Source organism: Oncorhynchus nerka, linkage group LG4 (assembly GCF_034236695.1).
Source record: "Oncorhynchus nerka isolate Pitt River linkage group LG4, Oner_Uvic_2.0, whole genome shotgun sequence".
NCBI lineage: Eukaryota > Metazoa > Chordata > Actinopteri > Salmoniformes > Salmonidae > Oncorhynchus > Oncorhynchus nerka.
The window spans coordinates 61,307,881-61,452,059 of record NC_088399.1 but is presented as its reverse complement, the minus strand read 5'-3'; the positions used below and the strand labels follow the sequence as shown (position 1 = coordinate 61,452,059).

At 43.4% G+C, this 144,179-nt stretch overlaps 6 protein-coding genes across 16 annotated transcripts in view; 2 read left to right on the top strand and 4 right to left on the bottom strand.

Moving 5' to 3' along the window:
- Positions 1 to 16,073, bottom strand: part of LOC115118813 (microtubule-actin cross-linking factor 1-like) — a 268,887-nt gene extending 252,814 nt beyond the window's left edge. Inside the window, 1 exon segment of the mRNA XM_065017706.1 lies at positions 15,298 to 16,073. Coding sequence (XP_064873778.1) covers positions 15,298 to 15,415 — 118 coding nt within the window. The 5' untranslated portion in view covers positions 15,416 to 16,073.
- Positions 16,074 to 33,812: 17,739 nt separating this feature from the next.
- LOC115128329 (NADH dehydrogenase [ubiquinone] iron-sulfur protein 5-like) lies at positions 33,813 to 44,797 on the bottom strand. 2 transcript variants are annotated; one of them, XM_029658084.2, is made up of 3 exons: positions 44,706 to 44,797; positions 36,471 to 36,690; positions 33,813 to 34,035 (listed from the first exon to the last, which is right to left on the bottom strand). In XM_029658084.2, the coding sequence occupies exons 2-3, from the start codon at positions 36,684 to 36,686 to the stop codon at positions 33,928 to 33,930; spliced, it is 324 nt and encodes a 107-aa protein (XP_029513944.1). In that variant the 5' UTR covers positions 36,687 to 36,690; positions 44,706 to 44,797; the 3' UTR covers positions 33,813 to 33,927. The 2 variants fall into 2 exon arrangements, with proteins under 2 accessions (XP_029513944.1, XP_029513943.1); XM_029658083.2 differs by having other exon boundaries at positions 44,687 to 44,794.
- A 432-nt stretch (positions 44,798 to 45,229) lies between these two features.
- Positions 45,230 to 79,262, bottom strand: LOC115128328 (E3 ubiquitin-protein ligase RNF19B-like). Its single transcript, XM_029658081.2, is given in 10 exon segments — positions 45,230 to 49,105; positions 49,461 to 49,595; positions 49,865 to 50,054; positions 51,874 to 52,129; positions 54,480 to 54,642; positions 56,449 to 56,593; positions 56,963 to 57,162; positions 63,109 to 63,352; positions 63,355 to 64,435; positions 78,957 to 79,262. Coding segments are annotated over 9 exon segments (2,202 nt in total). The 5' UTR covers positions 63,794 to 64,435; positions 78,957 to 79,262; the 3' UTR covers positions 45,230 to 48,675.
- A 662-nt stretch (positions 79,263 to 79,924) lies between these two features.
- On the bottom strand, positions 79,925 to 85,049 carry LOC115128327 (adenylate kinase 2, mitochondrial). 3 transcript variants are annotated; one of them, XM_029658079.2, is made up of 7 exons: positions 84,882 to 85,048; positions 83,433 to 83,558; positions 83,114 to 83,224; positions 82,813 to 82,907; positions 82,459 to 82,531; positions 81,557 to 81,761; positions 79,925 to 80,125 (listed from the first exon to the last, which is right to left on the bottom strand). In XM_029658079.2, the coding sequence occupies exons 1-7, from the start codon at positions 84,978 to 84,980 to the stop codon at positions 80,118 to 80,120; spliced, it is 717 nt and encodes a 238-aa protein (XP_029513939.1). In that variant the 5' UTR covers positions 84,981 to 85,048; the 3' UTR covers positions 79,925 to 80,117. The 3 variants fall into 3 exon arrangements, with proteins under 3 accessions (XP_029513939.1, XP_029513940.1, XP_029513938.1); XM_029658080.2 differs by lacking the exon at positions 81,557 to 81,761; XM_029658078.2 differs by lacking the exon at positions 79,925 to 80,125 and having other exon boundaries at positions 80,380 to 81,761; positions 84,882 to 85,049.
- Positions 85,050 to 86,618: 1,569 nt separating this feature from the next.
- On the top strand, positions 86,619 to 91,305 carry LOC135559483 (C-type lectin domain family 4 member D-like). Of its 2 annotated transcripts, none has more exons than XM_029658075.2 (7): positions 86,619 to 86,818; positions 87,808 to 87,882; positions 88,242 to 88,364; positions 88,816 to 88,869; positions 89,286 to 89,437; positions 90,311 to 90,441; positions 90,638 to 91,305. In XM_029658075.2, exons 1-7 carry the CDS (start codon positions 86,749 to 86,751, stop codon positions 90,828 to 90,830), a joined length of 798 nt encoding a protein of 265 aa, XP_029513935.1. In that variant the 5' UTR covers positions 86,619 to 86,748; the 3' UTR covers positions 90,831 to 91,305. The 2 variants fall into 2 exon arrangements, with proteins under 2 accessions (XP_029513935.1, XP_029513934.1); XM_029658074.2 differs by having other exon boundaries at positions 86,620 to 86,818; positions 87,802 to 87,882.
- A 21,728-nt stretch (positions 91,306 to 113,033) lies between these two features.
- On the top strand, positions 113,034 to 125,386 carry LOC115128326 (C-type lectin domain family 4 member F-like). Of its 7 annotated transcripts, none has more exons than XM_065017700.1 (10): positions 113,044 to 113,349; positions 117,141 to 117,221; positions 119,307 to 119,429; positions 122,655 to 122,777; positions 123,125 to 123,220; positions 123,335 to 123,409; positions 123,856 to 123,918; positions 124,042 to 124,205; positions 124,322 to 124,449; positions 124,549 to 125,386. In XM_065017700.1, exons 1-10 carry the CDS (start codon positions 113,280 to 113,282, stop codon positions 124,715 to 124,717), a joined length of 1,092 nt encoding a protein of 363 aa, XP_064873772.1. In that variant the 5' UTR covers positions 113,044 to 113,279; the 3' UTR covers positions 124,718 to 125,386. The 7 variants fall into 7 exon arrangements, with proteins under 7 accessions (XP_064873777.1, XP_064873772.1, XP_064873770.1 ...); XM_065017698.1 differs by having other exon boundaries at positions 113,046 to 113,349; positions 117,135 to 117,221; XM_065017705.1 differs by lacking the exon at positions 124,322 to 124,449 and having other exon boundaries at positions 113,034 to 113,349; positions 117,135 to 117,221; positions 124,549 to 124,665.
- The last annotated feature ends 18,793 nt before the right edge of the window (positions 125,387 to 144,179 follow it).

Sequence of the window (144,179 nt, the reverse complement as noted above, 5' to 3'; positions counted from 1 at the left end):
AAACATGGCCTATTCCCTTTATCAGCTTTACACCTTTCCTGAAAGGAGCGGAATGAAATTTGACCCAATTCCCCCAAACCTGCAAGCTACTCCACTCAAAACTAGAGTCCATTCATTCGCTCCTTCTCCCCTCCTCTACCTTCTCCATTTTCCTTATCGCTCTCACATCCTTTTCCTGTAATTAGGGAGTCATTTTGCAGTCTCACTAAATCTTCCAGTCATCTCCCCCCTCCTTCTCTGTAATCCGGGAATGAGCTTCCAAATCAGATCCTCTTCCCTCCTCCTCATTCAACACTTTCAAAACATCCCTTCTTCCTTTCAACACTCCGGGATTCTGTCTGGAGCGCACTGTACTAAATGTGTCCCTTGTCTCACTGTTTCACCCTCTCTTTGACTTCACTAAACCCAGTGTGAAGATGATAGTTGTACTGCCAAAAAGAATATCCAATTAGTATTATCCTCTACAGCAGGTATTCCCAAACTGGTGTACACCAAATACAAAAATGTCCATTTAAATTTTCTTACGGGGCTACACATTTGGGTGAGTCCCCCCCACCTCAGTAGCCTCGTTTCACTACCCAAAATAAAATTAAACCAGCTAGTATTCTGTCGAAATTAAACTATGTCAAATACAGGTAGCCTAGTCAAATAATTAACATCCAATCACATTAACCGTTACTCTCTCGCGGGAATTGTAAGTCGCTCTGGATAAGAGCGTCTGCTAAATGACTTAAATGTAAATGTAAATGAATTCCACTAACGGTCCGTATGTAGCTGCTGCTCATTCCGTTTGCTCGAAATGGATAAATGGTTTTAAAAAAGTAAGGCCCGCATCCATAGAGACACAGAGACACATAGCAGCTCTACTGGTAGTACTGCTACTACCAGCAGTACTACACCTGCACCTGTCGACGACACAAGTTGTTCTGCTTCCACGAGCACATCCAATGCTAGCATCAGGTCATTCTACATGTGTTGTTAGCCCAGCTAGCATGGACACTGACAGTTGGGAATCTGATGCAGCCGAAGAGCTACTGCCCCCTTACTCTGGAAAGCACCGAACAACAGACAGGGAGGTTGGACCATCGAAGAGGCGCAAATATGATGAGAACTACATTGATTTGAGTTTCATTTATATTGGGAGTAGTGCCTTTCCTCAGCCACAGTGTGTTATATGTGCAAAAGTACTCTCTCACAACTCAATGAAACCTTCACTCTTGCGCAGACATGCCAATATGAAAAAAAAAGCCACGGGAGTTTGAGCGAGAATTAAGACGATTTGCGAGTAGTAAGACATGTATAAAAGCAACAGATAACATTAATAAGAAGGGGCTAGAAGCGTCTTATATGGTGAGCTGGTGGTCAAGATGTGTTGGTATCTGTACTGATGGCGCAAAAGCCATGACAGGGAGACATAGTGGAGTGGTTACGCGCGCGCAAGCAGTTGCCCCCAACGCCACTTGTGCACACTGTAGTATCCACCAAGAGGCTCTTGCTGCCAAGGGAATGCCTGACAGCTTGAAAGACGTTTTGGAAACTACAGTGAAAATGATTCACTTTGTTACAGCAAGGCCCCTGAACTCTCGTGTATTTTCTGCACTATGCAATGATATGGGCAGCGACCATGCAATGCTTTTACAACCTACAGAAGTGCGCTGGTTATCAAGGGGCAAAGTATTGACACGTTTTTTTGAATTGTGAAGTTCTTTACTGACCATAATTTTCACTTGTCGGACCACTTGCATGATGACAGGTTTCTCACACGACTGGCCTACCTGGGTGATGAATGATCTGAATCTAGGATTACAGGGACTCTCCGCAACTATATTCAATGTGTGGGACAAAATTGAGGCTATGATTAAGAAGGAGCTCTTCTCTGTCTGCATTAACAAGGACATCACACTTCCATCCTTGTATGATTTTTTTTTGTGCGCAAATGAACTCAAGCTTACGGACAATGTCAAATGTGAGAGAGCGAAGCACCTGAGTGAGTGAGTTGGGTGTGCAATTAAGCAGGTACTTTCCTGAAACGGATGACACACAACTGGATTTCATGCACTGCCTTCAGTCCACTTACCAATATCTGAACAAGAGAGCCTCATTGAAATTGCAACAAATGTTTCTGTGAAAATTGAATTTAAAATCAGAGGCCACTGCCAGATTTCTGGATTGAGCTGTGCTCAGAGTTTCCTGCCTGGGCAAATCAATCGTGCTGTTAAGACACTGATGCCCTTAGCAACCACAAACCTATGTGAGAGCAGATTCTCGGCCCTCACTAGCATGAAAACTATATACAGGCACAGACTGTATGTGGAAAATGATTTAAGACAGACTCTCCAATACAACATTGCAGAGTTATGTGCATCCTTTCAAGCACACCCTTCTCATTAACCTGTGGTGAGATATTCACAATTTTCGATGAACAAATAAGGTTTTATATGTAAGATGACTAAATGAAGAGCAAAATTATTGATATTATTATTATTTGTGCCCTGGTCCTATAAGAGCTTTGTCACTTCCCACGAGCCGGGTTGTGACAAAAACTCATTATGTTTAACTGCCTGCTACTCGGGCCAAGAAGATAGGATATGCATAGAATTAATAGATTTGGATAGAAAACTAAAGTTTCCAAAACTGTTAAAATAATGTCTGAGTATAACAGAACTGATATGGCAGGCGAAAACCAGAGGAAAATCCAACCAGGAAGTACTATTATTTTGAAAGGCTGTTTTTCCATTGAAAGTGTATCCACCATTCAAAGACTTAGGACCCAGTTCACAGTCTCTATGGCTTCCTCTACATGTGGCCAGTCTTTAGGCATTGTTTCAGGCTTTTACTCTGAAAAATGAGGGAGATACAGCACTTTCAATCAGTGGCCAGTGGAAATTTCCATTCATCAGCCATGCGCCTGATCGGGATGCGCCTTTCTTGTTTCTCCTTTCCTATTGACGAAGCTTTTGCCCGGCTGAAATATTATTGATTATTTCAGACAAAAAAAAAAATGAAGGATTAATTTTAAACATCGTTTGAGATGTTTCTACTAACTTTTATTGTACTTTTTACAAAACTTTTCGTCTGGACTTAGTGCACGCGCCTTAAGCATTCGGATAACTGAACAAAACGCACGAACAAAAAGGAGGTATTTGGTCATAGAGGGACATTACCGAACAAAACAAACATTTATTGTCTAACATGGAGACCTAGGAGTGCCACCAGATGAAGATCAAAAGGTAAGTGATTCATTTGAATGCTATTTCTGACTTTTGTGACACTCTCCTTGGTTGGAAAATGGCTCTATGGGTTTCTGTGGCGAGGTGCAGACCTAACATAATTGCAAAGTGTGCTTTCTCCGTAAAGCCTTTTTGAAATCTGACACAGCGGTTGCATTAAGGAGAAGTTTATCTTTATTCGTATGTTTAACACTTGTACTCATTATAAACATTGATAAACGATACTTCTGTCATTTGATGTGGCTCTCTGCACTTTCACCGGATGTTTGTTTGAGACAATGCATTTCTGACCATAACGGGCCAATGTAAACTGAGATTTTTGGATACAAATATGAACTTTATCTAAACAAAACATACATGTATTGTGTAATATGAAGTCCTATGAGTGATTAATTTTCTCTCCATTTCTGCTTTTTGTGACTCCTCTCTTTGGTTGAAAAATGGCTGTATGGCCATTTGTATGTTTGAGGAATTTTAATTATGGGATTTCTGTTGTTTTGAATTTGTCGCCCTGCAATTTCACTGGCTGTTGTTGAGGGGGGACGCTAGCGTAGAGAGGGTACGCAGCTGTGGTGTAGAGGGGGTACGCAGCTGGAGGTTGAATGTTTGAAGTGGTACGGGACTATTAAAAGTTTGGGAACCACTGCTCCACAGAACTGGAGGAATTATTATGCATAAATCGAACATATTGTAGAAACTTTGCCTTAATGTTTAATGCTTTGTGGCATTTTATCTCAAGTATATAATAATAATAATAACATTCCAGTATGATGAATGATTTAACTGTTTATTTGCATGCCTTGAGCCAATTTGAGTTTGGGCCTAGGCTAGCTGTGATTTAAATATCTATCAACAAAAGACATGATTATCTCACTTCGGCCCCAAGGCGTGGAGGCAACCTTGTTTGGAAAGCATGCTGCATGTGGGCCGGACTTGCAACAGAAAAACAGAGAAGTTAAGTGGAAGATATTGAAGGCAAACAAAGTCACCTTGAGGACCTCACATCAATATGTCTCGCATATCTTTTTTATCATCTGATGCTAAAGTAGAGAAAATAAATTGAATTAGTATTTTATAAGACCTAGATTAACAAAGAAAGGTCAGGTTTTAGAGATAAACATGTGAGTGATACAAATCTAATATCCAATATAAAATTCCAGAGATGAATTACCAGTTTATAAAAGGGAGGTCGTCTTCAATCTATCAATTTACCATCGCTTTATAACAAATTAAAGGCCCATGAAGAGAACTTTTTTTTTTTACGATGGAAAATGAGTCACCGGTATTGTGCTGGAAGGGGCAATAAAATCAATTAAAATCGTCAGGACATGGCATGTACGAGTGGTGGCAAGCAGATATTTGCACGCACACAGGCACAGGGCGGCAGGTAACCTAGCGTTTAGAGCATTGGGCCAGTAACCGAAAGGTTACGAGTTCGAATCTTTGAGCCGACATGGCGAAATCACATCTGTCGATGTGCCCTTGAGCAAGGCACTTAACCCTTACTACTATGGCTGACCCTGTAAAACACATTTCACTGCACATATCTGGTGTATGTGACAAAACATTTAAAATGTTAATTGCTCCAGGGTCGCCGTTGATAATGGCAGACCCTGGCCGTGACCCCACTGAGAGGGGTCTCATTCAATTGTTCACGTGTGAAACAGGACAAATATAAGCAGCCACCAAATTATAAGCAGCCATCATTAGGTAAATCTGACCACAATTCTATCTTCCTGATTCCTGCTTACGAGCAAAAATGAAAGCAGGAATCACCAGTGACTCGGTCTATAAAAAAAGTGGTCAGATGTAGCAGATGCTAAACTACAGGACTGTTTTGCCATCACAGACTGGAACATGTTCCGGGATTCGTCCGATGGCATTGAGGAGAACACCACATCAGCCACTGGCTTCATCGACTTACACCTCAGCGTTCAACACCATAGTACCCTCAAAGCTCATCACTAAGCTAAGGATCCTGGGAATAAACACCTCCCTCTGCAACTGGATCCTGGACTTCCTGACGGGCCACCCCCAGGTGGTAAGGGTAGGTAACAACACATCTGCCACGATGATCCTCAACACTGGAGCCCCTCAGGGGTGTGTGCTCAGTCCCCTCCTGTACTCCCTGTTCACCAACAACTGCATAGCCAGGCACGATTCCAACACCATCATTAAGTTTGCCGATGGCACAACAGCCTGATCACCGACAACGACGAAACAGCCTACAGGGACTGGCCGGGTGGTGCCAGAATAACAACCTATCCCTCAACGTAACCAAGACTAAGGAGATGATTGTGGACTACAGGAAAAGAGGGACCGAGCACGCCCCCATTCTCATCAACGAGGCTGCATTGGAGCAGGTTGAGAGCTTCAAGTTCCTTGGTGTCCACATCACCAACAAACTAGAATGGTCCAAACACACCAAGACAGTCGTGAAGAGGGCACTACAAAGCCTATTCCCCCTCAGGAAACTAAAAAGATTTGGCATGGGTCCTGAGATCCTCAAAAGGTTCTACAGTTGCACCATCGAGAGCATCCTGACTGGTTGCATCACTGCCTGGTACGGGAATTGCTCGGCCTCCGACCGCAAGACACTACAGAGGGTAGTGCATACGGCCCAGTACATCACTGGGGCCAAGCTGCCTGCCATCCAGGACCTCTACACCAGGAAGTGTCAGAGAAAGTCCCTAAAATTGTCAAAGACCCCAGCCACCCCAGTCATCGACTGTTCTCTCTACTGCCGCATGGCAAGCAGTACCGGAGTGCCAAGTCTTGGACAAAAAGGCTTCTCAACAGTTTTTACCCCCAAGTCATAAGACTCCTGAACAGGTAATCAAATGGCTACCCGGACTATTTGCATTGTGTGCCACCCCTCAACCCCTCTTTTACACTGCTGCTACTCTCTGTTTATCATATATGCGTAGTCACTTTAACTATACATTCATGTACATACTACCTCAATTGGCCCGACCAACCAGTGCCCCAGCACATTGGCTAACCGGGCTATCTGCATTGTGTCCCACCACCCCCTCTTTTACGCTACTGCTACTCTCTGTTCATCATAAATGCATAGTCACTTTAACCATATCTTTAGACGTACATACTACCTCAGCCTTTACTCTCCTATTGTTCACCTAATACAGGCTCTAACCAACAGTGCAGAAAAGGTAAGTAAGCATTTCACTGTATTCGGCGCACATGACAAATAAACTTTGATTTGATTACAAAGACAAACCCAGAGACACACACACACACACACACACACACACACACACACAGGCTTAGAAATCACTGATCATTTTAGAGTCTCTCAATTAGGAGCAAAGCTTGTTAACAAAGCTGGAGCCCACAACAGATTACCACTACCGACTTAGTAAAGACATGGAGAGACCGAGAGCAGGAAGAGAGAGGGAAAGAGCAGGACGAGAGAGAGAGCGAGGGACACCGATAAAGAGATGAGACAGAATGCCAGACTATCGAAGCGGAGGAGGGGGAAGGGAGGGCAAGAAAAAAAAGGGAGGATGAGAGGGGAAAGACAAAAAGGCGGCCACTCAAAAGGTAATCAGACATGACGAGGATGAAGAAGAGTGGAGCGAGTGAAAGAAGACCACCAACCGCGTCGCTGAACAACGTCTACGGCCCGAGCATACCAACGGACAGCAGTTCCCTCATAGCAATGGCATGATGAACGCTTTATCAAGGAGTGAGGGGCGACTCCTGAATTCTTCACGTTCTCACTGATATCCTACTACCGTACGCGCGAGGGGTTTTCTGGTGATACTGCACATGTTTTTCTATGACCATGTAAAGCCAATAAAGCTGAAGTCCTTCCATTTCTAAAATGAGTAATAAAAGGTTTTCAATCAAAATCACGAGCCATGTTCCCATTTATAATTGACTAATATTTGCCATATTCTTAGAATTCTCATGTGCCAAAGCATCGCCACAGTCCGTGTCATGGTGATACTTGCACACCTGTAGATGTGAAATAATTGAAAGGTGAAACTTGCATCCAGAAAAGGAAGGCGAAGCAAATTCAGGCATTCTTGAAAGTCAGGACAATCCCTGTCCTGTAAAGAAACCATTTTTATAGTTGAACAACAAAAAAATGGATTTCGAATTAAGTGTGGAATGGTGCTTTATAGTTACTCGGTGACGTCACGTGCCCCACGTACCTTCAAAATGATTCGGTATTAATTTATTAGGAAAAAACAGGTTTCCATCATTTGTCGCAATAAAGAAAGTTTGACAAAAGAGAAAGTCCACCCGTCGAACGGATAAAAATGTTTTTTGAAAAGGTCTCCTATATCTGCCGTTTCCATCACTCATGTCGCAAGGACTTTTGTGTGTGACAAAAGATGGGTCAATGGAAACCTGCCTATTGAAGAAGGTGTGTGTGGGGGGGGGGCACTTTAACCTCACAACAAAAAGCAGGAAGCTCATATACAACAACCTGATTTGGGCATTTGAGTCAACAGCAGGTGCACAAAACCCCTGGAATGTAGTGTAGGATGGGCTATTATCTAAGGTCGACAAGAGGCAAAATGTTCATAATGTCCACATTCATGGTATAGGCTGCAACACAATGCAGCCAAAAAGGTTCCTAAAGCTCATTTGGTTGCATGATACACTCAAAGTTGCAGGTTTGAGTACCACATACTGAAAATATGTATTAACTATTTTTTTTAAAGTGGCTTATACACTTTGGATAAAAGCACCTGTTTAAATAAATCTCTATAAAGGAAAACTACTACATATTATAGTCGGGGAAGTACGCCCATACAAAGATCCCCACATGTTATACCTATGTGATGCATTCTTCTCTCCATGTTGAGGGCATGATGTCACAATCACCCCTCCGATTAGGCTAGTGGAGTAAATGGAAGGTGCCCCATCAAGTAGAGGAATGCTAAGAAGTAGTGGGCCGATCCACTGCGCCCCGGTCAGTGGGGGGGTATCCTGGCTGACTTTTCATAGGGAGATACTGCTGTGTGGTAAAGTGGATGAATGAGATTAGGGCTGTCTCTGCAGGAGGTCTGTCTGTGGGACGCCCCTTCGGGATCACCACATATTAACCAATGGGACTGATTTGAATGGTAAATCTTCCCCACACCGAAAGCGTTCAGACACACACACACACACACACACACACACACACACAGAGTAGAAACATCCACACACATACAGGCTCAGACTGCAAACACTGCGAAAAGACTAACAGGCCCCATCGCGGAACGGCAAGAACGATCAGTCTGAAATGTACACACACACACACACACACACACACAGGGCAGGGGTGAGCCCAATACTGGATACATCATCTCCTATTGGTCCAGCGTTCAAATGAATTTTGCTGGGATTTCCCCCTCATACTCTTAATAGATTATTTCTGTGTGTGTGTGTTCGTTCACATGCAGTGTGTGCGTGCGTGTACGCATATAGGACCTAACAACAGTGTGACCTTTGACATCACAGTGGCCGTGCTAGATTACCTACTGTCCTGTCATGGCTGGATCAGCTAAGAGCTGGAGGAGTCAAGAGTGAGATTCTTCCTGGGACCAACACCTCCAGTCACAGGCCAGCAGGGTCTCACAACTCTTAGTCACATAGAATGGTACAACAGCAATACCGGACAGAGATATTCACAGACAGATCCGGTCAATCCTCACCTAATCCATTCCAAACATGACAAGGAGTAGAGTGATGGCACAGACGGGTACCCAGGCTCCCGGAGCTGCTCCTTGGGCCCGTACAGAAACACTCGACTGACGCACATTGGCATATCCTCAAGGCTGCACGCAGTAACCAATGGACTCTGTATTCTACAGTGTCATCCTCAATAGAGTAGGTCAGAATGGTGCTTTAAAATCATGACAAATCCTGGGATAGGCCTACTCAACAGGCACAGAGAAAGCACAGTCTGGATGCACTTAGTCCTGTGTGCATCCAAAGTCTAGATGGTGTGACGGGACAGGCGGCAGGAAGTAAACCGTTCCCTCTTTTAACCACAGTCTCCTCCTCCAAACCCCCTCTCCTTGGACAACAGTCTAGGGATAGCTAGCAGTCGACTCCTCCAAACCCCCTCTCCTTGGACAACAGTCTAGGGATAGCTAGCAGTCGACTCATCCAAACCCCTCTCCAAGCAGTCGACTCCTCCAAGCCCCTCTCCTTGGACAACAGTCTAGGGATAGCTAGCAGTCGACTCCTCCAAACCCCCTCTCCTTGGACAACAGTCTAGGGACTCCTCCAAAGACAACAGTCTAGGGATAGCTAGCAGTCGACTCCTCCAAACCCCCTCTCCTTGGACAACAGTCTAGGGATAGCTAGCAGTCGACTCCTCCAAACCCCCTCTCCTTGGACAACAGTCTAGGGATAGCTAGCAGTCGACTCCTCCAAACCCCCTTGGACAACAGCAGTCGACTCCTCCAAACCCCCTCTCCTTGGACAACAGTCTAGGGATAGCTAGCAGTCGACTCCTCCAAACCCCCTCTCCTTGGACAACAGTCTAGGGATAGCTAGCAGTCGACTCCTCCAAACCCCCTCTCCTTGGACAACAGTCTAGGGATAGCTAGCAGTCGACTCCTCCAAACCCCCTCTCCTTGGACAACAGTCTAGGGATAGCTAGCAGTCGACTCCTCCAAACCCCCTCTCCTTGGACAACAGTCTAGGGATAGCTAGCAGTCGACTCCTCCAAACCCCCTCTCCTTGGACAACAGTCTAGGGATAGCTAGCAGTCGACTCCTCCAAACCCCCTCTCCTTGGACAACAGTCTAGGGATAGCTCTCCTCCTCCAAACCCCTCTCCTTGGACAACAGTCTCTCCTCCTCCAAACCCCCTCTCCTTGGACAACAGTCTAGGGATAGCTAGCAGTCGACTCCTCCAGGATGGAGACGGATGGATAGCATGTCAGGAGGGGTGTGGAGGAGGTGTAGAGTTGCCACGCAAACCACCTTCCTCCCAACCAGAAAGAGGGGGAGGGGTAGAGGAAGAGAGATGATGGAAGAGAGAAATGGAGAGACTGGAGGGGTTTTTGTGAGAGACGTAGCCTCGTCATAGCTGCTTTGCAGCGCCTCATCTGGCTCCTATCCAAGTCACAGAGAGACAGAGAGACAGAGACATTTAACATTTACATTTAAGTCATTTAGCAGACGCTCTTATCCAGAGCGACTTACAAATTGGTGCTTTCACCTTATAACAGCCACTTTACAATAGTGCATCTAAGTTTTTTAAGGGGGGGGGGGGTGAGAAGGATTACTTTATCCTATCCAGAGAGACAGAGAGACAGAGAGACAGAGAGAATGAAAGGGAGGAATATAGGGAGAAACTGGGAGCCCTTTGTGAGAGCAGTTCTCTCTTAGCTGCTTTGCAGCCCCTGCACATCTGCAGTGAAAATAAATAGGAGTGAGAACATAAGGTAATCCCAGTATTAAGACCTGCAAAGTATATTATCATTCCTCTATAGCTTACCTCATCTTTATTCCCCTGAACACCTACGCTAATGCTGCATCTTGTCACAAACAGACAAACCAGACTGATGATGTAAGTAGAGCTCTGGGGTCGGGGAGGGGAACACCAGTACTGTGTGGTGTGTTGCTAGGGACAGACATGCAGAGTGGCTCTCCTGTGCATCCATCTGAAATCAATGCTCTCCAGGCCACTGTTCCCCACATAGTGCTTTTAGCATAGGACTCCATGATTAATTCATTAACAGGTCTCTCCCTCCCTCCCCCTCTCTCCCACCCAGTCTCCCTTCATCTTGACAAATCTACCCCCTCCATTTGATACATACACATCCCCCTCCACTCACATCACAAACACATGTGCTGGCATAGAGGAGTGCTGCTGCAGTGTGTGTGTGTGTGTGTGTGTGTGTGACAGGAGCAGTCCAGAGGTCACATTAGAGCCCCTCTCTCTGCTTCTCTGGCCTGCTGGAGCCTCATTATCCATTCTACTCAACGCACCGCTCCAAGGGCCCCGCAGAGAGTGGACACACACACCCTATTGGAGTATACATGTGCAGGAGCCTATTAAGTGCCTAGATGTGTATGGTTGACCCCCTCTTGCCTTAAAACTATACCACACACAGCAGCGGGTTCATTCCAGCCAACCTTGAAAGATTGCATTGCCAACATAAAGAAAAGAAAAGAAACTGACCGAGACATTTCAATAATGACTCCAGGAGACACCACAGCCTCCAGCCAACATTGCATTAACATTCAGACAACATTTGGACTCAGCTGTGGGGAAGCCAAAGTCAGCCATCTCTGTTTCAATCAGGCCCAGTTTACAGACACACAGTCTTACAGTTATGAATGCGGGCCCTGTGCTGTGTTAGAGGAGGGAAGGTCAGCACTGTTCATTACACACACACACACACACACTTTCCAAAAATCAGCTGGAGATCAGTTATGCAATGAGCCCTGAGGAGGAAGAGTCTAGAGAGAGACTGCTGAGAACAGGGAGTTCATTCCACTGAGAAAGAGAGACAGAGACTGATGGCAAAATAACTGGTATGTGAGGACGACTTAGTGCAAGAGAGGAGAGCGAGTGCAAGAAAATGGCTGTGGGGCAGTGTCCTTGCAAGCCGCATTCTACCATGTGAGCCGAGGCAAACCGGAACCAGGCAACATGGGGAGGGCAACCAGGCAACATGGGGAGGGCAACCAGGCAACATGGGGAGGGAAACCAGGCAACATGGGGGGAAACCAGGCAACATGGGGGGCAACCAGGCAACATGGGGAGGGCAACCAGGCAACATGGGGAGGGCAACCAGGCAACATGGGGAGGGCAACCAGGCAACATGGGGAGGGCAACCAGGCAACATGGGGAGGGCAACCAGGCAACATGGGGAGGGCAACCAGGCAACATGGGGAGGGCAACCAGGCAACATGGGGAGGGCAACCAGGCAACATGGGGGCAACCAGGCAACATGGGGGGCAACCAGGCAACATGGGGAGGGCAACCAGGCAACATGGGGAGGGCAACCAGGCAACATGGGGAGGGAAACCATGGGGAGGAAACCAGGCAACATGGGGGGGAAACCAGGCAACATGGGGGAAACCAGGCAACATGGGGGTGGGGGGAATACAGCAGGAATACAGCTGTAACGATCCAACCCCTCTATCCAAATCATTCATTCGTCTACCTCAGTTCCACCTCTCCCTCCCCTCTTGTTCTCGTTCCAGGCCATATTCAGTCAGTCCCAATACCAGGGGAGGTAACAGTTTCAATAACCAAAACCCATGACGGAACCATTTGGAACATTCCGCACTCCAGTCGGTTACAGATCGAATGTTAAGTTACAGCCTCTTCCCCCCCCAGACTGTTTCCCCCAATTCAACCCTAATTCAAGTCCAGCCAGCTGAACTGACGGCGGCATCCGTTTTCACAGGACACCATAATATTCAAAGCACCGCGTAGATCGAGTTTAATGAAGCAGTGGAAAGACACGGGGTACTGTACATGTCTGTGTGTGTGGCGGATCGGAGAGACAGGACAGAACAGGTCTCGAACGACCGGTCACTTCCTTGTACGCCATAAAGGTTATAATTCAGTTGGGGACACCAGCTTCAGCACAGCTCCAGAGGGGAAACACAAAACATTTCCTGATACTCTTCTGTCAGTTCCCGCTCGCTGACGCCGTCAGAATGTGCACAGTATGTGTGAGCGTGGGACTGTGCAAGTTCAAATCTGTGTGAAGCACATGTGAGTGTGCGCGATTGTCACATTCTGTGAAGTGTGAGAGTCCAAAAGTGTAAATGTACTCTCTCTCTGTGTGTGTGTGTGTGTGTGTGTGTGTATAGAACAATATGTGGGGTGAAGAGGCTACAAGGATGGATCCCTTACTGTCCATCCCTCACTCCATGTCTGCTTCAAGGGTAACAACAACCAACAGAGTCTAGCTAGTAGTGATGTGGATGGGGTAATACGTTTGGAAAATCAAATATCTAAACGCAATACATACCGTATCGGCACCTAGGTATGGTGATATCGTAGCGTGTGGTCCCTGGTCATTCCCAGGCTACTAGTAGCTGTGGAAACTAAATGCAAAGTCACAGCACCGAGCTGCCGTGAGTTGGCAGGCGAGTGGGCAAATTCATAGTAGGGCAACAACAGGCCTGGATGGACGGAAAGCCCTCAGGTCTGGGAGGTTGTGGACCTGTCTTGTTGAACTGCACATACAGACAGTCTGGTATTTTCCATTTAGGCTAAGGAATACAGGGGGGGGGGGTTCCTGTCTGTTAGTTTTAGCTAGCCCCTGAAACTGGTGTCAGTCTTGGGCCACCTGGTCTCAGTGGTGTATGCCTGTCCAGTGTCCACTCACGCTTAAGCCACACGTGTGGGTATCCATTTTCACGTTTCACATCCCTGTGCTTTTTCCTTGTGCTCAGCCAGCCACTTACTGGATATCCTGTCAATTGTTATTGAGAACCCGTCGACTCCCTGAAGAACGACACGCAGTGAAACACACACCACTGAATGATTTAAAAATGGTACCATATAGCCTCATCCAATTACAGTCAAGCGATGCCGTCAGCACCCGACTGAGTTCACATTTCCCACTCCTTTCTTCATGCAACTGCCACAAGTGACATGCAGTTGAAAAGCCCATCACACACGGGTGTGAAAGGGGCCATAGGGTCAAGTTCATTGACCACTTCTGCGGTCAGACCCCCCCCCCCAGTAGGGACAGTAAACACAAAGCTATATGACCTCTATACAGTGCGTGTGTTCAATTGTGTACGCTACCTTTGGTATAGAAAGTCAAGCATCTAATGGTTCTGGGTAGACTGGGGGCCTTGGTCCCCAAGGAGGATTCTACTACAGGTTACTTCAGGGCCCTTGCCCCACACCAATGACTATTTTTAGGGGAAACCGTGTCCTTATTGGAAGTAATAACAAGGAAGTTTAACTATCAGTGTGACTCAACTGTTCCCAGTTTTGTAGCAATGTAGGCTAAAAACAAGTTCAAAATTGTAGCCACAGTTCAGTGCACTGGCTGTGAGGTGTTGACTATGTGTGTCAAAAATATATATATTGCCGTGTCAGTTAAATAATTTACTTACATTTATCAACATGAAACAACATGTCGTGTGTGGCATTGGCAACTACTCTGTAATCGCTATCGGCAAATGGAGTTATACTTGTGGGCAATTAATTTCTGCAGTCTCTTAGCTTGCTCACAGAAACGCATCCACTCTGCATTAACATGTCCGTCTGTCTGTCTGTGTTCATGCCGGCGCGGTAATGGTTGTTGCCCAGCCCCACTGATTATAACAATGTTACCAAATACTCATTTATTAACGCAATGCCAAACCCTAATGGCTGAACGACACACTGATATATTACATGCATTCTTGACATAAAACTACTAATTACTTGTGCTCTCCCTATCACACACACTACTCTGACCCCCAACAGAGTCGCATTTCATTACAATAATCAATCATTTAAAAAAGGACCAGCCTTTCATCTGGGCCCAGGCCTCACAGATGTCGCCAACGTCAATTGCTATCAACCCCTCCTCCTCCCCTCCCTGCATCCATCACGGTCAATTTCAGTAGAGACATTCATTTTTAAAGCGGCCCTGTCATAGGGATTATGAAACAGCAAGTCTCGATGCTGGTGGTAAACATGGTGGAGCAGGTCCAAAAACTGGGTTGGTTTCAGGCTATGTAGCATTTTAGTTATTAAAACTAATAACCTTGTTTTAAAATGTGTGCGACCAAGGGGGAGAAACTGTGGAACTAACTATTATGCACTATTTTCGCGTCTTGGGAATAATCTCAATGCACAATAGTGCATGTCATGTGGGTACATTCCTTGACGTTAGCAGGTTTATGAAGTCCCATGCCAGCTATCTTTGGCGTCTGGGTGCCACAATATAACAACAAGATCAGACTTGAAACGCACGCAGCTGGTTTGACTCAAAGAAACAGAAAGTTGCGCTGCGAGTGTAGCCTATTCATCAAAAACGTAAACAATGAAACAATCCAGATAATGACATAGTCCCGCCGTAGATCAACTCAGGCCAGGGCCCAACTCATTGATTCTTGTTCTTTACCTTTGTATCTCTCCAGAACATCTTCGTACGCCTTGGCGAATTCCTTTTCCTGGGAATGGTTGGTCGGCAGCAAACCCGGGATGAAGCCGGCCATGGTGCCTCTGTTACCGGTGGCCATCAGCCGAATGGCCCACTACCGCAGTAATCCAGGACGGTGGATCCGGGTCCTCTCCTCGCCAACGCAGCTGTCAAATCCGTTTAGCTTTGAAAGCCACGGTGGATGTGCTGCTCCTCTCCGGTGTTTGCTTATAAATGTAGCAATTCGCGAGGCCAATTAATTGGTTGGTTGGTTGAGACAAACGTGAAGCGGCTCACTTGACAAGTCCAGTCATCCCTAGTTTGCATGCAATATGTGAAGAAAAAAAATAGGCTACAGAAAGCTCCAACCTTGGTTTTATCCTATATAAAATAAATGTCTGTCTATGTGAACGTTATAGCCTACTGATATTTAATTTATCGACCCATTATTGTCCAATGTGTCCGCCAAACCACAACAGCGTCGTTCGCCTTCTTCTTTTGAACTCAACCCCTTCAGCTACCTTCCTACCCGGCGAATATTTTTTTTATGTGCGTGCGTGAGCGCGCCCCTGAAGCGTGTCTGCGTAATGGCAAGTCGGGATCGTAGTGGGCTGGCTCCTTCCGAAATCAGAAGAGAGGCTCGACTGAAATAGTATCTGGACGCCGGTTCGTATATCCCCTTTTTTGTCGGTGTCTTTATTCAATGAAACCGCTTTAGCGTCTCTGAATGCTTCTTCCCAGCACAATGGCCGCTTCTATAAAGTCACGGTTTGTGTGCTGCGACTCTCCGCCTGCCTCTCTTCCTCCCTCTCAGGTTTCTATATTCTCCCTGGAGTGGCTGTCATCCATCCCTCTCTACCGGCCATGCCAGAAACCTACACCAGAGGAAATGTATCGCTATAGGTCAATAGATGGCTGCGGTGGGACACATGTGCGTAAAGTAGTGTTGGAGCGCCCCTCGGTGGTATCCGGACCGGTGTAACGGCACTTCCTTTTACTCAAAAAGATGGCGTGTCCAGTAATCAGCTTTGAGGATAGTTGCTTTGGTCTTGGGCTGAACCCGCCATCTAACAGCAATGTAATGTAATGCCATGCCAGTTGAGCCCTTTAAAAGGTCCACTGTTCCAACCACAATCCACACTCATCACAACAGTTTAAAAGAATGTGCTGTATTTCCTCAATCTCTCACTTCTTGCATGGAGACTAAAATCAAGACCGTCATTTAGGTCACTCCTTTCTATAGGGATAAGAAAGGGATAAGAAAGACTTATTTTGGTCCCCAAAATGTAGGAAGTGAGGCAAAGAGGGAGTGAGAAATGGAGAGAAATAAAGTGATGCTAACTTTCCCCATGAAATTATTCAGAGCAACTCCATGGAGTTATATTTTCTTTCTCTCATTCTTTTTACTCAGACATATGTCTTGTCAGTTTCTCTCTGTCACCCCCTCCCACCCCCCCTCACACTTCTCTCTTTCCAAACACACTCACACATCCAATGATCCACAGTCATGAAGGCTTTGTATGAATACAAACCCACACAGTGTAGACCTTCAGCCGTCAGACCTGGCAAGCACACAGACACCACACACTGAGTTGAGTCACACTGACTGAGTCTAGAGTTTGGCAAATGAATGCAAAGCAGGACAGCCAGATGTTGTCGTTGACCGTCCATTGGCTCCCGCAGCAGTGCACACATACACAGACAGTCACACATACACATGCTGTAAACCCCCACACACGCATAGACAGTCACACACACACATACTATAAACCCACACACACACAGACAGTCACACACACACATAATGTAAACCCACACACACACACATACTGTAAACACACACACACATACTGTAAACACACACACTGTAAACACACACACACACACACACACGGATCACCACCAAAACAGACATATGATACAGTAATATATATGTAAAGAGTAGAGGAAGAGGTAATAGTGATGGGAATGACCTCAAGGAGGGTGACGTGACTCGGGTGACATTCAGTTTACGGGACATCGGTAGATCCACTGACTGCTTGGCCACTGTTATCATTTTAAGGCTGCAGTTGTATAGTGTTTCCGCTTCTTGTATGTAGGCTATTCATTGATAGCTCCTGTACTTTAGCATACAGACACCTAGCATAATCCTTCCAGATGAACATGGGTTCACCCCAAACGGTTTGACATACATTACTGTCTAATAAGATTCCCTCCGTGACCAGAACTATCTTTACCATCATCAGATAATAAGAATAGCTGATATAGTTGAGACATAGGATATCCCACCAATCACATAGTGCCTTCAGAAAGTATTCACACCCCTTGACTTTTTCCACATTTTGTTGTGTAACTGCATGAATTTAAAATGTTTTAAATTGAGATTTTGTGTCACTGATCTATACAAAAATACCCCATAATGTCGAGGTGGAATGATGTTTTTAGGATAATCATCATCAAGCTTTGGTTATTTGAATCAGCTGTGTAGTGCTAGGGCAAGAATTGAAACGTGCTCCCAGGGGGGGGGCCCAGGACCGAGTTTGGGAAACCTTGCCTAAAGGCAAGTCTGCCAGGATCTTTAGACATGGACCAAATCATTATTTTCCCGTTATAACCCCATCTAGTGGTCATTGGTGCCAACTACAACATTCTATCTGACCCTGCACGATAAAAGAAGCACTGATGAAACATGATGAAATGCGCTAGTCATCTTTGTTTTAGCACGCTGAGTCCAGCTGCAGACAGTGAATGAGGCGTACGAGACATGCACACACACAAACAAACACACACTATGAGGCATGTTGCCTCTCTACAGCAACCCAGTTTCAACATTTTAGCCGATTGCATTTTTCTACGCACTGATTTAGCCCGCTAAGTGGCTAATTTGTCGCTAATGTTGCAAAGCACCTTCTATGGCATAAGATTGAATCAGGTCTATTTTGAATACATATAGCCCCTTGGCTTGGGTTCTCAGAGTGTTCTGAGGTTGTGTGTATAGGGCCTCTGTTGACGTGTGTTTTAACTAGCCGACATAATTAACTTATAGCGAGGCATTCCAGATCCCTTTTCCCATTCCAAATGGCTCAGATCCACCCTCCCTCTCTTTCTCTATGTTTCCCCACCACATATACTCTCTCTCCTTTTTACATGTCATCATTACTCTTCCTCCCATCCTCCCCGTTTGAGTCTTGCCCCCTTTTCCCTGTCAGCCCTCCTTCCATCTTCCTCTCTGTCCATTCTCTCTTTTTTTTCTTTTAAATGTGGATTCATCTTTGGGTTCGGTATATCCCTCACTCGACCTTCTTCCGTGTCCAACTTCAATTCAAATTCAAATGCTCGCTCTCTCTGTTTCACTATTTATTTTGGCCCCTTTTTCTCACTTTTCCAGTGTCTTTCCTACTCCCTTCATAGCCATGGAAACCGGGAGAGTGTGCATGCAGGTCGCCTTGGCAACAGGGGAATGGGGAAGAGCCAGGCTAGGAGCTGTCCTTTGCGCTGCCTGGTGAAAAATGTTTGAGCAAAAGCTCAGGCAGGCAGTCGCCTAGACACCTCAGGTCCAAGCAGGCACCTTATGTCTGGGGCCTGAGTACATACTGTATGTACATACATTTCCCCCAACGCATTCACTCTGCCTCCAACTGACATTCGCACACACTCATTACACATGCACGTTTACACATAGGCTATACAAATCAGAAAATATCCAAATCCCTCATGTCAAGACAGTTACTTGAAAATAATGTGATAAATAATCCACAATAGAGGACATTTTTTTACTGTTTTTGAACTGTTTTGAAAAGAACGTTCCAATTCATGAGACAAATGTAGCCTTTGTTCCATGTAACATGCAGATGCTCCTCAGCTTAATTTGGTCAAATGAATTACATTTCATCTAAATATATTATATTATAAAATGACCAGACATGCTAATATAAACAGTCACACTTGCTTTTATACTCGTTTATATTGATTCTCACTTCGTCCTCATCCTTCATCCTCAATTTAATCCAAAATGAAAACCAATATGAAATATTGAATAAAAACGACACCACACAACACCTTTTGTTGCCAATAGCGTGTTCCACTGTCAACACTGATACAAAAAAATCAGTAAGACAGACACAGCCTTTCTCCTGCCCACTCACACACACACACTCACACACTCTCGTACGCAAGCACACACACACACACAGCCCAAACCCTGGAAGTGTGGCACCACAACACATCAGGACAGCTGTGAATTCCGGCTCTTCAAAAGAGGAGACGGTCAAATGACCAGTACGGTCAAAACCTCAAAAACACGGGTTCAAAAGAGAAAAAAGGGTTAAAAAAAGAAGACTAGTGTCACAACCGCTTCAAGTAAACAGGCAACCAAAAAAAGACCTGTTTGTAGCTTTAGCATGACAATTTAGTTTCTCTCACACTCCTTTCTCCCTCCTTTCTCTTGACCTCTGACCAGGAATTGGTGGAGTGCCTCCTCTCTCTCCCACACTGGTTAGTATATACAGTTGAATTCTGATAAGTTCACATAAGTGCAAACTGTTTAAGTATTAAACCTGTTTTTAAAACTTAACATGGCAAAGTGGGTGGGGTTATATCCTTCCTGTTTGGCCCTGTCCGGAGGTATCATCGGATGGGGCCACAGTGTCTCCTGACTCCTCCTGTCTCAGCCTCCAGTATTTATGCTGCAGTAGTTTATGTGTCGGAGGCTAGGGTCAGTTTGTTATATCTGGAGTACTTCTCCTGTCTTATCCGGTGTCCTGTGAATTTAAATATGCTCTCTCTAATTCTCTCTTTCTTTCTTTCTTTCTCTCTCTCGGAGGACCTGAGCCCTAGGACCATGCCTCAGGACACCTGGCATGATGACTCCTTGCTGTCCCCAGTCCACCTGGCCGTGCTGCTGCTCCAGTTTCAACTGTTCTGCCTGCGATTATTATTATTTGACCATGCTGGTCATTTATGAACATTTGAACATCTTGGCCATGTTCTGTTTATAATCTCCACCCGGCACAGCCAGAAGAGGACTGGCCACCCCTCATAGCCTGGTTCCTCTCTAGGTTTCTTCCTAGGTTTTGGCCTTTCTAGGGAGTTTTTCCTAGCCACCGTGCTTCTACACCTGCATTGCTTGCTGTTTGGGGTTTTAGGCTGGGTTTCTGTACAGCACTTTGAGATCAGCTGATGTACGAAGGGCTATATAAATACATTTGATTTGAAACACTTTAAAATGTTTTGTTTAAGTGGATTGCAGTTCACCAGTCCAGTCCCAATTTAAATGTATTATTTTCGATGGCTCAGTCTGGATATCTGCACGATTCACAACAGTTATCAGGAGCTTCTGTTACACACCACATCAATCCATCTCTTTGTATACATCTCTATTTAGTGCACAACAACCCCACTGAGCACACACTGGTTGAATGAATGTTGTTTCCATGTAATTTCAATGAAATGGCATTGAAACAATGTGGAATAGACGTTGAATTTAAGTCTGTGCCCGGTGGGACGCTGATTGTGTTTGTAAAGAGTAATGAAAGTAACAGAAATAGCAGGCGAAGAGCAGCTTGCATGCCTGAGGAAACAAAAGCGGGATACATAACCATTCCTTTTCCACTATATCTTGAGTCGCTCCTTCCGTCACAAACACTTTACTCCCTTATAAAACCCTGGAACAATGGCAGGTTCACCGATGAAACCTTTTTTGAAATCTTCAAGCCATAAACCTGACAGATTATTTTCTCTGATGTATTTGTAGCAGTATCACAACCCTTCAGTAAAAGTACAGAACACTCTGTTTAAAAATATATATGCCTCGTTGCTGCCAATTGGAGTGTTGCTATGATATGTTTTTTTTGCACTCCCAACCCACATCCACATTCATAAGGGTATAGAGGGGTGGAGAGATGTAGCCTCATCCTCGCCACTCCCTCTCATACAGCACAATCATTACAAAGATAGCTCTACATTAGACTTAACAATATTCCAATGTGTAATAAAATGCTTGACGTTGTAAGGAAAACATTGCCACACATTTGCCTTCTGTCTTCCCCGAATGAAGGGGGACCATTATCAGTTCCCATCTCTGCAGGTATACCCTCTACATGTGAGTTTTGTAGAAGTACATACTTCCCAAATGTCTTACCTGCAACACGCACCACCGCCCTCTCGGCCGGGTCCAGCACAGAGTTGTGGGTTTTCCTCTTTCTCCTTTCTCCTCTCTCGTGTCTGGACGGTCGGTTCCAGGGTAGGGTGTCCCCAGAGGGGCCTTGGAGTCCGGACGGGCAGGGGGACAGGGAGCCCCCCGAGCGCTCGCTACGCAAAGACCGCTCGCTCCTCTCGCTCCTCTCGCTAACGTAGGAGCGCTCGCTCAGTGTCTCCTCGTCCGAGGACTCCATCACGCCGGAGGGCTGGAAGAAAAGAGGAGAAGAAGAGATGGGGAAGAGTGTGGGGGAGGTTGTAGAAATAAGGGCAGGGCAAAAGGGGGGGAGAAAAAAGGGAGGACAGAGAAAGGAAAGGAGGTATGAGAGATAGGCAATGCTGTGTAATTCATCATCCACAGTGTAATCTGGCATAGCTCACAAATAATGCAATGCTTCTTGTAATTAGTTTAAGTCACCTTGGTTACAACACGATGTGGTAAACTAATGGTGACGACAATAGGGAGGAGGATGGAGGAAGAATTCGGTTAACAGAACTGCCAGGTCTCAATGACGCTCAATGAGTTGGACGAGTTCAAAGTAATATGACAGCAGAAAACCATTACTCAACTTCCAAGATAAAGATGATTGACATAAAGGCAAAGAGGATGGCTAGACAACACAGCGTCACTGGAGCGGTTGTGAAACCACACCACACGTCAATCAATAGTCAATGGAGAAGGACAGGAAAAGGACTAAATCAGGATAATTGAGCATCTTTCAAGCAACTTTGGCGACAAACAAGAGCAGTATGACTTCCATTACTCTACATTCATAATAGATGATTGACAGGTGCGTATTGGGGTCATGATGAAGATGGTTCAACTGCTGAGTCACTGAAGTAATGATGTGGAAAGACCAAGGGACAGGTTGATCGAATACCCTCGCTCAAGATTCTATTAATACAGCCTGGGTCCTGGTCGATACTGGATTCTCTACTCGAGTCATGCAGAGAGAGGAGCTGAGGAGCATTGAGTTCTTCTGTGATCAGCTGCATGTGGATGGGACCCAAGGGAGCATGGACTCGGGCTCTGTCCATCATATTGGGGATCAATACCACTGACCTCAGCACAGTGGTGTCTGGGGACTTTGAATGGGTTTTACTGTCTAAAGGCTGACCCAGTCATGCTAAATGACTGACACGATTTGATTCTGGTTTTATTCAGCTATTTTTCAGACCTGACCTTTGCAGTTTTACGTCTCATGAGGGTCCTAGTTGACCACAAAATCACCACGGTTTTCCATTTGTATCTAAATAAGGAAGAGTATATATATTTTTAAGAGTTTTGGCTTTCTATCCATAATTCTATACAAACTCCCTTACTACTGAAGCAGTGGTTAGGTAGTGGAAATATTTCAATGATATGTGAGTCGTAAGGCAAACAAGCTAACTACTATTTCCATCTGTGGTAACTGTGGCGAATTTCCTTGTACTAGTCTAGCCCTGGGCAGAATGCCTGCCCCACTTCCTCCAGCATGTCCTTTCCCAGCATCCTCAGCGTTCCGTTGGATCACTCAGTTTCCCTGCTGCTGCCTGACAGAGTGTTGGTTCTGAGGCGACCGGAGCCGGTGGTGTATAAATAGAGACAGAATGGGGGATTCAAAGCCACGCTGTGTCATTATGCCTTCGTGTGGCATCGCGTGAAAGGAAGACAGCTTTTGAAAGAAAAAAGCTGAAAAGTCTGAAAAAAAATCTTAATTATTCAATAATTACCTCTCCAAAACAGCCCCCTCCTTTCTCTCCCTCTGTCACAGTCCTCTTCCCTCTCTCTCGATCTTTCAGTCTTTTTCCCTCTTTCTCCTCCCTTTCTGTCTCAGTTCTCTTTCCTCTCCCCCTCTCTCTGTCTCTGTCTCAGTCTCAGTCCTCTTCCCTCTCTCTCCCACTCTCCCCCCGACAACAGCTGTTGGAGTTGCACCATGTAAGGACGCAGAACAGTTGACTGGGTTGATTTATAAGATGTAACGAGGCTTCCGGGTTTGCATGGCCATGGATACAGGGTGTTCCCATCCACAGCTGAGACAGAGTGATTCCAAAACAGTATTCCTTCATAGTCTATGGACCGACTTACCGATGAACAGCTGTTGAAGCCTCATTGATAGTTGAACAGATAGTAGGGTTACCTAGGCATAAAGGCATATAATCCACATGGTTTTGCGTACATGCATGAATGATCTTGGAGACAGTTGAGCGATCCTCATAGATATAGGCCTCCAGCTATGAGTAACACTGACTAGACTCTCAACCCGGACTCACTGGCGATCCAGATATGCTCTGATACAGAAAGCCACTGTCAAAAGTCACTGCCATTGAGGTGCTGCTGGAGTTGACTGTCTGAGGGAAATGAACATGGGAGTGAGAGAGAGGGAGAAAGGAGAGAGAGCGTTTGTGTACTCAATATGTAGGTTAGCATTTTTTTTCTTGTTCTGGAGGCAGCGCTGCAAAGTGGTCACTAGCTAGCACAGCCACAAAGTCCGAAAATCTGATTTTAAACCTAACCTTAACCCAAATCTTAACCACACTGCCAACCCTGATGTGTAAACCCTAACCTTAAATTAAAATATTTTTTAAATAAATGTTTACAATATAGCCAATTTTGACTTTGCAACTGGCCTATCTAAGGGGAAATCGCTCATTTCTGCCACTAGGACAAGACTCAAGACAATGAACGTCAACCTGCACTGCGCATATGTGCAAATCACTTGTGCTGAATACAACAGGTGTAGATCTCACAGTGAAATGCTTACATACAAGCCCTGAACCAACAATGCAGTTTTAAGAAAAATAAGTGTCAAGAAAGTACAGTTGAAGTCGGAAGTTTACATACACTAAGGTTGGAGTCATTAAAACTTGTTTTTCAACCACTCCACAAATGTATCATTAACAAACTATAGTTTTGGCAAGTCGGTTAGAACATCTACTTTGTGCATGACAAGTCATTTTTCCCAAAATTGTTTACAGACAGATTATTTCACTTAAAATTCACTGTATCACAATTCCAGTGGGTCAGAAGTTTGCATACACTAAAACTGAGTTTAAATGTATTTTGCTAAGGTGTATGAAAACTTCCGACTTCAACTGTATATACTCACATAAACTAAAGAAGAAAAAAAGATTAAAACAAATAAGAAAATAGAAAAATAACAAACAATTAAAGAGCAACAATAAAATAACAGCAACGGGGATATATACAGGGGGTACCGGTACAGAGTCGATGTGCGGGGGCACAGGTTAGTCGAGGTAATTGAGGTAATATGTACAGTACATGTAAGTAAAGAGACTATGTATAGATAATAAACAGAAAGTAGCAGCAGCGTAAAAATGTGGGTGGGGGGGGGTCAATGCAAATATTCCGGGTAGCCATTTGATGAGTTGTTTAGGAGTCTTATGAATTGGGGGTAGAAGCTGTTAAGAAGCCTTTTGGACCTAGACTTGGCACTCAGGTACTGCATGCAGTGTGGTAGCAGAGAGAACAGTCTATGACTAGGGTGGCTGGAGTCTTTGGCAATTGTTAGGGCCTTGAGCAGCTGACATATCAAGAGGTGATGTAACCAGTCAGGACGCTCTCGACAGTGCAGCTGAAGAACTTTTTGAGGATCTGAATACCCATGCCAAATCTTTTCAGTCTCCTGAGGGGGAATAGGCGTTGTTGTCCCCTCTTCACGACTGTCTTAATGTGTTTGGACCATGGGAGTTCTTTGGTGATGTGGACACTCAGCGCTCAACCTGCTCCACTACAGCCCCGTCAATAAGAATGTGGGAGTGCTCGGCCCTCCTTTTCCTGTAGTCCACGATCATCTCATTTGTCTTGATCACGTTGAGGGAGAGGTTGTTATGCTGGCACCACACTGCCAGGTCTCTGACCTCCTCCCTGTAGGCTGTCTCATCGTTGTCAGTGATCAGCCCTACCACTATTGTGCCATCGTGAAACTTAATGGTGGTGTTGGAGTCGTGCTTGCCATACAGTCATGGGTGAACTGGGAGAAGAGGAGGGGACTAAGCATGCACCCCTGAGGGGCCCACGTGTTGAGGATCAGCGTGGCAGATGTGTTGTTACCTACCCTTACCACCTGGGGGCGGACTGTCAGGATGTCCAGGATCCAGTTGCAGAGAGAGGTGTTTAGTCCCAGGGTTCTTAGCTTAGTGATGATCTTTGAGGGCACTATGGTGTTGAACGTTGAGCTGTAGTCAATGATTAGCATTCTCAAATAGGTGTTCCTTTTGTCCAGGTGGGAAAGGGCAGTGTGGAGCGCAATAGAGATTGCATCATCCGTGGATCTGTTGGGGCAGTATGCAAATTAGACTGGGTCTAGGGTTTCTGAGATAATGGTGTTGATGTGAGCCATGGCCAGCCTTTCAAAGCACTTCATTTAAGCAGGTTACCTTAGTGTTCTTGGGCACAGGGACTATGGTGGTCTGCTTGAAACGTGTTGGTATTACAGACTCAGTCGGGGACAGGTTGAAAATGTCAGTGAAGACACTTGCCAGTTGGTCAGCGCTAGCTCGGAGTACACATCCTGGTAATCCGTCTGGCTCTGCGGCCTTGTGAATGTTGACCTGTTTAATGGTCTTACTCACATCGGAGAGCATGATCACACAGTCGTCTAGACAGCTGATGGTCTCATGCATGCTTCAGTGTTTCTTGCCACGAAGCCAGCATAGAAGTCATTTAGCTCATCTGGTAAGCTCGTGTCACTGGGCAGCTCGTGGCTGTGCTTCCCTTTGTAGTCTGTAATAGTTTGCAAGTCCTGCCACATCTGATGAGCGTCAGAACTGGTGTAGTAGGATTCAATCTTAGTCCTGTATTGACGCTTTGCCTGTTTGATGGTTCGTCGGAAGGCATAGCGAGATTTCTTATAAGCTTCCGGGTTAGAGTCCCGCTCCTTGAAAACAGCAGCTCTACCCTTTAGCTCAGTGCGGATGTAGCCTGTAATCCATGGCTTCTGGTTGGGGTATATACCTACGGTCACTCTGGGGACAACGTCATCAATGCACTTATTGATGAAGCCAGTGACTGATGTGGTGTACTCCTCAATGCCATCGGAAGAATCCCAATACATATTCCAGTCTGTGCTAGCAAAACAGTCCTGTAGCTTAGCATCTGCGTCATCTGACCACTTCCGTATTGAGCGAGTCACTGGTACTTCCTGCTTTAGTTTTTGCTTGTAAGCACGAATCATGAGGATAGCGTTATGGTCAGATTTGCCAAATGGAGGGCGAGGGAGAGCTTTTTACGTGTCTCTGTGTGTGGAGTAAAGGTGGTCTAGAGATTTTTTTCCTTCTGGGCTCACATGTAACACGCTGGTAGAAATGAGGTAAAAGGGATTTAAGTTTCCCTGCATTAAAGTCCCCGGCCACTAGGAGCGCCGCCTCTGGATGAGCATTTTCTTGTTTGATTATGGCCTTATACAGCTCATTGAGTGCTGTCTTAGTGCCAGCATCGGTTTGTGGTGGTAAATAGACAGCTACGAAAAATATAGATGAAAACACTCTTGGAAAATAATGTGGTCTACAGCTTATCATGAGATACTCTACCTCAGGTGAGCCAAACCTTGAGACTTCCTTAATATTAGATTTCGTATACCACCTGTTGTTTACAAATAGACACAGACCGCTACCCCTTGTCTTACCGGAGGCAGCTGTTCTGTCTTGCTGATGGACGGAAAACCCATCCAACTGTATGCTTTCCATGTCGTTGGTCAGCCACAACTTGGTGAAACATAAGATATTACCGTTTTTAATGTCCTGTTGGTAGGATAGGCTTGATCGGATATCATCCAGTTTGTTATCCAATGATTGCACGTTGGCTAATAGGACTGATGGTAGAGGCGGATTAACCACTCGTCGTCGGATTCTTACAAGGCACCCCGACCTACGTCCCCGATATCTCTGTCTCTCCTTCATGCGAATGACATGGATTTGGGCCTTGTCCGGTGTCTGAAGTCAATCCTTTGCGTCCGAGTCGTTCTTGACAAACAATTTATCTTTAACGAGGTGAGTAATCGCTGTCCTGATATCCAGAAGCTCTTTTCGGTCATAAGAGACGGTGGCAGAAACATTATGTACAAAATAAGTTACAAATAATGTGAAAAAACACACACAGTAGCACAATTGGTTGGATCCCGTAAAGCAGCAGCCATCTCTTCTCGGCGCCATAGACCATGTGTGTGTGAGTGTGTGCATGCGTGTACGAGTGAAAAATGAGACGATATGTCATCATCCGATCATCTCACCACAAGCAACATTTACAGAAGAGCAAACTACCTTATCACTTCTACCAAGAGGATGCTCTCCTAAAAGAATGCTGAGGTCGGGAATGGAAGCTTGCATTGCTCTCAGGGAAGTACACAATGTATCCCTAGAAATCTGTTTTATTGGTTGTTCAAATAACCTTCAACAACAGCAACATTGGTTGGCTTATCATTCTGCACACACCGCCTGTTATGTTGTGTAGCTACCAGTATAATGATGTTGTTGGACTGTAATGATGATGTATCTCTGGTGTACCTGCCTATCATGACAAGACACATAGTGCATGGGACGAACAAGGCAATTCAGAGGAAAATGGCCAGATGCGATCGAGTAGACAGACAGACAGACAGACAGACAGACGGGCAGGCAGGCAGATACAGACGGGCAGACAGACAGACGGGCAGGCAGGCAGATACAGACGGATAGACAGACAGACAGACAGACGGGCAGGCAGGCAGATACAGACGGGCAGACAGACAGACGGGCAGGCAGGCAGATACAGACGGGACAGACAGACAGACAGACAGACAGACAGACAGACAGACAGACAGACGGGCAGGCAGGCAGATACAGACGGATAGACAGACAGACAGACAGACGGGCAGGCAGGCAGATACAGACGGATAGACAGACAGACAGACAGACAGACGGGCAGGCAGGCAGATACAGACGGACATTACTTCCATTTTTTTTTTTTTTACAGCAAATTCAACACAGGACAGTGCCACCTCTGTGACATTTTATTCCATATAGTTTCATGGTGGTAATTCCCTGATTCTTGAATATTTAATTAAATGAGGGGGCACTGCAGCTGAAAAAAGGTGTGAGAGTAGTAGACATAATATTCGGCAACGAGTGTGAAGTGTCTCACGGAAAAGGAGAAAAATGTCATTCTGGTTTAAAATGGGACATTGATGACTACTTGATTGTTTATTTACTTTGACTAGTGTGGGTTAGACAGACAAACTGACCGTGTTAGCTTATGAATTATGATCAACACAAGGCTGCTCACAAAAGGAAAAGCCATCTGGTGTGTGAATCAACGGGGGACCCCTGAAACTTGCTTTCACCCGTAGCACAGATTTTTGCTATTTTCCAGACAGCCTTTGGTGTGAGGACGGCTGAACATAGACAGCTTGTGTAAAAACAGACTTTAAATGTAGAACATTCATTGATGCGCTCTAGAGATGTATTACGATGGATGCACGGTCCCCATGGTATTATCACCTGTAATTAATTACATTATCGTAATCAGGGACACCTACTTCTATTCAGAAATCGAAGCTATTGTAACATAAATTACAATAGCTTGAATAACCACCTCTTGCATATGGCTATGGACTTAACGAAATTACAATAGGCCTTGGGAATGTTATGCTCTGTAGAAGAGGTGGTGTCTGTTGTGAGGAAAAGAGAAGCAAGTGCTTTAATATGTAGCGGTAAAGGTATGCATTTGAGCATCGGTCCTATTTGGAATTGTCGCGGGGAACAAAGTCAAGGAGCATACTGGAGCTATTTGTCCACAATGCCTGCAGAACGGGCTAATAACGTTCATCCGTCTGTTACGTGTGTCTTTTGTATCTTTCTCATTAGTAGAATAACATTGTCAGGCTGTTGGACGTAGAAACCCTTCCAACCCCTTATCATTTCTCATTTTCAAACACAAAGCACCTAAACCAGGAGCAAGCCTGGATAAAAAAAATCGATTTTGATAGGCATATGGGATACCTCATGTTTTTATCTAACCAAAATAATAACAATTCCCCATACATCAGTATTTATATCCTAATAGATGAATTAGACCAATAATTTTATGAATTACATTAAGATCGATGTATTACTACGCAAATAAGAACAGATATTGGACATCAGGCTATGGGAATAGTTTTACCACATCGGTAATTAAAATGCAACAGAAAACCAACCATAATACATGTATTGTATCATATGTATTTCACAATCTAAAACGGCTGTCAATATGATTCAGATTACACATGCTGTGTTGCGCGACACCGAAACCTTACCGGAGAATAGCGGTCCCCGAGTCCGAATATCCTATAGGATTACAGAGGTAGGGATGCTGTGTCTTATCTCCTTCCTCACGACAACCTTCTCTCCTCTTTCGGACGCACGTTTAGATACAGCATACAGTCTGACCAGGGCTGCGACTCAACGGTTTGTACCGAACCGGGACAAGGAAGAGATGAATACCACGACCGTGATTCGGTAATGGCTGTCTATTCCCCTCCTTCCTTCTCCCGTTCTTTCCTGTCTCAACAACCCCCCCCCCCGCTCATTTTTTTGGAAGGGGCGTTTACATTTGGAATATTTGTGGATGCATAGCAAACACGAAATGGCTGTTTAGCTACTGCTTTTGCAATAGGTTTTGCATGTGATCATATTAATCCTTAATCCATTGATCTATCATCCCTGTTCTCCTATTTCTCCTGAACCCTCCTCCGATATGTATTTATGTAACTGAGTTTTGTAGGTTCGTTTGTAGTTGCAGGACCTTCCCAGTCCTACAGGAGAGGCCAGTTTGTCCGGCCGGGAGAAAAGCTTGAAAGAATGATCCTCCCTCCATCCGCAGAGCCGTCAGAGAACGCGGCGGAATGTTGTCCGACAGTTCAGGATTAACTAGGGTCGCTGCTGATGTTTTAATCAAACAAAGGCCAAATGAAAAGCAGTGGAATTTTGCAACCTAGACTGGAGACTTGTTTCGGAAGGTAGCATAACTTTGGGCTGTGGAAGGTAACAACATTAGACTGCTTCAATTTACTGATAGGCCTATAATAAAGTCTCCTTTTACATTAAGTTAATCAAAATAAGGGAAAAAAGCATTTCTGTAATTGACAATAAAACAGGTCAACTGCAAGGCAATAAAGTAGCACAATAGGCCTCTAGTTTTGTAAAAGAAAATGCCGTGCTAACCAGACAGGCCAAAATCCCCTATCCCAAAAACTTGATTAAAACCTTGTGATGACTAGCCTAGATCTATCCCATATTGTTGCTTTTCACCTTGTCACACAGTCTAGATATAGTGTAACCCCAGGCTCTGACGTGATTCAGAACAGTAATGGTGTAACACTTTGACGTGAGTCAGGACAAGAGGCAATCTTTTGGCGTGTATGAAAAATCCATATTTGAATTGTTTTATTTTAGTAGGCAAATCAGTTATTTTACAATGAGGGCCTACCCCGCTAAACCATCCCCGAACCCGGACGACGCTGGGCAATTGTGCGCCACCCTTTGCGACTCCCGATCACGTCCGGTTATGATACAGCCCGGGATCGAACCAGGGTCTGTAGTGACACTGCTTGCACTGAGATGCAGTGCCTTAGACCGCTGCGCCTCTCCGTCTCCCGCCCTCGCCCATCCCTCAATCACACACTTCATCAAAACTGTTTGTAGGCTATATTGTGACAGTATTGCCATCTCTAGTATCTATTATTAATAAAAACAAAATCCTTGTGATTAAGGCCGAGGCCAACGTCACTCCATAATACTTAATTTTCCACTGTATATCAGCAAGTAAGAAACCCTTTATTTTTGTTGCTACTAAACACATGGACTTCTCTGTAACATTTGTCAAGCATTGTAACAGAAGTCTATCTACTTTAAATGTAATTTTACATTAGTTAGATGTTAGTTTTTGTAATAATTACTTGGCTTTTGGCACCACCTTGTGGTGACATGGAGAATCTCATAATCTTATAAACGCTAGTGAAACACTTGGTAATTGAATGAGGGTGTCAGAGTGCATCCATTCATATTTAGCTTTCATCCGGAGAAACTGTCCCTTGGGAGCATTTCTCAACTAATCCATGGACTCTGTCATTTACCAGAATTAGGTCACATGGTTTAGAGTTGAGTGCATTTCAGATTTCATCAACCCCTTACTTCCCAAGCAAGCAGGCTTATGAAGAGTTGCTATACCAAGATATTTCTTGAAGTCTCATGTTTATTTATTTCAACATGATGAATTTAGCTGGTTATCACTGGCCTACCCACAATGCCAGTGTAATGTTTTTCAACATTTTTACTAATTAAGAATGAAAATCTGAAATTTCAAGTCAATAAGTTGTTTTCAACCCCTTTTTTATGGAAAGCCTAAATAAGTTCAGGAGTAAAAATGTGCTTACCAAGTCACATAATAAATTGCATGGACTCCCTGTGTGCAATAAGTCTAACATGATTTTTAAACGACTACCCCATCTCTGTAACCACACACAATTATCAGTAAGGTCCCTCAGTTAAGCAGTGAATTTCAAACACAGATACAACCAAAGACATGGGAGGTTTTCCAATGCCTTGCAAAGAAAGACACCTGTTGATAGAGGGGTCAAAATACATTAAGCAGACATTGAATATCCCTTTGAGCATGGGAAAGTTATTAATTCCACTTTGGATGGTGTATCAATACACCCAGTTACTACACAGATACTCGGTTGCCGGAGAGAAAGAAATCCACTCAGGGATTTCACCCTGAGGCCAATGGTGACTGTAAAACATGTCTGTGATAGGAGAAAACTGAGGATGGATCAACATTGTAGTTACTCCACAATACTAACCTAATTGACCGAGGGGAAAAGAAGGAAGCCTGTAAAGAACTAAAATATTCCAAAACATGTATCCTGTTTACAACAGGGCACTAAAGGAATACTACAATGTGGCAAAGTAATATTGGATTTGCCCCAAACATACAACATATTACTGTGTACCACTCTCTATATTTATAGTGGCTGCATCATGTTATGGGTATACTTGTATTCATTAAGGACTGTTTCAAGATAAAAAGAAAAAATAAACAATGGAGATAAGCACAGGCAAAATCCTAGAGGAAAACCTGGTTCAGTCTGCTTTCCACCAGACACTGGGAGATGAATTCTCTTTCAGCAGTTTAACAACCTAAAACACAAAAGGCTAAATCTACATTGGAGTTGCTTACCAAGAAGCCAATGAATGTTCTTGAGTGGCTGAGTTAGGTTTTACTTAAATCTACTTGAAAATCTATGGCAAGACCTGAAAATCGTTGTCTTGCAATGATCAACAACCAATATCACAGATCTTAAAGAATTTTCAAAAGAATGGTGTAAATGTTGCACAATCCAGGTGGGGAAAGCTCTTAAGAGACGTACCCAGAAAGACCGGGCTGTAAAGATGCTTCAACAAAGTAGACGCAGGTGTGTGAATACTTATGTAAATGAGATATGCATTTCATTTTCAATACATTTGCAACAATATATATATATTTTTTAATTCACTTTGTCTTTATGGGGTATTGTGCGTAGATGGGCGAGAGAAAAATCCATTTTGAATTCAGGCTGTAACATAACATTTGTAAAAAGTCAAGGGATAGGAATACTTTCTGAAAACACTGTACAGGTAGGTGAAGAAAATATTCTCACTACTCTCAGGTCGGTAGTCCTGTAGTACTTCACCTGTAGCCATTTGCGTCCCAAAACAAGTAGGCTAATTTGAAATCATTATGTCAGTCTCAAACTGGGGTTGTAAATAATGAATAAGTTCACGCTCCAAAAAATATTGTCTGGTATTGTGTAGTTAGTATGGTATTACAAATAATTGAATACAAATCGGTAGTATTAACACATTCAAAACCAAGATCATAAATATTTATTTATTTTACCTTTATTTAACTAGGCACGTCAGTTAAGAACAAATTCTTATTTTCAATGACGGCCTAGGAACAGTTAACTGCCTTGTTCAGGGGCAGAACGATAGATTTTTACCTTGTCAGCTCGGGGATTTGATCTTGCAACCTTTCGGTTACTAGTCCAACACCAACCACTAGGCTACCTGCAGCCCCGAGATACACAGAGAGTGAGAGATATCCACATCAGACACTTAGTGCACATTCAGAGGAAATATTGAGAGAGGCTGTCAAACTTTTTTGGAGGGCACAAATAGTGAACATCAAACTGAAACCTGAGTGTACATATTATAAATCACCTTCACGTTTCTGTCCCTTTCTTCCAATTATCTCTCCCTACACTGTACCTAAAAAAGGACAAAGAGAAAGTCAATACACAAGGTTCACAATCAATAATATTTATTTGCAAACTTGTACAGGGGTAGACACAAACAATAAAGTGATATCTGAATAAATATTTGTATACACAAGTTGGGGACACACAAGGTCAAATAGGGTCAAGGCCTGCTGTCAGCCTGAGCACCAGTGTGGTGAGCTGGGGTCTGGTAGGTGCCCTCCTTCACCATCTTGTCCCGCTGCTTACGGATCTCATACAGCCTCTTGTGCTACAGACACAGAAAGAGAGAAAGAGATGCACGGAGAGTGAGAGAGATATCCACATCAAACACTTATTACTGCACATTCAGAGGAAATATTGAGAGAGGCTGTCAAACTTTTTTTTGGGGGGGGGGGGGGCAAAAGCTCAAAACTTCTTAGGAGGTATTGTTGTGTTTTTTCAGCTCATTGCTGATCAAAACCACAATTCTCTTCATTGATCAACTCAATGTATTTTTAACAACAAAAACAGTCAAACAACAAAAGCATCTCCTATAAGTCTTGACAATCATTTGCTAATCAACAGCAAAGCTTTCTCCAACTATCCATGAAGTCAATGAAAAAAAGGTAGAGCTGGACAGGATGGACTAAGGGTGTGAACGTTTAAACATTCAAATGTTTAAAGGAAATTGGGATCCTTAATGTTTAGAAAAATCCCTCACTGAAAAACATTTTATTTTACGTAGATGCAGAAAGTAAACAGCATAGTGGGTCATTTTCCGCAACAATAAGAGAGTTGAAGCACAAGGCTCAACTTCTCTGCGGTTTTGGTGCCCTGGCTACCACGATGTGAACAGCGTGACGCGAACCCGTGCAGATACTTTATGTGACTGTGTGAGAAGTGTTGCATCTCGTTCATCTCAATATCCTAGGCTATTCATTAATCATTTGCCCTGCTTTACTGAAGGTGCGAGTCCTGCCTATACTGTGCTCCTCCCTATCTCTCCGTCCGTCTCTTGCTAGCTCCCAATGAAAGATGCGGGTAATCAGTCTCCTCCAAAAATACTGAATCTTAGGAGTCGATTCCGCTACGAATTTTGACCCTCAGAAATAGGAGTCGACGTGCAAGGGAACAATTATTTGAGTTGACTCTTCACTACTACGTCATTGTCGTTAAATGTTGGAAAAAGGCAGAAAAGGCAATCGACAGCACTGTATGGCAATACTTTGAGAAGTTAAATGAGAAGGAAATTCAAACTTTGAAAAGTGGAATTGAGGTACAGTAATGGTAGTACAGATGCAAAGCTTAACCTTCTGAAAGGGACGCACCGTGAGACACAGACCGTTGCTGACAGCAGTTCAGCTTCATTGTGAGTTTGCGTGGAAATTGACCGATTTTGATTTTTAACTAGCTAGCCATTTCACATCACATCGTTACACCAGCCTAATCTCAGGAGTTGATAGGCTTGAAGTCATAAACAGCTCAATGCTTGAAGCACAGCGACCAGCTGCTGGCAAAACGCACGAAAGTGCTGTTTGAATGAATGCTTACGAGCCTGCTGATAACTACCATCGCTCAGTCAGACTGCTCTATTAAATCATACTTAACACACAGAAATACGAGCCTTAGGTCATTAATATGGTCAAATCCGGAAACTATCATCTCGAAAACAAGATGTTTATTCTTTCAGTGAAATACGGAACCGTTCCGTATTTTATCTAACGGGTGGCATACATCAGTCTAAATATTCCTGTTACATTGCACAACCTTCAATGTCATAATTACGTAAAATTCTGGCAAATTAGTTCGCAATGAGCCAGGCGGCCCAAAATGTTGCATATACCCTGACTCTTCGTGCTATGAACACAAGAGAAGTGACACAATTTAATATTGCCTGCTAACCTGGATTTCTTTTTGCTAAATATGCAGGTTTAAAAATATATACTTCTGTGTATTGATTTTAAGAAAGGCATTGGCGTTTATGGTTAGGTACACATTGGAGCAACGAGTCCTTTTTCGCAAATGCGCACTGCATCGATTATATGCAACGCAGGACACGCTCGATAAACTAGTAATATCATCAACCATGTGTAGTTATAACTAGTGATTATGATTGATTAAGTTTAATGCTAGCTAGCAACTTACCATGGCTTCTTACTGCATTCGCGCAACAGGCGGGCTCCTCGTGAGGCAGGTGGTTAGAGCGTTGGACTAGTTAACCGTAAGGTTGCAAGATTGAATCCCTGAGCTGACAAGGTAAAAAATCTGTCATTCTGCCCCTGAACAAGGCAGTTAACCCACCGTTCCTAGGCCGTCATTGAAAATAAGAATGTGTTCTTAACTGACTTGCCTAATTAAATAAAGGTGTATAAAAAAAAGAAAATCGGCATCCAAAATGACCGATTTCCCATTGTTGTGAAAACTTGAAATCGGCCCTAATTAAATCGGCCATTCCGATTAATCGGTCAACCTCTAGTGGAAATGTGTGAATTTTATGTTTAAATGTTATGAACATTTTTCCATTTATCACATCCCTAGGATGGACAACCATGTAGGATGACAAACAGTTACTTTATCAAAGACATGGACATCAACTGACAACTCTTCAACAGGTCTTAGTTGATGAAATCACAAGTGTTTATGGGGAAAGGACATGAAACACACACACAATCAAATCTTCACAGTTCACACACACACTCTTCAGCTCAGATGTCTTACACTCACCGTCTTCTCTCTGTGCATGCACTCATAGAAGTCCTCAAACTCGAGCTTGCACTCCTTTTTGGCACGTGTCTGACCAATGCCATCTGCACACTCGATCCACTCCTTCTCAAAGGCGTGGCAGCGCGGCGCACGTTTATATGGCTGCTCTCCACCCTGGATCAACATCCATTTGTCCATGTTGATACCCAACTTCCCCTGGAGGTCGATGAACGGCATGATGCTGCAGGATGGGGGGGGGAGAAGAGCAAAGGTGATGCTTAAGGTTTTTGATTAGAAAGGGGCCTTTCTGTGTTTGTCTTTTCCCTAGTTATTATGGCCATAATAACAAGGGATGTATTCACTAGGAACCAAGCAGAAACAAACGGAATAAAACAGGGAGACGCACACCTGAATTTGTCCAAAGAAAACTAATTTTAGTTGCAAAACATTTTGCAACTGTTTGCTAATGTTACGGTCTATTGGCGAATGAATACACCCAATGTGTTGGCTGTGCATTAAATCTCTGACATTTCTCATTGGTATAGAGAGCCCTCTAGCTGTACATTATTGTTCATAAAACTGGAAGCATCAATATAAATTCAAGAACAATAGCCAAATGTTCAGTAGAATTAGATAACATTACTAACTCTCGAGAACACTGGGGCCATACCCAGCCATATGCGCTAGCATTACAGTACATGAATGGGCAAGCTAGTTAGTGGAACTGACAGCGGTTTAACTACTTTGCAGATATGAAAAAAATAAATTAAAAAATCTCAGTTTATATTACAAAACCAACTTTATAAGAGGTTTCAGAAGTAGGTTCTATTGGACTCCACATTCCATGACGTACACTACATGACCAAAAGCATGTGGACACCTGCTGGTCAAACACCTCATTCCAATATCATATGCATTAATATGGAGTAGGTCCCCCATTTGCTGCTTAAAACAGCATCCACTGTTCTAGGAAGGCTTTCCACTAGATGTTGGAACATTGCTGCAGGGACTTGCTTCCATTCAGCCACGGGCTCTGATGTTGGGCGATTAGGTCTGGCTCGCAGTCGGTGTTCCAATTCATCCCAAAGTGTTCGATGGGGATGAGGTCAGGGCTCTGTGCAGACCAATAAAGTTCTTCCACACCAATCTCGACAAACCATTTCTGTATGGACCTTGCTTTGTGCACGGGGGTATTGTCATGCTGAAACAGGACAGGGCCTTCCCCAAACTGTTGTTACAAAGTTAGAAGCACAGAATTGTCTAGAATGTCATTGTATGCTGTTGCGTTAAGATTTTCCTTTACTGGAACTAAGTGGAACTAACCGTAACCATGAAAAACAGCACCAGACCATTATTCCTCCTCCACCTAACTTTACAGTTGGCACTATGCATTGGGGCAGGTAGCGTTCTCCTGGCATCCTCCAAACCCAGATTCGGCTGTCAGACTGCCAGATGGTGAAGCATGATTCATCAGTCCAAAGAACGCGTTTCCACTGCTCCAGAGTACAATGGCGCAGAGCTTTACACCACTCTTGGCATTGCGCATGGTGATCTTAGACTTATGTGCAACTGCTCGGCCATGGAAACCCATTTCACGAAGCTCCCGATGAACAGTTAGTGTGCTGACGTTGCTTCCAGAGTCCGTTTGGAACTCTGTGGTGAGTGTTGCAACCGAGGACAGACAATTTTTCCGTGCTACAGACTTCAGCACTTGGTTTCTCCGATACGTTTCCACTTCACAATAATAGCAGTTTACCAGGGCAGCTCTTGCAAGGCCAAAATGAGACAAACTGACTTGTTGATAAGGTGGCATCCTATGACGGCACCACGTTGAAAATCACTGAGCTATTCAGTAAGGCCAGTCTACTGCCAATGTTTGGTTATGGAGATTGGATTTGGCTATTTCAGCCACACACCCATGCACTCATTTGAAGGGGTGTCCACATACAGTACCAGTCAACATTTTGGACACACCTACTCATTCACAGGTTTTTCTTTATTTTTTGACTATTTTCTACATTGTAGAATAGTGAAAACATCAAAACTATGAAATAACACATATGGTATCATGTAGTAACCAAATATTTTAGATTCTTCAAAGTAGCCACCCTTTGCCTTGATGACAGCTTTGCACACCCATGGCATTCTCTCAACCAGTTTCACCTGGAATGCTTTTCCAACAGTCTTGAAGGAGTTCCCACATGTGACCGACCAGCTAAAAATTGGTCTGATGTAGCAAAATTTGAAATTGTAGCTCTGGCGTCTCTACTTTTATCCAAAATGGTATATCATACACTACAGTTTATGAACAATAATGGTATATCATACCCTACAGTTTATGAACAATGGGAAGGAAATTTTGCTTTGAAAGTTAATAAACTTGTAAACTCACTTTTGAGAAAATGGCCTTTTCAATGTTTTGGTACTAAACCCAGCAAAAAAAGAAACGCCCTCTCACTGTCAACTGCATTTATTTTCAGCAAACTTTACATGTGTAAATATTTCTATGAACATAACAAGATTCAACAACTGAGACATAAACTGAACAAGTTCCAGAGACATGTGACTAACAGAAATTGAATCATGTGTCCCTGAACAAAGGGGGGGAGGTCAAAATCAAAAGTAACAGTCAGTATCTGGTGTGGCCACCAGCTGCATTAAGTACTGCAGTGCATATCCTCCTCATGGACTGCACCAGATTTGCCAGTTTTTGCTGTGTGTTAACCCACTCTTCCACCAAGGCACCTGCAAGTTAAATTTCGGGGGGCCCTAGCCCTCATCCTCTGATCCAACAGGTCCCAGACGTGCTCAATGGGATTGAGATCTGGGCTCTACGCTGGCCATGGCAGAACACTGACATTCCTGTCTTGCAGGAAATCACGCACAGAACGAGCAGTATGGCTGGTGGCATTGTCATGCTGGAGGGTCATGTCAGGATGAGCCTGCAGGAAGGCTACCACATGAGGGAGGAGGAAGTCTTCCCTGTAACGCACAGCGTTGAGATTGCCTGCAATGGCAACAAGCTCAGTCCGATGATGCTGTGACACATTGCCCCAGACCATGACGGACTATCCCCCTCCAGAGTAAAGGCCTCGGTGTAACGCTCATTCCTTCGACGATAAACGTGAATCCGACCATCATCCCTGGTGAGACAAAACTGCGACTTGTCAGTGAAGAGCACTTTTTGCCAGTCCTGTCTGGTCCAGCGACGGTGGGTTTGTGCCCATAGGTGAAGTTGTTGCCAGTGATGTCTGGCGATGACCTGCCTTACAACAGGCCTACAAGCCCTCAGTCCAGCCTCTCGCGGATAGTCTGAGCACTGATAGAGGGATTGTGCATTCCTGGTGTAACTCGGGCACCTGTGCATGTGTTGTTGCACGTGGCCTGCCACTGGAAGGAAAATCAGCTGTCCATCCTGTCTCCCTGTAGTGCTGTCTTAGGCGTCTCACAGTACAGACATTGTAATTTATTGCCCTGGCCACATCTGCAGTCCTCATGCCTCCTTGCAGCATGCCTAAGGCACATTCAGGCAGATGAGCAGGGACCCTGGGCATCTTTCTTTTGGTGTTTTTCAGAGTCAATAGAAAGGCCTCTTTAGTGTCCTAAGTTTTCATAACTGTGACCTTAATTGCCTACCGTCTGTAAGCTGTTAGTGTCTTAACGACCGTTCCACAGGTGCATGTTCATTAATTGTTCATTGAACACACATGGGAAACAGTGTTTAAACCCTTTACAATGAAGATCTGTGAAGTTATGTGTTTTTACCAATTATCTTTGAAAGACAGGTTCCTGAAAAAGAGACATTTCTTTTTTTGCTGAGTTTCCTACTGGAGAGTTCTTTGTCTACACCCATTTAGCATCGTTCACACCCTCTTAAGCTTTAACCCCACCCATCTCTTTAAAGGTTGATCCAAGCGTTCTGTACTAACAGCAACAGTCAAGCCCCCTAGCTAACTTGCTAGATACTTTCAGACACAAATGACAGGGCAGCTCACTGAACATTACTAACCCTAGCAGAGCTGGATAGGCTGTTATGTTATATAGAGCGTTGGTGACTGCAACTGTGTGGTCAGATTGTCCATTCGTAAATTCAAAATGTATCACTCTTGGAGAGCAAACCGGACGCTCTGGCCGATGAGTAGGGTTGATCCGAACGTTCTGACCTCACAACGGCAGTCAAGCACCCAAACTAACATCATTGGCTAGCTTACAAGCTACTTCCAGACACATAATGAGACAACACCCCACTCAAACCATTTTACTCAACCTAGCAGAGCTGGTTAGGCTGTTTTCATTTTATCCAGAGCGTTGGTGAGTGCAACTGTGCTTCTGGCAATAATTGAATTATGCTTTTTAGCCCACGTTTACTGAAACCGGCCATATTCAGCTGGTGTTGAAGGTTCATAAATTCATCAGTTATTCTGCGCTCTGGCACACTCAGACGAGAGTGCTCTGAAATCGGAGCAGATGGACAGACTGAATTTTCGAATGCACCGAAAATGAAAAATGGTTACTTGCATAGTAAAGTCTTTGGTTAAAACAAGTAGCTAGCGAGCTAGGTAAACAATGAACCATAATCCCAACTCATGACGTTTCTACCCTGCATGAATCTGCAGGTAGCTAACCAACCAGGTTCAATGTTAGCTAGCTAACATTAGGCTATAGCTAGTTAACCTCTTCAGTCGACCCTCTACTTTTTTGAACATTTTGTTAAAAATCGCGCAACATTTCAGCGCCCTGCTACTCATGCCAGGAATATAGTACGTTCATATGGTTAGAATGTGTGGATAGGAAACCCTCGGACGTTTTTAAAACTGGTTAAATCACGACTGTGGCTATTACATAACGTGCGTTACATCGGAAAGCGCAGGAAAACCTGATCACAGAAAATGGAAATAAATATCCTTGCGCCACTTCCAGCAATTGTTAACAGTGAGCCGAATTAGATAAGACCGAGCATTCAACTCCCACAGCATCCCCATGTTGTCTAGAGTCTTGTGAATTGAATCCTCTTTGATTCTTGGTTGAACCGAAAGAGGGGCACGACTTACCTCCGGTCTCCGCCCAGATCATTCCGGAAGAGCTCTCTCCTGAAATGTTTTCCAAGACGACAGCTAATGATTTCTACATCGCCTATGGATGATTTTTATCGCTTATTAACGTTTACTAATACCTAAAGTAGCATTACAAACGTATTTCGAAGTGTTTTGTGAAATTTTATCGTCTACTTTTTGAATTTAAAAAAATGACGTTACGTTGTGAAATCGCTGTTTTTTTCGTTTATCACACAGTCTACATATAACGATATCTTGGCTTTATATAAATAAAGACCCAATAGTGTTTATGGGACATCTAGGAGTGCCAACAAAGAAGATGGTGAAAGGTAATGACTGTTTTCTATTTTATTGTGCGGTTTGTGTAACGCCGAAATGCTAATTATTTTGTTTACGTCCCCTGCTGTGCTTTTCTGTTGTAGTGTATTGGTGCATGCTATTTAAAAATCTGACTTGTTGCCTGGATTCACAACGAGTGTAGCTTTAATTTGATACCCTGCATGTGTATTTTAATGAACTTTTGAGTTTTAACTAATACTATTAGCATTTAGCGTAGCGCATTTGAAGTCGCTCTGGATAAGAGCGTCTGCTAAATGACTTAAATGTAAATGTAAATGTAAATTTGCATTTCCAGAGCTCTAGTTGGGACGCAAGCGTCCCAAGTAGAGGCAAGAGGTTAAGCAAATGTACAGTACCAATCAAAAGTTGACACACCTACTCATTCCAGGGTTTTTCTTTATTTTTACAATTTTCTACATTGTAGAATAACAGTGAAGACATCAAAACTATCAAATAACACATGGAATCATGTAGTAACAAAAAAAAAAGTGTTATATTTTATATCTGAGATTCTTCAAAGTAACCACCCTTTGCCTTGATGACAGCTTTGCACTCTCTTGGCATTCCCTCAACCAGCTGCATGAGGTAGTCACCTGGAATGCATTTCAATTAACAGGTGTGCATTGTTAAAAGTTAATTTGTGTAATTTCTTTCCGTCTTAATGTGTTTGAGCCAATTACTTGTGTTGTGACAAGGTAGGGGTGGTATACAGAAGAAAGCCCTATAGCCCTTAGTCCATATTATGGCAAGAACAGCTCAAATAAGCAAAGGTATGGCAGTCCATCATTACTTTAAGACATGAAGGTCAGTCAATGCAGAACATTTAAAGAACTTAACGTTTCTTCAAGTGCAGTCACAAAAACCATTCAGCGCTATTATGAAACTGGCTCTCATGAGGACCACCACAGGAACGGAAGACTCAGAGTTGCCTCTGCTACAGAGGATAAGTTCATTAGTTACCAGCCTCAAATTTCAGCCCAAATAAATGCTTCACAGAGTTCAAGTAACAAACACATCTCAACATAAACTGTTCAGAGGAGACTGCATGAATCAGGCCTTCATGGTTGAATTGCTGCCAAGAAACCTCTACTAGAAGGACACCAATAAGAAGAAGAAGACCTGCTTGAGCCAAGAAGCACGAGCAATGGACATTAGACCGGTGGAAATCTGTCCTTTGGTCTGATGAGTCCAAATTTGAGATGATTATTGTTTTATTTTCTGGTTCCAACTGCCATGTCTTTGTGAGATGCAGACTAGGTGAACAGATGATCTCTGCATGTGTGGTTCCCACCGTGAAGCATGGAAGAGGTGTAATGGTGCTTTGCTGGTGACACAGTCTTGATTTATTTAGAATTCTAGGCATACTTAACCAGCATGGTAACCACCACATTCGGCAGTGATACGCCATCCCATCTGGTTTACGCTTTGTGGGACTATAATTTGTTTTTCAACAGGACAACAGGATCTCCAGGCTGTGTAAGGCTATTTTACCAAGGAGGAGAGTGATGGAGTGCTGCAGCAGATGACCTGGCCTCTACAATCACTCGACCACAACCCAATTGAAATGGTTTGGGATGATTTGGACTGCAGGGTGAAGGAAAAGCAGCCAACAAGTGCTCAGCATATGTGGTTAGTCCATCAAGACAGTTGGAAAATCATTCCAGGTGAAGCTGGTTGAGAGAATGCCAAGAGTGTGCAAAGCTGTCATCAGTGCAATTAGTGGCTACAATGTACTGTATAGATAGATAGGTGTACACTAAGGCATTGTTGGCAGAATAGATGGATGCAGTTCAATGCATGATTAATATAATTCACCAATCCTTTTCTTGGTATTCCACAAATTCCACAATTTAACAAGGCACACCTGTTAATTAAAATGCATTCCAGGTGACAACGTCGTGAAGCTGGTTTAGAGTGTGCAAAACTGTCGTCAAGGCAAAGGGTGGCTACTTAGAATAATCTCAAATGTAAAATATATTTTGATTTGTTGAACACTTTTTTGGTTACTAGATGATTCCATTTGTGTTATTTCATAGTTTTGTCTTCACTATTACTCTACAATGTAGAAAACAGTACAAATAAAAAAAAAAAAAAAAATTGTAAAAACCTGGAATGAGTAGGTGTGTAAAACTTTTGACTGGTACTGTATGTTTTTATTAGGTTTTATTTAATGCAATGTCTACTAATTGTCTAAACGCACGGCTGCTTTCCCACTATTAGCTATATAATTCTCACAAATGCCTTAGTATATGCAAATCCCAAACACTTAAGAACTTATGAAAACGTGAAAATGACCTAATCTAAGTAACGTTAGTCGTTTGTCAGAACATGTTTCAAAAAGTGTCATATTCTTTCTGGGGGTGTACATGAACAGATTTGAATAAGATGTCATGTTCCTAAAATACTGTCAGACCCACTTTAACGTGCGATTGCCAGCTAGCTAACGTTACAGCTTGCCAGCCCTAACGAGTTAAGTTAGCTAGCTAACTAGCCAAAGTAACGTTGCATTTTGATATTCATACAAGCCTATTATCTAGCTAGCTAGTATTATTAACGTCGTTAATTCCAGCTATGCTAGCTAGCAATATTAAGCAGCCATGCAGTTATTCCACTCGACTTTGCTGTCTAGCTAACTGTTTAGCTAGCTAATTGTATTGATAAACGAACATACTGAAATAAAAGACAGCTAAAGTTAGCTTGCTAACGACAAGGAAGACCGTTCGCGCTGTGCGGTCACTTGCTAAACAATTTCCCCCACATTGTTGTTGAGCAAGCATGTACAATATTATGTTAGGGTTGACTTGTCAAACGTTATGTAAATATGGTATACATGTCATTATTTACCGTGTTTTGGTGAACTCACTTTAACCTTCTGTGTGGATCCCCTCACTTTACAGTAGAGCGGCCTAAGCCTGAAATCAGATGGTCGCTTGGCAACCTAGCCTATATTTACGACACTACTGTAAAGATCGCGAGGGAAATTTCTTAACCCCAGCTGGACTGAACACGATCATATTTAACTGTAACATTACTATGACCAGTGTAGGGGAAGCTACCAATTACTTCACACTAGAAGAAGTTAAGCTACACTAAAGTTACCTTTAAGAAACTAAAGTTACTTTACAAAAGTAGTTCACTACATTCAGCCTACGTGATAAATTATATCTAAATCTAAAATGTAATACACTACAAATTGTAACAACAGATCACTCTGGAGTCAGATGTATTTTAACCTATTAAATTACTAGTTGGACTACAGTACGTGTAGTTCACTACTCCCCAACACTGACTATGACCAAGTATGTTATGCATAAAGACTTTGATTCATAAGTCAAATGTGTGTGTGTTTCATTCCATTTCCCCATGAATAACCACAATAAGACAATATTGGTGCAACAGAAAATGTGTTTATTTTCCCAAAATATGTCCACAACGTTTTTCACAGTCCTGTGTGTTCGGCCCCATATAGGGGCTTACAAAACAGTGTCAGGAGATACACATTTATATATAATACTTTTATATTACTATTTACAGTATATATTTATAACTATTTTATCCACATCCAGTGGCGACCCGTCATTCAGGGCAGAGCCCCACCTGTTTTGAGCCCCTCCTGTTGTCTGTTTTGCATGTTATTTTGGTATTAATACGTGTTACATATCTTTCAAACAATAAAAAATTAAAATTAAATCATTGAGTTAATAAAGCCGCATACAAACATGGGTCTCTTTTTTGCTTTCTTGAGTAAGGCAGCTTCAAAATGCAGGTGTTTCAGCCTAGCTCAGTGCTTTCTGTGGTGGTGAGGCAGCCAGCGGAAAATACGGAGCGTAGGGGTTGGTAATGTTCTCTAGTTGCGCCGTGACTGGCTCAGTGTTCTGTCACTCATGGGGACACTACGTCACTGAAAAATCTACGGGTAGAGCTAAAAAATTCAAGCCCCTCGGGTGCGGCCTTAGAGTTACATTAGAAGTGCCCATCCAAAAAAGCTCAAGGTCATTGGCCACAGATAAAATTGTCAAATCTCGTTATATCTACCGTAGCTTTGAGTGGACTGATCATGTCAACATCATACTTTCAAAATCTTAGCTAGCAAGCTAGTCAAGCAGTCATCATCATGAATCACATTGACAATCTACTGGCAAATCCTTTTCAATCCTTGTCATATGAAGAGAAATTATAGATAAAACGTATCGGTGCTCATCTGTGATTGGACATAAATATTACACAAGTTGGACATCGCAAATTCAACAATGAGTGATTTGGAAGGAATCAGTGGCTAACTGCAAGCGTTGCAAAGCAATCGCTAGCCTGCTATTCAGTGGAGTGGGTGTGTGGTCTATGTCTGGGTTTAAGGGTCTCTTTTCCAAGATTAAAAGGATAAACATTCATTATGTCAATCCAGCAAGACTTCTACCACATTCAAAACAACTGGAAACTCAGAACTGGGAAATCTCAGACTTCAGTGAGTTCAAAAATAACTCAAAAAGTGAGTTTTAAAAAACTAGCTCCAACTGGAAAAATATGTTTTGAATGGTCATCAAACTTAAAATTCCAAGTCGGGAACCCAGGCCTCTTTCTAGAGCTCCAATTGGAAGATCATTGGAGGTCAGGATTCTACCTTGTTTTTTCCCCAGAGTTCCCAGTTGTCTCAAAAGCACCATAAATCCAGAGAATACCAGACTTTGATGACAAAGTTTGATGAGGAATGCTGTGCCACCTTCCTTGGTCCCTTTCCCCCTCATAACTTAGCCTACTGTTCTGACTTGGTGGTGCACATATAGCCTATAGCCTGTTTTAGATAAATGTAATCATTGAATATTGTAAGAGCTTTCATTGTCTGCTTATATGCCCTCTTTATTTATCCTACAGTTCTGACTTGGTGTACAGGGAGAATACTGTAAGAACGGACTCTGTTTTGAATTCTGTAGCTGTACATTTCAAAAGTACATAACAAGTAGTTAAATTGACTACGTCCGTATTAGCTCGCTCATCAATGTCTTAATCAAAATTACAGATTGCCTCTTATCCGCTCGTCGTCCCCTTATGCCATAGTTTGTACATCTTAATTGTCAGAAGAAACCACATTTGTTTAAGCAAGTCAGCCATATCAGCTATGTTTTTTTAAGAGGCTGAATGAACTGTTTTGCTGCCAGACAAGGCTCTGCTGATAGCCAGGTGTAAGCAGTGGTAAGGATTCACTCCATGGTGCTGAAAAGAAAGCTTTGCTGTTGGGACAGCTTTATATAGGCCCTTACAGTTTGCGGGCACTGTTTGTCACCATTATAGTGCTATTAATGTATTGTTTAGTGTTGTGTAGTAGCTTTGCTGGCATGCATCTAAAAAAAAAATGGGGAGTTTGCCACACCAAGATTTACATGCTAAAATCGCCACATCTAGATGTGTTATTAATGGTAAATCCTCCTTTCATATTTAGGAAGTTCTGTTTCAATCCGTGGTACATTCATGTGGTTTCTCATAGGCAGAAATAAGCCAAAACTGAATTACATCAACATACCATACTAAGCTCTGCCCAATCGTATGATTTGACCCAATAAAGCTTATTTGAAGTGAAACAATGTTCCCATATATAGATTTCTCATTATGTCTATGGTAAATGGGGATATCTTTAAGAACTGAAACACATGGTTTGTAAACAGCAAAAATAAGCTCTAGTAATTATTCTTGAAGAAATTCAAATGAGTCTGCAAAAATGTTGTTACACTGTAAAAAGGTTTCTGATAATCAACATTTGGCTATGATTGTACAAGTGTGATTTTAAGCAATGGACGAAAACTTGACAATGAAGAGCAAAAAAAAGCCGAATATTTAAATAAAGTGCACAAGTGCTCATTCATAAATTCACTCGATAGTGGGACAAACAAATACAATCACAAAAAGTCCTTCCATGTATATTGTGTCTTTATAGTTCTTTGTGAGTGAGTAGCACACACTTTCAATCTCTCACACACACACACACACACACACACACACACACACACCATTCGAGTGGGTCAGACAGCTAGCATGTCAGAAAGCCAGTGTCCGTCAGTGTCTGTAAGGCAGGCAGTCAGTCATTCAAGTGGAACTGTCTGCTGGTTCAGTACTTGTCCATCTTCCACGGCATCGGATCTCATTAACCCCTAATTTCTTCTTCTCTGTGCAGCTGAGATTTAAGTGCAGATCGCATCTAAAAGTCATGTCTCTGTACAAACTACTGTAAACTCCACCAGTGTATTAGGTACGTATTATGCTTGTAGGCCTATACACCCATACAAAACGCAGTTCATGCAGACTCATGGACACAGCAAATAATTCAATTTCAAGATCATTCAATTATAAATAGAAAAAAAAATGGAAATCAAGCCTACAAAGTCCAGTACAAATGCAACACTCACGCATCCCTAAAAACATCTCCTTTCCATAGTACAAACCCTATTCCCCACAAACCTTCACTCATTGGTGTGCTTGGTGACATTTCACCTCGTTTCCTTTTTCTTTTTTTTGCAGTATTTCTTGTGGCAAATTTGTACGTCTTGTTTTAAAAAAAAAGTTTGCTTAAGTAGCCAAGGCATTTTTGCACCAAGAAGTAAACAAAAATTGTTGTATTAAATCTCAGAGAGGTAGAACCCTGCCAATTCTCTGCAAGGAGATCGACATGTTGATAGAAAGACAGACACGTGTAGATAGGTGTTGTCTGCAGGTCAGATGTTTTGTAAACAAAAAAAGCAGCAAAAAAAATGACTGAAACGCTCAATCAATCAATGGAGAAAAGCTAAAACAAAAACATTTTGGATTTGTGCAATCTTAGAGAGCTCTCAAAGACAGTCGGACTCTTAAACATAGAGGATGACGTTATCCGGGGGACAGTGCAGGCTGTCGGAGGTGACAAGGGGTCTGCAGGTGGCCTGGGGTTGAGAGGGCCGGCAGCTTTTGAGATGAGGCGAATCACAGTCGTCTGACGTCAGCTCGGCGATGTCGTCTGATTGGGTATCGGACATCTCCAGGTCGCTGCGGATGCTCTCGGGCTGGGCCAAAGTGACATCGCGAAGCCCCTCCCTGAGCGACGCCCCTGGAGACAGGCCTAGTGCTGAGCCAAACAGAGCCCCGCCCCTTCTGGAGCTGCAGTCCTGAGGCTCCTCCCCCCCTGAGCCAGGGCATGCTGCCATAGCAGCAGGGGGCGTGTTTAGGTCTTCCTCACTGGTCAAGCAGAGGTGGCTGGGTTTAGTCTCGATGTCCACCTGGATCTCCAGGTTATTACAGTCCCTAGGAGAACAAAGACGTTTAGATTCACTAGTCACCATATCATCTGCTGTATCCAGAGTCACCTTGCCTACCATTATAAGTTAACTCAAAGCTGGTTTTAAAACGTCTGTCGGGAATTAAATCAATGGCAAAAATAAATATTTCTGAACCACAAAGTGCTGCCTGCATACCACACAGACTAAAGACAAGTCAGACTCAAGAGAGATTCAAGAAAATTGAAGAGTTGCATCAGAGACAACAACAACGTCAGACCGACAGAAACAGATTGAGACTAGATGGCAAATCAAGGAGGGGGAGCAGATTTTCTCAAAATCGTGTGTGTGTATGTAAGAGAGAGGGAGATTGTGACACTCACCTGTCAGGTAGTGTGTAGGAGGAGATAATGGAGCCGGCCATGCCCCGGGTGCTGGCACAGTCACTACCCGCTCCCAGACTACCTGTCTCTCTCTGGGCACCATCTTTCCCCAGCTCCCCTCCCTGGAGCTCCAACCTGGAACAACACAAAACATGATTACAGTGTTCAACATATGTCACATTACATTTACTCAGCAAAAACATTTACAGCAGAGGTTATAAGAGCAGTCCTCATCCAACCAAGATACATAACCTTCAAAAGGGACAACAACAACTGTAAACTGTTAAACTGTTTGTTTAAGTCTTACTTGGCCCCTATTTATACTGTCTCCCTGTTTACAATACACATTCCCCTCCATAAGACGTACAGAACAGGTTCTCTTCCCTGCTGGGCCCCCTCCATACCTGTTGTATTTGCCAGTCCTGGCTCCAAGGGCACCCCCGGCCAAAGTGTTAAAGTGGGGGGTGTCCCCCAGGACCCCAGGGGCCACAGAGAGACCATCGCTGGGGGAGGTGGTGCTGAGGCCGCTGGCTGCCCCCTCCAGGCTGCTCTCACCCAGGCTGGGGGACTTGAGGGCCCGCCAAGCATCAGCCACTGGGGGACAATTATTTGATATTTTTATTTGATGCATGATGAGATGTTTATCAATTCGATTCCATTCAATATTTCTTATCTCAATTCATTTGCAGTTTAATTACGTTTGTCACATAAAATTGAGACATACAGTTGAAGTCGGAAGTTTACATACACCTTAGCCAAAAGCAAGTCAGTTTTTCAGAATTCCTGACATTTAATCCTAGTAGAAATTCCCTGATATAGATCAGTTAGGATCACCACTTTATTTTAAGAATGTGAAATGTCAGAATAATAGTACAGAATTATTTATTTCAGCTTTTATTTCTTTCATCACATTCCCAGTGGGTCAGAAGTTTATGTATTAGTATTTGGTAGCATTGCCTATAAATTGTTTAACTTGGGTCAAACTTTTGGGTAGCCTTCCACAAGCTTCCCACAATAAGTTGGGTGAATTTTGGCCCATTCCTCCTGACAGAGCTGGTGTAACTGAGTCAGGCCTCCTTGTTCGCACATGCTTTTTAAGGTCTGCCCACAAATGTTCTATGGGATTGAGGTCAGGGCTTTGTGATGGCCACTCCAATACCTTGACCTTAAGCCATTTTTCCACAACTTTGGAAGTATGCTTGGGGTCATTGGCCATTTGGAAGACCCATTTGTGACCAAACTTTAACTTCCTGACTGATGTCTTGAGACGTTGCTGCAATATATCCACATAATTTTCCATCCTCATGATGCCATCTATTTTGTGAAGCGTACCAATCCCTCCTGCAGCAAAGCACCCCCACAACATGATGCTGCCACCCCAGTGCTTCACGGTTGGGATGGTGTTCTTCGGCTTGCAAGCCTCCCCCTTTTTCCTCCAAACATAACAACGGTCATTATGGCCAAATAATTATATTTTTGTTTCATCAAACCAGGGGACATTTCTCCAAAAAGTATGATCTTTGTCCCCATGTGCAGTTGCAAACCGTAGTCTGGCTTTTTAATGGCAGTTTTGGAGCAGTGGCTTCTTCCTTGCTCAGCGGCCTTTCAGGTTATGTCAATATAGGACTCGTTTTAATGTGGATATAGATAGTTTTGTACCTGTTTCCTCCAGCATCTTCACAAGGTTCTTTGCTGTTGTTCTGGGATTGATTTGCACTTTTTGCACCAAAGTACGTTTATTTTTAGGAGACAGAACGCGTCTCCTTCCTGAGCGGTATGACGGCTACGTGATCCCATGGTGTTTATACTCGCGTACACTTGTTTGTACAGATGAACGTGGTACTTTCAGGCGTTTGGAAATTGCTCCCAAGGATGAACCAGACTTGTGGAGGTCTACAATATTTATTCTGAGGTCTTGGCTGATTTCTTATAATTTTCCTATGATGTCAAGAAAAGAGGCATTGAGTTTGAAGGTAGGCCTTGAAATACATCCACAGGTACACCTCCAATTGACTCAAATGATGTCAATTAGCCTATCAGAAGCTTCTAAAGCCATGACATCATTTTCTGGAATTTTCCAAGCTGTTTAAAGGCACTGTCAGCTTAGTGTATGTAGACTTCTGACCCACTGGAATTATGATGCAGTGAATTATAAGTGAAACAATCTGTCTCTAAACAATTGTTGGAAAAATTACTTGTGTCATGCACAAAGTAGATGTCCTAACCGACTTGGCAAAACTATAGTTTGTTAACAAGACATTTGTGGAGTGGTTGAAAAATGAGTTTTAATGACCCCAACCTAAGTGTATGTAAACTTCAGACTTCAACTGTACATGTAGGTAAGAGTTGTTGTTGTATTTTACAGTATTAAGTCTATTAAAGCAAAAATTATAGCTATTGAAGTATTGCTCACCTGTGATAGGGCCATCGTCCTCGTCAAAGTCGATCCGCATGCCACGCCCCTTTCCTCGGCTGACGCCACAGCCTCCTCCGCGGCACAGAGAGATGGGCACAACTCCATAGACATACGCCAACATGATGGGCACACCAATACCCACGCTGACGGCTGCAATCACAGGAGCTGTGACGATTGACAGGGCCACTCCCCCTGTGATGGCCAGGTTCCTCCTGTGGCGATTGGTCTTCATCCCGTCATAATGGGCGTGAATCTATCACAAAAAAAGAAAAGATAGATATTAGTGAAGGTGAAGTTATACAGTAAATACACATCCTGGACAATGGTCTAACAGTGTAGCCTGGTCCCAGATCTGTGTGTGCTGTTTTGCACAATGAGTTGGCAAAAAAGGGCTGTTGCAGATAAAATGTCTGTACTGTGATTCAGATACAATTATATTATAAAGCACTTGGGAGAAGTAGGTCATGTGTCGTGTAAGGGGATTTCTTTCTTTTTTTCACAGACTTACAGTGCCTTCGGAAAGTATTCAGACCCCTTGACTTTTTACACATTTTGTTACGTTACAGACTTATTCTAAAATGGATTAAATATTTTTTAAATCCTCAGCAATCTACACACAATACCCCATAATGACAAAGTGAAAACAGGTTTAGACATTTTTGCTAATAAAAAAATAAAAACTGAAATAGCTTATTTACATAAGTATTCAGACCCTTTGCTATGAGACTCAAAAATGAGCTCAGATGCATCCTGTTTCCATTGATCATCCTTCAGATGTTTCTACAACTTGATTGGAGCCCACCTGTGGTAAATTCAATTGATTGGACATGATTTGGAAATAAGGTCTCACAGTTGACAGTGCATGTCAGAGCAAAAACCAAGCCATGGGGTCGAAGGAATTGTCCGTAGAGCTCCAAGAGAGGATTGTGTCGAGGCACAGATCTGGGGAAGGGTACCAAAAAATTTCTGCAGCACTGAAGTTCCCCAATAACAGTGGCCTCCATCATTCTTATATGAAAGAAGATTGGAATCACCAAGACTCTTCCTAGAGCTGGCCGCCCGGCCAAACTGAGCAATTAGGGAAGAAGGGCCTTGTTCAGGGAGGTGACCAAGAACCCAATGGTCACTCTGACAGAGCTCTAGAGTTCCTCTGTGGAGATGGGAGATCCTTCCAGAAGGACAACCATCTCTGCAGCACTCCACCAATCGGGCCTTTATGGTAGAGTGGCCAAACGGAAGCCACTCCTCAGTAAAAGGCACATGACAGCCAGCTTGGAGTTTTCCAAAAGGCATCTAAAAGACTCTCAGACCATGAGAAACAAGATTCTCTGGCCTGAATGCCAAGCGTCACGTCTGGAGGAAACCTGGCACCATCCCTATGGTGAAGCATGGTGATGGCAGCATCATGCTGTGAGGATGTTTTTTAGCAGCAGGGACTGGGAGACTAGTCAGGATTGAGGGAAAGATGAACGGAGCAAAGTACAGAGAGATCCTTGATGAAAATCTGCTCCAGCATGCTTAGGACCTCAGACTTGGACGAAGGATCCCTTCCAACAGGACAACGACCCTAAGCACACAGCCAAGACAACACAGGAGTGTCTTCAGGACAAGTCTCTGAATGTCGTGGAGTGGCCCAGCCAGAGCCTGGACTTGAACCCGATTGAACATCTCTGGAGAGATCTGAAAATAGCTGTGCAGCATCGCTCCCCATCCAACCTGACAGTGCTTGAGAGGATCTGCAGAGAAAAGTTTGAGAAACTCCTCAAATACAGGTGTGCCAAGCTTGTAGTGTCATACCCAAGAAGACTCTAGACTGTAATCGCTGCCAAAGGTGTTTCAGCAAAGTACCGAGTAAGGGGTCTGAATACATGTAAATGTGATGTGTCTGTTATTTTATTTTATAAATTAGCAAAAATGTCTAAAAACCTGTTTTTGCTTTGTCATTATGGGATATTGTGTGTAGATTGATTTTTTTTTAGAATAATGCTGTTGAGAGTGGATGGTAGGGAGTTGGCTGAGTACAACGGGTAATAGTCTGAAAGGTATTTCTACAGCTGTTAAGGCTTAGGGGCCTGGAACAATAAAGTGTGTGTTGGAGGGCTATAGTACATCATTCAAATGAGTTTAAATTCAAACTCGCAGTTATATTGTATTTCCACAAGGGTGCGCTAAAGAGATATCCTTCAAATGAGGTAATTCTGCAATTCTATCATGACACAACATTTCTTCACAATTATGTTGTTTCCGGAGAACAGTTGTAGCACCATACTGAAACTAACAAAAATTGTTTCTATGGTTTGAAAGCATCTATTTCAGGAATTGTATTTCTCAATTACTGGAATATAAAGTAGGAAATGAAAGTAACACCATGAAATGAAACATCATATTGACACCAACTACATTTTTAAGAACAGCACTGGCACATTTAATTTCTACAATGGATTGGTTTTCTGTTAAACTTCATGAAAAGTAAATACTTTCATTATCTTCCTTTTAATGTATATGCACTCACAGTAAGCCACTCTAAATAACAGAATCTGCTAAATGACTGAGTGTAGTCCTACATGTAAGGGGGGGGGGGGGTTCAGTAAGGGGTTGCCCACCTTGCGCCCCACATAGACGGGGAGGCCAATGACCATGGCAGGCACAGCGATACCAGCGATGAGGGTGATGCCCACTGGGGCTCCGATCAGTGTGCCCAGCTGCCACAGGATCTTCTTCTTACGGGTCCATGGCTTCTTTCCCCAGAACGTACACCCTGATGGACTGAGAAGAAGAGAGAGAGAGAGAGAGAGATGGGAGGGTGGGATATGGAGGGAGAGAAAAAGTGAGAAAAAAGAGAAACGATGGAATGGGGAGAAAATGCAGAGAGAGCGAGAGAAAGATTGTGAAAGAGAAAGAAAAAGGAGGAATGAAGAGAAAACATTTAGGAAGAAAGGGGTAGAAATAGGTGAAGAGTAAGGGCAGAGGGGTAGACAGAAGACTGATTAGTTCTGGGCCCAAGTTCAGGAAAGGGAAAGAGGGATACCTAGTCAGTTATACAACTGAATGCCTTCAGCTGAAATGTGTCTTCCGCATTTAACCCAACCCCTCTGAATCAGAGCTGCCTTAATCAACATCCACGTCTTCAGTGCCCGGGGAGCAGATACACCACAGCAACAGAGGAGTGGAGGTGAGGCTGTGTCATTATGAATTCAGAGCCCTCTGCTAAACGTCACACAGCAGTGAGACATGCATCACTGCCTGTTATCCACACCGTTACAGGATGCTCATGTGATGTCAGGAAAAGCTGTGGAAATGTTCATTCATTTTACTGTATGAATATATACTGAACAAAAATATAAACGCAACATGTAAAGTGTTGGTCCCATGTTTCATGAGCTGAAAAAAAATAATAATAATTCTCACACGCACAAAAAAATGTATTTCTCTTGAATTTTGTGCACAAATTTGTTTACATCCCTGTTAGTGAACATTTCTCCTTTGCCAAGATAATCCATCCACCTGACAGATGTGGCATATCAAGAAGCTGATCATTACACAGGTGCACCTTATGCTGCAGACAATAAAAGGCCACTCTAAAATTTGCAGTTTTGTCACACAACACAATGCCACAGATCTCAAGTTTTGAGGGAGTGTGCAAATGGCATGCTGACTGCAGGAATGTCCACCAGAGCTGTTGACAGAGAACTGTATCTTAATTTCTCTACCATAAGCCGCTTCCAACGTCATTTTAGAGAACTTGGCAGTACGTCCAACTGCAGACCACATGTAACCACGCCAGCCCAGGACCTCCACATCCAGCTTATTCACCTGTGGGATCGTCTGAGACCAGCCACCCGAACAGCGAAACTGAGGAGTATTTATGTCTGTAATAAAGCCCTTTAGTGGGGAAAGGGTCATTTTGATTGGCTGGGCCTGGCTCCCCAGTGGGATAATACAGTGGGATAATGCACCAAATATCAATTTCAACAATTTTACTGAGTTACAGTTCATATAAGGAAATCAGTCAATTGAAATAAATAAATTTGTCCCTAATCTATGGATTTCACATGACTGGGCAGGGGCACAGTTTATTTATTTCAATTGACTGATTTCCTTATATGAACTGTAACTCAGTAAAATTGTTGAAATTGATATTTTTTGTATCCTTCTTATCAAAACAATAAGACTTTTAACTCCATTATGTTTGTGTCAGTATTTAGTTTGATCTTAATTCCATAAAATGATGGTATTTCTTTTTTATAAATAATTTCTGGAGGATTTGTTTTTTAAAGCACCAGTCCAGCCCCAGTAATAACAGTCATGCTTTACAATCGGGTGGATGTCATGTAGGCCTAAACCTAATGTAGCAGGAGTAAAAGAAGGGAGTTCCGAAGTTCCCACATCCGCTTTTCAACAGAAAAGGAAGCTCGATTGAACTTGCTGTATCCCTAAAAACCGTATGCATCCGGCTGTTGGCAACTCCACTAAGGGTGGGTAGGCCTACACGTATTTTTGGCCACATGGAAAGTAGTCTACTACTACGTTACATACTGTGTTGACGTGAACTGCCGTAGGCTTGAAAGTTACCTGAGGTAGTGCAGGTCAGAGATCTCCTTCATGCAGAGCCAGCAGAACTCACAACCACACACTGCACAGGTCATGTGGTTACAGCTGCCGTCGTTCATCTTGATTATGTAGGCGCCACATCGTGGGCAGGGCTTGATGTCATCAGCTAGAGACGAGAGAGAGTGGGTAGGTTGATTAGTGGGAGGAGGATTCAGGACAATGTTGATCTGAGGTCAGTTTGAATGGTTTCCCGTTAGGATTTGGGGAGGGTAAACTCATTCTAGATCTGTGCCTAAAAAGGGACTTCTACTTTTACCAGAGACAGAGGAGAATTGGTTTGGAGACATTGACTGCCAACAGCTAGTATAAGAGACAGGCTGAGACAGATAAGAGGTTGTGGTAAGGGCTAATTTATACAGACTTTTTGTTCTGTCCTTTGGAACCTGAGAGGTCTGAAAATTGCTTTATGAGAAGAGGGCGACGAATACAGAGACATAATAATAACAACATTATGAAGAGTCATCAAAGTACTTACCAGGCCCGTGCTCCTGCGTGTAGCTGGGTGAGTGGTTGCTATGCGGGTGCAGGAAGAATGCCCTTTGCTGGCGGGCCGAGTCACAGGTCTGGTTGGGGTGCCACGCCTGCTTGCAGTGGTAACAGAACTCAGCCAAGCAGCCCTCTCTACGACACACCAGCCTGGGGCAGCTGGCACAGCCCGAAGCGATCACTGCAAACCTGGCAGAGGGAGAAAGAGGGAGATGTTTGATTTTCAGAAAAACCTTTATAGGCACAATTCGGCTAATGCGAAATCAATTGCAAAGGGAAAACTACATCACTGCACTGAAAGAGAGCGAGAGGAAACACAGCAGCCTTGGAGGAAGTGGCTAAGGTCAAATGTAAATACACGGTAGCTGGACAAATGGTTACATTTACTGAGCCGTGGAGAGAGAGTATGTTAGAACAAAGGGTAAGAGTTAAGGAAAAAGAGAGGAAGGAGAAATAGGCCAAAGGTGATTTCAGGCTGTCTCTAGAGTAACCTAAATAAAGGGCATGAGGGGAAAACGACCAAGAGCTAAACGTCATTGCAATTCTGATAATATGCTTCGACACAACCTGATCTCAGAGCATTTCGTATTATTCTGTATGTAAATCCGAGACACTCCATTTGTGTGACATGTTACGGTATGTATTATTTTCTGGATGTCAGTCACCCATTTCGTATGATATGTTTACGAATTACAATTCTTATTACATATGTTACGAATTTGCAAATCGTACAATATATCATGAATTTGCAAAGCGTAGTACATGTTACGAATTTGCTAAACATATGATATGTTAAGAATTCTAGCTAGGTGGCTAATGTTAGCTAGCTGGCTAACATTACCTAGCCTAGGGGTTATGGTTAGGTTACAGGGTTAGGGTTAGGGTTAGGGGAAGGGTTAGCTAACATGCTAAGTAGTTGCAAAGTAGCTAAAAAGTAGTAAGTAGTTGAAAAGTTGCTAATTAGCTAAAGTTGTCTGTGGTGAGATTCAAACTCACAAACGTTTGGTTACTAGACGTTCGCGTTATACACACACACCGATCCACCGCGACCAACTATTATTTTGAGGTTAGATCGGTTTTAATATCGCAGATAGATTGTGGCTTCCATCAATGTAATTGTCTGCATCATTTCCAATCCCCCATATATTTTTTTGTAAATATATTTTCCTTTATTATTTTCCCCTAACCCTACCATCCCTCCCCTAATTGGAGTAAACTAATAGACAGCAACAGTTAGTATTTATAAGCTGGAAGTAGAAGCCTATATCAATTGTACGGACACAGTGTATTTTACAATAGTTATCTTTTGTTTGTTTTTAGTCCCGACCTTCAGCTACACTCAACCCCTCCCATCGATCTCTGAAGACCATTCAGTTTTGATTTCTATTTGCCATATATTTTTAACTGTGCTGTTTCACAAAAGTTCTGAACCTACATACATTTTACAGACACAGTATATTTTACATTAGCAATATTGTTGTATTGAGCCCCATCTGTCTTACTATACCAAACATAACATATCATACTAATTTGAGTGGCCCGGATTTACGTTTACCATGTTACGTCTAATCTATGAGACCAGGCTGATCTACATGATACCATACACAAACATCTCCTTACCAGTGGAGGCTGCTAAGGGGAGGGCGGCTCATAATAATGGCTGGAACAGAACAAATGGAATGGCATCAAACACATGGAAACCACGTGTTTGATGTATTTGATACCATTCCACTTATTCCGCTCCAGCCACTACCAAGAGCCCGTCCTCCCCAATTAAGGTGCAACCAACCTCCTGTGCTCAACACAGGAAGGAGGCTGCCACATCACCATGAGAGGGGAGGCAGGGTTCTTATCTTTTCTACGATGTAACAAGATCATTAAGTACTGTATGTGATGATGAAATGGTATTTAATCTAATACAACACTACGAGTGAGTGACAGTGTTCAAAGACAGACTGAGCAAAACTGAATTTAAATTAGAAAGTTACTCTCTTTCTCATCAGAAAACAATGCTAAAAATGACATACGACCCTTCACACAACTATTGCTTTGAATGTAGGTACTGGTATTCAAGCTGAGCACTCAATCTTATTGACCACCGCTCTCTTAAAGGCCTCCAGCATTCCATTACACAGGCAAACCAGATGTCAAATACCGAAACTGTTGAATCCCTACTCTGTCTCTTTCAAAACCTCAAACTAGGGGAAATGTTTCCAGCACTATGGGTTTTCCCCTTTAACACAGTTTCGAGCAGCCCCTATAATCCAGTTTGAGCTGGTTTCTCTCCCAATGACTGTTTGTTTATTCAAACTGGCAACATGTCTTCAAGCCTAAACTCAATGACTTGTTGCAACAGAGCAAAGACACAAGTTACCAAGGCAGGCTATTCCCTGTCGGGAACATTCCATGTTAACGCTGTCGTCAGTTCTGCTGTCGACAGTTGAGTCGTCAGTTCTGCTGCGGTGGAGCACGATAATGACAGACATCAAGGCTTTGACCGGTGGCAATCTGAGGAGTACAATGCTTACAAGCTGCACCTTTCGGAGCAAAGGCACTCGGACAGCCACATCTAGTGTCCAAGATTTCATTGCTGTGAAACTGCTTTGTTTTCCAACATTACAAATGTAATACAGACACAAAAGTGAGACAGACAGAATCCTCGGAAACACACACACACTGTCTGTGACTCTGTACACACACACACTCAGTCCAGTGAGTGTGTAATGATCACTTCAATTATAGAAATCCCAACCTCTCTGTTGCCCCTGGTAACACTGGCTACCTCTATGCCACATCACTAGTCACCATAGCAACTGACAGCCTGCGGAGCGAGCGGTGGACCGCTCACTGATCTGATTGGTTGTCTCTCACTGTCAATCAGGTAGAGTGAGGTCTGATTGGGGAATGGAAAGGGAACTGACCGATGAGACGAAAGGACAATGAAGCTCAAGAGTGAAAGGAGCCGTTCACAAAAATAATTGATTGAGTCTGAGTATGTCTTTGTATATGTGTGTATGTGTGTGATCATTCAAGTGAGAAAGAGATAAGGAGTCTGGGGTTTTTGTGACTGTGAAAAACAGATTTAAAAAAAAGTGAAAGACAAAGAAAGAAAGAAAGAAAGAAAGAAAGAAAGAAGAGCAATTGAGACAAATATATCCCAGAGACTCTATTGCCAGAGACAATCCAGGCCAATTTACAATAACCAAGGCCACATATTCCTTACATGACAATGTAGTTAGTACTAGAGGTCGACTGATTAATCGGAATGGCCGATTAATTAGGGCCGATGTCAAGTTTTCATAATGATCGGTACCGATTTGCCGATTTTTATTTTTTATATATATATTTTTTTACACCTTTATTTAACTAGGCAAGTCAGTTAAGAACACATTCTTATTTTAAAATGATGGCCTAGGAACGGTGGGTTAACTGCCTTGTTCAGGGGCAGAACGACAGATTTTTACCTTGTCAGCTCGGGGATTCGTTTTTGCAACCTACTAGTCCAGCTCTCTAACCACCTGCGTTACATTGCACTCCACAAGGAGCCTGCGTGGCAGGCTGACTACCTGTTACGCGAGGGCAGCAAGAAGCCAAGGTATGTTGCTAGCTAGCATTAAACTTATCTTATAAAAAACAATCAATCTTAACATAATCACTAGTTAACTACACATGGTTGATGATATTACTAGTTTATCTAGCTTGTCCTGCGTTGCATATAATCGATGCGGTGCCTGTTAATTTCTCATTGAATCACAGACTACTTCGACAAACGGGTGATGATTTAACAAGCGCATTAGTGAAAAAAGCACTGTCGTTGCACCAATGTATCTAACCATAAACATCAATGCCTTTCTTAAAATCAATACACAAGTATATATTTTTAAACCTGCATATTTAGTTAATATAGCCTGCTAATATGAATTTCTTATAACTAGGAAAATTGTCACTTCTCTTGCGTTCCGTGCAAGGAGTCAGGGTAGATGCAGCAGTTTGGGCCGCCTGGCTCATTGCGAACTGTGTCCATTTATTCCGAACAAAGGCCGCGATTATTTTGCCAGAATTGTACATAATTATGACATACATTGTGCAATGTAACAGCAATATTTAGACTTAGGGATTCCACCAGTTAGATAAAATACGGTTATTCTTTCAGTGAAAGTATAACCGTTTTGTTTTCGAAATTATAGTTTCCGGATTCGACCATAGGCTCGTATTTCTGTGTGTTATTATGTTATAATTAAGTCTATGATTTTATATTTGATAGAGCAGTCTGACTGAGCGATGGTGGGCAGCAGCAGGCTCGTAAGCATTCATTCAAACAGCACTTTCGTGCATTTGCCAGCAGCTCTTCGCAATTCTTCAAGAATTGCGCTGTTTATTTATTTATTTATTATTTTTACCTTTATTTAACTAGGCAAGTCAGTTAAGAACAATGACGGCCTAGGAACAGTGGGTTAACTGCCTGTTCAGGGGCAGAACGACAGATTTGTACCTTGTCAGCTCTGGGATTTGAACTTGCAGCCTTCCGGTTACTAGTCCAACGCTCTAACCACTAGGCTACCCTTATGACTTCAAGCCTATCAACTTCCGAGACGAGGCTGGCGTAACCGATGTGAAATGGCTAGCTAGTTAGCGGGGTGCGCGCTAATAGCGTTTCAAACGTCACTCGCTCTGAGACTTGGAGTGGTTGTTCCCCTTGCTCTGCATGGGTAACGCTGCTTCGAGGGTGGCTGTTGTCGATGTGTTCATGGTTCGAGCCCAGGTAGGAGCGAGGAGAGGTACGGAAGCTATACTGTTACACTGGCAATACTAAAGTGCCTATAAGAACATCCAATAGTCAAAGGTATATGAAATACAAATGGTATAGAGGGAAATAGTCCTATAATTTCTATAATAACTACAACCTAAAACTTCTTACCTGGGAATATTGAAGACTCATGTTAAAAAGAACCACCAGCTTCATATGTTCTCATGTTCTGAGCAAGGAACTGAAACGTTAGCTTTCTTACATGGCACATATTGCACTTTTACTTTCTTCTCCAACACTTTGTTTTTGCATTATTTACACCAAATTGAACATGTTTCATTATTTATTTGAGGCTAAATTGATATTATTGATGTATTATATTAAGTTAAAATAAGTGTTCATTCAGTATTGTTGTAATTGTCATTATTACAAATAAATAAAAATAAATGTTTAAAAAATGGCAGATTAATCGGTAAGGGCCTTTTTTGGTCCTCCAATAATCGATATCGGTATTGAAAAATCATAATCGGTCAACCTCTAATTAGTACCATTATGTGTGTATGGAATCTGCACTCTTCACACACCCACACACAGACAATGTACTGCTTTGGAAACCTCCACTCTAGGTGGCCCAAACCACACTAGACCTTTCCATGGTAGGACTGTAGGGAGGGAATGGTAGTGTATTGAGTCACTCTGGTTTCTTTAGAATGTAGGTCATCTATAGTCCAGCCCACTGTCTAGGTCCTTCCCCTTTGTCTGACAGGATTCACACTATCAAACAGACATGTTTCCTTTGAATATAAACATCATAGAGAATCTGTGCTTTCCCTCCCACAAACACAAACACACACACACACATGCGTGTGGCACACATACACAAACATGCTCATACCAGCTCATCAGAAATTTCCCCATATCACATTAAACGATCAGCCTCTGAGCATTGTCATTCCCCTTGTAACCACATAATAGCCTGACATTCTAACCCACTTAGAGAATTCTAGGCTATAAAACTTTCCTTTCACCCTCATAGTGCCAACTGTCACCTCTGCCAGAGCCAATAAAGCTTGTTATAATACTCTAGGTCATTCCAGTTTACGACAATCAGCCTCAAATTTATGATATCATTGACAGAACAATCCTTTCAAAGCATGAATCTGCTATAAAAAAAAAAAGTTATGGTTAGTGTTAATGGTAGGGGTTAGGTAAAGGTAAGGTTTAAGTTCGGGGTTAGGGGTTGAAATCCTATTTGTGGTCAGAAAGAGCTTGAAGGTTCTTCCACCCCTTCCTGCATGGCTAGGCTATAGAGCTAGGCTTACGGTTCAGGTTTACACCCAGGTTCAGACTAAGGTTAAGGCCAGGAAACAATGAGAGTTGATTCTTACCCGCAGTCGGGCGCGGGACACCAGCGGCAGTCCGGGTCGGAGGCCAGGCAGCGTCGCAGCAGGAACTCCTCATACTTCTCCAGCAGGGCTGCGTCGCCCAAGATGTCCGCCACCTGATGAGGCGCCAGGCGCTCCGAGCACTCGGGGCAGCTGAGATGGACGCGGCTCTCCGTGATCTCGATGCGCAGATACTGGCGCAGGCAGCACAGGCAGGAGCGGTGGCTGCAGCCCAGCAGCTCGGGAGCTGTTCGGGGGGCTGGGGCACCAGGCACAGGGGGCACTCCAGGAAGTCTGCTGGAGGAGAGGAGCTGGAGGTGGTGGAGCTGGAGGACTGGGGGGGACCCAGGGAGGTCCGGCTGGAAGAGAGGGGCTCTGCTGGGGTGGAGGTCTGAGCGGTGGCTGGGCCCTGGGGAAGGTCCGTGGCGGTGTTGGTAGGGGCTGGGTCGGGTGTGGAAGGGACTACAGGGGGAACAAGGGGGGCAAGTTGCTGTTGTTGATGCTGTTGGTTGTGGAGCTGGGATAAAGGGGTGGCTGCCCCTGCTTTGGCGCTCCGGGAACCCCGTTTGCTGTGGAAGAGGCTGTGGAAGGAGATGCGTCCTTGGCGTTTTCTCGGTGCCCGGCATTTGGGGTTGGGAATGCCGCTCACCGAGGAGTGGGGAGATTCCGAGTCCTTTTCCGATCCCATTTTCCCAGAAAGTGACACACAGTAGCGTCTTTCCTTTTCCGCTCTTATTAGTCTTATATCACCGTGAGGAAGCTTGCCTCACACACACGAACACAAACACACTCACACACGGGAGTACTTGTGCTCGGGTGAAACCAGAACGGAATGTCACTGATACCCAGTTGTAAACCCTTTTTCCTCTTCCTCTTAAACCCACAAATGGAACGATAGTTGAGAAGACAAAAGAGAAAGAGAAAGACACAAATAGCCAAAATTCCCCTTCCCTCCCGCTGGCTTTCACACCTCTCACACTCAGTTGCTCCAAATCAAGAATGTGAGAAAAGTCACAGGTGTGCTTTCGTCCAAACCAACATAGGGGTCCAAAATTACAGTAAACTGTTACTGTAAACCACAAAGAGGAGAATGAATACAACAGGAAACGTCACTGTCACTCCTTAGTAAATGGTTCTCAATTCAAACAAGGAGGAAAAAAACATCGAGGAACGTTATAAAAATGTATAGAACAACTTCTTGGGGGTTATTCAAAATGTCTTAAATCCTTCTTGGTGGTTGCTCCAGTCCAATTTTCTTCTGTAGTCCTTTTGCTCTCTTTTCTTCTCCTCTTCTCTTCTGTGTGTGTCTCTCACTCTCTCAATCAACCGTCTGTGAGGAGGAAGAAGAGAACAGGAAGTTAGCTGAGCAGAGAGCACAGGGAGCATGCTCAGTATGACACACCTCTCCCCTCCTTCCTCATTCTCTCTCTCGCTGTTATTACTTCACAATTAACTCTTGGCGCAGATAGTCAGGAAGAATAAATTCATTACACTATGCACACACATACAGCGTAGCCTAGTGGTTAGAGCGTTGGACTAGTAACCGGAAGGTTGCGAGTTCAAACCCCCGAGCTGACAAGGTACAAATCTGTCGTTCTGCCCCTGAACAGGCAGTTAACCCACTGTTCCCAGGCCGTCATTGAAAATAAGAATGTGTTCTTAACTGACTTGCCTGGTTAAATAAAGGTAAAAATTAAACACACCTGGCATAATCACTGATAAAGACATGCTCATTGACTCACACTCATAAGATACAGCCATTTGGAAAGCGAAATACTTTTTTTTTTTTAACTTACTAATGATGATGACATAATGTGGCTTGAAGAGGAAGCAAACTTATTCATCCGTCCATTTAGCTCCTATATTATTTATCCTCTCATTCCTTCCCTTTCTCTCATCCGCTCTTCTCCTTTGTCTCTCTCCGTCAATATGAAACCTCTCTCTCTCACACACACACACACACACACGTCGCAAGCTGCTCTCCACTTCACACTGCGCTTCTACTGCGGTTGCCATGACGATGCGCACTAGGAGCCGAGCAAACAGCGACCCACTCAGTGACTGTGGCACTTATGCATGCACTGACACACACACACACACACACACACACACACACAAGTAACATGTACTCTTGTCATTTACTCATATATATATATATATATATATATATGTATATATATATATATATAATGCATACACTGGTAAATATAGCACTGATTAATGTATGTGTGTATTGACACAGTGTTATAGGTGTGTGTGTGTGTGTGTGTGTGTGTATGTGTGTATGTGTGTCGAAAGTAATGTTATGCTAAGATAAGAGAAAAGGGCAAGAGAGAATCAGAGGGAGGGTTATGAGGGTTGACATTCAGAATCTGTGCCCCTCTCTTTAAGGTAGCCTATATATACCCACCTTCTAAGCACACACACACTGAGTCATAACAGCATCATTACTGTGTTCTGGCCTGTTTTCCTCCTCCTAAAGTATGCCTGGTCTATGACAAGGTCTATGACAAGGCAAATCTGATTATGATTCCAGTAGTAGCCTTTGAGTGCAGGAGGCTGAGAGACAGACACAGACAGAGGATCAACCAGTATGAGTCATAAAACATCAGACTTCAGCCCTTGTTGACAGACAGGTATATGGGAAAGGGCTGGGCTAACATAGATACTGCATGTAGCTAGCCATGATTGATTGAAATACTATTGGGTCAGTGACTGACAGATAGCAGCACCAATCGATAAGAGACCTTGGCTGAAAGAACTGGATGTTGTCTGTTTGCTTGCTCTCTTGCCTTGCACAGCCCTTAATAACAGCCAATAGCCACAGTTAAGACAGGTTGACCGGTAGTGATAGCGTTAGACAAAGGCTACAGGCTATCACAACAGGTTGTGTTGAAAGAAGAACATTGAACCATATTGATGAAACTGTAGTAGATTTCCACCACGTTACAGACGTACGTACACACACACACACACACACACACGCGATGAGGTGGAAATAAACATTCTATGTTATCCCAGCAGCAGTGCAGTAACCATGGTGCCTCTTCCCTCCCTGATCTGCTTGGCTGGTGGGTGAAGTGAAAGGGCCACTGTTGAATCATGGATAGCTACGGAGTATAAAAATAATGGCAATTTATATACACTATATCTACAAAACACCCCTTCAAATTAGTGGATTCGGCTATTTCGGTCACAGTATAAAATCGAGCACACAGCTGTGAAATCTCCATAGACAAACAAGTCAGTTCGTCATATTTCTGCTCTAACTGCCCAGGTCAACTGTAAGTGCTGTTATTGTGAAATGGAGCAACAACGGCTCTGCCGCGAAGTGGTAGGCCACACAAGCTCGCAGAACGGGACCGCCGAAGGCTGAAGCATGTAAAAATGGTCTGTCCTCGGTTGCAACACTCACTACCGAGTTCCAAACTGCCTTTGGAAGCAACGTCAGCACAAGAACTGTTCGTCGGGAGCTTCATGAAATGGGTTCCATGACCAAGCAGCATCACACAAGCTTAAGATTACCGAGCACAATGCCGAGCGTCGGCTGATGTGGTGTAAAGCTCGGCGCCATTGTACTCTGGAGGAGCAGAAATGCGTTCTTTGGAGTGATGAATCACGCTTCAACATCTGACAGTCCGAAGGACGAATTTGGGTTTGGCTGATGTCAGGAGAACGCTACCTGCCCGAATGCATAGTGCCAACTGTAAAGTTTGGTGGAGGAGGAATAATGGTCTGGGGCTGTTTTTCATGATTTGGGCTAGGTCTCTTAGTTCCAGTGAAGGGAAATCTGAACACTACAGCATACAATGACATTCTAGACGATTCTGTGCTTCCAACTTTGTGGCAATAGTTTGGGGAAGGCCCTTTCCTGTTTTAGCATGACAATGCCCCCATGCACAAAGTGAGGTCCATACAGAAATGGTTTGTCGAGATCGGTGTGGAAGAACTTGACTGGCCTGCACAGAGCCCTGACCTCAACCCCATCAAACACCTTTGGTATAAATTGGAACACCGACTGCGAGCCAGGCAAAATCGCCCAACATCATGTTGTGGCTGAATGGAAGCAAGTCCCCACAGCAATGTTCCAACATCTAGTGGAAAGCCTTCCCATAAGAGTGGAAGCTGTTATAGCAGCAAAGGGGGGACCAACTACATATTAATTCCCATGATTTTGAAATGAGATGGTCAATGAGCAGGTGTCAACATACTTTTGTCATGTAGTCAGCAGAATTGGTAATAGCCCTCTCATCATACACTCTTAGAAAAAAATGGTTTTCGGCTGTCCCAATAGGAGAATCCTTTTTGGTTCCAGGGAGTACCCTTTTCTGTTCCATGTAGAACCCTCTAGTGACGGTGGAAAAAAAACAGATAGTTACATATCGGGATATTATTTTTGACGATATATCATACCGTTTTGACAAGATCACAAAATTATTTTTGCGCTAGTTTGCTGTACCTGCAACAAAATTCCAATATTTTTCCAATTAGCTTTCTGTACTTTTATTTCTATGACTCATCGTTTTCTCATGGCTCTCTCCTGTCCCTCTGCAGGAATATGTATGGAACAATGAAGCGCCCCCCCCAAAAAAATCACAATACTGAATCACAATATATATAGAATCGTGAGAATCACAATACATATCAGATTGGCACCTAAGTATTGTGATAACATTGTATCGTAAGGTCCCTGGCAATTCCCAACCCTAGAACCCTCTGTGGAAAGGGTTCTACAAGGGATCCAAAAAAGGTTCTATCTGGAATCAAAAAGGGTTCTTCAAAAGGTTCTCCTATGGGGACAGCTGAAGAACCCTTTTAGGTTCTAGATAGCACCTTTTTTCCCCTAAGACTGTACCCTCAGGTTGGCACTAGCCTCTACTCTCCTATGATGAAACATAATTGCAGTGTGTGTGTGTGTGTGTGTGTGTGTGGATGATAGCTTTCTATAGCCCTGCGTGAGTGCCTTTTTATGTCTACATGACTCTGTAAGAGTTGACAGAAAACACCCAAGTGTGTGTGTGTGTGTTCGTGTCACTTCAAACTGAACTTGATGACAAAATAGATTGTCCCTGGAAACTGTGTAAAAGTGTACTACACTGACTGTCAGAAAATAATTCTGTTCATATGTCTCCTATGAGATTCCTTTTCAGAGGTAAAGGGAAATGCATGATTCTGTAAAAGGCTTTCAAGAGAAATAGCTCCTATGAAAATGCCCTTTCTCCCTTTGGTAACAAATTAAAATGTTAAAAAGCATAAAGAAATTCCTCATCTGGTTCAAAAACTCTCCTTCAATATATACTGAACAAAAATATAAACGCAACAATTTCAAATATTTGACTGAGTTACAGTTCATATAAGAAAATCAGTCAATTGAAATTAGGCCCTAATCTATGCATTTCACATGACTGGGAATACAGATATGAGTCTGTTGGTCACAGATACCTTTAAAAAAAAAAATAGGGCGTGGATCAGAAAACCAGTCAGTATCTGGTGTGACCACCATTTGCCTCCTGCAGTACGAGACATCTGCTTCATATAGAGTTGATCAGGCGGTTGATTGTGGCTTGTGGAACGTTGTCCCAGTCCTCTTCAATGGCTGTGCGAAGTTGCTGGATATTGGCGGGAACTGGAACATGCTGCCGTCGATCCAGAGCATCCCACACATGCTCAATGGGTGACATGTCTGGTGAGTATGCAGGCCATGGAAAAACTGGGACACTTTCATCTAAGAATTGTGTACAGATCCTTGCGACATAGGGCTGTGCATTATCATGTTGAAACATGAGGTGATGGCAGTGGATGAATGGCACGACAATGGGCCTCAGGATATCATCACGGTATCTCTGTGCATTCACATTGCTATCAATAAAATGCAATTGTGTTTCTTTGTCCATAGTTTATGCCTGCCCATACCATAACCACACCGCCACCATGGGGCACTCTGTTCAGAACGTTGACATCAGCAAGCCATTTACCCACATGACGCCATACACGTGGTCTGCGTTTGTGAGGCCGGTTGGACGCATTGCCAAATTCTCTAAAAAGACGGAGGCGGCTTATGGTAGATAAATTAACATAAAATGATCTGGCAACAGCTCTGGTGGCCATTCTTGCAGTCAGCATGCCAATTTCCCCCCAGGTGGATAGATTATCCTGGCAAAATGAGAAATGCTCATTAACAGGGATGTGAAAAAATGTGTCCACAAAATTTGAGAGAAATAAGCTTTTTGTGAGTATTTGGAACATTTCTGGGATCTTTTACTTCAGCTTATGAAACATGGGACCAACACTTTTCATGCTGCGTTAATATTTTTGCTCAGTGTGGGTATTAGAGCTGTACTCAGTTACTGTTCGGTGTAAATGGCATTATATAGCTTTCATTACATTAGCAAATGTGTCATCTCTGGCATTAAGAAAGTATTCTTGTCAAGTGACAATATATTTGGAAGGGTTTTGATGCATCTAGTATCCAAACGTTAGACCTTTTCGGATCATTTTAGTGGAATATATATTGAATGTAGCCCCTACATGACTTGAGAGACATAAATAGAAAGAGGGATGAGAGTGAGTGAGGAGGCATGGCAGATGGGCATGAACAGGCTGAAGACTCAGTGGTCTAAGTTCTGTGATCGGCAACACGCTTTTTCCCCCACACTTGTCCTCCCACTCGACTGCTGCTCGCGCACGCACACACGCACACACAATCTCTCGCTGTGATGTACAATTACACTAATGACATTTTATTTAGCCTCTAAGCAGCTCTAGTTTCTTGTCTTCTGAATGAAAAACCTCTCGGACATGTCAGATATTGTTATGCTTGCTGCTGCAAGGTGAGTCAACTGTGTGCAGAGCCTCTTGACAGAGACATTACTCTTCTTGGACATTAAGTGGGGCCAGTTTGTGCTTTCAGTTTGTTTGGCCTCGTCTCAGCAATTCTATTTCCGGAAGACACTGAAACTGTACAGTCTAAGTACTTTAGGATCCTCCATCCTTCCCAGGAACCCTATGAACCTACATACTGCCTCTATGCACTCACGCACGCAAGTCAATTTGATATGATACTGAAAGTCAATTTGATATGATACCTGTGTGCCACTGAAAGACCCGATAGTTGTTACACAAGCTGCTGAGTCAGAGCTGATTTGTTGCTGTTGCAGAGGTGTTTTGGGGTTACACTTTTACAAGCCTCTGCAAATACATTATGCAAAATGAAGACAATAAAAGCATGGATCTATTTTGGACCAGGGACTTCCAACCAAAGTAAAAGGGAAGACTGGGGATGTCCCTATTATACTGTTGTGCTATATTTCACTTTGGCAACTTTGATTATGCTTTATAAAATACATATGTTTTGTGTGTGTGTAAATGTCATATTATTCGGGGATATAGTTGATATTCAGAGATATGGTTGACACAAACTAACACAATGGGGGCACAGTAGGCTACTGATACAGTACTATACTCCAGTAGGCTTCTGATACAGTACTATACTCTAGTAGGCTTCTGATACAGTACTATACTCCAGTAGGCTTCTGATACAGTACTATACTCCAGTAGGCTTCTGATACAGTACTATACTCCAGTAGGCTTCTGATACAGTACTATGCTCCAGTAGGCTACTGATACAGTACTATGCTCCAGTAGGCCTAAGTAATTAAAGCTCACCATCACACAAACAATCCGATTTGTGTGGTTGTGTGGTTGTTCACAAAGACTGACAGACAGCGGGGTAGGCAGACGAGCTGGTAAGCTAATTAGCTGGTTTGTAGTGATACTACCTAAACCCTCTGTAAGCCCTAAGCTCTAACTGAGGACTGAGGCCTGTGTCTCTGGGCTGAGTCTCTGGGTAGAGCAGGTGGTCTCTGTGAACTCAGGTTTACTGGTTTAATAGACTAAATTCATTAGAGCAGAAGGGCGCAATAACAGGTTAATAAAGAGCCTCCCGAGTGGCGCAGCGGTCTGAGGCAATGCATCTCAGTGCTAGAGGTGTCACTACAGACCCTGGTTCAATTCCAGGCTGTATCACAACCGGCCGTGAGTGGGAGTCCCATAGGGCGGCGCACAATTGGCGGCCAGCGTTGTCCGGGTTAGGGTTTGGCCGGGGTAAGCCTTCATTGTAAATAATAATTTGTTCTTAACTGACTTGCCAAGTTAAATAAAAACAATAAATAAAAATAATGAAGGTAGAGACAGCAGCGTGAGGCAGGTGAGATGCCTCTCGGTGTGTTGTTCTCTTTATCGACATCTTTCAATCTCTCCTGGCAGAAGTTAATATAGGAGAGAGGGAAATGCCCCTGTGGCTACGACTCTCTCAACCTCTTCCTCTCGTTCCCCTCTCTGTGACGAGGCCATCGCCGTGTCTCGCTAACATGCTGGGCAGGCCAAGACTGCTGCCTCCTCCAAACACCAGGCCAGAGTCATGTCGTGATGTGATGAGACTATGTGAAAACTGGGTTAAAAAGGAAACATGTCCTTCTGTTCAGCCAAAAGCGCCATTATCTGGTTGCCTACTGATTCATAGTGTTTGGCGGTCATTTGGAGGCCATTTGGAGCCCTCCCACACTATCGGTTTTATAAGGTAATGGAAGATGTGGGAGTTTTAAAAAAGGGTTTGAGAGCCAGAGACAGTCGTTGGCCATTCTGTGGAAGCACCTAGAGAAACCAGACTTTGCGTTTCCTCTGAATTTACCTCAGAACTGAAGCTGGCAGGGAGGAGTGGTCAGCCAGTCTCGCATCCCTTTTCAAACAAAATGAAACAACAGGAATACCCTGGAATAACCCCATTACAAACACTCGAACACACACGCCACGCACCCACATACTTATACACACAGTCATCCACACATTGACACACACACACACACACACACTTATGTGTTGCATAAGAGATACACACGTATGAATGCCCCTCTGATTCAGTGAGATAAAAGGGAGAGTCAGGCTACGAGGTTCTATAATTAGAGGAGCATTCAGGAGGCAAACTGCTGAGTTGTTGAATGTTTCATGTGAAGCCTGGAGGCGTCACAGCGGCAGAGAATAGGCCCAGGTCCCAGCCCCACAGCCCCCTGAGCCCCAATCCACCAACACAGACCAGGGCATACCAACCAGCGGGTATGAAAGACAGGGAGGGGCCGGGTCATTTGAGGGAGAAAGAGAAGGAGGTTAGACATGGTCAATGAGGACAGTGCATGTGAGTGGAGATAGAGACAGTGTGTCACATAGGCCTAGTATGGTTGACTGTTAGGCTGACTTCCAGTGGACTGTAACCTGAAGCAGCCTTAACAAACTATGATTACGAGAATAGTTCTAGTATGTGGGACCAGAGACTACAAATGAAGTCAGCATTTCCAGTAAATAGAGGTAATATAGTTGTGGGGTAGTGAGTGTTGACTTCCCTATTAGTTGTTGAAGACAGACGGTAACTAGAGCAAGCAGATGGATACCAGGCTTTCATGGTTGCATGTCGTCACCTCTTTCCCCTCTCTCTCAATGGAATGATATTAATATCCTGGCCTCAATAATGCTTTCGGGACAAACAGGGGAGCGGTGGGACAAGGAACGCATGAGTGAGAGGGGAGAGGAGGAAATTGAGAATGAGAGGGCATTCGACATGACGGGCATTTTGGAATAGAGATGTCAAAGAATGCTCAGAGGTGTTAAACAGTAGCTCACCACTTCCTACAGGCTACTGTAGCAACATGCATGTACACAAACAAACACAGACGAAACACACAGTAGTTATGTACAGTGGTACTCTATCAGCCTTGCCTCACTGTTAGATTACTGTGCACTTGTTTTATACTCAAGAATGAGGAGCAGTCAAAACATGCACAATAATATGGGATATATACACAATATATTCAAAGGTATGTGGACACCCCTTCAAATTAGTGGAATTGGCTTTTTCCAGCCACACCCATTGCTGACAGGTGTATATATTTGAGCACAGAGCCATGCAATCTCCATAGACAAGCATTGGCAGTAGAATGACCTTACTGAAGAGCTCAGTGACTTTCAACGTTGCACTGTCATAGGATGCCACCTTTCCAACAAGTCAGTTCATCACATTTCTGCCCTGCTAGAGCTGCCCCGGTCAACTGTAAATGCTGTTATTGTGAAGTGGAAACGTCTAGGAGCAACAATGGCTCTGGCGTGAAGTGGTAGGCCACACAAGCTCACAGAACGGGACCGCCGAGGGTTGAAGCGAGTAGCGCATAAAAATTGTCTGTCCTCAGTTGAAACACTCACTACAGAGTTCCAAACTTCCTCTGGAAGCAACATCAGCACAAGAACTGTTCGTCGGGAACTTCATGAAATGGGTTTCCATGGCCAAACATCAAATCAAATGTTATTTGTCACATGCGCCGAATACAACAGGTAAATGAAAGTAAAAAATTATAAAAAGTAACACAATAAAATAACAATAGCGAGTCTATATACAGGGGGTACCGGTACAGAGTCAATGTGCAGGGGTACAGGTTAGTTGACGTAATTTGTACACGTAGGTATGGGTAAAAGTGACTATGCATCGAAAATAGACAGTGCGTAGGCCAGTGGCGCTGCCAAGGGGTGGCCAGGGGGGGCACCCCTTGGTACAATAGCTGCCCCCCCCCACTGAGTCCCCTCGCGGGTCGCATATGCATAATTTGCTTCTATCTGATAATTTACATGAGGTACTATTCATTTAAATCAATAATGTATATTTTTCATAATAGTTCATGTGAAAGAAAATGACAAATGCATAGCCAGCCAGATGCTTTTGACCGTTCGGAACTGAGTCACACTCCGACCCGTCACCCCTTCCCGGCCTGCTACTGCACAGTGCACTGCCAGATGACAGCAGCAGGTGAGCTCAGCCTCGTGTCTCTGGTGGTATCATCGGAAGCTAGGCTAGCTGGCAGATGCCTGCAGAGTTGAGACCACCAGACTGCTAACGGGTAAGTAAGTCATACAGTACTAGTTACAGTTTTTTTTTTAAATGTATGTACTCAGTAAACTGTTCGTTTTTTGACGGTGTCGAATTACCTAGCTAGCTAGCTTATGTTAGCTAGCTAGTTAAGTTAGCTAGTTAATTTGGGTATTGGGGAGGCTTAGCTAGCTAGTTTATGCCGTAAGGTTACTCTGCAGCATAGAGAGTGTTAGCTAACTATAGTTAGAGTTATTGTAGCTTTCCAGAACGATTTTCAAACCACTTGATGAACTTAGGACTGCCAGAGCATCTAGCTAGCTGACGTTATAGCGTTATAGCGTTAGCTTACTAGCTACGATTAGCCACTGTAGCTATGTCAATTTGCAGACGATGAAGAGAAAGTCCACGGATATCTCGTCTGAACAGTAGTACAGGGGTGATACAGCCGACAGGGGAGCAGCAGCAGAGGGTTAAACGTTAGTGAGGATGCAGTCGAAGATGATGATAACGTCATTGAGCAAGCCAATGAACAGGCAGAGGCAGCGAGAGAGCATTGCAGAACATGACGGCGACGAACTGGCACAGGCAGCATCAGTGACAGAGCACAGTGAAGAACACCAGACAGCAGCACGGCACAAAAGTGCGGAACAGGCAGCAACAGCAGTCCCAGAGGTCAACAACCAAGCGAGGCAGGACCCGGCTAGAGCTATTCAACCCATTCCTGGACCAATAGGTGAAGTTATGACAGCATGACAGTGCCCCTGATAATGAAATGGGTGGCTGGAGAGTAATCTGGGTATCAGAGTATCTGGGTCATGACATAATCACATAAAGCCTTCTGATTCATGTTTGCTGGTAGTTGAGTTTGAATAGTCTGAATTGTCTGTAGGCCGATATTACAAATTAGCCCAAATAGATCTACAGTGTGTCGGCCTCCTTGTAACATTCACCAATGTTTTTGGTGAGATAAAACATCTGTCAGATATTTTACAGTCCCCATAACTCAATTTGGGCACAGCTGTTACCCTTGTTGATTCTCTTGCTGACACATTGAACAGTTATAGAGAGGGCTCTCGCTTGAATGAGATTTGGGACAACACTGTGACCTCTCCAGGGCGTCAGATCACACCAAGCTCTAGGCTTGATGGGCATCACATTACCTCTCCAATAGTTCAAAGACAGGTCAACACGGATAAGGAGTCATTCGGGGCAGGTTCATTCATTCCAATAGTTGATGTGCTTCTCTCTGAGGTGAAGAGAAGATGTTCTACAGTAAATTGTGTCATCGTGCAAGGCCTTGAATCTCTGCAGTCCCACATTTTGTGAGAAAAATGAAGTGTTTTCCATTTGCCTCACAATACAACTGCAGCACTGAGGATCTGGAATATGAGATCCCTCAGCTTAAGCGAATTCTTGATAGGAAGCAAACTGGTGGCTTGGAAACACCAGTTTAATAGAGCTCACAGTCTTCCTTGAGCCATATAGGGAGGTGTTCCACGGGATGTTTAAACTTTGCAAAATTGCACTTTGCATTGCCTGTGAGCACTGCAGCATGTGAGCACAGTTTTCCTGTGCTAAAGTTAATCAAGACTGTCGTGAGAAATACAATGAGTGATACACTGTCTTGAGAAATACAATGAGCGATTGCTCCATTTGGGGGTGTTAAGAGTAGAGTCAAGAAGGGCGAGGGCCATAAATCTTGATTTTTGTGGACGTGTTTGCCAAAAAAGACACAGCAACAGGTGAATAAAGCTGTATTGAAAAGAATGTAGCCCTTAAAGCAGGGATAAGAATAGGTTGTGATTAGGCTATAGTAAAATGTACATTGTACATGATAATGCTTTTTTTTCATTTTTTTTTCATTTTTGGACATAGTCTATAATATATTTGTTTACAAAAAGACAGCAACAGGTGAATAAAGCTGTATTGAAAAGAATGTATCCTATTACAGCAGGGATATGAATAGGCTATGGGTAGGCTATAGTAAAATGTATATTGTTGACCATGATTATGCTTTTTTGTTTTGTTTTTCATTTTTGGACATATACAGTTGAAGTCAGAAGTTTACATACACTTAGGTTGGAGTCAATAAAACTTGTTTTTCAACCACTCCACAAGTGTCTTGTTAACAAACTATAATTTTGGCAAGTCGGTTAGGACATCTACTTTGTGATGTAATTTTTCCAACAATTGTTTACAGACAGATTATTTCACATATAATTCACTGTCTCACAATTCCAGTGGGTCAGATGTTTACATACACTAAGTTGACTGTGCCTTTAAACAGCTGGGAAAATTCCAGAAAACGATGTCATGGCGTTAGAAGCTTCCGGCAAGGTAATTGACATCATTTGAGTCAATTGGAGGTGTACCTGTGGATGTATTTCAAGGCCTACCTTCAAACTCAGTGCCTCTTTGCTTGACATCCTAGGAAAATCAAAAGAAAATCAGCCAAGACCTCAGAAAAATAAATTGTAGACCTCCGCAAGTCTGGTTCATCCTTGGGAGCAATTTCCAAATGCCTGAAGGTACCACGTTCACCTGTACAAACAAGCGTATGCAAGTATAAACACCATGGGACCACGCTGCCGTCATACCAGGAGAAGGAGTGGTTGGTGCGAAAAGTGCAAATCAATCCCAGAACAACAGCAAAGGACCTTGTGAAGATGCTGGAGGAAACAGGTACAAAACTATCTATATCCACAGTAAAACGAGTCCTATATCGACATAACCTGAAAGGCCGCTGAGCAAGGAAGAAGCCACTGCTCCAAAACCGTCATAAAAAAGCCAGACTACGGTTTGCAACTGCACATGGGGACAAAGATCGTACTTTTTGGAGAAATGTCTTCTGGTCTGATGAAACAAAAATAGAACTGTTTGGCTATAATGACCATTGTTATGTTTAGAGGAAAAAGGGGGAGGCTTGCAAGCCGAAGAACACCATCCCAACCGTGAAGCACAGGGGAGGCAGCATCATGGTGTGGTGGTGCTTTGCTGCAGGAGGAACTGGTGCACTTCACAAAATAGATGGCATCATGAGGGAGGAAAATTATGTGGATATATTGAAGAAACATCTCAAGACATCAGTCAGGAAGTTAAAGGTTGGCCACAAATGGGTCTTCCAAATGGACAATGACCCCAAGCATACTTCCAAAGTTGTGGCAAAATGGCTTAAGGACAACAAAGTCAAGGTATTGGAGTGGCCATCACAAAGCCATGACCTCAATCCTATAGAAAATGTGTGGGCAGAAATAAATAATTCTCTCTACCTATCATTGTGACATTTCACATTCGTAAAATAAAGTGGTGATCCTAACTGACCTAAGACAGAAATTTTACTTGGATTAAATGGCAGGAATTGTGAAAAAACTGAGTTTAAATGTATTTGGCTAAGGTGTATGTAAACTTCTGACTTCAACTGTATAATATTTTTGTTTACAAAAAAAGACACAGCAACAGCCGAATAAAGCTGTATTGAAAATAATTGGAGGCCTCTGTGTGATGTTTTTAAACTCAAGTAGGCTTGTTCCCAGTAAATGTTGTGTTCCTTACAATCAATGTGCTCCTTCAAATTAAAGCTGTATATTTGTATTTTTAAGGAAAGGGACAACTCGCCTATTTGAAGAACAATGAATCGCCTAAACACGTTTATACAGATAAATAACACATTTAAACAGGATTGTTGTGGTACTCAAAATGTTAACTGTACCGGTACTAGTCAATGCACATCAGATAAATAGTAACATTAACTGTAAAATAAGAAACCAAAGTATATCCGTATGCGATTCCTTAACTCTCATATTGACATAGTTTTCAACTAGCCTATATACTACAACAGCATAAGAGAATTCCTGAATTTCAGTTATGGTTTTGGTGAGCCACCTCGAGATTTTCAATGGCCCAACCTGGCCACTGCACGTAGCAGTAGCGAAAAACAAATATGGGGGGGGGGGGGGGGTCAATGTTAACAGTCCTGGTGGCCATTTAATTAATTGTTCAGCAGTCTTATGGCTAGAAGCTGTTAAGGAGCCTTTTGGTCCTAGAATAGGCGCTCCGGTACCGCTTTCCGTGCAGAAGTCTAAGATCACCATGTGCAATGCCAAGCATCAGCTGGAGTGGTGTAAAGCCATTGGACATTGGAAACGTGGTCTCTGGAGTGATGGATCACGCTTCACCATCTAGAAATCAGACGGACAAATCTGGTTTTGCCAGAACACTAGCTGCCCCAATGCATAGTGCCAACTGTAAAGTTTGGTGGATGAGGAATAATGATCTGGGGCTGTTTTTCATGGTTCAGGCTAGTCCCCTTAGTTCCAGTGAAGGGACGCTACAGCATACAATGACATTCTAGACGATTCTGTGCTTCCAACTTTGTAGCAACAGTTTGGGGTTCCTGTTTCAGCATGACAATGCCCCCATGCACAAAGCGAGGTCCATACAGGAAATGGTTTGTCGAGATCGGTGTGGAAGAATGTGACTGGCCTGCACAGAGCCCGACCTCAACCCCATCAAATACATTTGGGATGAATTGGAACGCCAACTAGGAGCCAGGCCTAATCACTAATACTCTTGGCTGAATGGAAGCAAGTCCCTGCAGCAATGTTCCAACATCTAGTGGAAGGCCTTCCCAGAAGACTGGAGGCTGTTATAGCAGCAAAAGGGGGATCAGCTCCATATCAATGCCCATGATTTTGGATTGAGATGTTCGACGAGAAGGTGTCCACATACTTTTGGTCATGTAGTGTACCTTTGGCAGTTCATATAAACTGACCAGGTAGCAAACACTTCCGTTAGCGATAGGTTACTAACCTTAATGTAGCCTAGTAGGCAAGTGAGCGACATGACATTCCAAACCACAAGACGCATGATGAAATGTGTAAAAATCGAACTCTTGAACATGTTGCAATTTGTGTCAAGGCCCAATACGGCAGACTTTTCTTACCTCGGGGTAGTAGGAGACCGTTTTCTGGTACCCGTTGTGAGTCTTCTCCCGTGAGTGGCGATGCGCATTGATCGATTGCTTTGGGCGTGTTGAAGTCCTCGTTTTGTCTAGGCTATTTCATTTCAGCCTCCAATACGGGACCTGACACCATTCCTAAAATATCAATGGACTATATATGCGTGTAGACTGAATATACAATACAGCTGTGACCCCGTTCCCTATTTGGAGCGCAACAGAATAATCTTCGCAGCTTGCTTCTTTGCTCTCTGACGGAGGAAAACCCTGTGCGGCTACCAACATGGAACACGGAAACCCCACCCGTCCGTAGTGACGTCACATTTGGAAACTCAAAATGCATTTACTGAGTCTTCACGAAGGGAAACTTATGTCTTTGCTTGTGGAATGAAATCACCTGGAACATTATTTTGTGTAGAGGTCCCAGAAATAAGTAAAATCCTAAAGATAGTGCTTACCACAGTTGATGACGAATTTCATCCAACTTTACAGATTTGTTTACCTTTATTCAACTAGGCAAGTCAGTTAAGATCAAATTCCTCTTTTCATTGCAACAGTGGGTACACTGCCTTGTTCAGGGGCCTCGGAGAATCGATCTTGCAAACCTTTCGGTTACAAGTCCAACGCTCTAAGCACTAGGCTACCTGCCACCCCCGAACAAGGCAGTTGATTGAGTGCTGGAGCAATGTACTTGGATTCATGTTCTCAAAGTACATCTCTCAGTGTCTATAATAATTTAGAGATTTTCCTGACCAGGTGATTACACATTTGACAAGTATGAACATTACCCACTATACAGGCGAACGCATTATGTTCCATAAAGACAGACGCCCACCCAGTATGCAAAGTAAACCATGACTATCTTCACATTGAGATAATGGCAGTTGAGTGTTACATTAGTAGCAAGTAACATAATGGTAGTAATTAGCACAAAGGGAGGCTACAAAATGATGTCATGATTGTAGAACAGTGTCTTCATTTTATTAGAAGGGTAACAATCAAAGTCAATTCCAAGATGGCTCCACTTATTCCTTGTAGAATGCAGTACATTAAGCTCCCTCATCCTCCAGCAACATTCCAAAATGAAGTGCTATAGTACAACATTTCCTCCTTCGTTTCCATTGCCAGGATTGGAGAAGCAGGAATTCAAACAGCTGGGGGAAAAGAAAAAAAAAAGAGTCTCAGGTGATTTTAAAGACATGCACAAACATTTTAACAAAATACTGAGTTTTGAGTCATTCAAAGATGCATGAGGCAGAACTATAGCTACAGTCACAAGTTGCTCCCTTGGACATCTACAGGTCCTTGTGCAACTTAACAATCCAGTCCATCTATAGCGCAATTAGGCTTCCAACATCCATTTCTAAAACTTAGTGTATTACCATTTAACAATCAAACACGTCAGCAGTTAGGCTTCACATAAGTTTAAATTAACACTGAACTACAATGGTGACTTAGCAGTACATAAACAATAATTTTGCCAGTAGAAAACTTGACTACGTGAACTAAAGCAGCATTCAATGCAGTGGCGTCATTGTTTTGATACTTTTAACATTATCTAGTCAAAGCTAGAAAAATTCAAACAGCAAGCCTACTGGCCAATATAGAGTCACATAATACAACCGCTATCGTTTTCCGATGACCCTGAGAACATCATGCAGTCACAGGAGAGAAGTTAGTCTACAGAGAAGGGACAAATCTAGACAGGAAAAAGGAAAGGGCAAAGGAGTCACCTTTGCCCTTTCCTGTAGCCTAGTCATATTGTGGAATATACGTCACATCAATAGGAAGAAAGTGATATTGGTTAACGGGAACTAAATGTACATTGTGTGACAGGTACTTTGACTATGCTCTAGAAAAGTAGCATGCTTTCACTAACCAAAGCACACAAGCTGTCAAAGTATTAGTCAATAGATTCATAATGAATTCCTGAGTAGACTTCTGACATTGCACGACATTAGCTATCCCAGCCATCTATCCTGGACTCATTACATTCAGGTGAAATGTAAGTCATTCTTAATCACATCCCTATTCCCTACTGCTTCCTTAATTTAATCCAAGTACAGGGACCATCAATGAAGCTACATTATATAGACGTGTTACATAGCAAAGTTATCGTTAGTAATTGTGCATTTATTCCTTGTGTTATTATTTCTCTTTTCCCTCTGCATTATTGGGAAGGGCCCGTAAGTAAGCATTTCACTGTTAGTCTACACTGGTTTACAAAGAACGTGACAAAGGAACATGTATTTGGATTACCACTGATATGTATACCTGGCCCAAGGGGAAATTACACTCATTTTATACACTCCATTATAACCAGCTAGTCCAGTCTCTGTAGTTTCCAGGAGAAGTATATTCAAGTCCCAGTAGTGGAGCGTGTTCAAGTACAAGGGAGACACCCCACCACAGAATGAAGAAAGTGGAGAGCAGAGAGACGAAGAAAGGGAGGAGAACGGAGCACAGACTAGTCCCGAGTGTGAAAGAAAGACTAAAAAAGGAAAGTTGGAAAGCTAGATGACAGGAGCGTGAAGGAGAGACCGAAAAGGAAGTGGGAGCTTAGATGAAGAGCACCAGGTCTTTACGGGTGGCGGCTGTGGCCGAGGAGAAGGCGGCGAGGATGGAGGAGAAGACTACGTCGGGGGACTGGCCAGCGTCGACTGCCTTGTGCAGGCCGCGGGCACTGTAGTATTTGACCAGGGGTACAGTCTGCCCGTGGTAGGCCTCCAGCCGTGAGCGCAGCGTGGGCGCATTGTCGTCGCTGCGGCGCATCAGCGGCTCCCCTGTCACCTGATGGGGACAGAGAGAGGAAACATTTCATGGGTGAAAAGGGCAATTTTGGTTTCTTTCTCTGGTTAAGTCTTTTTCCCCACCCCTTTGAGTTCAGATCTGAAAGACTTGGCTCGATGTCGGAAATATGGTGATGGCGCCCCCTAGACCTCAAGTTGGGAAAATGCATCTGCCATATTAAATTCTCTCCTATCCAGTCTCGTCAGAGCTATGATGAACACAGAAGGGCTTGTGAAGATTTGGAGCCGTGTCAAATAGTTTTCCCAGCCAGTAGCACTGAGCTACATCTCTGGGTACACCACACACTGTGCTGAGCATCTGAAACGGTCCCATGAGTCTCAGTTGGTAGAGCATTGCAACGATAGGGTTGTGGGTTCAATTCCCACGTGGGACCAGTACAGAGAAGGGGGAAAAAAGTATGAGATGTAGGCACTGGATAAACACATCTCTAAATGACTCAAATGAAACAAGAGCTCAGAGCCATTAGCACAGAAGCTCCTAGCTAAGGGGTTTCACAACACTTGTGAAAGACTGCGTGCAAATGAGCCACTGCTTTCCTCAGATTACAAACATAGACACTTGTTAAGTGCAAGTTGACCAAGAAACGCATTTGAACACCAGTTAGCAGATTGGGATCTACAATAGAAGTAGGATTTCCAGACTCAGAGAGGGGGACGTCCGTTGACAAGATACTTACGTCGTCCTTCATTGGCTCTTTGGGTGGGTTGAACTCCTCGTGGTAGGAGCGACCACTAGGCTGGTGAATTAGTCTGAGGGGGGAGAGGACAAGGTTACTCCTCCACTCACACTGCCCTTGGCCCACTTCAAAGACTTACACTATCCCACCATGGCAAAACAAAGAACCCCTTTTTGACATGCTGATGTGACCATTTGAATGGACTACAGGTACATCATTTCCCCTCTATGAAGCTGTGTCCTCAATACAGAGCATTGTTTGTCGTGGATGAGGTGGTATTGCTCTGCAACATTATTTGTCCAACAAATGGTCGATAATAACTAGCTCAGACCACCGCAGAATATTTGGTCCTACCTGCCACAGATTCTGCGCACCAGTAGGGAGTCGTTGACAGAGAACTCGATCACAGAGTCCAGCTTCTCTGTGCGCTTCTCCAGCAAGTCATCCAGCTAGAAGACAGAGGGAGTCATAAAACATAGGAGCAGGGAGTAAACAGGTTCATATGCTCAATGGTATAGTGGAGGGTAAACGTAGTTCACGCACCACATTCATTTTGCGTGATGTTCACCACTGCTTATGCTTGATTAACAGCAAGACAAACTTTCACTCTGGGGGATTGACAGCAAAATGGAGTCAGGCACCAACCAATCCTCACCATCTCTGCTTGTTTCACTGTGCGGGGGAATCCATCCAATAGGAACCCCTTCTTACAGGGAGGCGTGTCCAGGTTATTTTCTATGAGTTCTACCACCATCTCATCACTGACCTGAGTCATTTGACAGGAGTAAATTCACAGAGTGATGAGCAGTGAAAATAAATGCATAAGAGCACACAATTAGGACAGACGCCCAAGTCAACCGGTCTCTGATTACCACTAAGTTCCAGCACCAGTGACACAAAAGATTTATTCCTATTAAAAAAATGAACACAGAAACATGTTCAGAACTAACATGAAAACACACTACACATCTTACCAGTTTCCCGGCATCCATCGTCTCCTTGAGCCTCTTGCCGAGCACAGAGCCAGACGCCACCATGGCCCTCAGCATGTCCCCCGTGGCCAGATGACACACACAGTACTGCTCTGCCAACCGAGGAGCCTTGGAGGAGAGGGGGGGAGCGTGGGTATTGGCGTCAAGTCTCATGTTATAAGGGCAAAAGGTGTAGCATTTATGTAGTCACTTCGCAAAATCGCAACTCTGAGGAGAAGAGTATGGCCAAACATAGGCGCTTCCCAACCTGGCAAAACACTACAACAGGTGGGAGCCCGTCAAAGCATTAAAGTCGTGCTGAATCGTAAAATGGCTGGCTGTTATATTTTGGGCACAGTCACAGTCCTTCAGCTACAGAACATAACCTCCACACATGACATGAGACTAATGTCTGAATGGGACACTTTTGGAAAAGCAAAAATAAGTGTTGAATAACTTACTTCATAGCACATGCATAACTGTGGTTTTAAGGACATAATCATGTTGCCATTTTGTTTTTACATTTCAATGTGATTCAGGTTGTGCCACAACGGGGAAAAAAGACCAAACCCTCAGGAGACTGACTAAATAGTTGGGATCTTCAAAGCTAGACCAAAAGTATGTGTCTGAAAGGCCCCTACAGTACTTGTACCAGCCTGTGCAAAAAAATATATATTTAAATAACATTTATTCCGTACACACTGTAGTGTGTGTATATTTACAAGGCTATGCAGCCACTATAGCCATGAGACACATATGGATACAGATCTTAAAGGAAATACATAAGTCCCCAACTCTGGTCGTGGGAAGCTGCAGGGTGTACCAGCTTTTGTTCCAATCAGCCTAAACACACCTAACATTATTACCTCTAACAAAACCCTGGACAAGCGGTTGCTCTCCTGTACCACATACCCCCAGAATTTAAAATAAGAACTACATTGAGCTTTTTGACAGGGAAGTCGAGCGGTAACACGTCTTCATTGAACCTGGTTAGATCAAGTGAAAGCAGTTGGCGCTGGCCAGCTGGAGAGTATGATTAGCATACAGTCCCTAATGTGACGTTGAAAGGGCACTCTTATCTTTAGGACTCTTCACACAAACGGTTGGCATGCGACTCCAGAGACGAGTACCACATTGTGAGCTTGCAACACATTGGCAAACAGTCAAATCTGCCAGCACCAGATAGTGGGAGCCAAGAGGGAATTAGTTTCATTCCAATGGACAGACGCTCATAACTGGTTAGCGAGCTAGCTACAACTTTTAGGATAATTCCTTATTCGTCTGATCTAGCTACCCAATTCATTACACGCGACTTAGTCAAGCTAGCAGAGATAGCCATCTATGCAAGCCAATTCAGAATGAACTTCAGGACAGGGTGTATGAAGTTAGTTGGTTGGCAGTGTTGGCCAAGCGGTATCCCATTCCTACACTTCCTTAGCATAACTCACTCACCTGTGTTCCTTTCCCAGCACCAGGGGGTCCAAGCAGGATTGCCCGAATTCCCTTTTTTACGTCGGACACAGCTTCATTCCGTTGCGTGCTGGGGGCCATGTTCACTTCAGTCGTCCTTGTACCACTTTCATTATCTGCCAACTCGCCCAAGAAAGGAAGTGTCCCCGCCCTCTTCCTGGATGAACCTCTCTTTATCAGAAAATACTTCCACCTCATTGGCCATTAGATGGCTCAGTCAAGCGTCCTACACACCGATTTGCTGAAAAAGTAAGTTTCTTGATATAACATCCGGGTTTTGCATATGCAATTATGAATCTTCTTTGGTCAGGGACCATCAAAATGAACATTCTTATTAGTTACATAATCCTCTATTATTATTGTTATTATTATTTGTTAATTGTTATTATACTTATAATTATGAATGAATAATAATAATTATTATTATTATTTCATCTGTCGGGAAGTATTACAAGTACTGCATGATGTGTCCAGAGATGGCAGAAGAGGCTCAGAGACTGTTCTTAACCACTGCCAATATGTAGTTGCTTTTTGTGCGATTTTCAGCTGCAATGGTTTCACATAGGTGGGTGCTACATGTTCGGCAATGAAGGACTAGTACCCACTGTAATATTCATGTGTAAACATACGGAATTGTAATTGGATGCATTTCAATTTAAATTAGTTGTTTGTTTTGCTTTTTATGTGCTTTGAGATTATTTTCTGTAATGAAAAGCGCTATACAAGTTAAATAAATAATAATTATTATTAACATTGTTATTTGTGTCTAAATATAGGCGTTTGCTCACTCTATAATGAAATTAATGAGTAAGTCAAATGGTAGGAAACTATTAGCTGTGGAAATGATTCAATCGTGTTCAATGCCCATCTGGCTACTGCAGTTTAAAAGTCTAAACGGGATCATTGGGACGTCCCAACTCTGATGGGGTGATGTCACCCCATTAAAAATTCAATTTAAATGGTTATGTTAAGGCTTAGGGTTAAGTAGGGGTTATGGTTAGGGTAGGGGTTAAGGTTAGAGTTTAGGGTAGGGATGTCCCAAGGATCCCTGATAGCACAAACACTGTTTATGCACACTACACTGGGAGATCAGTCATTACATTATCAAACTCATATCCAATTAAGACAGGGCTGATTAGATGGTAAAGATGGAATGACGGATTAGATAGAAAGACAGAGTTGTCATAATGTCCACACAGTGTCCACAGTGTATCTTCATCATGTCATCGAGGTACAAGTCCAGGACATTTGACTTGAGGAAATGTTCACACCAAACTTGATATTCTTATTTAGTCTCTAATGAGCAAGCATTAATGTAGATACTTTTAACGCTGTAATAAAATATAAATGGCACATCTGTCTTTGTAGGCAAACCCCTAATTAAAGGTTGCTCAAATAATAATTTTCAAACTAACAAGAAAACCAACAGACTTCTAATAAAACCACAGTAGTTATCTAAACTAAGAGCTTTTAGAAGCAAACAAGAGAAACATACTATTAATCAAACTAATAAGATTCCAATGTCTCATGTAGTTCAGCTACATGTCAATGAGAGATTGAACGGTGTGAATGTAATGGAGGACCAATGATAGGAGTAAGGACTACTATGTATTAATTAATAGTGATAGCTAACATATTAGTTTTTTGGTTGAGAATGAATGAAACAGAGAAAGAGAAGTGTCATTGCGAAACTTTTTTGCTGCTGTTTTCAACATCTTCATTCCCTCAGTTCCCATCAACACAGAAGAAATGTCTATTTTGGATTGATGTAAATCCGTGCCTGGTAGCAGTGTTGAGGATCAGTAACCATCTCGCCCCACTGAAAGACAGATAATTGCAATAGCTAATTATGTCTGAAGGAATAGTCTACGCTGATGTAAAGTTCAAAAAGCAACAAAGGACTGAAGGAAAGAATTGTGGTATGTTCTAAACTAAAATCTGTCACCAAAAAAATGTTTGTTTATAGACATGCTTGTATGCTCAGGATGTGAAGAATGTTCAACAAAAAGCTTCTACCTGCATAAATATCTATCTAATGTCAAAGAGGCAATCTGCGATTGGTAAATCCATTTTAAGACTTTTATATTAATGATATATAGACATTTGTTCTTGAAGAATATTACTTCTAAATGCCTCATGAGCTTAGTTCAACTGTATTATCCCATCAGAACCCCAAATGTAAGCTTGTTGTACTACATTGTTTGTACACAATGTAATTATTAACAAACACTGTATATCTTCAAAACATGGTTAAAGCTATCATTTTTATCTCATGGTCATCCAGCCCCACCTCTCAGAGACGAGTACCACATTCTCAATTTCCAGATTATTCTGGAATTATATTAATACCGTATTGACTTTATTTGACAACGCATATTGGTAATTCATTTCAAAACATGTTCACTAAGACAAAAATGACTTCCCACTGGGCACAGATGACAGTTCAACGTCTAGTTTTGATTTACATTTGGTTTAGTTGTCAACTAACCGTGTCATTGGGTTTAGGTTCAAAGTTGGGTTAAAAAGAGACAAAATGCCCTCACATTGATGACTTTTTGCAAATTCAAACCGTTTTCCACGTTAATTTAATGTCATCACACTGAGTTTTTTGGTTGAAATGACGTGGAAACAACGTTGATTCAACCCGTTTTTGCCCAGTGGGTTACATCACAAAGAGATATTAGTGATTTCAGTTATATATTATATATATTAAAACGGTTTTCAAGAAACCGATTTTTAGCCGGTTGGCATAAACATTTTTAAGCAGGCCTCATGCTTTATCGGTGATCTGTGACAATTCTTTTACATTAACAAACTGAGTGTCAAAAATGCTTGTTCTTGAACAGCCAATGTGATGAGAGGAGTTTTGTCTTATTCTCACACTTTCATGGTTACATTTCAGCAACAGCATCCACAGTAAATGATACCACACACTCTGAAATTTCCAGAACCAGACGCAACCAGCCATCTATCGACCCTAATGGTAAGTGTGTGTGGGTGTGTGGGTGAGTGCCTGCGTGTGTTATTACGTGTGAGTGTGGTGAATGTGTGTGTGGTTGTGTGGGTCAGATGAAGTCTGTGCAAATTTCAAGCAAGGCAAAACAATGAGGACATTTTCTTTCAGGAAACCACATATGGGTGATAAAAAGAGTTGACAGCATGCAGAACAGAATCTAATTTAGATTTTTCATCATACTTGTCTCCATAGCCTCAAAAACCATGTTCCTTGTTCCACGAATCATACATTTTCTTCATGTTTTGATGATTTCATGTCTAACATACAATACAACTAAGTAGAAAGTTGATGGGAGTCTGATTCATATTCTCTCTCTGTCCCCTCAGCTGGTGACCCTGATTCTCAGGAGGGGTCAAAGGTCAAACCAAGTGGATATGACCCTGTCAGAGTTGTTCTGGTGACTCTCTGTGTTCTTCTGATGGGTGCTGTCATTGGACTTGGGGTTCTCTGTAAGTACTATAGAGTAGACCCATAGTGGAGTCCAGAGTAGGAGCAGGAGTCCCCAAACTGGCTGTTCACATATGAGGCGGGATAGGATAGCTACAGGAAAGTTGGGTCAAACTCATTACTGTACATTTCAAATGTGTCTTTTTCACACTGATACAACTAGCCCACAAACCCAGTGCAGCGCTCTTCAAAATCTCAAACATTTGATTGAAAATAATCTTACAGCAGGTGAATTTTGGATCATATGACTCATGCTAAGATGAATACTAAACAGTACATTTCCATTGACATTTTCATCCCTATAAAAAGTGTATAGCGTATGGGCTTTACCCTCTCAGTTATGAGGAAATGATTGATGTCACGATGCAAAAATGTAACATCTGTTTTAACCAGAAGAGAGAAGGGGAAGTCTGAGTACAAAATGTGACTCTGTTTTTTTTTTTTTCTCAACAGTTTTGAAACATAATCAAGAATTGATTGTGCAGAGAACTTGCTGTAAGATCACAGGTACTATGCGAGAATGTCCAAATAAATAGTGGCACAAGATTCAGTCATTCCAAAAAAGTGCTTTGTTACATAGGCCTATGTTTTATATCATAGAATGAACTCCATTAAGGAATTGGAATTACTATAACAAATTCCATGGTAAAGAAGAAAAGGAAATGGAAGTCACTTCAAACCTAATTTTATTGCCTCGGTTTCAGTCTATTTCTGCTTTTTTCTTATCCCACTTAGGCTGAGGCTAAGTGTATGCATAGTAAATCAATGTGTTTTCATGTCAGTATGGATCTTATACAATCAGTAAGATAAAAAAAAATAAAAAGAATGATTCATATAGTATGTTACAAATACTTGATTTTGATAAGGGACTATTGACAAAGACGTATATATCACCAGGTTATTTCTGTTCCCTCCCTCCACAGAGGATGAGCGTCCAATATGTGCTCATGATTGGATGTGTCACAGGAAACACTGCTATTATTTTTCCAATGATAGTCTGACCTGGGTTGAGAGTCAGGATAAATGTGTCTCCATGGGAGGACAGCTGGTCATCATAGACAGCCTTTCTGAGCAGGTAGTTATCATGACTATTGAATGGGAATTAAATTATACATTGCGTCTGTCCTTCCATATTATCTTTCATTCATTAAGGCTGTGGTCGGGCAATAGATTTTGTATCCACAAATTACAGATTGAGCCAATGGGTTTATAAGATTTGAAAGTGCTTTACATTTTATTATGAGATCTCAGTACCATGTCAGTCTAATGAGAAAAAAACTGCTATAAAGCACATGCAATTAAACATGCAATCTACAAAAATTAAAGTACACCATGTTTGACTGTATTTAAAAAGATAATTCAACCAATTACATCATTTTGTATTTTTTGCCTTATAAGGCTAAAACTGAAATGAGTCTATGGACAAGGAGAGACTGCAAAGCACGCTTTTGTTTTGTATACCTCGCTTTTAGTGGTTACAGCATTGGGCCAGTAACCGAAAGGTTGCTGGATCGAATCCCTGAGCTGACAAGGTAAACATCTGTCATTCTGCCCCTGAGCAAGGCAGTTAACCCACTGTTAGCCGGGCGGCGACGACGTGGATGTCGATTATGGCAGCCAACCGCACCTCTCTGATTCAGAGGGGTTGGGTTAAATGCGGAAGACACATTTCAGTTGAATGCATTCAGTTGTACAACTGACTAGTTATCCCCCTTTCCCTGTTGTCACCAACCGCTAATTTTAGCATTTCATAACCAAAACCAATTAAATTAAAACACTTTTTAGACATTGAGCTTTAGGTTCCACAAAAGCGTGGATTACTGTTCTTGGATGTACTCGACTAGTCCATAGACTGCTATCTATGAGTGTAAGGCAACATTTGGGTGAACTCTCCATTTAACCCATTGTAGCACTCTATATAATTTGTCAATCAATGTTCCTGGTGAAGACAATCTTAGATAAGAAAGTTGGTGCTATAATGAGTGGTGGTGAAGACAAGTTCTGGATCGGACTGACAGACCAAAAAGAAGAGGGAAAGTGGTTATGGGTGGACGACACACCTCTAGATTCAAGTAACAGGTCAGAAGTTATTTTGAATAGTAATACATTTACAAAAGCATGATCATTCAGTATTGCTTCTACAGCATTAGAGTATTGTGATGTGTTCTCATAATTGACAAAACACAAAAATACAGGTGAAATGATGATTCCCAATCAATGCAGTTAATATGAGGACATGGATGGCTGAATTCATTATAATGTAATTCCTCTGTAGCTTCTGGTTTGCTTCCGAAAATGGCGAGAAAGAAGAGCCTGACAACTGGCAAGGAGACGAGAAAAGAAAAAATCCAGACGGTGAAGACTGTGCTAGAATGGGAGAAAAAGGTGGTACTCATGATGGCAAGAGTTGGTTTGATGTCAACTGTGTTTGGTCTCACAGAAGAATATGTGAGATAATGTTATTCTGAAATTTCATTTTTGTCCTCCCCAGTTTTATCATTGGAATGTTACAGGCTTTAGGACCGTGGACGTGTCCGAGTAGTCGGGTAGTCTGTTTGAAGTGTTTATCCGACCGGATAAAATAAAATAAAAAAATACCTTATGTCCCTCCCACTTCTAAAACCAAAGTTGCGCCCCTGTGATACAGTATCTGTGTGAAACTAAAAAAAAAGTATTGAATTTTGCTATGAACATAAAAGTATCTTTACGTTTCTTTTTGCTGACATTTATAATAAGAAGTGAGGATAAACTGTATTGGTAAATGTATTACAGTAGCTTACTGCTGATGTTTACAGACTGCTTGTTATCAACAATATGTTTATGCTTAATGCGTTTTATGCTATAATGTAAAACAAGCCAAATCTATAACTGAGCCTAACAAAAAACATGTCAGATATTTTCAGTTCAGGATTTTCTTTATTAAAGAACAACTCCACCCCAAAACTATCTTTTGGTATTTATTTCATTAGTCCATTGATGATAGTAGTTAGGTTTCCGTCCAATTGGTGACAGATGTTCATGCGAATATAAAAAAAATTGGCATAAAAATAGTATGCGCATTTTCCCACCAGAGATGTTTCCATCAAATGAACATGTTGTGGATAAAACGCTGTGGGTGATAACCTAATGAACATAAAATAACTGTTGTGGTTAAATTCCCATTCCCAAATATAAAATACAAGTTAAATGGAGTTCCGTGTATTTTCACCTCTACTGATGGTTTTGTGAAGAAAAAAACGTGTTTTAGCGAATGTGCCCACTCTAGTATTGGCGTGTGCACTATATAGCCAATTATTATGGACAAAAGAGTGAGATCTATTTTATTTGTCAAATGACAGACAAGCATTGATCATTATACCACCAAAATAAGACCCTCAATATTTTTTCTGTAGGAGCATCAAGCGTATCACCTTGAACTTTCCCCTCCCTGTGAAGTTCATTACAATTTATTTAGACTTCATTTTAAGGGGTCCGTATTACAGTATAATAAATGTGTAATTACACTAACAAATATTGTAGTTAATTTGTAATAACTCATAGTTGCACTGTAGTAACAACATGTAATTGATGGTAATTGCATTCTGTAATTATAGAGGATTTACAACAAATACTTGTTACCATGTTTGTTACTAAACTCACCAATGTAGTGTTTAGTTTCTTCTCAGCTCCATCCAATTTAGTATAAACTGTCAAAAGGTTGTAATCTCTTGGACAGATGAGCTGGGTGTCCGAGATTACTACGGGTTGGAAGCTCAATAAACTCTTAATTACCTACCCGTGAATGGCACACTTCAACATCTCCACTCAATGTTGTTGGTAGCGCTTGCTCCCCAAAAAGTGTGCCATTTTTATTTGTACTATATTTGTACATTCTACATTTCTGAAAAAGGTCGACCGAAGAGGATGGCTGACGTTTTACGGACTCCTAACCAACTGTGCTATTTTGATAGTTTTTTTTGCGTCATTTGTAACTTTTTCTTTTTTCTTTATTTTGTACATAATGTTGCTGCTATCGTCTCTTATGACCGAAAATAACTTCTGGAAATCAGAACAGCGTTTACTCACCTTGAACTGGAAGAAGCTTTTTTCCTTTAACGAGTCCGACGAGAAGGATTCACTGCTTTCCCGGGAGCAGGACCATGCATCCGCAGAACAGAGAAGCTACGTCAGGTAAGACGAGAGGTGGGTGTGGGTATCTATTTGTCAATAACATCTCAACGCTGTGCGTTACAGGGAAGACATCCTCCTCCCTCATGTGGTACCCTTCCTGCAGGCTCATCCTGACATGACCCTCCAGCATGACAATGCCACTAGCCATACTGCTCGGTCTGTGCGTGATTTCCACTGTGCGCTATTGCCAGCGAAGAGCCCAAATCTCAGTCCCATTGAGCACATCTGGGACCTGTTGGATCGGAGGATGAGGGTGAGCCATTCCCCCCAGAAATGTCCGGGAACTTGCGGGTGCCTTGGTGGAAGAGTGGGGTAACATCTCACAGCAAGAACTGGCAAATCTGGTGCAGTCCATGAGGAGGATATGCACTGCAGTACTTAATGCAGCTGGTGGCCACACCAGACACTGACTGTTACTTTTAATTTTGACCCCCCCCCTTTGTTCAGGGACACATTGTTCCATTTCTGTTTGTCATATGTCTGTGGAACTTGTTCAGTTTATGTCTCAGTTGTTGAATCTTGTTATTTTCATACAAATATTCACATGTTAAGTTTTCTGAAAATAAACGCAGTTGACAGTGAGAGGACGTTTATTTTTTTGCTGAGTTTATATTATTTGTAGCCATCTATTTACCACCACAGACCGATGCTGGCACTAAGACCGTACTCAACCAACTCTATAAGGCCATAAGCAAACAGGAAAATGCTTATCCTGAAGCGGCGCTCCTAGTGGCCGGGGACTTTAATGCAGGCAAACTTAAATCAGTTTTACCACATTTTTACCAGCATGTCACATGTGCAACCAGAGGGGAAAAAAACTCTAGACCACCTTTACTCCACACACAGAGATGCATACAAAGCTCTCGCCCGCTCTCCATTTGAAAAATCTGACCATAATTATATCCTCCTGATTCCTGCTTACAAGGAAAAACTAAAGCAGGAAGTACCAGTGACTCGCTCAATACAGAAGTGGTCAGATGACGTGGATGCTACGCTACAGGACTGTTTTGCTAGCACAGACTGGAATATGTTCTGGAATTCATCCAATGGCATTGAGGAGTTTATCTCCTCAGTCATCGGCTTCATCAATAAGTGCATCAACAACGCCGTCCCCACAGTGACCGTATGCACATATCCCATCCAGAAGCAATGGATTTCAGGCAACATCCGCATTGAGCTAAAGGCTACAGCTGCCGCTTTCAAGGAGCGGGACATTAATCTGTACGCTTAAAGAAATCCCGCTATGCCCTCAGACGAACCATCAAACAAGCAAAGCGTCAATACAGGATTAAGATTGAATCAGAGGAAAGCCCATAAAATTGTCAGAGACTCCAGTCACCCAAGTCATAGACTGTGTACTCTGTTACTGCACGGCAAGCCGGAACCGGAGCGCCAAGTCTCGGACCTTAAGGCTCCTTAACAGCTTAGTTTATTTGGTAAATATTTTCTTAACTCTTCTTGAACTGTACTGTTGGTTAAAGGCTTGTAAGTAAGCATTCCTCGGTAAGGTCTACACTTGTTGTTTTTGGCACATGTGACAAATAAAGTTTGATTTGATTTGCAGAATTATAGTGAAGACATCAAAACTGTAAAATAAACACATTTGGAATCATATAGTAACTAAAAAGGTGTTAAACAAATCAAAATAGATTTGAGATTTTTCAAAGTAGCCACCCTTTGCCTTGATGACACCTTTACAGACTCTTGGCATTATCTCAACCAGCTTCACATGGTATGCTTTTCCAACAGTCTTGAAGGAGTTCCCACATATGCTTAGCACTTGTTTGCTGCTTTTCTTTCACATCCCAAACAATCTCAATTGGGTTGAGGTCGGGTGATTGTGAAGGTCATCTGATGTAGCACTCCATCACTCTCCTTCTTGGTCAAATAGCCCTTACACAGCCTGGAGGTATGTTGGGTCATTGTCCTGTTGAAAAACAAATGATTGTCCCACTAAGCGCAAACCAGATGGGATGGCGTATCGCTGCAGAATGCTGTGGTAGCCATGCTGGTTAAGTGTGCCTTGATTTCTAAATAAACCACTGACAGTGTCACCACCAAAGACACGCTGGTTGGAACCAAAAATCTCAAATTTGGTCTCATCTGACCAAAGGACAGATTTCCACCGGTCTAATGTCCATTACTCGTGTTTCTTGGCTCAAGCAAGTCTCTTAGTCTAATTGGTGTCCTTTAGTAGGGGTTTCTTTGCAGCAATTTGATCATGAAGGTCTGATTCGCGGAGTCTCCTCTGAACGGTTGATGTTGAGATGTGTCGGTTACTTCAACTCTGTGAAGCATTTAATTGGGCTGCAATTTCTGAGGCTGGTAACTCTAATGAACTTATCCTCTGCAGCAGAGGTAATTCTGGGTCTTCCTTTCCTGTTGCAGTCCTCATGAGAGTTGGTTCATCATAGCCCTTGATGGTTTTTGTGACTGCACTTGAAGAAACTTTCAAAGTTCTTGAAATTTTCCGTATTGACTGACCTTCATGTTTTAAAGTAATAATAGACTGTAATTTCTATTTGTTTATTTGAGCTGTTCTTGACATAATATGGACTTGGTCTTTTACCAAATAAAGTTATCTTCTGTATACCACCCCTACCTTGTCACAACTCAACTGATCAATGCTCAAACGCATTAAGAAGGAAAGAAATTACATAAATTTACTTTTAACACGGCACACCTGTCAAATTAAATGCATTCCAGGTGACTACATCATGAAGCTGGTTGAGAGAATGTCAAGAGTGTGCAAAGCTGTCATCAAGGTGTCACGACTTCCGCCGAAGTCGGCTCCTCTCCTTGTTCAGGCGGCATTCGACGGTCGACATCACCGGCTTTCTAGCCATCGCCGCTCCATTTTTCATGTATCCATTTGTTTTGTCTTGTTCTCTGCACACATGGTTTTCATTCCCCAAACAATTGATATGTATTTATTCATCTGTTCCCGATCATGTATTTGTGTAGGATTGTTTGTGTTACGTGTATTTTGATATTGTGGATATTGTTACGCTCATTACTTTTTGTCTATGTTCCGTGTTTTGGGCACATTTTATGTTCTTTTGTGCTGTCCTTTTGACCGGAATAAAAGTGTGCCTGTTCACGACACTCTGCTCTCCTGCACCTGACTTCGCCTCCAATACACACTCCTAACACAAGGCAAAGGGTTGGTTACTTTGAAAAATCTCAAATATATACTCTTTTGGTTTTTGGTTACTACTTGATTCCAAATGTGTTATTTCATAGTTTTGATGGGTTATAACCTGACATGTATAATTGTTTTAAGGTTAGAATAGTGCCAACTGTAAAGTTTTGTGGAGGATGAATAAAGGTCTGGGGCTATTTTCATGGTTCGGGCTAGGCCTCTTAGTTCCAGTGAAGGGAAATCTTAACGCTACTGCATACAATGACATTCTACACAATTTTTTATAAAAAGAATATAGATGTCCACATAATTTTGGTCATGTAGCGTATAAGAAAGCTCAGGAAATATTTTTGTTAGTTCTTTACACTTATTTAAACCCTTTTTTTGTGTTGGCACAAAACTACCTCCATACTTCCATACATTTTTTATACCGGAGACTAACATTGTGTTTGTGAGAATCTCCCCTTTCCACAGTGGGGTTACATTAATTTGTAGCCCATGGTATCGACTTCAGATGAGTCCCGGCACTACAGCCGTGTTCGTGTGACGACAGATTTTTGGGATGTCTCATGGTCTGATAAACGCTGCTGTAGCTCGACCACCTTCCACCGCAGATGCGGAAGACCGTAGGCGGATGTGGTGGATTGAGACGCAGTCCATGCAACAAAAAATATATCTCTAGCTTAAACTGACGGATTCTGATGTGGATTTTTATATTATATTACTTAGGTTGACACACCGGTGCATCAATAGACTCCAGGCTAGGGGGTTCAAATGAAATGTATCTTGAGGTGTACTTACTTGTAATTATTGTGTACCTACAAAGTACGTTACCCATTCTGACAATATAATCGTCAGCTTCTCAAAGCGACGCCCCAAGTGAGAAAATAAACACACTAGTACACCATAGAGTACGTAACATCTACATAAGTACAAGGTTGTCGCTAGATGTTACACAGGATTTTCAGTGCATGCAGAAAGTATTCACATCCACTCACCTTTTCCACATGTTGTTGTGTTACAACCTGAATTTAAAATGGATTAAATTGAGATATTTTTTTGTCACTGGCCTACACACAATACCCCATAACGTCAAAGTGGAATTATGTTTTTTTTACATTTTAAAAAACGTATTAAAAATGAAAATCTGACATTTCTTGAGTCAAGTATTAAACCCGTTAGGCAAGTCTAAATAAGTTCAGGAGTAACAATTCGCTGAACAAGCCACATAATAAGTTGCATGGACTCACTCTCTGTGCAATAACGGTGTTTAACCAGATTTTTGAATGAATACCTCATCTCCACAAATAAATTATTTGTAAGGTCCATCAGTCGAGCAGTGAATTTCAAACACAGATTCAACCACAAAGACCAGGGTGGTTTTCCAATGTCTTGGAAAGAAGGGCACCTATTGGTAGATGGGTAAAAAATATATTTTAAAAAGCAGACAATGAATATCCCATTGAGCATGGTCAAGTTATTATTACACTTTGGATGGTGTAGCAATACACCCAGTCACTACAAAGACACAGGCGCCCTTCCTAACTCAGTTGCTGGAGAGGAATGAAACTGCTTAGGGATTTCACTATGTGCCCAATTGTGACTTTAAAACAGTTTACAGAGTTTAATGGCTGTGATAGGAGAAAACAGAAGATGGATCCACAAGATACACACGGCAAGGGCTTAACGTGACCACATCCCCGAGTACAAAACGGCCATATGGTACCCCCCTTACTCCGAGGATAAATTGCCTTTTTTACTCATAAACCGACAACGGCAGTATTCTTTATTTTAAATCATTTCATAAACATTTTGCATGGTCATTTTTAATCAACTTTTATGTCTTCTTAATCAACAAGCTACGTCATGCCTAAAAACATTTAATTATAAACGTAAACATTTTAGTATGAACAGATAGACTGTCGCATGGAATGTACGTCATGATTATCAGCCGATGAGACGACTTCAACTGTATACACAACTTACAGTTGAAGTCGGAAGTTTACATACACCTTTGCCAAATACATTTAAACTAAATTTTTCACAATTCCTGACATTTAATCAAGAGTAAAAACTCCATGTCTAAGGTCAGTTAAGGTCCCCACTTTATTTTAAGAATGTGAAATGACAGAATCATAGTAGAGAGAATGATTTACTTCAGCTTTTGTTTATTTCATCACATTCCCAGTGGGTCAGAAGTTTACATACACTCAATTCGTTTTTGGTAACATTGCCTTTAAATTAACTTGGGTCAAAACGTTTCGGGTAGCCTTCCACAAGCTTCCCACAATAAGTTGAGTGAATTTTGGCCCATTCGTCCTGACAGAGCTGTGTAACTGAGTCGGGTTTGTAGGCCTCCTTGCTCACACACCCTTTTCAGTTCTGCCCACAAATGTTTTATAGAATTGAGGTCAGAGCTTTGTGATGGCCACTTCAATACCTTGACTTTGTTGTCCTTAAGTAATTTTGCCACAACTTTGGAAGTATGCTTGGGGTCATTGTCCATTTGGAAGACCCGTTTGCGACCAAGCTTTAACTTCCTGACTGATGTCTTGAGATGTTTCTTCAATATATCCACATAATTTTCTTTCCTCATGATGCCATCTATTTTGTGAAGTGCACCAGTCCCTCCTGCAGCAAAACACCCCCACAACATGATGCTGCCACCCCTGTGCTTCACGGTTGGGATGGTGTTCTTCGGCTTGCAAGCCTCCTCCTTTTTCCTGCAAACATAACGATGGTGTGACGTGTAAATGAGTGAAGAGGTGTGGAGTCAGGCGCAGAGAGCAAAGGATGTGGGAAAAACAACACGCTTAAATGTCCTGGAAACATAACATGTACAAAAGTGGAAACACAAATGAACAGAAATATAAACGGACAGCGTGAAACCCAAATGCAAACAAAATACACTCAAACAAAGAAACAGGAGAACAAGCCCGCACGAAACAGAAGCGGGCTGAACAGACTATATATAACCCTATCCTAACAACCAAACAAGAAACAGGTGATACCAATTAGACAGAACTAAACGAACACAGAACAACGGATCAGCGATAGCTAGTAGACCGGCGACGACGACCGCCGAGCGCCAACCGAACAAGAAGGGGAGTCACCTTCGGTAATATTCGTGACAGATGGTCACTATGGCCAAACAGTTTTATTTTTGTTTCATCAGACCAGAGGACATTCTCCAAAAAGTATGATCATTGTCCCCATGTGCAGTTGCAAACCGTAGTCTGGCTTTTTTATGGCGGTTTTGGAGCAGTGGCTTCTTCCTTGCTGAGCGGCCTTTCAGGTTATGTCGATATAGGACTCGTTTTACTGTGGATATAGATAGTTTTGTACCTGTTTCCTCCAGCATCTTCACAAGGTCCTTTGCTGTTGTTCTGGGATTGATTTGCACTTTTCGCACCAAAGTACGTTCATCTCTAGGAGACAGAATGAAGGCGTTATGAAGGCAGTGTGGTCCCATGATGTTTGTACTTGCGTACTATTGTTTGTACAGATGAACGTGGTACCTTCAGGCATTTGGAAATTGCTCCCAAGGATGAACCAGACTTGTGGAAGTCTACATATTTTTTCTGATGTCTTGGCTGATTTCTTATAATTTTCCTATGAAGTCAAGAAAAGAGGCATTGAGTTTGAAGGTAGGCCTTGAAATACATCCACAGGTACACCTCCAATTGACTCAAATTATGTCAATTAGCCTGTCAGAAGCTTCTAAAGCCATGACATCATTTTCTGGAATTTTTCAAGCTGTTTAAAGGCACAGTCAATTTAGTGTATGTAAACTTCTGACCCACTGGAATTGTGAGACAGTGAATTTTACGTGAAATAATCTGTCTGTAAACAATTGTTGAAAAAATGACTTGTGTCATGCACAAAGTAGATGTCCTAACTGACTTGCCAAAACTATAGTTTGTTAACAAGAAATTTGTGGAGTGGTTGAAAAACAAGTATTAATGACTCCAACATAAGTGTATGTAAACTTCCGACTTCAACTGTACATTTCCAATATACTGTACTTGACATGTCTGTCATGAAGCATGAGTCAGTATAAAAACACCACAGTCAGCCTGCTAATCAATCTAAATCAGCTGCAATTGACCTGTGTCAACAGGCACTATTACGCTATTGGCCACGGTAACTCAACCCCATTCAAATACAGGATTACTGATGACTAGAACTATGGTTTCCATAGCTACCCTTCACAAAGCCTTGCTCTGTGGAGGTAGTCATCCTGTTTGACCTGTTTAAAGCGTTCTGGTTGAACACTAATGTATAACAATCTACAGTTTAATACTGTACAGTTACACTGAATGACGTATACAGTAACTAGTATTTAACTGGCCCGTGGGGGAGCTGGCTAGTGAGACTACAATGATGATGGCTGGATTAGTCTCCATGGGAGACTGATCAGACATGCTCGTAGCAAGTGGTAGTAGTTGAGGGGGATGGAGCGATGGAGATCGCCAATGTCAGGGCGAGAGGGGAACGAGGGAGAGTAGGAAGCTAAATGTTGAGAGTAGTTCATACGTGTGAATCTTTACCACTCAAGAACAATGTTATACAGTCTTTTCTTTACCATGTCTTCACTGTGGTATACAGGGGATGTAAGCTAGTCAGAACAGAACAGGAAGTTGCACTTGAGGTTTATTTAATCCCTATAAATAGCTGTGACAAAATCTCAACTTTTTTTACCGGTAGAAGGTCTTAGGGGGAACTCCAAGTCTGTATGACTTTATGTCTACCTCTCTTTTCAAAACATTGGCAGTGACAGGACACATCACAATGTGCTATAACATATGACATAAATCCTAACCTTTTGGCCCTGGCGCTCGCACGCGTCACACTTAGCCACCTGAGTGAGGAGACAAGCATGATGTAGAAATACCAGTTAGAGCGTACCTCAAAGAATAAGAACTCACATAACAGCTAAAGGGCTGGCACAATTACAGTATAACCCTGTGACCGACGGTTATGGATGAAGACAGCCACTAAAATAAAATAACCAACATAAACGGGGAAGCTGGGCATGAGTGTGTTTGAGTCTGTTTCTGTGGTAACGTAGACTCTTAACAAAGTGATGAAACTTTGTTGCTCCTTGCTGAAACAAGCAAACAATGTTTTCGCAAACAATGTTTGTTTTTAGCATCCTTTAGGGACCTGACAGGAAGTGATCTAAGCAGCTAGTTGAGTTAGTGTGTGGGTGTGTCTGGTGGTGTTAGAAGAGGAGAGTAGAGGACGTTCTCTCTGCAAGCAGCAGCATACATCACAACCACAGGGGGAGAAGATTAGAACATAAATATGATATCTTTGGTTCTGTTAAGAATATGAGGGGATTTCTCAGCAGACCAAATGTAGACTAAACTTAAATAGCACATAGTGCAGGGTCTAATGAGGAAACCTGACAGGATGGGATACAGGAGCTGCGTTAATGCGCAGCAAACAGTATAAACCAGAGGATTTTCATCAACCCAATATAAAAAATCATGGTCTTTGCTCCCTTGAATTTACAGTGCAGAATGGGGAGATTAAAGGTATGCAGTATTTGTGTACGTGTCACTCACCACTCACCACAGGTAGAACTCGTACAATCGGACAGGACAGCGGAGGGGATTCTCACTGTTCTCCCACACCTCCTCTTTTCTCCTCGTCCTCCCTCTTCCTCTTCGCTGCCACACCGTCTGCATCAGCTACACACACACAGGTCCATGATTACATATGAATCAAATTTGATCTATATCAGTTTACTAAATGCATTAGTAAACCCAGCAACCCACACTTAAATCCCCGTTGCCTTGGCAACAGTGGCAAGGGAATAACTCCCTAGGTAGATATAAACCTTGAGGGCAACACTCTCACATGACAACATAAACGTATGCATATGCAGAAACATGTGCAGTATTAGAAAGCACAAAAAAATGCATGAATGAGACAAGACAAAGATTTTTCCTTGAATGAGTCGGACGGGAAGGATATAATCCTAACACCCGTACAGGCCCTCATCCCCGTCATTCGCTGGAGAAAGAAACAGAGATGTCGCATAAAGAGATCGGGGTGCCTTGTGAGGATCAGGCGACAAGTGGCTAATCTTCCTTTGCCATCCGTACTGTTAGCTAATGTTCAATCACTGGAAAATAAATGGGACGAACTGAAAGCATGTATATCCCACCAACGGGACATTAAAAACTGAAATATCTTATGTTTCACAGAGTCGTGGCTGAACGACGACATTAATAACATAAAGATGGCGGGTTATACACTCTATCCGCAGGATAGAACAGCAGCCTCTGGTAAGACATGGAGCGGGGGCCTATGCATATTTGTAAACAACAGCTGGTGCAAGATATCTAAGGATGTTTCAAGGTTTTGCTCGCATGAGGTAGAGTATCTCATGATAAGCTGTAGACCACACTATCTACCAAGAGAGTTTTCATCTGTATTTTTCGTAGCTACATACCACCACAGACTGATGCTGGCACTAAAACCGCACTCATTGAGCTGTATACCGCCATAAGCAAACAGGAAAATGCTTATCCAGAGGTGGCTCTCCTAGTGGCCAGGGACTTTAATGCAGGGAAACTTAAATCAGTTTTACCTCATTTCTATCAGCATGTTAAATGTGCAACCAGAGGGGGGAAAAACTCTAGACCACCTTTACTCCACACACAGAGACGCGTGTAAAGCTCTCCCCCGCCCTCCATTTGGCAAATCTGGCCATATTTCTATTCTCCTGATTCCTGCTTGCAAGCAACAATTTAAGCAGGAAGCACCAGTGACTCGGTCTTTAAAAAGTGGTCAGACAAAGCAGATGCTAACCTACAGGACTGTTTTGCTAGCACAGACTAGAATATGTTCTGGGATTCTTCTAATGGCATTGAGGATTCCACCACATCAGTCACTGGCTTCATCAATAAGTGCATTGACAGCGTCGTCCCCACAGTGACTGTACCTACATACCCCAACCAGAAGCCATGGAATTCAGGCAACATTCGCACTGAGCTAAAGGGTAGATGTGCTACTTTCAAGGAGTGGGACTCTAACCCGAAAGCTTATAAGAAATCCCGCTATCCCAAAGAACCATCAAACAGGCAAAGAATCAATACAGGACTAAGATCGAATCATACTACACTGGCTCCAACTCACGTTGTATGTGGCAGGGCTTGCAAACTATTACAGACTAAAAAGGGAGGCACAGCTGAGAGCTGCCCAGTGACACAAGCCTACCAGATGAGCTAAATAACTTCTGTGCTCGCTTCGAGGCAAGTAACACTGAAACATTTATGAGAGCATCAGCTGTTCTGGGTGACTGTGTGATCACACTCTCCACAGCCGATGTGAGTAAGACCTTTAAACAGGTCAACATTCACAAGGCCGCAGGGCCAGACGGATTACCAGGACATTTACTCCGAGCATGCGCTGACCAACTGGCAAGTGTCTTCACTGACATTTTGATCCTCTCCCTGACCGATTCTGTAATACCAACATGTTTCAAGCAGACCACCATAGTCCCTGTGCCCAAAAACACTGAGGTAACCTGCATAAATGACTACCGACCCGTAGCACTCACGTCTGTAGCCATGAAATGCTTTGAAAGGCTGATCATGGCTCACATCAACACCATTATCCCAGAAACCCTAGACCCACCCCAATTTGCATACCGCCCCAACAGATCCACAGATGATTCAATCTCTATTGCACTCCACACTGCCCTTTCACACCTGGACAAAAGGAACATCTATGTGAGAATGCTATTTATTGACTACAGCTCAGCGTTCAACACCATAGTGCCCTCAAAGCTCATCACTACGCTAAGGAACCTGGGACTAAACACCTCCCTCTGCAACTGGATCCTGGACTTCCTGAAGGACCGCCCCCAGATGGTAAGGGTAGTAACAACACATCCGCCATGCTGATCTTCAACACGGGGGCCCCTCAGGGGTGCGTGCTCAGTCCCCTTCTGTACTCCCTGTTCACTCATGACTGCATGGCCAGGCACGACTCCAACACCATTATTAAGTTTGCCGATGACACAACCGACAACGATGAGACAGCCTACAGGGAGTAGATCAGAGACCTGATCGTGTGGTGCAAGGACAACAACCTCTCCCTCAACGTGATCAAGACAATGGAGATGATTGTGGACTACAGGAAAAGGAGGCCCGAGCACACCCCCATTCTCATCTACAGGGCTGTAGTGAAGCAGGTTGAGATTCCTTGGCGTCCACATCACCAATAAACTAACATGGTCTAAGCACACCAAGACAGTCGTGAAGAGGGCACAACAAAACCTATTCCCCCTCAGGAAATTGAAAAGATTTGGCATGGGTCCCCAGATCCTCCAAAAGCTTTACAGCTGCACCATCAAGAGCATCCTGACGGGTTGCATCACCACCTAGTATGTCAACTGCTCGGCCTCCGACCGCAAGGCACTACAGAGGGTAGTGCGTATGGCCCAGTACATGACAGGGGCCAAGCTTCCTGCCATCCAGAACCTCTGTACCAGGCGGTGTCAGAGGAAGGCCCTAAAAATTGTCCAAGACTCCAACCACCCTAGTCGTAGACGATTCTCTCTGCTACCGCACGGCAAGCGGTACCAGAGCACCAAGTCTAGGTCCAAGAGGCTTCTAAACAGCTTCTACCACCAAGCCATAAGACTCCTGAACATCTAATCCAATGGCTATCCAGACTATTTGCATTCTTTTTTCTTTTTTTTATATTTTCTTTTTGCATTTTCAAATTAAGAACATTCAAAACAAAAGTGAAAAGATATTGGACAACGATAGGACAAAGTGACAGTAACAGACAAACGTAACAAAAATAAATTATAATTATAGTTATATAAACAAACATACAATAATAAAAAATAAATTTAAAAAATATATATATATTTAAAAAATATACAAAAATAACGAGACATTGGATCACCTGCTGTAGGCTACATAATATACATTACGTGTGAAACATTATGTGAGGATTATATATAGATTCAATCAATGAGATGTGGGGGGAGATTCTCCATATAGTCAATATGGAGTTGCCAAATTCTGTAAAATGTCTTTAACTTATTCCTCAAGCAGTAAGTGATTTTCTCCAAAGGGATACAACTATTAACTTCCGAAAGCCACATTGCAACTGGCAGGGAGGAATCCAATTTCCATTTCAAGGCAATACATTTCTTGGCAATCGCCAGCAATATTTCTGTTAGCTTTATAGTATGGCTTTGCCTAAGATTGGTCTTAGTAAAGTTACCCAGTAGACAGACCTCCGGGTCTAAAGGGAATGCAACCCCGTGAATTGAGGATATGGTATCGCATACCCCCTGCCAGAAACCGTGTAGTTTTGAACACTGCCAAGTGGAATGGAGGAATGTTCCTTCATCTGAGCCACATCTAAAACATAGGGAGGAGATATTTGGGTTGAACCTGTGCAGTCTAGATGGGGTGATATAGAGCTGATGGAGGAAATTAAACTGGATCAGTCTGTATCTGGAGTTCAATGTGGATGTAACCCCATCCCTGCACAGGTCACTCCATAGATCCTCATCAAGATCAATACCCAGATCTCTCTCCCATCTGAGTCGGGGTTTATCTAGCCCAGGCAGTGTTAGTCCTGACATAAGAGCATTGTAAACACGGGAAATGGTCTTGAACAGTGGTTGGTCTGCGTGGCAGAGTTGTTCAATAGGTGACATCTTAGGTAGGTTCCATTGTCCCTTGAGAGTCACCCTAATAAAGTTTCGTAGTTGTAGGTAGCTAAAGAAGTCCCTGTTAGGCAAGTGGTATTTCTGTTTCAGCTGATCAAAAGACATAACAACTCCCTCCTCGTAACAATGTTCCAGAAGAGTGATCCCCTTATCAGACCATGGTCTAAAGTTACTATTCTGGAAAAACATAGGGATCAATCTATTGTTCCATAAAGGGGTTTTAGGGGAAAGGAATCCCCCTCGTCCGAACAGCTCATGCAGTTTGCACCATGCCAGGACAGAATGTATGATTAAAGGGTTGTCTGTGATGGTTTTTATAGATTTTCTGTCCCATTTGTAAAACAGATATGCCCCAGTGTCATCATTTACCTCAAGCTTTTCAATGTTCAACCATGAGGGAGAGGGACCATTGTCAAACCTCTGAGCCAGAAACCTAGACTGTGCAGCCCAGTAGTACATTCTAAAATTGGGGAGGTTTAAGCCCCCTTGACTGTAATCAAGGGTCAGTTTATCCAGGCCAACCCTAGGGGTTTTGCCGTGCCAGATAAACCGTCTGGTCAGCTTGTCGAGAGAGGAAAAAAATGCTGCGGGAACAGGGATAGGGAGAGATTGAAACAGATATAGAAACCTGGGCAGGACATTCATTTTAATTACATTGATTCTACCCAGTAGAGTGAGAGGTAAGTCCATCCATTTACAAAGGTCAACCTCCACCTTTTGCAACAAACTGGCCAGATTGAGTTTATAGAGGTTGTTCAGATTACCATCCACCATTATGCCCAAATATGCGAAGCCCATAGGCGACCATCTAAAAGGAAACTTGTGCTTGATGGTATGATGGTCAAAGACAGACAACGGTAAGATTTCGCTTTTATCAAGATTGACCTTATATCCAGAGAAAGAACTATAACACTGTAGTAGGATCTGCAAGTGAGAGAGGGAGTGTTCTGGGTTTGTTAGGAATAAGATAAGGTCGTCCGCAAAGAGTGATAATTTATGGGTATGGGGGCCCACCTCAAAGCCATGTATGTCAGGGCACGTTCTAATAGCCTCAGCCAACGGTTCGATGGCGAGGGCAAAGAGGTGGGGGCTAATTGGGCAACCTTGTCTGTTCCCCCTATAAAGAGGGAAAGAGGAGGAAGTAATCCCATTGGTAGCAATCCTAGCTTTAGGAGATTTGTAGAGTGATTTTATCAAATTTACAAACACGGTACCTAAACCAAACTTTTCCAAGACGCGGAAGAGGTATGGCCATTCAACCCTATCAAAGGCCTTTTCAGCGTCGAGGGAGACTGCGACACCAGGTATTTTGTTTTTGTTAGCAAGGTGAATTATATCAAAGAACCTTCTGAGATTATTGGAGGACAATCTATTAATTATGAAGCCAGTCTGATCTGGGTTGACCAACAGGGGAAGACATGACTCCAGTCTCTTAGATAGCATCTTGGTGACCAGTTTACAATCTGTGTTAAGGAGAGAGATTGGTCTATAGGAGGCGCACTTTAGCGGGTTTTTCCCTTTCTTGTGGATTACAGTAATCACTGCTTGAGAGAAGGACTCTGGAAAGCAGTTGTCTTCTCTGGCTTTTTTAAGTACCTCCATAAGGTAGAGGACCAACAGCTCCCTAAATTCTTTATAGAACTCTGGAGGGAAGCCATCCTCCCCAGGAGATTTATTAGAAGGTAAGGATTTAATGGCCTCCAACAATTCAGGGACTGAGAAGTGTTCACTCAGGCGCTCGCTGTCTTCCCCTGACAGGCATGGGAGGTTGAGAGAGGAGAGAAAGGAGTCTATCTCTGATAGATCATCGCTTGATTGGGAAGTGTAGAGGTCTTCATAGTATTTCTTAAAAGTATTATTAATTTCAGTAGGGTCGAAAGATATCTCTTTAGTGAGAGTTTCTATGGCATTAATTGTCCTCTTACTTTCCTTTGCTTTCAGTTGCCATGCCAATACTTTGTGAGCTTTCTCTCCAAGCTCATAATAACGCTGTTTTGATTTAGTGATGGCCCTTTCAGCTTGATATGTGTTCAGAATATTATATTTAAGTTATTTATTTACCAAAAGCCTGTATAGATCTTTAGTCGGGCCTCTTTGGTAGGTTTTCTCTAGCTCGGAGATTTCAGATTCAAGAGCACTCAGTTCCGCACCGTGTTTTTTCTTCAGCCCTTTAGTATAGGAAATAATCTGTCCCCTCAGGTAGACCTTCAATGTGTCCCAAAGAATGAAGCTGTCAGGAGCAGAGGGTTTGTTTGTCAAAGTAAAAATATTGATCTGCTCTTTGATGAATGCACAAAATTCAGGTTGCTTTAGAAGTGTAGAATTTAGTCCCCATCTATATGCTCCATTTACCTTGGTAGGAATGGAGATTGATATCTATGCGTGTGTGTGTCTTGTGTGGGTGTGAATAAAAAGAGTAGTCCCTATCCTGTGGGTGCAACTGTCTCCAGATGTCTAGTAAATTGAGATCTTTCATGAATGACATGGTGAGCTTGCCGGCTTTGGTAAGAAGTGAGGGTTTATCAGAAGACCTATCAAGAACTGTATCTAAGCAAAAATTAAAATCTCCTCCAACCAGTAGCCATCCTGGTGGTGCTTGAGCAACCTGAAGGAAGACATTCTGAATAAACATATGGTCATCGAAGTTAGGAGCATAAATATTCAATAGGGTCCAAGACTCTGAAAACATATGCCCCTGCACCAAAACAAACCTGCCAGAGGGATCAGAGATGGTGTTGTTGACGCAGAAGGGGATGTGTCTACTTATCAAAATTGCAGTTCCTCTTGCTTTGGAGTTAAAAGAGGATGCAAAAACTTGTCCTACCCATTCCCTCTTCAATTTCTTGTGTTCACTGGCTGTAAGATGTGTTTCTTGTAAAAACACAATGTCAGCCTTTAATTTCTTAAGGTATGTATAGACTCTTTTCCTTTTAATCGGGCTGTTAAGACCTTTTACGTTGAATGTGACATATTTTAGTGGATTAAGCATAGGTTGGGTTTCAAATATGTAACTGAATAGAAATCTATCATATGCAGATAATTAGGAAATGTTTCAACTTTGGTTTGAGCACAAAAGTGACCTGTGTGTCTCTTTAGGAAGGAAACAATAAACATAGAAAAAAGGAAGAAAAAAATAATAAAAATCCCACCCACCCCGATTGTCAGACTAGAACAACAGTCCCAACAATCAAACATGAATACACTTGTAGAGATACGTTGCTGCTCGCTTTCCATCTTGCTCTTACTAGCTAAACCTTGGCGTAAACTAAAACCTGCGAGCTCTCTAAATTGAAAACAAACGTTGTGAATAGATATTTATGGCTGAATATATACTGCCCACGGTAGGGGCTGCTTGAGTCTCTTTACGAAAGATTAACATAAATGAGGGGGAAAGCAGTGGGCCTAAACCCACTTATTGCTTCGCCCAGTAGATATGGACTAAACCAAAATATACTCTCCTGTAAATGTAATAGAACTCACCCCGGGAAGATACGGTTAGTTGAAAATGTACAAATCAATTAAAGTAGTTCAATCCAGCAGTTCAATCCGGATAAGAGAAAACAAACGAACTGCATTTTATCCCCCAGAGAGACCGTCCTGGCTCAGACTCAGACGTTGCTCAGTTCTTTGAGAAAAGTGTGCACTTCTCCCGGTGTGTTGAAGAGATGGCTTCGGCCTTTGTACTGAACTTTCATCCGCGCAGGGTGGATGAGGTATCCGGTGATGTTCTTCTCCTTCAGTGCTTTGGCGGCAGGTCTGAACTGCTTGCGGCGTCTGGCGAGGTCCGCGCTCATATCCGGGAAAAGGCTGACCCTCTTCCCATCGATGGCGATGTCCCCTTTGGCTCTTGCGAGTTGCAGTATCTTCTCTCTGTTTTGGAAACGGAGGAACCTGATCAGGACGGCTCGTGGGGGCTCATCTGGCCGGGGTTTCGGCGCTGATGTTCTGTGGGCGCGTTCGATTTCCAGCGGCTTGGTGAAGTTGGTTATGCCTAGGACCTCCGGGATCCATTGAGTGAAGAAACGGACCGTGTCACGGCCCTCGCTGTCCTCTTTCAATCCCAATTCAGTCTACTCTGGTTCTCCATCTGATCTACTTTGTTTTTGAGGTAGGCATTGTCCTCCTACAGTTGTATCAAGACCTGGTCATGTCTAGCGATGGTATCTTCAACTGTGCTAATGCGCAACTCTACCTCAGTCGTTCTCAAAAGGCGATCATTCATGGAGGATTTCAGGTCGTCAATGGAAGAATGGAGTTCAGCCGATTTCTTATCGATTTTCAGAGAAAGACCTCTGTTACCATCCTGAATTTCCCGGAGGAGAGTAGCCAGCATGTCGGCAGGCTCGCAAGAGGCTGCTGAGAGCAACAGTCTGGAACTGTCGTCTGAGTTATGGGGGCTAATGCTAATCTTGCTAGCTGTAGCGTTATCGTTATCTTGGGAATCAACGACGTTTTGGTCGTCCTTCTTGCCTCTCGGTCGGCGGTCCATGGCTCTTTGGGAAGGTAAGTACTTGACAATTTATCAGCCGATGTTAGAATATTGTTTCAACGTTGTTATTTAGGTAAAACTGGACTAACTTTGAAGAGCTCGGTTTGTCAACGTCTGCTCAGCTCCGCGGCGTCACGTGTCTCCGACTATTTGCATTCTGATACAGAATGCAGTGATGTGTACTGAACCTATCTGCCATAATAAATAAATACAGTGGAAGCTGCATTAATATAGACAATATTGCCATAGTTTATAACTGGTGTGAATGTTGACTGACTGCTATTTAATGAAAGCCATGACCTATTCCTATTAAAGAAGCCCATTTTAAATCTTAATTTCTTATGTCATCAACAAGCTTTTTGAAAGACAGCTATTCGTCAATCCAGATACCCAGATGTTTATAAGCGGGGACACTATCAACAAGGTAATCATCAAATGTACATAAGCATTACATTTACATTTACATTTAAGTCATTTAGCAGACGCTCTTATCCAGAGCGACTTACAAATTGGTGCTTTCACCTTATGACATCCAGTGGAACAGCCACTTTACAATAGTGCATCTAGGTCTTTTAAGGGGGGGAGAAGGATTACTTTATCCTATCCTAGGTATTCCTTAAAGAGGTGGGGTTTCAGGTGTCTCCGGAAGGTGGTGATTGACTCCGCTGTCCTGGCGTCGTGAGGGAGTTTGTTCCACCATTGGGGGGCCAGAGCAGCGAACAGTTTTGACTGGGCTGAGCGGGAACTGTACTTCCTCAGTGGTAGGGAGGCGAGCAGGCCAGAGGTGGATGAACGCAGTGCCCTTGTTTGGGTGTAGGGCCTGATCAGAGCCTGGAGGTACTGAGGTGCCGTTCCCCTCACAGCTCCGTAGGCAAGCACCATGGTCTTGTAGCGGATGCGAGCTTCAACTGGAAGCCAGTGGAGAGAGCGGAGGAGCGGGGTGACGTGAGAGAACTTGGGAAGGTTGAACACCAGACGGGCTGCGGCGTTCTGGATGAGTTGTAGGGGTTTAATGGCACAGGCAGGGAGCCCAGCCAACAGCGAGTTGCAGTAATCCAGACGGGAGATGACAAGTGCCTGGATTAGGACCTGCGCCGCTTCCTGTGTGAGGCAGGGTCGTACTCTGCGGATGTTGTAGAGCATGAACCTACAGGAACGGGCCACCGCCTTGATGTTATTTGAGAACGACAGGGTGTTGTCCAGGATCACGCCAAGGTTCTTAGCGCTCTGGGACGCAATGGACACAATGGAGTTGTCAACCGTGATGGCGAGATCATCAGATAGATTTTTACGTGATTTGGAGAATAACATAGACTTGGTTTTACCTGCATTAAGTACCAATTTCAGTTCAACAATGGGTTTCTGCAAAGCAATGAAGGTAGATTGAAGCTCCAAAATAGCCTGGTCAACTGTGGGGGCAACAGCATTCAGAACAGTGTCATCTGGATATTGGTATATGTTACATTTCTTTGCAGACAGACCAACATTGTTTAAATTAACCAGATTAAGTACAAGACCTAAAATCAATCCCTGTGGGACACCTTTCGTAATATCGAGGAAACCTGACTTAACACCATCAGGGGAAAAAAAAACATGTATTGAAAAGAATGCCAGTGATTACAGATGTCATTCGGCCATGTCAGCAAAGTTGTTTTTGTAATCTTCGAACCAATTACATGATACCTGATCCATACTGATTGCAGACAATCTTTGAATCAATAAAGTGTGGTCAACAACAACTTCAATAAGTCAATAAAGAGGGCAGCAGAGTGCTTCCTCCTATCCATACCCTTTACCACATCATTTAACACCAAGGTTGCATCAGAGATGGTGCTATGACCCGCCCTGAAACCAGACTGGTGTACAATTAGAATACATCTCGTAGCTAGGAAGAATCTAAGATGACAGTTGATTAATGATTCTACCATTTTTACTAAGCAAGACAATTTCAAGATCAGGCAACAATTATTTAGGTCAGGGGGGGAGTCACCACCTTTGTGGAGAGGGAGCACATGGGCTGCCTTCCAAACCCTGGGGATAGCACCCGAGATAATCGTCAGATAAAAAATGTGCCAATGACTTCTCTGCAGAAAGAATGGATCCAGCAAATGAGCCCCAGTAGATGTTTTCTTAAGCAAGGCATCTAGCACATCACAAGTAAAATGTTGTTGGAATGAATAATACAAAACTATTCCCTAGAAGTTGAATGATCTTCCATCCAGCCAAGTAAAGGCTGAGAGAGTATAGAGCAGTCGACTCAATGACCCGTGTCAAATAAACCACAATGTCTTTCAAATAAAAAGCTTGCCAAGATAAAAATGCTGATTAAAAGAGTCTGACACAACTTGCTTAGGCCACGCTTCAGTGCGTTAACTATTTTCCAACATTTTGACGGATCACCAGCAAACTCTGAGGTAGAACTTAGAAAGTAGCTTGAGTTAGCTTTCTTCATTAAGGAAGTACATCTACAGTATTTCACAATAGCCTGAAACACTGCCTATCAGTTACCGTGTCAGTTTTTCAAGCATTATCCCAAGGCCTAAATTTCTTTTTCTTTTTCTTCTCTTTTTTTCAGTCCTTAATGGTCTTTAACAACATCATCAAGAACCAAAGATACAAAAGTTGTTTATGATTCTAAATGCATTTCATAGTCATATTGTCACGGTCTGGTGAGAACATCAACTCCATTTCTGCCAATTTCTATTGCATATATTGAAAGCGGTGTAAAAGTGTACTCTGAACATTTCATGACTCTTGGACCAAGGAAATTTATTCAAAATACTTCTGAAGTTCAGTAATTGTATATTCGTTAACAGTAAAATATAGCCCTAATTCTTTCCTTTCCTAGAGTTTCTGTATTGTTTGGAAATTGACCAAGGCCTAATTTCTCATCATAATGAGATCTGAAAGTTCTATAGGGAACCAAGGATTTGTTCTATTTTGAACTCTAAGGCGTTTAAAAGGAGTGTGATTGTCTACCAGAGATATAACAATAGATGAGAAGTTCTAGAGCCAATTCAGTGTCAGACAAGAAAGCTCTATCAGCTGTGTATGTGTGTGTGTGTGTGTGTGTGTGTGTGTGTACCACCTGCTGTTATGGTAGGTTTACAACATAACGCCTTTCAGCAGCTTGATGAGTTCCGGTGTGGAATAAAAGGTCGCTACGTGTTGGGTTAAGGTCTTTACAACATCAATATGCCTACCACTTATTAATTAGTACTTGTAGTAATAACTGAATTTAGTCGATTAGTTTAATTAATGCCGCAAAGAGAGAAAAGAGAAGTCCTGTCATTGAGCAACTGTTTTTTTTTCTCAACACATAGTCCCTCCCTCAGTCCCCCATCATATAAAATAAGTGTCTATTTGGGTTGACGTAATAAGTGTCTGGTATGAGTGTTTAGATCAGTATGTCTGAAGGAATAGTCTACGCTGATGTGAAGTTCAAAAAGCACCAACAGACTGAAGGAAAAGATGGTGGTAAGTTCTAAACTAAAATCTGTCACTAAAATCTATTTTTATAATCATGCTGTATGCTCAGGATGTGCAGAATGTTCAACAAAAAGCTTCCTCTATCTGCCAATATATACATCTATAATCTTTAAGGGGCAATCTAGGATCCGTTTTTGAAATGAATGCTATATAGCCGTTGATTCTTGAAGAATATTACTTATAAACGCCTCATCAGCTTAGTTCAACTGTATTACCCCATCAGAACAAATGTAAGCTTGTTTTACGGTGTTGTTTGTATACAATGTCATTGTAAACAAACACGGTATGGCTTTAAATCATGGTTAAAACTATCGTTTGTATCTCATGGTCATGGATGGTCCGTCCTCGCTCCCATAGCTCCGTCTCTGAACTTGAGAGTGGTTACATTCCTCCAGCCCCATCCCCCAGCAGTTTACCAAAACAATACCCAGATGGCCCCTTTAAAATTGTATTTATACTACACTGACTTTATTTGACAACACATATTCATACCCTATTTCAAAACATGTTCGCTAGGACAAAAATGACTTGCATCACAGAGATTTTAGAGACTACAATTCAAAGGGTTTACAGGAAACATATTTGTTAGCTGATTTGCATTCACTCTTCATGCCTTATCAGTGATCTGTGCTGATTATTTTTACATTACAGTTTTACTTTGTCGCTTTGGTCAAATTTTCACAAGTATCTGGTACATTTTCACAACTCTTAGTACAAAACTCTTGTTAGGTTCTTATTTTTCAGAGTAAATAACCCACGGACACTAGAGAAGCTTTAACCAAGTTTAATTCTTCCCAAAGGTTCTGTACAGCTGTAATCAGACAGCGAAACTTCTCATATCACAGTTATATACATCCTACTTAAGACACTCCCTCTCTCCAATCTGACCAGATACTAACCCTGATTACTCCCTTAAGGGGAACTGACCTCACCTCCTGACTTCAACCCCTCCTTCACCTAATCCCCAGCTATTCATCTATCTTCCCTATATCAACACATCGTTCTCTTCTCCTCCTTCAAACACATTCCAAAGCCTTCTGGCTCCCTACAGACTCTTTCTATTCAAGGCTTCGTCTCTATCATTTAATTCATATCTTAATGTGCAAAGTTTAGCCAATTCCAACACTCTAAACTGGTCACACTTGTAACCAAACCAGTCTTTAACTCAAAACCTTTCATTGTGCATTCATTTGGATTGTAAACATCTCTCACCACACAGCCATTGATTCAAAACATATGTTTATTGTGAAATGTAATGAGAACATTGGTTTAATTTCTATTTAGTCATTTTAACTAATAGTTAATCCAATAGAAAACAAAAAAAGATACGTGTTTCAAATCGCCCTTAGAAGTACTGAAAGGAAAATGAATTAGAAGTACTGAAAGGAAAATGAATTAGAAGTACTGAAAGGAAAATGAATTAGAAGTACTGAAAGTCAAATGAATTAGAAGTACTGAAAGTCAAATGAATTAGAAGTACTGAAAGGAAAATGAATTAGAAGTACTGAAAGGAAAATGAATTAGAAGTACTGAAAGTAAAATGAATTAGAAGTACTGAAAGTAAAATGCTACAGTACTGTAAATTACAGTAGATTACAGTTTTCACATTAGGCAATACACTTACATTACCCAACAAAATTGACAGAAATTCTATCATTTCCATAATATCTATCCAATGTGTAATCAAAGGTGTGATCAATGAAGACATCCTCTACAATCATTCATGCAAAAAAAAAAAATTCTGATATAATTGCAAATGTAAGAAAGTAAATTAAACGAATTAAATGAATGAATATAAAACATAACGTTTAGCATGCATTAGTTTGCATGAAGCCTGTCTTGAGCATTTGGCCATAAATTCTCATCCACATCACAGTGAATGTCCTCATTACTCATGCACCACAGGAAAAACATTTTGACATGGCTAATCCAAGCTTGACATTGGTCTGCATTGATGTTGTCGAATGCCTCATTCATGGCCAGAAGTAGGGTGGCACGCTCATAGGGATGGCGATCGTACAGCTTCCATCTTCATGCTGAAAAAGATTCCTCTATAGGGTTGAGGAAAGAAGAGTATAGGGCCACGAATTGGGGATGGGCCCAAAACCATGCCTGAACCACCTCTGCAGGGTGGAACCTGACATTGTCACACTCAGTGACATAGGTTACCCCTTCACATTGACAGGCCTGTTCAATTTCATTGAGAAACACAATGAGATGTGCAGCGTTGTAGGATCCAAGTAATGCCCTACATCCTGCCACACCATCCTCAGAAATAGCTGCGTACATTGAGATGTTTCCCCCACATTGTCCAGGCACTTGGACGGTTGCCCATTGGACGATGAGTTTCCACCCACGGCTCTGAGTTTTGGCCAGTTTGAAGCCCACTTCATCAACAAATATATATTTGTGATGGTTCACAGCAGCATCAAGCACCATCACCCTCTAAAATATATTTTGGTTATTTTTACAATATAGTTACAATATGATATTGTGATGTATCATGTGCATCAAATAGTAACAGTAATACAGTATATAGTGCTGTACCTGAACATACTTGGCCTGCAGTTGTTTCACCCGGTCGTTGTTTCTCTCAAAAGGCATCAGGTAAATGTGTTTCATAGATATCTGGTGCCTCTTCAAAAGGTGGGCCATTGTTGGTAGGCTGATGGATGTCACATTGGCAACGGTGTCATCGTTCTCCTCAATGGCCTGCTTTATTTCGGACAGCCGTATGTCATTTCTGGCCCTCGCCATTTCCACCACTGTCCACTCCTTCTGGTCAGCACACGGCCACCACCATGGGTTCTTCTGTCCATTCTGAGGGTAGAACAGAGTAAATGTACATGCATTACAATACGTCATTTACTGTAGATGTAAAGCATAGTACATGTCCTCCAGACTTACCGCTTTTCTTGATGACATTTTCTCAGGATCAAATTGACAGTTGATCTTTTCAGATTGGGGTGAACTAATCTATCAGCCTCAGCCTCAGCCTCTGTTTATCACATGTTCAACAACGATGGCCCTGATTTCATAAGACACAACAGTTCCCTCCCTCCCTCTCTCTGATGTCCACCTCGTTGACGGGGCCCATGCCCAACTCTTTGACCTCTTTAATGGGGCCCAGGCCCACCTCTCTTAACAGGCCCCTTGTCCACGAGCTCTTTGATTTCCACCTTTACCTTGCGGTCTTTCCTGCTCCATGTTGAAATCAATTAGCAACAACTAGTAGTCATTATGTATGGTTATCATGCATCATACATGTCATTTAGATGTTTCTACTTTACAAACACACTTTAGTTTTGTCTCAAGATACTTATATAGTGGACAAACCAGTTTAAAATTCATAGGTTTACCAAACGGTTAAGGGGTTAAAACCATTAAGCTCAGTTGGATTAAGTGATGGTCGAATGTATTTGAGCAAATGAAGAGTCATATGAAAAGTATTGTGAACATTGCATTGTGAAAGGCAATGACTTTATATGAAAGGTATTTCTAGATGAAACAGTGATCAGGTTTGGTGAAAAGGTTACTGGGTGATTTTGTGTGTTGTACTTAGTCAATTGAAAATGTGCTTACATTTTTGAAACAACAGCCTTTGTCATGATCTGTTTTGAGTTTGTACAAAATGTTACCGTATTCTTGTGAAAACAGGACCAAAGCGCTAAAATCAAATACGAATAAACTGAGTGTTAATGATGCTGGTTCAGGAACAGCCAATGTGATGAGAGGAGTTGTCTTGTGCTCACACTTTCATGGTTACATTTCAGCAACAGCATCCACAGTGAATGATGCCACGTACTCTGAAATCTCAATTCCCAAAGCCGGACGCAACCAGACATCTACCGACACTAATGGTATGTGTGTGTGTGTGTGTGTGTGTGTGTGTGTGTGTGTGTGTGTGTGTGTGTGTGTGTGTGTGTGTGTGTGTGTGTGTGTGTGTGTGTGTGTGTGTGTGTGTGTGTGTGTGTGTGTGTGTGTGTGTGAATATGCGTGGGATTGTGTGGGTCAGATGAAGTCAGTGCAAGCTCGGCAAAACAATGAGGAAGTTTCCTACATATGGGTGGAAAAAAGGTTTACAAGATGCAGAACAGATTCTATTTGAGCTTTTTCGTCAAAAACCATGTTCCTTGTTCCTACGAGTCATACACTGAGTGTACAAAACATGAGGAACACCTTCCTAATATTGAGCTGCACCCCCTTTTGCCTTCAGCACTGCCTCAATTTGTCGGTACATGGATTCTACAAGGTGTCAAAATGTCCACAGGGATGCTGGACCTTGTTGATTCCAAATCTAGTGTCAAGTTGGCTGGATGTCATTTGGGTGGTGGGCCATTCTTGATACACGCAAGAAACTTGAGCTTGAAAAAAAACAGCAGTGTTGCAGTTCTTGACACACTCAAACCGGTGCGCCTGGCACCTACCATACCCCGTTCAAAGGCACTTAAATATTTAGTCTTGCCCATTCACCCTCTGAATGGCACACATTAACAATCCATGTCTCAAGGCTTAAAAATCCTTCCTTAACCTGTCTCCTCCCCTTCATTTACACTGATTGAAGTGGATTTAAAAAGTGACATCCTTAAGGGATCATAGCTTTCACCTGGTAAGTATGTCATAGAAAGAGCAGGTGAGCAATCCCAGGTACTTCTCTGCCGCTGCCACTACAACTATTTTCTGACTTTCGATGCATTTCTGCTTGACCTTATCTGGTAACGACTCCCTCTGGGGAGAGGAAACATAATAAACATAATAAATCATCAAGAGTCCATTCCGAGTTACTTTCACCAACTCAACAGTCCCCAACCTCTCCTCCACCCAACCTGACACCACATATGGATCAACCAAACAACAAGGATCCATTTCCATCGGGCTCCCGAGTGGCTCCCGAGTGGAGTAGAGGTGTAAGGCACTGCATCACAGTGCTAGAGGTATCACTACAGACCCTGGTTCAATTCCAGGCTGTATCATAACTGGCTGTAATCAGGAGACCCGTAGGGTGGCGCACAATTGGCCCAGTGTCATCCTGGTCAGGGTTTAGCTGGTGTAGGCTGTCATTGTAAATAAGAATTTGTTCTTAATGGACTTGCCTAGTTAAATAAAAAATGTCTCACCTCAACTGGGCCAAAATCAGCCTTGGGACAATCTTCGCCGCAGGTACCTCACTCTCAAGTTCCGTCTCTGAACTACTGGAGCACGTATCCCTGTTTTTGCACTTGACGCCCATCTTCCTCACCACTACTTCCCTCTACACTCAACATATATGCAGCAGTCATCACTGCACCTGCCACCACATTTTATTCATCCTCACTCTCCTCCTGTCCCATTTCCTCCTCAAGCTCTTCCAAACTTCTGTGCAATCCTCCATTCCATATTCACACAAAAAATCGTACATAACTCTCCTTTTTATCTTGTCCATCATCTTCTCCTTCACCAGATCTTTCAGAAGACCTGTGTAATCCCCCACTCCATGTTTATTCATAATATGCTGCACTTTCTTCCTTATTTCCTTTTCTGCCATCTTCCCCACTGTGGCCTTCGCCCAACACCCTGACCGCCTCTCCGCCCACTAAGGATTATTTGTCGACTCAGAATGATTTAGCTGCAGTGTATTTTGCCTCTCTTCAGCTCAAAAAATGTTGTGGTTGTGTCATATTTCCTTGCATACTTTCTGACGCTTGCATCGATGGATGCTTCAAAGTATGTACAAACAGAGAACGCATTTGAAGTGTCCTAAATGCTCCGTTTTGCATACTTTGATTTGGAATCATTCTCTGACCCTCCCGTGTTCCAATTTGTGTGCTCTGAGTACGGTAGTATGCATTATGAGAAACACCCACAGCTGTTTTCTTCATGTTTGATGATTTCATGTCTCACATACAATAAAATGAAGTAGCGGGTCTTATAGGTCAGTTTAATTCATTCTCTCTCTGTCTCCTCAGCTGGTGACCCTGATTCTCAGGAGGGGTCAAAGGTCAGAGCAGGTGGATGTGACCCTGTCAAAGTGGTCCTGGTGACTCTCTGTTTTCTTCTGATGGGGATGGTCATTGGACTTCGGTTTCTGTGTGAGTGACCTAGACAGTGGAGGTGGCTAGTCTAAAGCAGACTCTATATCGGAGACAGATTCATAGAGGCTCTTGTCCAGAGCTATGAATATAGAGAAATATCTAGGCACATTTTTAGCGCAAGAGCTGGAAAATCCCCACAGTACTGCTTCAAATGGATAAATGTTTTATGCCAGGTCATTGTCTAATTTCTGTGACAACATAACTGATAAAATATTAAAATGTTGGTGAATAAAATGAATAGCTATTTGTAATACTTTTCACAATCAACTAATATTACATTATTATGCAGAAGAATGTTGGGGTCAGATTCCTACAATTTAAATGTTTGTCTTTTTGCAATCAGATATCAGCAACCTGCCAACCAAAAACACAGAGCTCCAAATTCAACAACTACCTAATATTGAGCTGCACCCCCTTTTTGCCTTCAGAACTGCCTCAATTTGTCGGTACATGGACTCTACAAGGTGTCGAAAGCGTTCCACAGGGATGTCCTTTGACTGGACGTCCTTTGGGTAGTGGGCCATTCTTGATACACACAAGAAACTGTTGAGCTTGAAAAACCCAGCAGTGCTGCAGTTCTTGACACACTCAAACCGGTGCGCCTGGCACCTACCATACCCCGTTCAAAGGCACTTAAATATTTAGTCTTGCCCATTCACCCTCTGAATGGCACACATACACAATCCATGTCACAAATGTCTCAAGGCTTAAAAATCCTTCTTTAACCCGTCTCCTCCCCTTCATTTACACTGATTGGTGGATTTAAAAAGTGACATCATTAAGGGATCATAGCTTTCACCTGGTAAGTATGTCATAGAAAGAGCAGGTGAGCAATCCCAGGTACTTCTCTGCCGCTGCCACTACAACTATTTAGCCCACCGTACTGAAGCACCTATTCTTCCCATTTACATTTACATTACATTTAAGTCATTTAGCAGACGCTCTTATCCAGAGCGACTTACAAATGGTGCTTTCACCTTTGACCCAGTGGAACAGCCACTTTCTTGCATCTAAATCCACCTACTAGGTATTCAGGTGGGGTTTCAGGAATGACCTCCACCTACTCACAGGAATGCTCTCACCCTGTACCCATCTTCCTCTGTCACTCTCTTCACTGCTTAGGCATACAACACTTTCTGTTCTATTCTAACCCTGGCAACCTCAATCTGCCTTTCTCTCACTGGACACCTCCGATCTCCATCCCGATGATCACCCTCACAACTAAGACAACTTTCTCCACCGATACCACACATTCCTTCATCTCATGCCCTCCTGCACACTTCTCACATCTGGGCATGTCCCTCCTACACACTGCTGCAATATGCCCATAAACATGACAGCTAAAACACAGTAATATTGTCGTAACGTAAGCTCTCACGTGATAACTGACACTTCCTACCTTGACCTTACAAGTCCATGCTAGGTAAAGCTCCGCCTTATCTCAGTTCACTGGTCACGATGGCAACACCCATCCGTAGCACGCGCTCCAGCAGGTGTATCTCACTGATCATCCCTAAAGCCAACACCTCATTTGGCCGCCTTTCGTTCCAGTACTCTACTGCCTGTGACTGGAACGAATTGCAAAAATCGCTGAAGTTGGAGACTTTTATCTCCCTCACCAACTTCAAACATCTGCTATCTGAGCAGCTAACCGATCGCTGCAGCTGTACATAGTCTATTGGTAAATAGCCCACCCATTTTCACCTACCTCATCCCCATACTGTTTTTATTTATTTACTTTTCTGCTCTTTTGCACACCAATATCTCTACCTGTACATGACCATCTGATCATTTATCACTCCAGTGTTAATCTGCAAAATTGTAATTATTCGCCTACCTCCTCATACCTTTTGCACACAATGTATATAGACTCCCCTTTTTTCTACTGTGTTATTGACTTGTTAATTGTTTACTCCATGTGTAACTCTGTGTTGTCTGTTTACACTGCTATGCTTTATCTTGGCCAGGTCGCAGTTGCAAATGAGAACTTGTTCTCAACTAGCCTACCTGGTTAAATAAAGGTGAAATTAAAATAAAATTAAATCTGGTAACGACTCTGCATCAAAACTCAGCATGACAGATAATGTCTTCTCCGGTTTGCCCACCGTATCTACGTCTCATCAAGTGGCAGGTTTCACAGACACTGGGAATCTTCCATTTCAACTGCTCCTCCTCAACACTTCATGCCACTCTCGTTATCACTCCTTTCGACGGAGCCCTGCTCCAGAGAACAAAGCACGGCACAATTCTTGTCCCTAATCTCGTAATCCGGAGCGCCCTGTCCCTCTGGGGGGAGGAAACATAATAAATCATCACGAGTCCATTCCGAGTTACTTTCACCAACTCAACAGTCTCCAACCTCTCCTCCACCCAACCTGACACCACATGTGGATCAACCAAACAACAAGGATCCATCTACAGACCCTGGTTCAATTCTGGGCTGTATCACAACCAGCTGTGATCGGGAGTCCCATAGGGTGGCACACAATTGGCCCAGTGTCATCCTGATTAGAGTTTGGCCAGTGTTGGCCGTCATTGTAAATAAGAATGGGTTCTTAACTGACTTTCCTAGTTAAATAAAATAAATCAATTCTCTCTACAAATCTCACCCCCACTGGGCCAAAATCATCCTTATCAGCCTCGGGACCAAGCCCGAACTCAGCAATCTCCTCACACTCAACAAGTTCCATCTCTGAACTACTGGAGCACGTATCCCTGTTTTTGCACTTGACGCCCACCTTCCTCACCACTACTCATCACTGCACCTGCCACCACATTTAATTCATCCTCACAATCCTCCTGTCCCATTTCCTCCTCAAGCTCTTCCAAAACTAAGGATTTAGCCGGAGTGTATTTTCTCTCGCTTCAGTTAAAATAATGGCCACCATAGATTTCAAGAAATGTTGCATCATTTTTTACGTGGTTGCACCATATTTCGTTGCATACTTTCTGTTGAAGTAATGCATGCTTCAAAATATGTACAAACGGAGTACGGACTTGAGAAGTGCCCTCCCTGCTCCGTTTTGCATACTTTGATTTGGAATCATACTCTGACCCTCCCGTGTTCCAATTCGTGTGCTCTGAGTATGGTAGTATGCATTATGAGAAACATCCACAGCTGTACGTTTTCTTCATGTTTGATGATTTCATGTCTCACATACAATAAAATGAAGTAGCGAGTCTTATAGGTTCGTTTAATTCATTCTCTCTCTGTCTCCTCAGCTGGTGACCCTGATTCTCAGAAGGGGTCAAAGGTCAAACCAGGTGGATATGACCCTGTCAAAGTGGTCCTGGTGACTCTCTGTGTTCTTCTGATGGGGACGGTCATTGGACTTGTGTTCCTGTGTGAGTGACCTAGACAGTGGAGGTGGCTAGTCTAAAGCAGACTATATATTGGAGACAGATTCATAGAGGCTTTTGTCCAGAGCTATGAATATAGATAAATATCTAGGCACATTTTTAGCGCAAGAGCTGGAAAATCTCCACAGTACTGCTTCAAAATGGATAAATGTTTTCTGCCAGGTCATTGTCTAATTTCTGTGACAACATAACTGATACAATATAAAAATGTTGGTGAATAAATTGAATAGCTATTTGTAATACTTTTCACGATCAACTAATATTACATTATTATGCAGAAGAATGTTGGGGTCAAATTCCTACAATTTAAATGTTTGTCTTTTTGCAATCAGATATCAGCAACCTGCCAACCAAAAACACAGAGCTCCAAATTCTGCAAGCGGCTTACAATCGAAATCTTACAGATTTGGAAAAAGCTTTTACCTCAGGTGAGTTTAGTTCACACAAAGAAAATGTTCACATCGGTTTTCTAATATAACTGTTGTTTATATGTAGCTGGATGTAGGGAACTTGAGTCAGAGTTGTTATCTTTTGGCAACTAGCTTTAATGATCAAAAACAGAGAGCTTCAAGAACTGCAAGTCAAGAACAAAGATCTTCAGGAGAAGGAACGTGCAGGTGAGTGACACATATGACCCTCCAATTAAATTGTGTTGTCTGCCACTAATACAGCCTTTCCATTGAAATGTTCCTCCTTATAGAATATTAGAAAAAAGGTGCTGCTTTTGTTATTGTTGGTTAATTCCAAAAAGTATGGATTCCAATGTCACGCTGTGAAAATGATGCTGGTTGGCATTTATTGTCATGAATCTTGCCCTGGAGGCAACTCTGCAGCGTGGTCATCAGCTGGCACAGCCACAGTCACAAAATCTGATTTTAAACCTAACCCTAATCTCAACCACACTGCTGGCCCAAACCGTAAATGAAGACCAAACAGCTCATTCTTGTTTTCATAATCGTTGTGAGGCCCATCTAGCGGGAGTCGCTCAGTTCTGCCTTCAGGGCAGGATTCATGGCAATAAACTTCAACCTGCGAAAAGCATACTTATCTTTATTCACAACAGTTCGGCAACAAAATGAAGAATTGAGAAAGCAGAGAACTCCACCTTCTTGCCCTACAAACACAGGTGAGATCATACTACGAGGGAATGTGTTTACTCATAGATGTAGTAGGTTGTATTATGACCCAAGATAAAAACCTGTTTCAGATAGCAATCCTGAGCATTGGGTTATATCTGTTCTCTCCACAGGGAATAATGACTGTCCTAAACCTATGAACTGTGCTGAAGGCTGGGAGTATTATGGGGGGAAGTGCTATTACTTCTCCCCTGATAAACTGACCTGGGCTCAGAGTCGGGATGAGTGTATCACCAGGGGGGGGGACCTTGTCATCATAGGGAGCCTAGAGGAGCAGGTATGACTCTATTATTGATTCTCTCAGTTGTTTTGATGCACATTTTCCTTTCCTCTACTAACATACAAATGACAATAAATCTTGACATAATTCTTCATACAATGTTTCTGGTGAAGAAATTCTTAGATCAGAAAATTGGTACAAAAATAAGTACGGAGCCTGAAGACAAGTTCTGGATTGGGCTGACGGACAGTATAAATGAGAATGTGTGGTTATGGGTGGACAATTCATCTCTAAGCACAAGGTTTGAATGCATGTTTAAATCAATATCGTAATACAATCACCCTAGATTAAAACGTATTGTGATCATACCTCTTATGTATTATCATCCTTCAATCCATAGCTTCTGGCTTGGTGACCGGGAGCCAGATGACTGGAAAGGAGAGAATCCCGACGGTGAAGACTGTGCTAGAATGGGGGAACCGGATGGTACTAATGACGGCAAGAGTTGGTTGGATGTCAACTGTAATAAGACTCAAAGAAGAATATGTGAGACAAAATCCCCCTTGTGAAACAGTATCTTTAAGAAACTCAAAAGTTCCTTTTAAATATGTCTCTGAACAACCCCAAAGTATTTTTTGCTGGCATTGATAAAAAGGAGGAGAAACTGTATTATGACTGATTTACAGGAGATTACTGCAGATATTCACATCTTTCTTTTTTTGTACATACATTTTTTATACATTTTATGCTATGGTGTAAAACAAACCAAATCCCCAACTGAGTCTAATGAAAAACTTGTCAGATACATTCAGTTCACGCCTCTTCACTTCTCAGTAGGCTACAGGTGTTGGATCTTAATTTGCAGAGTATTGTTGTTGCAATAAGATTTGAACTTTAGTCCTTCAATCATGTCATATGTTGCTTGATTGGTGGTTAAGCTGTTACCTGGCCAAATTTAGGCTACATGAAAAGTGCAATATTGTTAAGTGTGTGTGTTAGTGTGGGTTTTCAATTCATTTTTGTAAATCATGAAACATATTTCCATTTTGCAGTGCAGGAAAATTCTCAGCAACAAGAGTGATAAAATTAAGATCCTACACCTGTACATCATCCTCGGTGTGTTTTGTACATGTATATTTCTGCTTAACAGTGCTGTCTCTAGGCTAGTCATTTGAGAGAAAAAATATTGTGTGTGTGTCTATCCAAACCATTGAATTAATAAAGTAAAATTCGTTTTTTTCAGCAGTATATTTATTAAGAAGCCTTGTTGTCTTACCTACAGTAGTTCAGGGGCTAGAAAAAGATGCCAGAATGCCTACTGTTCATTTCTCTAGTGGTGTATCATGAATATTCAAAAGGTAGAAAATAAAGAATTGTCATTTGAAGTTTTAAAGTAGGTATATTAAAGGGATTTATTAGTGTCTCCATACCCACCACATTTACATGCTGCTTTACAGTAGTCTGAGAGATCACTATTCATTATTAGATTACCAAGATGGTGAAATGGAGCCTCATACATGGTTAGTGGTGATTTTAGCATGTAAATCTTGATGTGGTAAACTCCACAATTTTTTTTAGATGCATGCCAGCAAAGCCACTACACAACAGAACACTAAACAATACATAAATAACACTATAACGGTGACAAACTGTTAGGGCCTACATAAAGCTGCCCCAACACCTTATCACTGCTACACCTGGCTATTAGGAGAGCCTTGTCTGGCAGCGAAACAGTTCATTCAGCCTCATTTACTGCCTTTAAAAAAAACAGCTGCTATTTTTTAAATTTAACTAGGCAAGTAAGTTACGAACACATTCTTATTTTCAATGATGGCCTAGGAACAGTAGGTTACCTGCCTTGTTCAGGGGCAGAACGACAGATTTTTACCTTGTCAGCTCAGGGATTTGATCTTGCAACCTTTCGAATACAAGTCCAACGCTCTAACCGCAAGGCTACCTGCCGCTGCCTTGCTTAACAAATGTGTTTTCTACTGACAATTGAAATCTACAAACTATGGCATAAGGGGACAACAAGCGATTAAGAAACAATATGTAATTTAGATTAAGACATTAAGGAGCGAACTAGGACAGACAAAGTCCATTCAGAAAGTATTCAGACCCATTTCCTTTTTCCACATTTTGTTTCTTTACAGTCGTATTCTAAAATGCATTAAAAAAATATATATATCATCAATCTACACACAATACCCCATAATTACAAAGAGAAAACAGGTTTGAGACTCGAATTTGAGCTCAGGTGCATCCTATTTCCATTTATTATCCTTGATATGTTTCTACAACTTGATTGGAATCAACCTGTGGTATATTCAATTGATTGGCCCTGATTTGGAAAGGCACACACCTGTCTATATAAGGTCTCACAGTTGACAGTGTTTGTCAGAGAAAAAAACAAGCCATGAGGTCGAAGGAATTGTCCGTAGAGCGAGACAGGATTGTGGCACATATCTGGGGAAGGGTTCCAAATCAGGTCTGCAGCATTGAAGGTCCCCAAGAACAGTGGACATCATTCTAAAATGGAAGAAGTTTGGAATCATTAAGACTCTTCTTAGAGCTGGCTGCCCGGCCAAACTGAGCAATCAGGGGAGAAGGGCCTTGGTCAGGGAGGTGACCAAGAACTCGATGATCACTCTAATAAAGCTCCAGAGTTCCTCTGTGGAGATGTGAGAACCTTCCAGAAGGACAACCAACTATGCTGCACTCCACCAATCAGGCCTTTATAGTAGAGTGGCCAGACGGAAGCCTCTCCTCAGTAAAAGGCACATGACAGCCTGCTTGGAGTTTGCCAAAAGGCACCTAAAGGACTCTCAGACCATGAGAAACAAGATTCTCTGGTCTGATGAAACCAAGATTGAACTCTTAGGCCTGAATGCCAAGCGTCACGTCTGGAGGAAACCTGGCACCATCCCTACGGTGAGCATGGTGGTGGCAGCATCATGCTGTGGGGAAGTTTTTCAGTGGCAGGGACTGGGAGACTAGTCAGGATTGAGGAAAAGATGAATGGAGCAAAGTACAGAGAGATCCTTGATGAAAACCTGCTCCAGAGACCTCAGGACCTCAGACTGGAGCAAAGGTTCTCAGGACAACGACCCCAAACACACAGCCAAGACAACACAGGAGTGGCTTCGGGGCAAGACTCTGAATGGCCCGGCCAAAGCCTGGACTTGAACCCAATCGAACATCTCCGGAGAGACCTTAAAATAGCTGTGCAGCGACGCTCCCCATCCAATCTGACAGAGCCTGAGAGGATCTGCAGAGAAGAATGGGAGAAACTCCCCAAATACAGGTGTGCCAAGCTTGTAGCGTCATACCCAAGAATACTCGAGGCTGTAATTGATGCCAAAGGTACTTCAACAAAGTACTGAGTAAAGGGTCTGAATACTTATGTAAATGTCATATTTCAGTTTTCATAAAAAATTAAAAAATCATTATGTCATTATGGGGTATTATGTGCAGAATGATGGAGGGGGAAAAAAACGATTTACTCCATTTTAGAAAAAGGCTGTAAGCTAACAAAATGTGGAAAAAGTCAAGGGGTCTGAATACTTTCCGAATGCACTGGAACTATTTGTTCAGCTGTTTTTAAATGTACAGCGACAGAATTCAGAACATGGGCCATTATTACAGTATTCTCCTTTCTAAGACAGTCGAAAGGCTACATGTGCACCACCAAGACAGAACATTTGGCTAAGTCATGGACCAAATTATTAGGGTGAGGCACATGGGCTACTAACAGCTTACTACACAACATAGAGTTAATATCACTTTCTTAGCTACAATATACAGTGGGGAGAACAAGTATTTGATACACTGCAAATTTTTCAGGTTTTCCAACTTACAAAGCATGTAGAGGTCTGTAATTTTTATCATAGGTACACTTCAACTGTGAGAGATGGAATCTAAAACAAACATCCAGAAAATCACAATGTATGATTTTTAAGTAATTCATTTGCATTTTATTGCATGACATAAGTATTTGATCACTTACCAACCAGTAAGAATTCCGGCTCTCACCTGTTAGTTTTTCTTTAAGAATCCCTCCTATTCTCCACTCATTACCTGTATTTTCTGCACCTGTTTGAACTCGTTACCTGTATAAAAGACACCTGTCCACACACTCAATCAAACAGACTCCAACCTCTCCGCAATGGCCAAGACCAGAGAGCTGTGTAAGGACATCAGGGATAAAATTGTAGACCTGCACAAGGCTGGGATGGGCTACAGGACATTAGGCAAGCAGCTCGGTGAGAAGGCAATAACTGTTGGCGCAATTATTAGAAAATGGAAGAAGTTGAAGATGACGGTCAATCACCCTCAGTCTGGGGCTCCATGTAAGATCTCACCTCGTGGGGCATCAAGGATCATGAGGAAGGTGAGGGATCAGCCCAGAACTACACGGCAGGACCTGGTCAATGACCTGAAGAGAGCTGGGACAACAGTCTCAAAGAAAACCATTAGTAACACACTGCGCCATCATGGATTAAAATCCTGCAGCGTACGCAAGGTCCCCCTGCTCAAGCCAGTGCATGTCCAGGCCCATCTGAAGTTTGCCAATGACCATCTGGATGATCCAGATGAGGAATGGGAGAAGGTCATGTGGTCTGATGAGACAAAAATAGAGCTTTTTGGTCTAAACTCCACTCGCCGTGTGTGGAGGAAGAAGAAGGATGAGTACAACCCCAAGAACACCATCCCAACCATGAAGCATGGATGGGGAAACATCATTCTTTGGGGATGCTTTTCTGCTGAAAGTCCGTATTGCCCAGCGACAGCCCCGAAACCTGAAGGATCTGGAAAAGGTCTGTATGGAGGAGTGGGCCAAAATCCCTGCTGCAGTGTGTGCAAACCTGGTCAAGAACTACAGGAAACGTATGATCTCTGTAATTGCAAACAAAGGTTTCTGTACCAAATATTAAGTTCTGCTTTTCTGATGTGTCAAATACTTATGTCATGCAATAAAATGCAAATTAATTACTTAAAAATCATACAATGTGATTTTCTAGATTTTTGTTTTAGATTCCGTCTCTCACAGTTGAAGTGTACCTATGATAAAAATTACAGACCTCTACATGCTTTGTAAGTAGGAAAACCTGCAAAATCGGCAGTGTATCAAATACTTGTTCTCCCCACTGTACATATCTCCCTGGCATATTGCATAATTTATGCAGCAGCATACAGTAAATCTTTGGACTCACCTTGTTGTGCTACAGTATGCTCACATGAACAGGAAGGTTGGGCGGTGGTCCTTCGTGGGCAAATTTTGTCATCAAAGTCTGCCATTCTCTGTATTTATGATGCTTTCAATGCAACTGTGAAAGGTTGAATCATGACATCAGTGATCTTCAGTTCGGAGTTCAAGAAAGAGGCCGAGTTCCCGTCTTGCAATTCCGAGTTGGATGACCGTTTAAAACTTAATTTCCGAGCCTCCCGGGTGGGAGCGCTAGCTGTGCCACTAGCTGTGCCACCAGAGATTCTGGGTTTGAGCCCAGGCTCTGTCTGCCGGCCGCGACCGGGAGGTCCATGGGGCGATGCACAATTGGCCTAGAGTCGTCCGGGTTAGGGATGGTTTGGCTGGCAGGGATATCCTTGTTTCATTGTGCACTAGTGACTCCTGTGGCAGGCTGGGTGCAGTGCATGGTGTCAAGAAGCAGTGCGGCTAGGTTGGGTTGTGTTTCGGAGGATGTATGGCTCTTGACCTTTCCCTCTTTCTAGTCCATACGGGAGTTGCAGCGATGAGACAAGACTGTAACTACTACCATTGAACACCATGATATTGGGGAGAAAAAAGGAATAAAAAAAAATGTAATTTCCCAGTTGGAGCTAGTTTTTTTCCGAGTTCCCAGTTCTCTTGAACTCACTGAAGTCTGAGATTTTCCAGTTCCTAGTTTCCCGTTGTTTTGAGTGTGGCAGAAGTCATGCTGGATTGACAGTGTGGCCAATGTTGAATGTTTATCCCTTTAAGCTTGGAAAACAGACCCGTAGACCTGTACACACACACACGCCACTGAATAGCAGGCTAGTGATTGCTGTTAGCCACTGATTCCTTCAAAACCACTCATTGTTGAATTTACGAGTTCCAACTTGTGCAATGTTTATGTCCAATGGCTGATGAGCACCGCTACGTTATATTTATAATTTCTCTTCATTATTTCTCTTCATATGACAAGGATGAAAAGGATTTCCCAGTAGATTGACAACTTGATTCATGATGACTGCTAGCTTGCTAGCTAATATTTTGAAAATATGATGTTGACATGATCAGTCCAATCAAACCTACTGTAGATATAACGTGATTTCACGTCATTTTATCTGTGACCAATGACCTTGAACCTTCTTGGATGGGTACTTCTAATGTAACTCTATGGCAGCACCCAAGGGGCTTGAATTTTCAAACTCTCCCCGTAGATTTTGCATTGACGTAGTGTCCCCATGAGTGACAGAACACTGAGCCAATTAGAGAACATTACCATCCCCTACGCTCCATATTTTCTGCTGGCTACCCCACCACTACAGAAAGCATTGAGCTAGGCTGAAACACTTGCATTTTGGAGCTGCCTTACTCAAGAAAGCAAAAGGGTTTGCATCAAATCAAATCAAATTTTATTTGTCACATACACATGGTTAGCAGATGTTAATGCGAGTGTAGCGAAATGCTTGTGCTTCTAGTTCCGACAATGCAGTAATAACCAACAAGTAATCTAGCTAACAATTCCAAAACTACTACCTTATAGACACAAGTGTAAGGGGATAAGAATATGTACATAAAGATATATGAGTGAGTGATGGTACAGAGCGGCAAAAAGGTTTGTATGCAGCTTTATTAACTCAATAATATATATAATTTTTACATTGTTTGCAAAATTATATATGCCTAAATCACATGAAACTTTCTCTTTGAGTTGGTTAAGGTAAAGTGATTTTGAAATAAAATGTACAATGTTTGCCATTAGTGTACACATTCAAGAGACAACACTGTGACACCTAAGGATACTCCTCAGCTCCTGGTTGGTCCTCTCCACCTGCCAGTTGGACTGAGGCTGGAACCCGGACGTGAGGCTGACCGTGGCCCCCATATTCTGATAGAAGGCTCTCCAAACCCGTAAGGTGATTTTTATGCTCTCCATACCCGCAACGTCCTCTGGAAGGCCATAGTGCCGGAAAACCTGCTGGAACCGTGCCCTTCAGTGACCTGGAGAGCTGTAAGACCAGAGTCTGTCCACAACAACCATAACAGTGGTGAAACCATCAGACGGGGGAAGATCAGTAACAAAATCTATGGACAGATGTGACCAAGGCCGCTGAGGCACGGGAAGGGGAAGTAGTTTCCCTGCTGGAGCGTGCCGGGGAGATTTGGATTGAGTACATATGGAGCATGAGTTGACATAGTGGGCGACGTCCTGCACCAAGCTGGGCCACCAGTACTTGTCTGAGAGGGATTGGATGGTGTGAAACCCAGGTCAACAGCCAATCTCTCACCTCCTTGGGGAGCAGGTTCCCTCTCCAGAGCTGTCCACATATACATCCGAAAACATGGGGCCAACGATACAGAAGGACCAATTGATGAGCTGGTAGGCACTCAACCGGCGTGGAACCACAGGGTACGGGGAAGCAGGTCCTCTGACATCCTGGTCCCCAGGCTGTGATTTTCCTGCTCGACCATAAGATGGTGGGGTTGTGATGTTGGAGCCACGGGAGGCAGAGAATTACCTTGTGTATGGGGACAGTGGTAATGAAGAAGGGAAGGCTTTCCTGGTGCATGTGTCCCATGGTGAGGGTGAGTGGTGAGGTGATGTGCGTAATTGTGCCGGATCCCAATGGATGTGTTTACAGGGGGCCGCCCCTCTGCTCTAGTGGACCCCAGGTTAGGGCGCACCGGACACCGCTGAAGCGCCATAAACCTCTCATAGGAACCCAGCTCCTCCTCTCTCCCAGATGGCCATAGCCCACTCCAACGGCCGTACAGTCAGCAGGAAAATGACCGTAGCAACCTTGGACCTCTCGGTGGTGGGTCTCCCATCTGATAGGCGAAATAGAGGAAGCACTGGAGTAGGAAGCCATGGCATTTCGATGAAGTGCCGTCATATTTCTCCGGAAGGGACAGTTGGGTACCCGTGGTAGGAGGCCTTCTGATAGGGGTATGGAGAGCCTCTCGGGTGGTGTCGAGGCGGTGGAGGATGAGGAGGACCTCCTCCATGGCCATACCAGTTTCGCCAGCTGGTTGTGGTGTTGATGGAGTAGATGACCTTGTTCGTAAACTGTCTGGAAGAGGGTTGAATCTTCTGCTGCTTCCATATTGTGAGGTGTTATTCTATAGTCAGGAAGCAGGTGCAGAGGGTGAGTTTATTACGGAACAGATACAAAAGAACAAACATGGGAAGCATACTGAACCTTGATAGAATACCAATAACACCTAAGGTTTGATCAGATGACAACTAAGGGCTAAATAACAGGGGAGTAATCAGGGTAGTGATAAAGTCCAGGCATAATGGTGGTTGCCAGGTGTGGGTAAAGATGGGTTGCCAGGACCGGTGGTTAGTGAACCGGTGACGCCGAGCACCGGCGGTGGAGCGGGAGTAGACGTGACACATATAATGAATGTTCAGGATCATTGTAAGAACTTTTTGGGTTCAGAATGTAGGAGCTAGAGACTGAAGTGCAAGTTAAGCACATTGATTAATAAGTTAAGCCGTTAGTTAAGCCAGTATGATTGGTAACACTTTACAATGAGGGTACATTAATTAAAATGATTTATTGCATTCGTTTAACATTAATTCACTTTGAATAATAATTGTATGCATGTTTACTAAGCTATCAGCAAATACAATAATCAATGATTGATCAAGTCAGTTAAATTAAACTAAATGGAATCGAAAATAGAATCTACGTAATCCCCAAAAGTAATTATTTATCATGAGAGAGCCATAAACCATAACTAGAAATGGTGCAAACCCCAAGAAAGGTTCAAATCTCACCTTTCTGGTAAAAATAGTTAGAAATTGCTGAGATGTAGTCAATTTTGAGGACTCAAACTCAAGTATACAGTACAAACATTATACAAATATGACACAAATATGAAATATTTCATATGATGTTTTTCCTATTCGACAAAACTGTATGAATAAGACTTGAAATTCATTCCTCTCTGCCTCCTTCTTTCCACTCCTCTCCTCTTTTGACCTCACCCTCTCACCTTCCCCCTCTACTCACAAGGCAGGCAATACGCTCGACCTCATCTTTACTAGATGCTGTTCTTCCACTAACCTCACTGCAACTCCCCTCCAAGTCTCCGACCACTACCTTGTATCCTTTTCCCTCTTGCTCTCATCCAACACTTCCCCACTGCCCCTACTCGGATGGTATCGCGCCGTCCCAATCTTCGCTCTCTCTCCCCGCTACTCTCTCCTCTTCCATCCTATCATCTCTTCCCTCTGCTCAAACCTTCTCCAACCTATCTCCTGATTCTGCCTCCTCAACCCTCCTCTCTCCTTTCTGCATCCCTTGATTCTCTATGTCCCCTATCCTCCAGGCCGGCTCGGTCCTTCCCTCCTGCTCCGTGGCTCGACGACTCATTGCGAGCTCACAGAACAGGGCTCCGGGCAGCCGAGCGGAAATGGAGGAAAAACTCGCCTCCCTGCGGACCTGGCATCCTTTCACTCCCTCCTCTCTACATTTTCCTCTTCTGTCTCTGCTGCTAAAGCCACTTTCTACCACTCTAAATTCCAAGCATCTGCCTCTAACCCTAGGAAGCTCTTTGCCACCTTCTCCTCCCTCCTGAATCCTCCCCCCCCCTCCCCCTCCTCCCTCTCTGCAGATGACTTCGTCAACCATTTTGAAAAGAAGGTCGACGACATCCGATCCTCGTTTGCTAAGTCAAACGACACCGCTGGTTCTGCTCACACTGCCCTACCCTGTGCTCTGACCTCTTTCTCCCCTCTCTCTCCAGATGAAATCTCGCGTCTTGTAACGGCCGGCCGCCCAACAACCTGCCCGCTTGACCCTATTCCCTCCTCTCTTCTCCAGACCATTTCCGGAGACCTTCTCCCTTACCTCACCTCGCTCATCAACTCATCCCTGACCGCTGGCTACGTCCCTTCTGTCTTCAAGAGAGCGAGAGTTGCACCCCTTCTGAAAAAACCTACACTCGATTCCTCCGATGTCAACAACTACAGACCAGTATCCCTTCTTTCTTTTCTCTCCAAAACTCTCGAACGTGCCGTCCTTGGCCAGCTCTCCCGCTATCTCTCTCAGAATGACCTTCTTGATCCAAATCAGTCAGGTTTCAAGACTAGTCATTCAACTACTCTTCTCTGTATCACGGAGGCCCTCCGCACTGCTAAAGCTAACTCTCTCTCCTCTGCTCTCATCCTTCTAGACCTATCGGCTGCCTTCGATACTGTGAACCATCAGATCCTCCTCTCCACCCTCTCCGAGTTGGGCATCTCCGGCGCGGCCCACGCTTGGATTGCGTCCTACCTGACAGGTCGCTCCTACCAGGTGGCGTGGCGTGAATCTGTCTCCTCACCACGCGCTCTCACCACTGGCGTCCCCCAGGGCTCTGTTCTAGGCCCTCTCCTATTCTCGCTATACACCAAGTCACTTGGCTCTGTCATAACCTCACATGGTCTCTCCTATCATTGCTATGCAGACGACACACAATTAATCTTCTCCTTTCCCCCTTCTGATGACCAGGTGGCGAATCGCATCTCTGCATGTCTGGCAGACATATCAGTGTGGATGACGGATCACCACCTCAAGCTGAACCTCGGCAAGACGGAGCTGCTCTTCCTCCCGGGGAAGGACTGCCCATTCCATGATCTCGCCATCACGGTTGACAACTCCATTGTGTCCTCCTCCCAGAGCGCTAAGAACCTTGGCGTGACCCTGGACAACACCCTGTCGTTCTCAACTAACATCAAGGCGGTGGCCCGTTCTTGTAGGTTCATGCTCTACAACATCCGCATAGTATGACCCTGCCTCACACAGGAAGCAGCGCAGGTCCTAATCCAGGCACTTGTCATCTCCCGTCTGGATTACTGCAACTCGCTGTTGGCTGGGCTCCCTGCCTGTGCCATTAAACCCCTACAACTCATCCAGAACGCCGCAGCCCGTCTGGTGTTCAACCTTCCCAAGTTCTCTCACGTCACCCCGCTCCTCCGCTCTCTCCACTGGCTTCCAGTTGAAGCTCGCATCCGCTACAAGACCATGGTGCTTGCCTACGGAGCTGTGAGGAACGGCACCTCAGTACCTCCAGGCTCTGATCAGGCCCTACACCCAAACAAGGGCACTGCGTTCATCCACCTCTGGCCTGCTCGCCTCCCTACCACTGAGGAAGTACAGTTCCGCGCAGCCCAGTCAAAACTGTTCGCTGCTCTGGCCCCCAATGGTGGAACAAACTCCCTCACGACGCCAGGACAGCGGAGTCAATCACCACCTTCCGGAGACACCTGAAACCCCACCTCTTTCAGGAATACCTAGGATAGGATAAAGTAATCCTTCTCACCCCCCTTAAAAGATTTAGATGCACTATTGTAAAGTGGCTGTTCCACTGGATGTCTTAAGGTGAACGCACCAATTTGTAAGTCGCTCTGGATAAGAGCGTCTGCTAAATGACTTAAATGTAAATGTAATGTAAATGAAATTACTTATACGCTTTCTGAATATAGTATAAACCAATTATAAAATGAATAACTATAAGATGTCACCTTCCGTTTAACTGTAAAATACATATCTGTACGTTTAGTTAGAGAAAATGTGCATATTTTGAAGAGGTCTCTCTTAAGGTCTCTCTCTTGATCAAAACACTTGACTACATTGCTGTAAACATCTCACAGAGCTCTCTCTTTCATCTCACATGTATCTTGCCCCTCTATGACAAACAGAAAGTGTTTTTTATTTATTAATTATTTTAGATTGCTGTCTATAAATCGACCTCTGAATGTGCTACAGGGACGAAGCCACTCTCTCCTGCTATCATGTAAGGATTCGAAGATCATGCATTTTAAGTGGCTGTGACATAGGGTTCAGCCAGGAGTTGATGGACAGTCGGAAGATCAAATGAAATAGTAGGAGGGACATCCAAGCTGTTGTCACGATTTACTAGCAGTGGTGGGTGGAATCAGGCGCAGAGAGCAGGGTTCAGTAGATTGTCAATTTATTCTCCGGCGCACAAAAACGGTCATGCCAACACACAGGGCGCATACAATAGACCAGCCCAAACACAGGACCAAAATAGTCCGGAGAATAACCACACGAAAACCACCATACAACAGAGTAACAAAAACAATCCCGCACAAAACAAGGGCGGGACAACCTACTATATATAAGGACGCTAATTAAACTAAAATACACACAGGTGAAACTAATAAGACAAAACCAACAGACAAACGAAAAAGGGATCGGTAGTGGCTAGTAGGACGGTGACGACGACCGCCGAGCACCACCCGAACAGGCAGGGGAGCCAACTTCGGCGGAGGTCGTGACAGTACCCCCCCCCCTGACGCGCGGCCCTCGCAGCGCGCCGCCACCGGCCTCGAGGACGACCCGGAGGACGAGGTGCCGGGCGATCCGGGTGGAGGCGGTGGAAATCTCTCAGGAGAGAAGGGTCCAAAATGTCCCCCACCGGAACCCAGCATCTCTCCTCCGGACCGTACCCCTCCCAGTCCACGAGGTACTGTAGGCCCCCCACCCGGCGTCTTGAATCCAGAATGCCCCGAACCGTGTACGCCGGGGACCCCTCGATGTCCAGAGGGGGCGGAGGGACCTCAGGCACCTCACCTTCTTGCAGGGGACCAGCCACCACCGGCCTGAGGAGAGACACATGAAACGAGGGGTTAATACGGTAATATCTAGGAAGTTGTAACCTGTAACACACCTTGTTTATTCTCCTCAGGACTTTGAACGGCCCCACACACTGCGGCCCCAGCTTCCGACAGGGCAGGCGGAGGGGCAGGTTTCGGGTCGAGAGCCAGACCCTGTCCCCCGGTGCAAACACGGGGGCCTCACTGCGGTGCTGGTCAGCACTCCTCTTCTGCCGTTCTCCCGCTAACCTTAAATCCTGAACGGCTTTCCAGGTGTCCTTGGAGCGCTGTACCCATTCCTCCACCGCAGGAGCCTCGGTCTGGCTCTGATGCCATGGGGCCAGGACCGGCTGGTAACCTAACACACACTCAAAAGGGGACAAGTTAGTTGAGGAGTGGCGTAGGGAGTTCTGAGCGAGTTCAGCCCAAGGAACATACCTTGCCCACTCACCAGGCCGGTCCCGGCAATAGGACCGCAGAAACCTGCCCACATCCTGGTTTACGCGCTCCACCTGCCCATTACTCTCGGGGTGAAAACCTGAGGTTAAACTGACCGAGACCCCCAGTCTCTCCATAAACGCCCTCCACACTCTGGACGTGAATTGGGGACCCCGATCAGAAACGATGTCCTCAGGCACCCCATAGTGCCGGAAGACATGGGTAAACAAGGCCTCCGCAGTCTGCAGGGCCGTAGGGAGACCGGGCAACGGGATGAGACGACAGGACTTAGAAAACCGATCCACAACGACCAGGATCGTAGTACTTCCCTGGGACGGGGGAAGGTCGGTAAGAAAGTTCACCGATGAGTGTGTCCACGGCCGTTGTGGAACGGGGAGGGGTTGTAACTTCCCTCTAGGCAGGTGCCGAGGAGCCTTGCTCTGAGCACACACTGAGCAGGAGGAGACATAAAATATCACGGCTTTAGCCAGGGTGGGCCACCAGTATCTCCCTCTAAGACTCCGCACTGTCCTCTCGATGCCAGGATGACCCGAGGAGGGGAGAGTATGAGCCCACCGGATCAGCTTATCCCGGACCGCCCTCGGCACGTACTGAGTCCCCACTGGACAGTTAGGGGGGGCCCGCCTCTAACCGTGAGGCCTCCTCTATCTCAGCGTCCACCTCCCATACCACCGGTGCCACGAGACATGACGGTGGAATGATGGGAGTTGGCTCAACAGGCCGCTCCTCGATATCATAGAGGCGGGACAGCGCGTCGGCTTTGGTGTTTTGGGAGCCTGGCCGGTATGAGATGGTAAACCGAAACCTGGTAAAAAAACATGGCCCATCTAGCCTGACGTGGATTTAGTCTCCTCGCTGCCCGGATATACTCGAGATTACGATGGTCAGTCCAGATGAGAAAAGGGTGTTTCGCCCCCTCAAGCCAATGTCTCCACACCTTCAGAGCCTTGACTACAGCTAACAACTCCCGGTCCCCCACGTCATAGTTTCTGGACTGAACTTGCTCGAAAAGAAAGCACACGGGCGGAGCTTGGGTGGCACGCCCGAGCGCTGGGACAGCACGGCCCTGACCCCCGCCTCAGACGCATCCACCTCCACTATGGACGCATCCACCTCCACTATGAACGCTAAAGAGGGGTCCGGATGCGCCAACATGGGCGCATTGGTGAACAGCTCTTTCAAACGACTGAAAGCTCTGCCCGCCTCTACTGACCAACGCAAGCGCACCGGTCCTCCCTTCAGCAGTGAGGTGATGGGAGCAGCCACCTGACCAAAACCCCGGATAAACCTCCGGTAGTAATTGTCAAACCCTAAAAACCGCTGCACTTCTTTCACCATGGTCGGAGTCGGCCAATTACGCACGGCTGTAACTCGGTCATCCTCCATCACCACCCCGGAGGTGGAAATACGATACCCCAGGAAGGAAACGGACTGTTTGAAAAACTCACATTTCTCCGCCTTGCAATACAGGTCATGCTCCAGCAGTCGCCCAAGTACCATGCGCCGCGCGGGTGGCAGAATAGATCAAGATGTCATCGATGTACACTACCACTCCCTGCCCGAGCAGGTCTCGGAGAATCTCATCTACGAAGGATTGGAAGACGGCTGGAGCATTCTTCAACCCATATGGCATGACGCGGTACTCATAATGACCAGATGTAGTACTAAATGCGGTTTTCCACTCATCTCCTCCCCGGATACGAACCAGATTATACGCGCTCCTCAGGTCCAGTTTTGTGAAGAAGCGCGCCCCGTGAAATGACTCCACCACCGTAGCGATGAGAGGTAGTGGGTAACTAAACCCCACTGTGATAGAATTTAGACCTCTATAATCAATGCACGGACACAGACCTCCATCCTTCTTCTTCACAAAAAAAGAAGCTCGAGGAGACGGGTGATGCTGAGGGCCGAATGTACCCCTGTCCCAGCGATTCAGCAACATATGTTTCCATCGCTACCGTCTCCTCCTGGGACAATGGATACACGTGACTCCTAGGAAGTGCAGCATTCTCCAGAAGGTTTATCGCGCAGTCCTCTCGATGATGGGGTGGTAATTGGGTCGCCCTCTTTTTACTGAAGGCGATAGCCAAATCGGCATATTCAGAGGGAATGCGCACGGTGGAAACCTGGTCTGGACTCTCCACCGTAGTCGCACCAACGGCAACTCCTATACACCTACCTGAACACTCCTCTGACCACCCCTTAAGAGCCCCCTGTCGCCAGGAAATCACCGGGTTGTGTTGAGCTAGCCAGGGAATTCCCAACACCACTGGAAACGCAGGTAAATCGATAAGGAACAGACTAATCTGCTCCTTATGATCCCCCTGCGTTACCATGTCCAGTGGCACCGTAGCCTCCCTAACTACTCCTGACCCTAATGGTCGGCTATCTAAGGAGTGCACGGGGAAAGGTAGGTCTAACGACACCAGGGGAATCCCTAGCCTTAACGCGAGCCCACGATCCATGAAATTCCCAGCTGCGCCTGAATCGACTAGCGCCTTAGGCTGTAGAGAGGGAAAAAAAACAGGGAAAGAAGTCAACACATACATATGACCGACAGGAAGCTCTGGGTGAGTCTGGTGCTTACTCACCTGGGGTGATCGAGTAGTGCTCCGCCTGCCCTCCCGACTCCCAGACGAGTTCCTCCAGCACCGGTCGGCCGTGTGCTCTCGGCGACCACAACTGGTGCAGGAGGACACTCCTCCTCCGGTCCCCCTCGAAGCCGCCCCTCCTAATTCCATAGGGATAGGGGCAGGAGGGCTGGGAAGTGGAAACGACAGGACCTGATCCGAACGCCCGCGGGCAGCCAGCAGGTTGTCGATACGGATAGCCAAGTCAATGAGTTCATCCAGGGTGAAGGTGGTGTCCCGACATGCCAGCTCCCTGCGGACGTCCTCCCTGAGACTGCATCGGAAATGATCTATCAAGGCCCTGTCGTTCCACCCTGCTCCTGCAGCCAAGGTCCTGAACTCCAGAGCAAAGACCTGTACGCTCCTCGTCTCCTGACGCAGGTGGAACAGCCGTTCACCCGCCGCCCGACCCTCTGGTGGATGGTCAAACACAGCTCGGAATCGGCGGGTGAACTCTGGGTAATTATCCCTCGCAGAGTCCGGACCATTCCACACTGCGTTGGCCCACTCGAGGACTCGCCCAGTCAAGCAGGAGACGAAGGCGCTCACGCTCTCCTCTCCGGAGGGAGCAGGAGGCAGGGTAGCCAGGTATAGTTCCAGTTGGAGAAGGAAACCCTGGCACCCAGCCGCCGTTCCGTCATACTCCCGTGGGAGAGTCAGCCGAAGAGCCCCGGAGCCAGATGTGGTTGCAGGAACAGGAGGTGCTGAAGGAGGGGTGCTGGAGATGAGGTGGGAAGGCCACTCCTCTCCCATCGATCCATCCTCTCCATCATTTGGTCCATGGCCGAACCAATCCTGTGAAGCACGCTGGTGTGATGGAGGACCCTCTCCTCCATCGATGGGAGAGGAGACGCGGCTGCTCCTGCTGATTCCATTGTTCAGGTGCGGGATTCTGTCACGATTTACTAGGAGTGGTGGGTGGAATCAGGCGCAGAGAGCAGGGTTCAGTAGATTGTCAATTTATTCTCCGGCGCACAAAAACGGTCATACAATAGACCAGCCCAAACACAGGACCAAAATAGTCCGGAGAATAACCACACGAAAACCACCATACAACAGAGTAACAAAAACAATCCCGCACAAAACAAGGGCGGGACAACCTACTATATATAAGGACGCAAATTAAACTAAAATACACACAGGTGAAACTAATAAGACAAAACCAACAGACAAACGAAAAAGGGATCGGTAGTGGCTAGTAGGACGGTGACGATGACCGCCGAGCACCACCCGAACAGGCAGGGGAGCCAACTTCGGTGGAAGTCGTGACAGCTGTGCTGTCAGAATTCACATCCTGCTTCACACAGGCAACAGAGACACAGAATAAAACAGACATCTACAGTTCAAACATACTTTGAAAATCAAGAATTAAAGTCACATTGTTTTTTTTCAGGCTATTGTTGTATTGATTTACAAAGTGATGACATAATGGTGATAATTAATTTATCATATATTTAATCATTAGTTGGAAAACAAGGAAATTAAGATATTCACACTTTACTAACATGAACAACAACAGATTAGGCAGCACAGAGGTCAGCACAAATGAGGAAGTTCTCTCTGCAGACATCAAACATCTTCACCACATGTGCGGGGGAGAAGAATATGAGGACATTCACAAGAGAACGTTGGTCCCCCAATTATACAGTATGTCACCTCTGAGATGGGGCAGTATCAAAAACCTATGTGTTGGTGCTGTACATGTCCAATATACTGAATAATGTAAAACCAAATAATAACTCACCCATGAACTCTTATTATGAGTTGCAAGTGAGGTTTATACAGTACCATTCAAAAGTGTGGATACACCTACCCTCAAGGGTTTTTCTTTATTTGTACTATTGTCTACATTGTAGAATAATAGTGAAGACACCAAAACTATGAAATAATCATGAAGGAACCAAAAAAGTGTCAAAAATATTTATAATTTTAGATTCTTCAAAGTAGCCACCCTTTGCCTTGGTGACAGCTTTGCACACTCTTGCACACTCTTAAAGACAACCTTAACTTTGTTGTCTTTAAGCCATTTTGCCACAACTTTGGAAGTATGCTTGGGATCATTGTCCATTTGGAAGACTCATTTGCGACCAAGCTTTAACTTCCTGACTGATGTCTTGAGATGTTGCTTCAATATATCCACATAATTCTCCCTCCTCATGATGCCATCTATTTTGTGAAGTGCACCAGTCCCTCCTGCAGCAAAGCACCCCCACACCATGATGCTGCCACCCCTGTGCTTCACGGTTGGGATGGTGTTCTTCGGCTTGCAAGCCTTCCCCTTTTTCCTCCAAACATAACAATGGTCATTATGGCCAAACAGTTCTATTTTTGTTTCATCAGACCAGAGGACATTTCTCAAAAAAGTACAATCTTTGTCCCCATGTGCAGTTGCAAACCGTAGTCTGGCTTTTTTATGGCTGTTTTGGAGCAGTGGCTTCTTTCTTGCTTTCAGGTTATGTCGATATACTGTGGATATAGATAGTTTTGTACCTGTTTCCTCCAGCATCTTCACAAGGTCCTTTGCTGTTGTTCTGGGATTGATTTGCACTTCTCGCACCACAGTACGTTCATCTCTAGGAGACAGAACGCGTCTCCTTCCTGAGCGGTATGGCGGCTGCGTGGTCCCATGGTGTTTATACTTGCGTACTATTGTTTGTACAGATGAACGTGGTACCTTCAGGCGTTTGGAAATTGCTCCCAAGGATGAACCAGACTTGTGGAGGTCTACAAATCTTTTTCTGAGGTCTTGGCTGATTTCTTTTGATTTTCCCATGATGTCAAGCAAAGAGGCACTGATTTTGAAGGTAGGCCTTGAAATATATCCACAGGTATACCTCCAATTGACTCAAATAGCCCATCAGAAGCTTCTAAAGCCATGACATCATTTTCTGGAATTTTCCAAGCTGTTTAAAGGCACAGTCAATTTAATGTATGTAAACTTCTGACCCACTGGAATTGTGATACAGTGAATTCTAAGTGAAATAATCTGTCTGTAAACAATTGTTGGAAAAATTACTTGTGTCATGCACAAAGTAGATGTCCTACCCAACTTGCCAAAACTATAGTTTGTCAGCAAGAAATTTGTGGAGTGGTTGAAAAATGAGTTGTAATGACTCCAACATAAGTGTATGTACATTTCTGACTTCAACTGTATATACCTATATAAACTATTACTGCCCATTTTAATATGATTCAACAAGAATAAGATAAAAACTGAAGTCTGAGGTACAAAACGTAAAAACAATCTAAACAGTTTTGAAACGAAGTCAAGACTTGATTGAGCAGAGAATTCCACTCCCTTGTCGCACAAACATAGGTGAGATCATTTACATTACATTTAAGTCATTTAGCAGACGCTCTTATCCAGAGCGACTTACAAATTGGTGCGTTCACCTTAAGACATCCAGTGGAACAGCCACTTTACAATAGTGCATCTAAATCTTTTAAGGGGGGTGAGAAGGATTACTTTATCCTATCCTAGGTATTCCTGAAAGAGGTGGGGTTTCAGGTGTCTCCGGAAGGTGGTGATTGAGGAGCGGGGTGACGTGAGAGAACTTGGGAAGGTTGAACACCAGACGGGCTGCGGCGTTCTGGATGAGTTGTAGGGGTTTAATGGCACAGGCAGGGAGCCCAGCCAACAGCGAGTTGCAGTAATCCAGACGGGAGATGACAAGTGCCTGGATTAGGACCTGCGCTGCTTCCTGTGTGAGGCAGGGTCGTACTCTGCGGATGTTGTAGAGCATGAACCTACAAGAACGGGCCACCGCCTTGATGTTAGTTGAGAACGACAGGGTGTTGTCCAGGATCACGCCAAGGTTCTTAGCGCTCTGGGAGGAGGACACAATGGAGTTGTCAACCGTGATGGCGAGATTCTACAGTCGTGGCCAAAAGTTTTGAAAATGACACAAATATTAATTTTCACAAAGTCTCCTGTCTCAGTTTGTTTGATGGCATTTTGCATATACTCCAGAACATTATGAAGAGTGATCAGATGAATTTCAATTCATTGCAAAGTCCCTCATTGCCATACAAATTCACTGAATCCTCCAAAAACATTTCCACTGCATTTCAGCCCTGCCACAAATAGGACCAGCTGACATCATGTCAGTGATTCTCTCATTAACACA

Bases quoted from the DNA above. Each gene is read 5' to 3' on its own strand.
- LOC115128329 (XM_029658084.2), bottom strand. From the start codon at position 36,686: ATGCCGTTCATCGACCTCCAGGGGAAGTTGGGTATCAACATGGACAAA. The intron at 34,036-36,470 runs GTGAGTGTAAGA...CTGTGTCTGTAG, and splicing joins GCATGCACAGAGAGAAGACG to CACAAGAGGCTGTATGAGAT.
- LOC115128327 (XM_029658078.2), bottom strand. From the start codon at position 84,980: ATGGCCCCCAGCACGCAACGGAATGAAGCTGTGTCCGACGTAAAAAAG. The intron at 83,559-84,881 runs GTGAGTGAGTTA...CTCTCCTCCAAG, and splicing joins GTGCTGGGAAAGGAACACAG to GCTCCTCGGTTGGCAGAGCA. The intron at 83,225-83,432 runs GTAAGATGTGTA...CAAATGACTCAG, and splicing joins CGATGGATGCCGGGAAACTG to GTCAGTGATGAGATGGTGGT.
- LOC135559483 (XM_029658074.2), top strand. From the start codon at position 86,749: ATGTCTGAAGGAATAGTCTACGCTGATGTAAAGTTCAAAAAGCAACAA. The intron at 88,365-88,815 runs GTAAGTACTATA...TTTTCTCAACAG, and splicing joins CATTGGACTTGGGGTTCTCT to TTTTGAAACATAATCAAGAA. The intron at 89,438-90,310 runs GTAGTTATCATG...TTCCTGGTGAAG, and splicing joins TAGACAGCCTTTCTGAGCAG to ACAATCTTAGATAAGAAAGT.
- LOC115128326 (XM_065017698.1), top strand. From the start codon at position 113,280: ATGTCTGAAGGAATAGTCTACGCTGATGTGAAGTTCAAAAAGCACCAA. The intron at 119,430-122,654 runs GTGAGTGACCTA...CTGTCTCCTCAG, and splicing joins CATTGGACTTCGGTTTCTGT to CTGGTGACCCTGATTCTCAG. The intron at 123,919-124,041 runs GTGAGATCATAC...TTCTCTCCACAG, and splicing joins TTCTTGCCCTACAAACACAG to GGAATAATGACTGTCCTAAA.